This window comes from Triturus cristatus, chromosome 2_2 (genome assembly GCF_964204655.1).
Source record: "Triturus cristatus chromosome 2_2, aTriCri1.1, whole genome shotgun sequence".
NCBI lineage: Eukaryota > Metazoa > Chordata > Amphibia > Caudata > Salamandridae > Triturus > Triturus cristatus.
Genome location: NC_140582.1, coordinates 1,219,975,125 through 1,220,119,303, shown reverse-complemented (window position 1 = coordinate 1,220,119,303; position 144,179 = coordinate 1,219,975,125). Strand labels below are relative to the sequence as shown.

Genomic DNA, 144,179 nt, shown 5'->3' with positions numbered 1-144,179 from the left:
CTGCGTTGGCGTGTGACTAGCACCGGTATACAGTGGAAGGAGGAGGGGCTGGACCGAGGGTGGAAGGACCGGATTGGGAGGAAGGAAGAAGCGAACGAAGGACGAATAAAAGTCTGTGTACTCAGGTGTTACAATAACGAACAGCATCATATAATAGAGGCAGGAGGGGACTAATAGCGGGAGGGAGAGAGCAAGCGGCGAACAGGAATCTGTGTATCAGCGCTACAAATTAACCTTGCGAGGTAGCGAAAAGTGCTTTACGGCATGTGTCTGTCCCTGTGGGAAGTATGGAAGGCAAAAAACAAGCCCGGTGGAGCGTGGCGCGCGCGCTTGGCGGGGGCGGGGGCGGGGGAGCGCATTCCAGGCGGGGGAGCGGACCCTTTGAAGTGCGATGCCAAACGGATTGCATGGCGGCACGATGCGCGTGATTGTGCGCGTGCTCACCATGCAATCCGCTTTTGGGAGCACTTTGAAATGCCCCCTTACAAGTCTCGCTTTACTATCGCTTACGCGATAGCAAGGCGAGACCTAAAAAGTAACAACATCCTGGAAAAATCAAACACTCATAGGGAATGAAAGATTAAATAAAGCATGTGAAATGTAAGCAGGAACAACATGGTGAACTTAACACTTTTACAGTCATTATGCAGAAATCGACCAGTATTTTTGCCTGAAAACTACAGGGCCCAGAAAGGACCCATTTCAATGTCCACTGCTTATATGCTTACAAGACGTAAGCAGTATGGTTTAAAAAGATCACATTCGTGAACACAAAGCCGCCGTACACATTTTGTTTTCCAATCTACCCATCAACCAGATATTGCAGTACCTCCAGGTTTGGCGCACTTCCCCACCAGAGAAAAACAGCGCTTCACTGGCAAACTCGGTAAAGTGACGCTAATGTTTTTGGGGTTTGAATAAAACCAATCTGGCCACTTTACGAACACTCCGTCTTGTCTTTTTTAATTGATTTTTCATATTATGAACCTTTTATTTCCGAGGCTGCACTACGGAATAGAAAAATGTAAAAACGGCATTTCCAGCAAAAGTTTTCTTTTTTGCATCCATTTCACAGGGGAACAAATGAACGACAGGAAGAAAGAGAGGGTGAGAACCATTTCTTGAGTCTTGCTTTTCGGTAAGTGAGGAGGAGTTAATAGGAGTAAGAAAAAGGGTGGGTGGGGGTGAGGGGCAGCTGCCAGCGGCAGAGCAGAAGCGGACACCTTCCTTGTCTGAGAGTCTGGGCAGGAAGCAAGAGAGAGGAGACCTTTTCCTTCCCTGCTCCCCGCCTGTCCCCGAACAGCCACTAATGCCGAGCCTTCTCTAAGGCCGTGGATATTTCTTACGTCCCGGGACACATGTTCAAAATAAAAAGTAGGGGAACGGAAGCTATAGAATTAAAGAAGTAGGGGCACGCCGTGCCCTGCCGTTCCCGCCCACTTCGACCACTGTTTTCAAATGTACAGTTGTTTTTTGTTTACTTTCTAATGAGACATGAGTTGGGTTGCCACCTTTCCAAGAGAACAAGCGTTTACAATGCAATAGGTCTCGCAATGACATTGTTTTGAGCTATTGGCATTGAAAATGTTATTGTTTTTGTTCCCCTTCGTGAAGCATTAATCAAGTAATGGCGTTGTAAATGACAATGTTTTTTACTCCCTGTTGACCCCCGCATACAGACATACATAGGAACCCCACTACAAACGGGCACACATGCATGCACACGCTGAGAAACACGCACCCCGTGAGACAGACACACTAATACATAGAGGCACATGGGTGCACGGGTGTACCGAAGCACGTGATCACATGCGCAGGCATACTGAGTCACAGGCACACTGAAGCTTTGGGTCTGAATGGCCCCGTTCAAACCTGGCTGAAGCCTGACTGATTCCCTCCCCGTCTGACCATCATTCTGAAGGTTGATAGGAGGATTACACAACCCCCACTCAGTCACGCTGTTACAGTTGAGTCAGGCACATGGCTGACTTTCCCTCACTTTTAGGGATTTAGCGAGGGACTCTGCCCCAGTAAGTCTACTGTCCTGTCTTGTGACTGAATTTAGCAGCCTCAGAGCGGTTGACTGTGCCCCAGCCCCGCCAGCCTTTCGGTTGCAAGCTGGACAAAAAAGAACCTTCTGCAATCCCTGCCTCACTCAGTGTTGAATCACTTGCCAGCAGTTTTCCTCGCTGCTAGTGGCCTACTAGTAAAGTGGCAGACACGTGACTGACTCTTTCTCAGTCACACTGGCCCATCAAAGGCGACTCTTAGATGTGACAGCCCATGACATGTGGTCGACAGAACATGGAAATAAATAGATTTACATAAAATAGGAATGGACACGCTGGGATGACAGCCAGATGTGGTTTGTTTCTTAGGGGGGGGCTCGGGCCTCGTTAAGAAATAATGAGTAACAGCGCCGCGTTTATCGCCCAGTGGCTGCCTTTGAAAAGGCGCTTGTGGTAAAATGCGTGGGCGGGTCTATCTCCCCCACCCCAGTGCTCTGTCCATCATTTGTTTGTTGTAACGCTTTTCGCCCTAAGTGGGATGGGTATTCCCAGACGTGGGACCCGTGCTCACTACGCCACTGGAGTCAAGCTATCCTGGCTGATGACGGCTGATAGCCAGAAACCGGTCCTAGGATGCTTGATTCCGGTCCAGGGAAGACATGGCTTGGCAGTTTGGGCTGGACTGTTCCCATGAGGCACAGGGTCAAGACTGATTTGCATGTGGCCATGTCTGAACTGGGGTGGCGTAGTGGGCAAAAGAACGATGGATATAACCCAGATCTCTTGACTGGGGGAGAATGCCTGCATTGTCAGCATTCCGTCCATCATTTGTTTGTTGTAACGCTTTTCGCCCTAAGTGGGATGGGTATTCCCAGACGTGGGACCCGTGCTCACTACGCCACTGGAGTCAAGCTATCCTGGCTGATGACGGCTGATAGCCAGAAACCGGTCCTAGGATGCTTGATTCCGGTCCAGGGAAGACATGGCTTGGCAGTTCGGGCTGGACTGTTCCCATGAGGCACAGGGTCAAGACTGATTTGCATATGGCCATGTCTGAACTGGGGTGGCGTAGTGGGCAAAAGAACGATGGATATAACCCAGATCTCTTGACTGGGGGAGAATGCCTGCATTGTCAGCATTCCGTCCATCATTTGTTTGTTGAACCACTGGCATCAGCAGGCTGGCAGGGGGCCCCATAATTTGCCTACTCTGCATTTCATTAGCGTTAGTTGCCGGTGTTATCTGTGGCGATGTCTTTTGCGGCTGCTATCGCAGGTAATCTGGTGATTTCGGTCGTTAGCACCAGCTTGTGAATGGGGCGATTAATTTATCGCCGCTTAGGCTGCGATAAAGTGCCGCTAACTCAGCGATAAGTCCTTGAGAATATGCCCCCAAGTGTATTGGAGAGCTTGCATTTACGTCATCTGTGAGACACGGGCTTGAAAAACAGCAGGCCTTATGCAGTCTTTAATTCTTACTAGATCAGTAAGATGAATACCAATGAGCTTGTTAAAGATCGCAGGAATCTGTTAGCAAGAGCTGAAAGCCATTTTGTACTTGGCAGCCATTTTAGTTAGCTATCTGGTAGCCATTTGCTTTCTCCCTCTTCCAGAACTTCTCACTTGCTCAGAAAGGACTAGCTAGTAGAATGCACCTGCTCTTATGTTATAACTGTCAGGCTATTCTTGCTGATGTGAGGAGAACAATCTCTCCTCCCACTTTGTTGAGCAAGCAAATTCTGGATAGCCATATTAGTCAGTAAGTATTCTTGTATGTGGCAGGACCTCCCCTTGGTTTTATGCTGACTAATGTAACCTATGCATATATAAGGCCCCCGTTCTCTGTACTCCTTAGAATGCCTCCTACAGTGACTTGAGGGCACTGTGTGACGCAATCTCCCTCATGTGAGGTTTAATAAATACACTGTTTTTATATTACAGCTTCTGTGCCAATCTCTTCTTTGATGGTTTAAAAGGAGCAGGTGTATCAGTGAAACCCCTGAGAAGGTTTGTATTTCTTCAATTGGCGCTCAACGTGGACCTCATCAGAGAAGTGGCTATCCAAGGGAGTGGTCTTGATGGGAGACAGGGATCTACTGAGGAGGACAGAACAGGACTCTATTAAGGCGGTATCCTGCACAGAGATTCTCTGTCTCTGCAGCCCATAATATGCCTGGTCTTCCTGATTTGACTCCTCCAAATGTTTACCGCTCCTGACTGAGAACCTTTTTGGCGTGAGTATTCTAAAAACGACCGTTAGGTCACGCAGAACTTGGCACTGAGAGGTTGGCGATTTTGTGCTTGGTAAGGTCGTTTGTTGCGACGCTTTTTGGAATTATATGGAAATTGGCCAATATTTGGAATTTGGAAATATGTAAATTGCAATTTATGTAGGCAGGTAATGAGAAGCTTTTTGAAAACTTGAACGGCACACTTTGAGTTAAGTGCTTCTTTGTGTATAATATTGTATATGCTGCAATATTCTTGGCATGCCTGTTCTTAGCACACATCGTAGAATGTGTTGCTTTCTTGGAGGTACCATTATGGAACTTGTATGGAATCAGCCGGCTCCCCTAGAGGGGATACCTAAATAGGATTAGGTATAAAAAACGTATTTCTTCCCTGGTGACTAGTACCCCAAGGAACAAAATATGTACATAAAACAGGATCCTGGTCTGTGCACTTAGTAACGTTCATAAGTGGTGATATGCAGAGCGATTTTTGGTGTTCTGCCAGCCAAAACTTGCAAATTTGGTGTATTTTGGCTTCTTGAAAATGGAACAGTCTTTTGGGCTGTGTTTGAACTACTTTTTAGAGCTTTTCTTGTAAATATGACTTACAATTAATATTTACAAATGGTTTGGTTTCAGAACAGTCTGTGGGCTGTCTTTTGTTTCTGTCCTAAATGTTGATTTGTGGGTTAAATGTGTGTTTAAATGTCTATGTGGTTTGTCATTGGTGGTACTTGTGTGAGTAAGTAGCGATTGCGCTCTTTGTGCAAGAATGGCTAGCCTTAAGCGCGCTCTATTGTGTGTTCTGAGTGTATGACCCCCTTCTGAAAATGTCTGGAATGAGCTCAATGTGTTTTTCTTGTCATCATTCTGTTATGCACAATATCCTTAAAATAAAATATATTTTAAAATAATCCAATGAATTATGTAATATATGCTAAATAGCTGCACGCTATCATCAAAATTGACAGAGTAAGACACTATATATGTGTGCAAATTGCCACAATGCTAAAGATAAAATTAGAATTCACAATCAATAGGAATAAAACAGGCCTCAATGAAAGGAAGAAAAAACTAAATTGTGGGCTTTACAAAAATTTGGACTAAGATACAAAATGTCACAGCAGATTTGCGCTGGCTTGATAGGCGTGAGAATTCGACGCCTGCTGATCACAAGCAACAGCTGTGTCAATAGCACATCGCTATTTCTGACTCCAGGCTACAGAGGGGAAAATGCTGAGTCACCTAGATTTTAAGTCAGTGTAAACCTGGTATAAAGGCCTGCATTACAGACTGCTGTTTTAAAAGTTAGAAATACAGTTTCATTATTTTCGATAACAGAGAACAGATAAGAAGGGTTTTCCTTTCTTAATGCCTTCTTACATAAGCACATCCATGGTTTTGATGTTAAATAATAACTGTTGTTTAAAAAGTGGCGCAAACTTTCATGTTTCAAGTAAGCCTTCTGTGCTTAGCGTTACAAATGAATGTGTTCAAATATGATAGGAAAGGAATGAAGCTTGCTTTTCATATGTGCGACCATAAAAAGGGTTGGAGTTATTTAAAAAAAAGGAAAAAAAAGGGGGATTTTTATTATATAACATTTTTTTATTAAAGATAAGTGCATTAAATTCGTTTTTTCATCTTTATAATGCCTAATAATAATACTGTGAACTCCTAGCATTAAAGTTGAATTTAAGCAGCGTTTTACGGCAATAGGGGGAACTAAAATGAAAAATGTGACTTTACCCAGGCGTAAAATACTCATTTTTATAAGGGTGTACCTTATACATTTCTGATCCCCCATCTCTGGGATATGTAGAGGACATTCTGGGGATGACTAATATGCCAATAAATAGAAGGATATTCATTTTTAAGTGCCCCAAACACCAAAGTCGAAATTGGGCAAAATTCACTATTTAAAAGCAGTTCTGCCACTCAGAGCAGCTTTCAAACTGATCTCAGGGTTCAGTAAATGCACACATTTAAGTATAACACAAATAGCTGACCTCTATACTGCTAGACAAGCACTCCGCACACTGCTTACAAATATAAATAAATATAAAAACCCAGCAGAAGTTATTCTCTTACCTCTGATTTACTGGAAAACAGGAATAACAGGACTGCCTTTCTGCTGTGATTCTGCATAGTCACTTTGAATTGAAAAACAGCATGGAAAGCTTTACACACAAAATAGGACAGCTGGTAAAGGGTTAAAGGTCGAGTTCTACATTTAGAAGCCTAGCAGGGCTCAGAGCAAGGTTTGCTTTGACATTTCGACCCATGAAACTTTTTGAAAGACGAGATGGCAGCGCAGGGAGAGAAAGAGAAGTTTGGCTTATTTGTTTTGGCAAAAGCAAGTTTTTATGCACTCATATGAACAGAAGTCAATATAATGGTATATGTGAGCTCTGATTCAAAGGATAGCCCTGCCATGTTTATAAAAATAATGTTTTTAGTTTGAAGATTACTGTGCAAGGGCTGAGATAATGGGATTTAGTTTGCATTCATGTGCCCTCATGTTACACTTGTACATTTGCTAAAGGAATTGGTGGTTGGGTATTCATGTTTTTTTTTAGCTAGCTCAATGTGTTATTTACCTCCTAGAACTTTGTTTATGCCCAGTTGCTACAGATAGAAGTGGATAGTGTCGACAGAAGTAAAACCTGTTTCAGGTTTTCCTACTGTCGAAATGGGGGAAGGAGGCTAGGTCCTCTACAAACTAAGGGTAGGCAAATTTATGTTTTGTTTTTTCTGTCTTTTTCTCACCTTTTTTTGAGCCTGTCGAAATTGTCTAGGAAATAGCCATGAGACACTTAATTGGCTATTCAGTAATACTGTTTTACAAATTGTTAGCATTAATAAAATGAATAAATAAATATGCTATGTTACTGCCCATCCTGTCTGATGAAATTATGAAAGGATGAGTAGTCTAGATTGCTGTTCCCTTATTTGATCTTTAAGGGGAACTAGATGTGGGTAGTTTTTGTTCTAAAATTCTCAGGTGATAACACCATTATTGTTTATGTTATTCTCATGCTACATACAGTTCTGCGAGGGCATTGCTAGTCTTTTATTAGCTAGTCCGTGTAAATAAACTGACATTCCTTACTAGAGCTGATGCTGCATAATTTGGATCGTGAAAAGTAGAATGCAGGAAAGACGCCCATGTGATCCTTAGCAAAAAACTTTTTTGAAGAAAATATTGTTTTATAGGAGTTTGTTTGGCACAACATGTTCTGCTGGAAAAATGTGTGTACCCACTACGTTGAGTTTTTTATTTCTTTATGTAATAGGAATCCCTGTTAAATTAGCAGTTTTAGATTTTCTTGCTGCACCTATAACATGAGAGCATGGTCCTAAAAGTACAATGTAGGTGCTTTTATTAAGAGAAATCATTTTAGAAGTATCTGCAGTCCTGTACAAGTAATGCAAAATCTAAGAGTAAAAGCGTAGAACATTTTCTTTTTTCTTGAGGGTCTTCAGATGAATAATATAGGAATACACAAATGTACGGATTTAGAGTATGTCTGTATTGTTTTTCTCTTTTCCTCAGAAGTTAGTAAATGAACACAGACTTCCTTAGCTGCTTCCAATAGAGAAATAGGTCCAAGGTTTTTTTCTCTCAGATAGAAGAAGTGGTTCTTGGGTGCCTTGCTTGTTGTTTTTGCATTTGTCACCCCGAGTGGGACGGGTATGCTCAAATGTGAGTCCCGTGCTCTCCATGCCACTGGAATCAAGCTATCCTGGCTGAAGAGGGGTAAAACCCTGACACCGGTCCTAGGATGCTTGGTTCCAGTCCAGGGACGACCTGGCTTGGCAGTTCGGGCTGGACTGTTCCCATGAGGCACAGGGTCAAGACTGATTTGCATATGGCTGGGTTCAAACTGGAATGGTGAGCAAATAAACGATGGATTTAGGCCCAGATCTCTGCACTGGGGTGAATGTATGACATTGTTCTGCATTCTGTCCATCAACTGTTGTTTTTGCATTTGTCACCCCGAGTGGGACGGGTATGCTCAGATGTGAGTCCCGTGCTCTCCATGCCACTGGAATCAAGCTATCCTGGCTGAAGAGGGGTGAAACCCCGGAACCGGTCCTAGGATGCTTGGTTCCAGTCCAGGGAGGACCTGGCTTGGCAGTTCGAGCTGGACTGTTCCCATGAGGCACAGGGTCAAGACTGATTTGCATATGGCTGGGTTCAAACTGGAATGGAATGGTGAGCAAAAAAACGATGGATTTAGGCCCAGATCTCTGTACTGGGGTGAATGTATGACATTGTTCTGCATTCTGTCCATCAACTGTTGTTTTTGCATTTGCTAATATATAGGGCGCACCAGGACTAGGAAGCATTCTGAGAATATCCTCTCTGTTGATAGATTATTTGTATGCCTTGTCTAAAGACCTTTTGTTCTGTCCACCAATAGATATTCGCTGCCTTACAACCATTGCCAGAGGGGCCCGGACATCAGATCCAGCCTGGGGAGTCAGCACCAGTCCAGCTTGAAGCCAAGGTGAATGTAACCAGCACAGGCATTGCTGGCAACTAGGATCTCAGTGAAGGTAGAAGGCCGGAAGCACTGGGATGTGAAGTGTGTACCCCTGCCACTGTCTTGGGCGAAAGACGGGGTCACAAATGAGATAGGAGAAATCGTGGATCAAGTTTTTGATGCCCAGCTGAGAGAGTCACGGACCGACCAGAATGGCAAGGGAGTTTTTGCTTGAGGTGACCCCCTTTGAAATAAGGGTTGCTTCAGGTACTTCAGCATCACGCTCCTGAATGCTGGCTTTAAAGTCTGCACCTTTGTTTGTTGATCAAGAGATACCTGGGCACACTGGATACAATCTGTGGCCCCAACGAAAGAGCAGTGCGTCAGCAGAGCAATACAGGAGTTAGGGAAGGACTTGAGTTCAGGGTACAGGTGCTGTGCCTTTGGTGCCTGTTAGATTGAAGTGAAGAAAACTGGTGCACTGCCTGAGACACTGGACAGGATCGCTGAGGGCATTTGGCCCGGAAGGTGATTGCCCTAGCCTGAAAGAAGAAACTTTTCCCTTGAAACTGGGCCGTAATTCCTGAGTTGCGAGTTGTGCAGCTCCACCGTGGGAACAACAAGAGCCTGCCTGTGATGCTCAAAATGGACACAGGGAGAAGACTTCCCTCTGGCTGGTTGTACAGCGGCTTCAATTTCCCTAAGGACTTCTTTCTTTTTAATAATGTACCCTTTTGGACGTCCCATTTTTGAGGAGGAGCAGCCCTTTGCGGCTCCTCGTCCTAATTCTCATGGCCCTGTGTGGTCCTCCTGGTCCCCTGGAGCCAGGATAGTTGTTGTAATAATAAGTCTGACTGCTCTAATATTTGCATTAGGAATAATGTTTATTCTGCGAGAGAAAAGTTCATCTGAGCAGTTGACAAATGTTACTTTACCCTTTCCTTGACTATAATGATTGATACTCTAGCCCTCAAAAAAAGAACATTGGAAAAGTCTATTGAAAAAGGTTTTTTACATAGAATTGGACTTGATGGTTCTAGGATTTGCTTTCTGCTTAGGGTTGAAAAATATTGATAGTTCTGTTTGTGATAACAGTCATTACTCTCTCCTGCTATCTGTATGACCCAATGCTCTGTTCCCTTTGTACTCCTGCTTATACCTTATATATGCCCGCTTAACAACATTTAGAATGAGAAATGCCCACCTAGCAATGGATTATAATATTGATGAATTTCTGAAAATAAATATGCAAAATATTTTCTATGTTCCTACTAGATCATAGGAATGTTTTTAGCTCATGCTAAAAGGACCGCCTGTTAAAGATTGCAGGAATCTGTTAGCATGAGCTGAAAGCTATTTTGTACTTGGCAGCCAGTTTAGTTAGCCATGTGCTAGCCATTTGCTTTCTCCCTCTTCCAGAACTTCGCACATGCTCAGAAAGGCCTAGCTACTGGAATGCACCTGCTCTTATGTTATAACTGTCAGGCTATTCTTGCTGATGTGAGGAGAACAATCTCTCCTCCCACTTTGTGGAGCAAGCAAATTCTGTATAGCCATATCAGTCAGTAAGTATTCTAGTATGTGGCAGGACCTCCCCTTGGTTTTATGCTGACTAATGTAACCTATGCATATATTAAGCCCCTGTTCTCTGTACTCCTTAGAATGCCTCCTACAGTGACTCGAGGGTACTGTGTGACGCAATCTCCCTCATGTGAGGTTTGATAAATACATTGTTTTTATATTACAGCTTCTGTGCCAATCTCTTCTTTGTTGGTTTAAAAGGACCAGGTGTATCAGTGAAACCCCTGAGAAGGTTTGTATTTCTTCAAGCTGTGTAACGCGAACACCTGCTAATTCGCAACATCTTTCTATGCGATTTATAACTGTATATCCCGTGTTCTGCATTTTTGTTTTGATTTTGGGGTGCCAAAATTCTTAGTTTCACATCCAATTCTAGGAATGAAAAATACATATACAACTTGAGGACACAATTGCTGATGAAGTACTTAGGTTTAGGGGTGCCTCAGCCCAATGGGAAAGAAGTACATGTCTATCTGACTTAAAAGGCTCCAGTAACATCCGGGTCATTTTCTGGAATGCAAGCTTCTGAGCCCCAGTTACCTGAATTCTGCTTCAACAAAGTAATGCCGCCACTACGGCCTTTGGAGCACGTGATGTTCATAACAAAGTTTAGGCTATCATTTCTCTAGGAACTTCTTTTTGAGGGCAGAAAACTTGCACATTCAGCTTTAGATATGAACAGCCATATACAGAGTTAAGTACATCACTATAACCTTGCCCAACCACGTGCCAGAGTGTGACCATATGCCTGTGTGACTTACAGGACGTTTAAGACTACTTCACATGAACCAGATCAGTGGTGGGTCCTTTGGTTGGGTTCTGTGAGTTGTGGTGCGGTATCATGATTGATGATGTTGGTAAACTTGGAGAAAATGTTAATGGAAGCTCCCACCATTGTCAGAATACTTTTTTAAAAAGCAGTGCTATAAAGTACCTATTAGTGTCAAAGCTTCTTTATTAAAGAAATACACTTTTTTGAATTTTGAAGACACTTTACCATATTTTCCTTAAATTGCACAGAAGCCCATCCTTGGGTGTGCGTGGCCATTACCAGTGGCCCGTGAAGTAACAGAAGATGTTGTAGCACCCAGGATAATGTGCTGTATGTCTAAATACTCATAAGGTCCCAAAGACGAGACCTAATGACAAACCAATGCTTGTATTATATTTTAGGTTGCGTGGCATGACCTGCCTTGGCGATGTTTCCGACTTGGATTGTGAGTCATTCATTCATTAAGTGGGCAGCGAAACAAGCAGAGAGGAGGCATTTTGGATGAAATTTGGGTTTTTGATCCTAAGAGATAAAGATTGAATGGTGGGATAGGTGTGGTAGGAAGTGGAGTCAATTGCTACCCTGTTTGCCAGATCCGGTGTCAGTGAGACTGTGTCCGGATGTTCTGGTGCTACGTTTAGGGAGAATGACTTGGTGCACTTGTCAGGTTTGGGGTTACTTAAAGAAATAAAAAAGGGTTTGGATTTAATTGGAAGTTTGTGGTCGGGCACTTGTGTTGTTTGCACCGTGTTGGTACCTAGAAGGGTGAGGCATGGGGCTGGGAAGTATAAGGCCATGTACAACACTGAGTGCAGCGGCTCCTCTCAGATAGCGACAGTTACGAGAATTCCCACCCCTAGACTTACCAGCAAAATAGTGGAGGAAGCACAGGCCCATGATTAGATTACGAAAAATGTAGTAAAACCAAGGACCCCGAGGTTTTATACTCTACCAAAAATTCACAAGCAAAGACTACCACCCCCAGGGAGACCCATTGTCTGGAATCGTTGTTACAATTCTTTGACTGGCTCTGAAAACCCATTGTAAAAAAGTCGGCATCTTATCTACGCAACACAAAAGATGTCCTGTGTTTACTGAAGGACATAGTGATCAAGGTGCCTGAGGATATGATCACAACCATGGACATAGAAGCACTATACACCAGTATCCCATAGAGGAGCACACTGGAGGTTGCAGACGGAATTCTGGCAGGTACAGAGTGGAATTTTATCACTCCAATGAACTTTGTGATGGAGTGCGCAGAACTGACACTCACGGAAAACGTTTTTGAGTTTGAGGAGGTGATTATACCATCAGATACAGGGAACGTCTATGGGGAGTCCATTCACCTCTAGTGTGGCTTGCCTCTATATGCATCAGTTCGAGGTGCAGCACATTTTTACCCGTTACAACCCATACAGGGTTTAACATCAAGCTGTGGCATTGACACATCAACGATGTTCTGATAGTATGGCATGGGAATGAACAGCAGGCAATAGATTTCACTAGGTGGATTAACTCCAAAACAGGCACTTGAGGTTCACACATGAGATTTGAAGGAAAGAGGCAGTATTCTTGGATTTAGTGTTCACCACTTGGCCCAGTGGCATAGAGACAAGAGTACACCACAAGATGACAGACAGGAACAGTCTTTTACAATGCGATAGTTTCCACCCAAGAGCCCTTCATGAGAACATCCCACTGGCCCAATTTCTGTGAGTAAGGTGTAACTGCTCCTCTTTGGAAACTTTCAAAACCCAGGCAACTACCCTGGAAAAGTAGTTTTTGGCACATCGCTATCCAAGCATTACAGTAAAATAAGCATGCAAAAGGGTGAAAAACAAAAACATAGAGGCACTCTTAGAGACATACCAAACACCAGAGATGGATAGGATAGACTGTGTGACTACATAAACCCCTATTTCTAATAGAGTACAGGGTATCATTAAAAAACACTGGAAGATACTCAACAGTGGAACCAAACAGTGCTCCCCTCCACTTTTTGCGTTTAAACGCAATACAAATATATGGGATGTGCTGGTACCCACCAAGACACAAGCAACATTAGTTCATCTCAGACAACCCTCTGGAATAAAGCAGCTCCGGATTGGTCACTCGCCCTTCAGGAACTGTGTGGCGCGCCGCTTCACTGCACCAACAAAGGAGGTGGACATCATGAGAGGGAGACCATGGATCCTGAAGAGCCTTACGAACGGCACTATTGAAAATGTATATCTCATCACCGGTCCGTGCGGGCTACTGTCTGTCGGTATGACCACCCAGAAGATAAAGATACAAGGAAATGAACATCACAGCACTATAGGATGTAGAAAGAATAACACTAAATTGAGAAGACACTACTTGGAAGCCAATCACAATGATGGTGGCCTATCCTGGGTGGTACTGGATAAAATGGAAGCAAATAACCAGGACGTAACAAAAATAATTTCACCCAGGAGCAGAGTTTGGTGTACCGCCTGAGATCATGGAAAAATGGCCTAACCGACGAGATACTGTGGTTGTAGTTGTGAGACACTGTTCCAACCAATGCCAAGTATGGAGGCCAGATCTGAGCTATCACTAAGCACATAGACGTAGGACTAGGCAGCCCCTTTTGGGTATTATGACCCTTTGGCATCTCAACACACAACACCAGTCCCCAACATCTACAGAACATAATTTTATCCCGTGGGCAGCACGGGTTAAAGCACAGCGCCGCGGCCAGGGTGCGACTGACGCCGGAATCTGGGGATCACGGTTCGATCCCCAGCACCTGCGGGAGATTAGCCCAGCACCATGTCACTCTGGGCAATAGCTTGCTGAATCGTCCTGACGGCCCCCAGCGCCTAGAGACCCTTACGGGTGATTGTTCGTGCTTTACAAATGTGGATTATTATAATCTCTAGCTACACCACTGATTAGTATAGAGGTGGGAAAAAGTGCAGTTGCGTACAGTGGTGCAAAGTAGAGTGCATTGGCATAGAGGTGTACAGAGTAGAATACAGTGGCTTAGAGTGTAGTGGAGTGGTGCAGAGTAGAGGGCAGAGTGCAGGTGACATAGAGTGCTGTGGCACAGAGTAAAGTAGGGTAGAGTGAAGTGGAGTGGTGTAGAGTGGCGTAGAGTAGAGTAGAGTGGCATGGATTGGTGTAGGGTGGAGTGGCATAGAGTGCAGAGGCATGGAGTAGAGTGGCATAGAGTGTAGTGGTGCAGAGTAGAGTGGAGTGGTGTAGGTTAAAGTAGAGTGGTGTAGAGTTCCGTGGCAAAGAGTAGAGTGGTGCAGAGTAGAGTGGTGTAGAGTGCAGTGGTGTAGAGTGGTACAGAGTAGAGTGCAGTTGTGTAGAGTGTAGTGGCACACAGTAGAGTTCAGTGGCATGAAGTGGTACAGAGAAGAGTGCAGTGGCATAGAGTAAGGTAGAGTGGTATAGAGTGCAGTGGCTTAGAGTAGAGTGGCTTAGAGTAGAGTGGTGTAGAGTGCAGTGGCGTAGAGTGGTGCAGAGTAGAGTGGTGTAGAGTGCAGTGGCTTAGAGTAGAGTGGCTTAGAGTAGAGTGGTGTAGAGTGCAGTGGCTTAGAGTAGAGTGGTGCAGAGTAGAGTGGTGTAGAGTGCTGTGGCTTAGAGTAGAGTGGTGCAGAGTAGAGTGGTGTAGAGTGCAGTGGCATAGAGTAGAGTGGTGCAGAGTATAGTGGTGTAAAGTGTAGTGGCGTAGAGTGGTACAGAGTAGAGTAGAGTTGCATAGAGTGTAGTGGCACACAGTAGAGTTCAGTGGCATGATGTGCTGCAGAGTATAGTGCAGTGGCGCAAAGTGGAGTGGCATAGAGTGCAATGGCATGGTACGTCTAGGAGAGTAGGATCTGCTCCTTATAGTTACCCCCACTTTTTGCTGATGTTTCACTGTTTCTCGACTTTAGTCTGGCTGGGGCCCTGCTATCCAGGACCCCAGCCTAGCTGCTTCCTCTCTAAAATGATTGCATGTACTTTAAATACACCACAGATTGGATTCTGGGGTACCCTTATAAGTCCCTAGTACATGGTATCCTATATAGCCAGGGCATAGGTACCCCAGAGGCCTCACAGGGGCTGCAGCATGTATTATGCCACCCCTGAGAGACCATTCAAAATGACACAACAGGTCTGCTACAGCAGCCTGTGTAAGGTGGTGTATGCACCCCTTATTTAGATATAGGTTCCCTATATCTACCTTATATCACTGCACATATAAACCTATCAGTCACCCCTATGGCAGGCATTATCAATCCTGAAGGCAGGGTGCTGGGTTTTGTGTGAGAGGGTGCCCATGCATGAGCAGGGCCCCTCTGCAGCCTTCGGAATCTATCCTCGGGGTTGTTCTGTGATGCGGCCATATCATATACTCTTAAGTGCATTATAAACTCGCGGTAAATGCTAACTTTGAAATGGCTGCCAGGAAACATGTTGTGTTCGGTTTCAAACACCTTGGAATCATACCTCCCTGCCAGTCCTGGCGGGGGACGTATGATTCCACCCTCCTAGAGGGAGAAATATGACTACACTGGTACACCCGGTACCAGCTTAACCGAACCCTGATATCACAAAATGGATGCTGCCAGCCACAGACGCGTCTGCCCTCCTGCTGCTGGACAAAACTCTGGCAGGGGAGGCTGGACAATAGGTTTCCTGTCACAGACAGGCTTTAGTGTATTGGGGCTGGGTGGGTGCACTCCAAGAGTGCTTTGATATCTGCATTGGGGGCACATTTGTTGTCCCTGTGCATAGTCCAGGTCAAACCGGTTGCAGGGGCTACCAGCCCCTGTTCTGCGCGAAACTGGACAAAGGATATGGGTGTAGACACCCCTCTATCCTGACCCTCCCATAGGTGGGTCCCCAGAGTTTGTCCCACCCCTTCCTTGGGTATAAAGTAGGAACCCCTGACTACAGGACTTTACATTTACCTGGACAAAACTCTGCTACAGAATCCCAGAACTTCAACTATCTACACTTTGTTGGATGAACGAAGAATCTCCCTTGGAGTAAAGGATCTGTCCGGTTTGCAACTAAGCAGCTCCTGAAGGACTCCGAAGACTTTGCAACACAGGAGGTGGGTTTCCAAGCTTCCCCGAGACCGATCCGTGCTCTCACCAAACCCGATATCCAAAGCCCTCGTGGGAACCACGCAAACCGAACCCCTGGACACCATGCACATTTTCAGCAGCATATGCTTCTTGGCAATCCCTGAGGCTGTGCTTTGGGCTACTTGTAGTCCAGACCCCGAGCAGTGATTCCACCAAAGATTACTGGCCTACACTCCTCGAGTGACCCGTGGGCTGGTATTTAGTGATTCCTCTTGAGGTCCCTTCGCGATCCCTTGTCCGTCGACTTGTGGGTCCCTGAGAAGGGTACTGTAATGTTTGATGGGCTTACCTGGTTGCTCCAGACATGCCCTGACTCTCCATTGCTTGGGGAATCACCAGGACCTTGCTGGTCCACCCCGAAGACTTTCTACTCTCACTGTGTGGGTTGCTGTTGCCAAGGCTTATTGGTCTCCGATCCGGACACCGACCCCCCAGCACTCGACATCCTTCGTGGGACAGCTCGCCTGTGGACTCTGATTGTCGTCGACGTCTCCTGGTCCCCGTGGCAGCGGAGTCAAGCTTCACCTCATCGCACCTGAAACACCCAACATTGGTCTTTCGTGCCCCAGGTCACCCTGAAGTGACCCAGACTCTGTCCCTTCTGCTTTCAGGTTCTTCACATTTGCGATCCAGGCTTGGATCACACCGGACACTTTTCCTTTCCACGGCAGCAGCACTTTGCAACAACTCTCTATTGAAATCAGCGACGATTCCGGGCACCATTTGGCACCTATGCACCCGGCTTCCCTGGGTGAGGTAACACGAGGTCTCCGGTGCTCACATGCGTGCTGGCCTTAGATCCTTCTAGGTCTAAAAGTGTTTGCTCCAAGTCCTCTCCGAAGTGTCCTTAATCTTTAAAACTCCAACCGCGACTTTCCCATAGGATTGTACGGAGCTCGTGGCTGTGTTCTCACACTGCACGAGTCCCCCGTGGGTCCCCTGTGTCACTACCTTGGGTGGTTCCTTGGGGTCCCAGCGATTCTACGTGCTCTAGGCACTGTGTCTTGTGGTTCTTATACCACTTTCTTAATATATGGTTTAGTCTCCCCCTGGGGCCCATTGTAGATTGTGCTATTTACTAACATTCTAGTGTGTTGATATTGTGTATCTTACTCTCTAATCTCATAAAGAGGTTAGTAGAGAGTGTTTAGTAATACATACATATATCTTATATATACCTTGTGTGGTTCACCTTTCATTTGGTCATTCAAGAGGTTATAATCTGGTAAACCAAGCTGCTTTACACTCCTTCAAGACTTAGCCTGAAGGCTGCTCTCCATAGCTGCCAGTAGAATAGCTTTCAATAAAGGTTGTTGTTGGACTTGGCCCTTCTGGCAGGTTCACCCCTGGACTTTTTGGATTTTTATTGGTGACTTGGTATGGTGATTGTTTGGTCTCTGCGCACTTTCCCTGTGTCCCAGGGTAAAGTGCGTGCGTGCGCTGAGTGCATGTGGTGAGATAGGCCTGCCCTCCCATAGGAATGCATGGGGAATGTATGTGTCCCTAGTAGTTCCTGATGCGTGGGGTGTGCAGGCCCGAGTTTGGTATGTGCGGACTCGTGGGAGTGAATGCTGCGCGATGATGTGTGCGGCGTGTATGTACCTAGTGTGGAAGTGCCACTTCTAGAAGTGGGCACTTCTGTGTGCAGTGTGTCTGTCGCGTGATTGGCTGGTCGTGTCATGTGACGGGCTAGGGATTCCCCAGTGTCAGGATGAGTCACCCAGTGGTGAATGGGGAGATCAGCAGCTAGATGGGTGGGAGGAGTCCACCTGGGTCCTGAATAGGACAGGGTTTTCCAAACACAATGCTGGCCCCGCCCCCTGTGGTGCGACTGACGACCCTAGCCCTTCCAGTGAATAGAGTGAGGGGCTGAGCACATCAAGGGTGCTCCCCAACCAGCTGCGACTGGTTTTCCCCCTCACCCTGACCCCAGAACAAAGGGTTTGCATGTATAAAAATGGGGCTGTGTCCCCACAGAAACTGTTCTTTGCCAGGATCCTGCCTGAGGGGGGCTGCTGCTGCTGCTGGACCAGAGGACCGCCACCTGGACTACCTCCCTGCCTGGAGGCCCAGTGAGCTGGCTCTGGGTCCAGCCTTGCCCCCCACCCCTGCCCTGCTGCATGCAGGGGAGAACTTTTACTGGACTTTTGTGGCTACTGGCACCCCTAAGCGCCTGGGAGCGCTTTTATCTTGCAAATAGCGCTAGGAGCGCTTTTTATGGTACCCCCAGCGCTTCCAGAGCGCTTTTCCTTTGGCCGTAGCGCTAGGAGCGCTTTATTTGGGGAAGCCGGTGCCCACCCGGCGTTTGACCCGTCTTTGCGGATTTTAAAGCCTCCTGGCAGGTGCCCACCCTGCCAGGGACATTGCCACTCGTTGGCGGGTGCCCACCCCGCTTATTTGATAATTTACGTTGCGGGTGCCCACCCCGTTTATTTCCCTTGCGTCGCGGGTGCCCACCCCGCGACGTGAAACTATTGCCGAAATCACCGCTGCAGCCCGGTTCGTACCGGAAGTCAGGCAGCACTGACTGGGACAACCGGAAGTAGAAGGGCGGGAGCCTACCCCGCCTTCGCCGGTGCCGGAGAGTGAGGGAGGCCGCGGTACTGAAGGAAGGAGCTGACGGGAGCCTACCCCGCGCTCCAGTGCCAAGGCAGAAGCTTGAGGAGCGTTGCTGGTCCAAGCGGAGCTCCCCGGTGACGGTGGAAGTCCCGCGTACGCCACGGAAGAAGAGAGCCTCCCGCCGCGACCCGAAGACCGGCGCCTCCTTCCCGGTAAGTGGGGCTCTGGCCGGGAGGGTGTGCAAGGCAGCCTAGGCGGCTGCTGGGCGCGTGGGCGCTCCAACGAGGCACTCCCGGTTTGAAGAGAGCCCACGAGGCTCCCACCTGGACGGAGCAGTTCTTTTGGTGCTCAGAGCGCTCCAACTTGGGCACAGATGTTCTCGAGTGCGAGTAGCACTCCAACGAACGGGGGCATTTTGCATGAAAGCCAGTGAGGCTCCCACGTCCTCTGGGGGCATTATTCTTCCGTGTGCTTGAGCCCCTGAGTGGCTCCAACGTCCAGGGGCATTTCTGTGGTGTGCTTGAGCCCCTGAGTGGCTCCCACGCAGCGCAAACTATTTGTTTAACGAGCCTAGAGGGCTCCCACGTCCCCGCGTTGGTTGTTTTACAGAGCTTACACGCTCCAACGTCAAGGGGGCATTTCTGTTGTGACTGAGTGGCCCCAGATGGCAGCGGGCCACTCCCACCTTGCCCCGCAGTGATGTTCAGAGCCACGAAGGTTCTAGGGGGCATTTGGTGCATTCGGAGTCCAGGAGAGGTTCCAACCCCTGCCATATTTGTTTAGGAAGGCCCAGTGGGGCCCCAGCATCTCTCCAGTTGCCCAGCACTTAGTGGGCAACTGCTACGTGTAGGTTGTGCTGTGGGCGCCTTGGTTTGCGCAGCCTGCGCCGGCGCGCCCTGACTCTGCTGGACACAGGGCGTCCCCGCCCCTTCAAGGCCAGTTGGCCTAGGGACTGCCACAGTGGTGGCTAATGTGAGTTTTTGCGCCATTGTACCTTTCCTGCACCTCTGAATGTGTTTATGCGTCATGTGCTTTGCTTTACACCTCTAAATGTATTTTATGCCTCCTGTGTTTATGTGCTTAGACCCCTACAGGTAGAGTGATACTTAGGTGGTTGTTTTTCCCCTAGTACAGGTGGTACTAGTGAGGTCCTAGTTCCCTGCGTGGTATTCCTAAAGGTGGTTAGGGTTGCGTAGGTGGTACGTTCTGATACCAGTAGTTACTGGTTGTGTGCTACATTTGCTATTTTGTACTACAGTATTATTCCTATGTTCTAAAAGTGCTAATTCCTGACAGTGGCCCATGTGGCCCTGTCCCCTGTATATATAATCCCTTGTAAATTCTGCCCGTGCCTGTTGGCACATTGTAAAGTGTGTGTTTTTATCTAATGTGTTGTGTATAATACAAAGGTTATTTTTATATAATACCTTGTGTGGAGTTTCCTTTGTGGTGGGCCTTGGGTGTTGTTGCTGGGTGCGCGCGCAAACGCTTTACACATCGCCTCTGGGATAAGCCTGTCTGCTCGTGCCAAGCTACCAAGGGGGTGAGCAGGGGTTATCTTTGGTGTGTAACTTCCTTGCCCTGACTAGAGTGGTGGTTTCTGCCTGACTTTGGCGCAAGCCTTAGCCAACCAGAAATCCCATTTCTAACATTGGTGGCAGCGGTGGGATTTGGACTTGCGTTTGCGCTGTACCGCAGCGGCAACTGGCCGCACTACAAAACTCTGCATTTAGATAAATCGCATGGTATAGGGATTATTGTTTTAAAATTGTTTTTAATTGTCATTTCTTTGGAAATGTGGTTTTGTGCACTGTGAGTTAGGTGTCCCTAGCTCGGGAGGGTAGATCATCCCCCTAAGTGCATTGTGTTTCTGGATTCACCAGAGGGTGGGATCCAGTGGTGGCAGCGTAATAGTGTCCTGTACATTTGTCCCCCGCCCTGCGCCCAGAGTTGGTACCTGTGTCACGTGGTGGTCAGGTTGAGGAATCAGGGGTGGTAGAAACTGCCTTACCAGTCCGAGGGGAGGGTTGTGTGTGTGGATGAATGGTGTGTGGCACTAGGCAAGTGAGTGTGAGTTCTCTGGGTTAGAGAGCTTGCTGAATCTTTTTGTGAATTGTGTGCTCCTGTGTGAAACTCAGACCCCTAGGTTCCCTGTATAATTGTTACCATAACGTCCGCCAGAATGGAGCCTGCTTGTGATCCCTATGAGCTAGCTTGGCGCCAGAGGCAGGAGTTAGAAAGGTACTGTACAGAGGAAGAGTCAGAAGAGGAGGTAGAGGATGACAATACCTGGACGCCAGTAGAGAGTGAGGACCCCATAGGTAGGGCGTCCCGTGCTGGGTCCAGCGTAGGAGGCAGCGCCTCATCCCTTTCCCTGTCCCCAGAGGAGTGGGAAGATAGGAGGAAAGAAAGGGAGCACCAGCTGGCGTTAGAGAAGCTCAGGTTAGAGCATGCTCAGGCGATGGCGCAGCTGGAGGCCAGGAAGCAACAGCGAGAGACTGAGTGGGTCTTGGCGCGGGAGAGGGTAGAGGAGGCTGAGAGGGCCTCCACCAGAGGCAAAGTAGCTCTGGAGGGTAGACTATCCCCTGCGCGCAGTTTTAATTTTCTGGGCTCCCCAGGGAGGGTTGAGTCCAGTGGTAGTAGCGATGTAGATTCCAGTGTAGGGAATCCCAATCCCAGTCCCCCCAGTCTGGTACCTGTTCCCCAGGAGGAGGAGTTAAGGTTGAAGTTCAGGGGCAGTAGGAAACTGTCTCACCAGTCTTGGGAGGAGTTTGTGGATGAATGTGAGGATGCACTGTTTGATTGGATAAGAGTTCCCGCAGAATCTGATTATGATAAACTGTGTGATCTGATTCTCAGAGAACACCTGCTCAATTGTTGTGCACCGGGGTTGCGCCAACACCTGTTGGGGTGTGGGGTGTCTGCCCCATTTGAGCTTGGAGATGAAGCAGAGCGCTGGGAAAGGGCTAGAGGTTCTCTAGAGTCATTAGGGAGTGACTCCAAAAGTAGTGGGTCAGGTATCTTCCAGCCCAGCGTGGTGGAAGAGGCTCAGTGTAGCCCAGCTAGGTCCCAGGATAGCGAGGAGGGTGTAGGGGCTCACCGCCTGGCTCAGTGGAGCAGGAGTGAGAGGGTGACCGAGGGTCCCCTGACGTACGAAACCCTGCCTCAGGACTTGGATGGTTCCATGAGGGAACACCAAGTTGGGGACCTAGGCTGTCCTGTTAGCCCATTTGAGGGAGATCTCCTGGTGAGTAGAGGACCTGGAGCACCTGTAACCAGGGCTCCTGTGGTTCTAGAGTCTGGCAGTACCGCTCCGGTAGGGAGGGTACAGGAGTCCAGTGTGAGGAGTGATTGGGGGATGAGTTTCCCAGTGGAAGAGCCTGTGGGTCAGGGACTACCCAGTTGGCCTAGGATCCCGTGTAGTGACCAGGGTGGCACCACTTCTGTTCTGGGGGATCTCCGCGCACTGTCAGGTGGACAGGGGACGGGAGATCAGCGCCAGACAGACAGTCGCTTGACGTATGTGTCCTTTGATAGCCTCAGGGGGATGGAGTGGAAATCCCCAGAAGTCCTGGAGTGCCAGGCAATTATTCCACCAAAGGTTCTAGGCCGGAGGTTGGAAGGCCAGGTTCGGGATCAGCCTGACCTGAGGGGTGGGACGTCTGTAACCAGCGTCCCGACCAGTTCTTCTTCCAGAGATACCGCCCAAGTTGGTAGGGAGCAGGGCTCTGGAAGGGGGTGCAGAGGGTGGGAGAGCCCACCTCTGCCCCCGGTACAACCTGAGGGGTTAAACCCTGGGTTGGGATGGTGTTCTAGGTGTACCCCTCGCCAGAGGAGGAGGAACCCTAGGAGAAGAGGTAGGGGGAGGAGAGCTTTCCCTGAGACTCCTGGTCCGCCTGAGGGTGTAGACCCTAGGCTGGAGAACCAGTGGCAGTCTAGTCCTGTCTTTCAGAGAGGAAGAGTGGAGAATGGCCGCTATGTGCCAGGGGTTACTACCCCCCACTCTGTGGTTAGGCAAAGACCAGTGGCACCTGGGTGGCCTAGGGCCTGGTCTTGGCCGCGGACAGCTTGGGAGTACCAGTGGGGTAGCCCAGTTGGTCCGGACAGTGGTGTTAAAAAGAATTCCATGGGTTCACCGTGGCGTAGAACCGGAGGGTGTCCATGCAGTTGCGGGCCCGCGTCCGTGTTCTATCGCCCCAAGCAGGGAAGTCCATCACGGTGGTGATTGGTCTGCCCTGCGTTTTGGCTGGAAGGGGGTTGTGTTGGACTTGGCCCTTCTGGCAGGTTCACCCCTGGACTTTTTGGATTTTTATTGGTGACTTGGTATGGTGATTGTTTGGTCTCTGCGCACTTTCCCTGTGTCCCAGGGTAAAGTGCGTGCGTGCGCTGAGTGCATGTGGTGAGATAGGCCTGCCCTCCCATAGGAATGCATGGGGAATGTATGTGTCCCTAGTAGTTCCTGATGCGTGGGGTGTGCAGGCCCGAGTTTGGTATGTGCGGACTCGTGGGAGTGAATGCTGCGCGATGATGTGTGCGGCGTGTATGTACCTAGTGTGGAAGTGCCACTCCTAGAAGTGGGCACTTCTGTGTGCAGTGTGTCTGTCGCGTGATTGGCTGGTCGTGTCATGTGACGGGCTAGGGATTCCCCAGTGTCAGGATGAGTCACCCAGTGGTGAATGGGGAGATCAGCAGCTAGATGGGTGGGAGGAGTCCACCTGGGTCCTGAATAGGACAGGGTTTTCCAAACACAATGCTGGCCCCGCCCCCTGTGGTGCGACTGACGACCCTAGCCCTTCCAGTGAATAGAGTGAGGGGCTGAGCACATCAAGGGTGCTCCCCAACCAGCTGCGACTGGTTTTCCCCCTCACCCTGACCCCAGAACAAAGGGTTTGCATGTATAAAAATGGGGCTGTGTCCCCACAGAAACTGTTCTTTGCCAGGATCCTGCCTGAGGGGGGCTGCTGCTGCTGCTGGACCAGAGGACCGCCACCTGGACTACCTCCCTGCCTGGAGGCCCAGTGAGCTGGCTCTGGGTCCAGCCTTGCCCCCCACCCCTGCCCTGCTGCATGCAGGGGAGAACTTTTACTGGACTTTTGTGGCTACTGGCACCCCTAAGCGCCTGGGAGCGCTTTTATCTTGCAAATAGCGCTAGGAGCGCTTTTTATGGTACCCCCAGCGCTTCCAGAGCGCTTTTCCTTTGGCCGTAGCGCTAGGAGCGCTTTATTTGGGGAAGCCGGTGCCCACCCGGCGTTTGACCCGTCTTTGCGGATTTTAAAGCCTCCTGGCAGGTGCCCACCCTGCCAGGGACATTGCCACTCGTTGGCGGGTGCCCACCCCGCTTATTTGATAATTTACGTTGCGGGTGCCCACCCCGTTTATTTCCCTTGCGTCGCGGGTGCCCACCCCGCGACGTGAAACTATTGCCGAAATCACCGCTGCAGCCCGGTTCGTACCGGAAGTCAGGCAGCACTGACTGGGACAACCGGAAGTAGAAGGGCGGGAGCCTACCCCGCCTTCGCCGGTGCCGGAGAGTGAGGGAGGCCGCGGTACTGAAGGAAGGAGCTGACGGGAGCCTACCCCGCGCTCCAGTGCCAAGGCAGAAGCTTGAGGAGCGTTGCTGGTCCAAGCGGAGCTCCCCGGTGACGGTGGAAGTCCCGCGTATGCCACGGAAGAAGAGAGCCTCCCGCCGCGACCCGAAGACCGGCGCCTCCTTCCCGGTAAGTGGGGCTCTGGCCGGGAGGGTGTGCAAGGCAGCCTAGGCGGCTGCTGGGCGCGTGGGCGCTCCAACGAGGCACTCCCGGTTTGAAGAGAGCCCACGAGGCTCCCACCTGGACGGAGCAGTTCTTTTGGTGCTCAGAGCGCTCCAACTTGGGCACAGATGTTCTCGAGTGCGAGTAGCACTCCAACGAACGGGGGCATTTTGCATGAAAGCCAGTGAGGCTCCCACGTCCTCTGGGGGCATTATTCTTCCGTGTGCTTGAGCCCCTGAGTGGCTCCAACGTCCAGGGGCATTTCTGTGGTGTGCTTGAGCCCCTGAGTGGCTCCCACGCAGCGCAAACTATTTGTTTAACGAGCCTAGAGGGCTCCCACGTCCCCGCGTTGGTTGTTTTACAGAGCTTACACGCTCCAACGTCAAGGGGGCATTTCTGTTGTGACTGAGTGGCCCCAGATGGCAGCGGGCCACTCCCACCTTGCCCCGCAGTGATGTTCAGAGCCACGAAGGTTCTAGGGGGCATTTGGTGCATTCGGAGTCCAGGAGAGGTTCCAACCCCTGCCATATTTGTTTAGGAAGGCCCAGTGGGGCCCCAGCATCTCTCCAGTTGCCCAGCACTTAGTGGGCAACTGCTACGTGTAGGTTGTGCTGTGGGCGCCTTGGTTTGCGCAGCCTGCGCCGGCGCGCCCTGACTCTGCTGGACACAGGGCGTCCCCGCCCCTTCAAGGCCAGTTGGCCTAGGGACTGCCACAGTGGTGGCTAATGTGAGTTTTTGCGCCATTGTACCTTTCCTGCACCTCTGAATGTGTTTATGCGTCATGTGCTTTGCTTTACACCTCTAAATGTATTTTATGCCTCCTGTGTTTATGTGCTTAGACCCCTACAGGTAGAGTGATACTTAGGTGGTTGTTTTTCCCCTAGTACAGGTGGTACTAGTGAGGTCCTAGTTCCCTGCGTGGTATTCCTAAAGGTGGTTAGGGTTGCGTAGGTGGTACGTTCTGATACCAGTAGTTACTGGTTGTGTGCTACATTTGCTATTTTGTACTACAGTATTATTCCTATGTTCTAAAAGTGCTAATTCCTGACAGTGGCCCATGTGGCCCTGTCCCCTGTATATATAATCCCTTGTAAATTCTGCCCGTGCCTGTTGGCACATTGTAAAGTGTGTGTTTTTATCTAATGTGTTGTGTATAATACAAAGGTTATTTTTATATAATACCTTGTGTGGAGTTTCCTTTGTGGTGGGCCTTGGGTGTTGTTGCTGGGTGCGCGCGCAAACGCTTTACACATCGCCTCTGGGATAAGCCTGTCTGCTCGTGCCAAGCTACCAAGGGGGTGAGCAGGGGTTATCTTTGGTGTGTAACTTCCTTGCCCTGACTAGAGTGGTGGTTTCTGCCTGACTTTGGCGCAAGCCTTAGCCAACCAGAAATCCCATTTCTAACAGTTGTCTTAAACCTAATGATCAATAAGTGTTGTTTGGACTGGTGCAAGGTGCCCACTATAACTAGTGGACAGCATATGCCAGCATATGCCAGGCCAACTTCTCACAGTACAGAGTAGAGTACAGTGGCATAGAGTATGGTAGAGTGGTATAGAGTGCTGTGGCTTAGAGTAGAGTGGTTGCAGAGTAAAGTGCAGTTGGTTGCCTAGAGTGCAGTGGTGCAGAGTAGAGTTCAGTGGTGTGGAGGGGTGCAGAGGAGAGGGTAGTGGAGTAGAGTTCAATGGCATGGAGGGGCGTAGGGTGCAGTGGCGTAGAGTGCAGTGGCCTAGAATGCAGTGGCCTAGCGGAATGCACTCAGAGTCCAACATCAGAGCCTCAGTTCAAGGTCCACTGCACGGCTGAGCACTGTATTTTGAAGGAAGTAGAAGCATGCAACAAAACGATGTTTAACTCTGTAAGTAATATTTGGGGGACAAGAAATAATGTTGCTGTGTTCTTTATTTGGAAGGCATGCAGAATCACAGTCACATATTACAGTTCAAGGATATGCGTATTCCGTGCCACAACAACAGATCTATTCGCTGTCATAGATGAAATACTTTGCTTACATTGTTGAGCAGAGTGGTGGGAGGGAATAGAAGCAACATAGAACGGGATATTGGAGACGGACAGACAATACAAGCACTCTACGGAGTCATTGAACCCCCCCCAAAAAAAGTAGCCCCAAAAATGGGAGCAGTGAAAGCTCACAAGTACTTGGTTCATGCTCCAAGGGAGGACCAAACACAAGAAGAGGACACGCCATGACAAACGTGAGCAACGCAAATGAGAGCGATACGGAAGCTAACCAATCGTAACCCATGGGAGGGCTGTAGCTTTGAGGGGGCGGTAAGCCCACTGTATCTAACCAACATGTCTTGTGGAGACATTACATGTGCTGTTCAGGTGAAACCTAAAAAGTAGTTACCATGTCATATGCAAGGCCACTGGCATTATGCTATTCTGCGAGTGGCGGTTTTACGGATTTGCCACGTAAACCATCATCAGATGCATAATGTGCAGCTTGTAACAAAAAACTAGATCAGGCGCAAATGGATCACCAGTAACTAAACACACAACACCATTTGCCTTGGAAGACCCTTCAAAAAGGTTGCGTGATCATCTTTCAGGTGTTTATAGATGTATTTCTGTGTTAAACTGGTAGAAATGGGATGAAACTGTTGCACAGAAAGTGTTAACATGAGTAAAAATAACAAACGAATGAAGTAATAGTATCACACCCTGCCCCGCATTACGCTGCATAGTTTGCTTTTAAATGCTGCATAATATAGCCAGTCTTGCTGCATAATTTAGTCCACCCCTTCTGCATAATTCCAGTGGCCCTGGTCAATTGTGACCCTGAGCCTGGCCTCTTGCCTTTTAGCCAAAGGCATTTTGCATTCTGTTGTTTTTAAGTTGATAGGTACAATTTTAAAATATAAAACTGCAAGCCCCAGAATGCAACATATTGTTTGAAAAATCCGGACCTATATTACATATATGACATGGAACCATTTGGCAGTGGTGGAATTGCCGCTGCCTACGGCCATATAAGAGACAGCATTAGCCTCCCCGCTTCACCTTCTTTCTTCCCTTGCCATCCGGTGAGCTCCAAGGACTACTCGGATTGCGGCTCCTGCTCAGTCAGCACTGCTGGTGCCCGGTTGAGCTGCCTGGGTGGCTACTGAGGAGATGGCGGGGGATCCCTCCTCCGGCTGTCGCCTGTCTTCCGGACCTGAGGCACGGTTGCCTGGCATCCTGCTTGGCAGGAACGAGAACAACGAGAATGCAGCAAAGAGAATTACGCAACTCTGCAGCGCTACACCACTGAGCATGTTTTCTCTTTTTTAGGTCTCGCTGAGTCAGCTCATACGCTGCTCTGCGAGAAATTTAGTGTGTGGGTTTTTAAAGTGCTGCCATAGGCTTTTGGTGGCCTAGCGCTTGCGTTCACGCAAGCGTGCACGCGCGCAGCCGCCATCTGTCTTTGATCGCGATCACATTCACTTTCGCGGGCCGTGCAGCCGTGTCACTTTCACGCCCGGGTGTCCAATGCTTGTTTGCTTATACCTCCTGTGGATGAAAGGCTGAGTTAGCCCCACTAAGCTTTGAATCTGATTCCTGTGGGTTGCACACAGATATTTCTGGTAGGCATTCAACACTATGAGCAGGATCGTCAGCTTCTCATTGTTACCTTCATTGCCTATAGGCAAAAAAAGAGTTTGTGAGGATGAAAAATGAATGTTTTGTCCCCTAAAGCGCTTGTTTTAGAGACGTACTTTAACACATGTTGACTTGTTCATTTGAGTTGGGTGTCTTATTTGAATGTAGCGCATCTGATGAAAGCTTATTTTACGTTATTTGAAGTTCCTGATTGTATACAAAATAATACCTGCCAAGTAAAATCCTAAGCTGCGTATTGAGTAGCAACTATCGATTTAATCAACGCGTTTTCTCTTCCTTGCTGTAAAGAGCGATTTCCCTGAAGAGAAAGGGTTAAAATAACTATTCTTTCCCCACTTAAAATCCTCATTTTACTGTAGGGTACCATAGTTTGTTGCCAATAAACAAAGTAATGTCTCAAACAGCTTTAGTTGTTTACGCCAGCCTCATTTAATTAAATAAACAAATGCGTACATAGACAGACTGCGGTCAGCCCTCTTCATCCACTGGCCTAGTCAGCTGTCATTCACATTTTCCTCCCGTCTGTCACTGCATACAGCACAGGCAATGGGTCAGCCCATTTTGCTCACTCCCAGCGTGAGTGACAGCATTTTGCTAATCATGTGCACATCGCCTAAAAATAAGTGCACTTCACTGCCAGGGCCGATTGAACAATACGTTTGCACTGTTTCTTCCCCATTCTATTCTTTAAACTTTCGCAGTCAGATTTGTTTTTAGACTATATCTTCAGGTTATAGTAGATCAGAACTAATGGTATATTTTCTTTGTGCCAGTGAAAATCATATTTTTCAGTTAAGTACATTAAAACAAAAAAAAAAAAAAAGGCTTCAGTATCTGTTCTGATGCACATGCCTGCCGGGAAAACACGTATAATGCTCTCTTCAAATTATATGTGATTGCTATTTTTTTTATCGCAGGCTGCCACCTTTATCAACTGCATACATTCATTTATTTTTCATTATGTAGTATATGATTGAAGAAAAAAAAGCAAGAGTTGTTTATTTTTAATTCTTCGGTTATAACTGACTGCAATGTTGCTCTTCGCACACAGGACATAACCATCTAAAACTAAGAGGATGCTTAATTTTATGCTACTATTTGAGGGACACTGCAGCATCCCAATGCGGATCATAGCCACGTGTCTGGACTGTTATTAAAAGGCTTCTTCCCGGGCCTGCAGTTACATGCAACTTTTCTCAAGCTTGAATCATTGATTCTTGTTTTATATTAACTTGTGTGGAGTACAGAACAAACTTTTTGTGGAGCTTCCTCTTGTGTGGTTCGAGGCTTCAACTGGTACCAAACTGTGGCTAGTTCTTTTTCTACCATAACACCTTCTGTACAATAGCTGCACAGTCTTCCTTTGAGAGGCTGGTATAAGTACAAGATTGCTTTGATGGCTTACAAAGCACTGCTCAATTTCCGATCTGCCTGTTTTTATAGACCTGGCACTTCCTTTAATTATAATGTTCTGTTCACTGTGCTTATTTTTTTGCAGGGAATAAGGGATTTAGAGCATGCAAGCCCAATTTTCTATAACTTAATGTGCACGTGGGCCAATTTAAAGCTCTTTTCTGTGCACCTGCCTTCCAATTTCTGTCTCACTTTTATTAACGCATTTTTGTGGCGTATGTTGATGCTCCCTTGGATGCGGCAAAACTGTCTTCAATTTCTTTTTTTAGATAATTAATTGCATGTCTTTTTTCCTATGAATTGGTTCCTCATCAGATGGTAATCTTATTTTCCACCTCATCTGATCATTTTTAGGTTTCGCTTGCGCGGTGCTTGCGAAATTTCTTGTCATTAAAAATAAAATCTTAATATAGGTTTACAGCCCACCCATTACTATTTGTTGACTTTCTTGTCACTCTCATTTCTGTGCTTTCTATTGGTCACTGTGTGCGATTTCCTATAGTTTTTGTTCCTGTTTCTCTTAGTCTCTTTCTTTTGGAGTGTTCATCTGCTGCTTTCATTGCTGAAGCCACATTTTTTTTTCTTTGTAAACAAGCTGTCTTTTGTCCCCCCTCCTCCCACTGTCCACTGTCCCACCCTAACCCATCCTCCTCCCTTGTGTTACTTACCATCCTCCCAGCCCCGCCCTTTTTTTTTAACATGTCGTAGAGCTGAGCAAGCGGTTGTGCAACATGGCTTAAAGAGAGGAAAAAAAGGCGAAAGTGCTATGACTCCGACTGCGTAAGCCATTTTTTTTTACCCAACTGCTGTCTGTTGTTCCCCACCCTCATCTCACTGTCCATTGGTCATACTGCCCTCCCTCCCCCCACTTTCCACCTTCGAGTTGCTTGCTGCCCTCCCAGTATGTCCGTGCGGTTTGCTTTTTAAAAAGTATTATAACATGTACAGCAGCGCGGGCAGCTGTGCAAGATGGCTAACAAGCATTGGCATAGCCAATAGGTCTCGCCTTTGGGACCTTATAAGTGTTTAGCCATGCAACAGTTAATGTTGTTGCATCAAGGATATTGTGCTGCATAACTAAATACTTATAAGGTCCCAAAGGCGAGACATATTGGCTATGCCAATGCTTGTTTTCTGAGTTGCTCGCTCTCCTGACCCCGCAGCTGCCTTCCTCTTCCAGGGCTGCTGTCTGGGCGCCCCGCAGACTTCCCCTGACTTTGATGACCCGTGAGAGGTCGGGGACCTTCAGCCTTCCTACCACCAGAACCGACGGCTGCCTTCCCCATGCAGCCCTGCTTCTGGGCTAGGTTTCAATGTTGGCTTTTCAAACGGATTTTTGTTTACCCGCAATTCCCACCATCTTGTTTACGAAGCTATTGGGGTCCTTGTCATGGATCATCCCTCTTGCACTTTCGACAGTCCCCCTGATCGATTCATGCCGCTGGTTAGCACCCTGTGCCGCTGGAGAGACCATTGCCTTATGTCGACCCCCTCTTGAGTCAACTACACCCCTCTCTTCTAGTTTGGCCACTGTGAGGTACCTTTTCGCTCCCTCCTTCACACGGCTTCCATTTCTAATTTCTTACTCGACTCAGTGAGGAAGTCTCGCACCGGTTGTTGTTGATCCCTGGACCCTTTCTGGTTTGTTCGACTCGCTTACTCTGACTTTTTTGGTATCCTCTGAAGTACTCTTCTCCATGACCGGTCTAACAGACTTGATCTGTATTTCAACCCCTTTACTATTTCCCCCACTACCATGTATGCTCCTTAGGACTTGTTTTCTATGTTATCTAATGCTCTAGTAACGGATGTATTTATGTAACACAGTTTTACTATATGCTATTGTAATGCACTAGTAACTAATGTAACTATGTAACTCTGTTCTTTTGTAACTATATCCTCATGTAAAGTGCTCTGATACCTCCGGGTCTAGCCAGCGCTATATAAAACTCTTCAAATAAATAAACAAATAAAATAAATTAGCCTCCTAGTGTGTGTGACATGCTCACCCCATCCTTGCACTTTGAGGGCTGGCACTTCTACACCTACGCTTACACTATGGCTTGCACTGCTGCTAATGACACTAATGGCAATTGAGGAAGTAATGGTAGAATGTGCTGGACGGACACTGACTCACATCGGTGATAACTTACTGTGGCACTATTTGCACTGATTGTGAGTACTGCCCCGGTGACTGACTGGTAATCTTCATTACTCAGAGTCCTAGTCGTCCTCGCCACAGTATAGTTTCTCATCCCTCCCTGCCATGTTGTGTCTGGCTTCATCTTTTCTTTGCTGTGGCTTGGGGGACAGGATGTGCTGTGGGTGGACTTACTCTTTATATGAGGAAGAGCGACCTCTGACCCTGTTTACCAGGCAGGTCGCTCCCCTCACCGCCACGCAGCCCCCTGTGTGACCACTGACCGCTGCTGCATTGTGTCTGCCTGTGTTAGAGTGACTGTGCCCTCCTTCTCTTCTGTACCCACGAGTGAGTGATTCTCCCCCACTGTACCTGTGTATTTTGCTGCCTTGATTGTTCCCCTCTCCTTTGGTGCCCAGATTGTGTCCCTTTTTTCTTCTGTCATTCCCCGCGTCTCCCCCTCGCCGCCCGTTTCCCGCTGCCGCGTCCCGTAGCTCCGCCCCCCTCGCACCCTATTGGCTGCCGCGTCCCGTAGCTCCACCCCCTCGTACCCTATTGGCCGCCACGTCCCGTAGCTCCACCCCCCTCGCACCCTATTGGCCGCCCCGCTCCCACCTCCCAGCTGCTCCTCCCTCCCTCTCCCACTCATATGCAGGCCGCGCAGCGGGCGCGCAGCGGACGCGCGCAGCAGCCACGCCGCTGGCGCGCCGAAGGCGCACCTAAGGCAAGCCCGTCTGTGCCCGTCCGCGCCTGGCCTGCGCCCAGCGCCAGACCCCCTGGCCCCCGCAGATGCCAGCCCACCCCTACAACGCCGCCACTCTCATCGCACTCAACACCGGCCAGGAGCCCCGGCTGCTGCAGAGCCACCCCAAGACGCACCCACGGACCCTTCACCTGCCAATCCTGCAAGTTCTCCTGCATCCGGACCCGTACCGCACCCGCCAAGTCAAGCACCAACAGCAACCACCTGAAGCACCTGAAGTGCATCCTGCTCAACACCCGCTCCGTCCACAGGCACGCAGTGGAACTCTGGAACTTGCTCGACGCCACATGCCCAGACGTCGCCTTCCTCACGGAAACCTGGATGAACGCCTCCTCAGCACCCGACATCGCCATCGCCATCGCCATCCCGGACGGATACAAGATCACCCGGAGGGCCCGCGCCAACCAGAATGGAGGAGGCATCACCATCGTCCACAAGAACACCATCCGCATCACGACCAACTCCGAAGACACCCTCACAGCCGCCGAACACCTGCACTTCCAGATCCACACCGACCCCAAGACCACCCTCAGAGGCACCCTCATCTACAGACCCCCGGGACCTGCTGTGTGCATTCTCTGCCAGTTCCTGGGATTTAGTAGGAACATTGTAAGCAAGGTCGATATACTGAGTTGAGAAGGTGAATGAAAAGGTTAGTCAGGGGATTATAGGCAGTGCTGTGACATAGGCCCACACACCCCTCACAGTGTAACAGGGTGGTCAGTGAACTGTGGGTGGTGCCGTGACATTGGTGCACACAAACCACACAGTGTAACAGGGTAGTCGGTGGATTGTGGGTGGTAATGTGACATAGGCCCACACACCCCTCACAGTGTAACAGGGTGGTCAGAGGATTGTGGGAGTGGATTCTATGTGGTGGTGGATTCTATGTGGTGCCGTGACATAGGCCCACATACACCTCACAGTGTAACAGGGTGGTCTGTGGATTGTGGGTGGTGCCGTGACATAGGCCCGGGACACCCCGTTTAGGGTAGCTGTGCGCTCAACAAATGCCTTTATTATTATTATAGGCCCACAAACCACTCACAGTGTAACAGGTTGGTCGGTGGATTGTGGGTGTCATGCTGTGACATAGACCCACACACCCCTCACAGTGTAACAGGGTGTTTGGGGAATTGTTTGTGGAGCCGTGACATAGGCCCAAACACCCCTCACAGTCTAACAGGGTGGTCGGTGGATTGTGGGTGGTGGATTCTATATGGTGCCGTGATATAGGGCCACACACACCTCACAGTGTAACAGGGTGGTCAGTGGATTGTGGGTGGTGCCGTGACCTAAGGCCCACATACACCTCACAGTGTAACAGGGTGGTCAGTGGATTGTGGATGGTGCTGTGACAAAAAGCGCACAAACGACTCACAGTGTAACAGGGTGCTCGGTGGATTGTGGGTGGTAATGTGACATAGGCCCACACACCCCTCACAGTGTAACAGGGTGGTCAGAGGATTGTGGGAGTGGATTCTATGTGGTGGTGGATTCTATGTGGTGCCGTGACATAGGCCCACATACACCTCACAGTGTAACAGGGTGGTCAGTGCATTGTGGATGGTGCTGTGACAAAAAGCGCACAAACGACTCACAGTGTAACAGGGTGCTCGGTGGATTGTGGGTGGTAATGTGACATAGGCCCGCACACCCCTCACAGTGTAACAGGGTGGTCAGAGGATTGTGGGAGTGGATTCTATGTGGTGGTGGATTCTATGTGGTGCCGTGACATAGGCCCACATACACCTCACAGTGTAACAGGGTGGTCTGTGGATTGTGGGTGGTGCCGTGACATAGGCCCGGGACACCCCGTTTAGGGTAGCTGTGCGCTCAACAAATGCCTTTATTATTATTATAGGCCCACAAACCACTCACAGTGTAACAGGTTGGTCGGTGGATTGTGGGTGTCATGCTGTGACATAGACCCACACACCCCTCACAGTGTAACAGGGTGTTTGGGGAATTGTTTGTGGAGCCGTGACATAGGCCCAAACACCCCTCACAGTCTAACAGGTTGGTCGGTGGATTGTGGGTGGTGGATTCTATATGGTGCCGTGATATAGGGCCACACACACCTCACAGTGTAACAGGGTGGTCAGTGGATTGTGGGTGGTGCCGTGACCTAAGGCCCACATACACCTCACAGTGTAACAGGGTGGTCAGTGGATTGTGGATGGTGCTGTGACAAAAAGCGCACAAACGACTCACAGTGTAACAGGGTGCTCGGTGGATTGTGGGTGGTAATGTGACATAGGCCCACACACCCCTCACAGTGTAACAGGGTGGTCAGAGGATTGTGGGAGTGGATTCTATGTGGTGGTGGATTCTATGTGGTGCCGTGACATAGGCCCACATACACCTCACAGTGTAACAGGGTGGTCAGTGCATTGTGGATGGTGCTGTGACAAAAAGCGCACAAACGACTCACAGTGTAACAGGGTGCTCGGTGGATTGTGGGTGGTAATGTGACATAGGCCCGCACACCCCTCACAGTGTAACAGGGTGGTCAGAGGATTGTGGGAGTGGATTCTATGTGGTGGTGGATTCTATGTGGTGCCGTGACATAGGCCCACATACACCTCACAGTGTTACAGGTTGATCGGTGGATTGCGGGTGTCATGCTGTGACAGACCCACACACCCCTCACAGTGTAACAGGGTGGTGGGTGGATTGGGGGTGGTGCTGTGACACAGGCCCCCACACCCCCTAATGACTCTCCTTGTGGCAGGCAGTACAGTTTTTACAAGCTCCATTGATTTAGATGAGTGTGAATGTGTGTCCATTAACAACGGAGTCCAAACGTTTGCACGTCGTGAATTGAAGTCTACGCCTTTTCATCACTTAACTTTTGACTGATTGACTTTCTATTTTTTCCCCAAATTAAAGGACCATATTTAAAAACTGGAACTTCATTTGATAAACTTTTCACATATTTGCGAAGTGGACCATTGTTTTGTGTGACTAATTCAGTCAACCCTGGCGTTTTCCACTGCAATGCTGCATTCTGGGAGTTGTATTTTTTTTAAACATTCTCAGTAGGGGGTTTACAAGTGTTGGTGGTTAAAAACCCAAAGTAGCCTGAAGGATTCGGACATGACATAAGATCACTATCGTTTTACATTTTACAAATTGATTTGTCAATTTCCAGTACTGTTTACCTAATTTATGATCCTGCTCTATTTCATTCTCACGTGCATGAAAACAAGCACTGGCAATGGCATTTGTTTTGGCTTTTGAACCGTGTCTAGATAGAATGTCTTAACAAGCTTCACTAACGGGTGAGTTCAGTATAGCAAGGGGTATAAATGCACGTTTTTTAAATAGTAGAGCAGTGAATTGGATAAATAGCTGTGCGAGAGATGAGTGTAGGTGTAGCTTTGAGTTTAAATGATTTAAATTGCATTTCTATAGCACTCACTACCCCTTAAGAGGCGTGTGAGAGTGTGGCTGTGGAAGCATGTGTGCGAGAGAGCCAGTATGTGAAAATATGTGAAAACGTGTTTGTAGAACAGAGGGGGAGGAGCAGAGATTTGGCAATCAAATTAGCATCGTGGTTCAGCTCCAGGCCTTCTTCCACCCTCGAGCCCAAAACGAGCCGGGCCTTCATGTGGCTTCTTCATTCACACTCTAACGTCATGCGCCAAGGATTGAAGGCAAAACATTAACCTTTGATATAAAAGCGCAGGCAGAAAAAGATGCTCGTCTCGTCACTGAAGTGCACAAAAGAACACCCTGGCTGCCTTACTTGCAAACTGTGTGATCCTAGGCAAACAATTGATTTCACTCAGCCTCATTTTTAGGTCTCGCCTGAGACAGCGCTTTAGCGCTGCACTGGCGAGACTTATAGTAAGCACTTTTGGAAGTGCAAACGAGTGCTTTCAGGCCGCCAACTACTGTGCATGTGTGCCGGGCGCGCGCACCATTTGGCAGCCTGAAAGCACTCGTCTTTCACTTTCGCCTGTCACACAGCCGATCACTTACATTTCGAGGGCGCTTTGATGTTTTCAGTGAGCTGCGCGGCCACTGAGGACATCAAAGCGCCCGTGAACACCATTTGCCACCCCCACCTCTTCAGCCAACTTACTCGCCATGTCTGCTCTGGATTCTTGTGCCTCTTTTTGTAACTCAGGAGCAGTAACATTGTCGTGGTGTCACTAGGGCTTCAAGTGGATGCTTTTTCAATATTATATACAAGCCACAGTTACTGCTAATTTATCTTATGCAACTAACAACGATTGACAAAGCCAATAGTCCTAACTTGTTGTAGGTGTCATGTTACTTGTTGTGTGTAGCTGTAAACACGTAGCTACAGCCGCCCACCTAGTGCTTAATTTGTAACAAATAAGTGCTGGTGTTTTAATGAGGCAGAAGCTTTACACTTTATACTTTTTTTTAATTTTGCGTAACACAGAGGACATCAACTGAAATTTAATAGTGGCTTGGCTACAGCCACTTTCCCAGTGCTTAATTTGTAACAGAAGAGGTGCCGGGGCTCTGATTAGGTGGCAACTTTACACAGCATGTTGTTTTGTTTAGCCTGCCTAACACAGAGCACACAAACCGGAAAAATGGGGAGGGGATGTTCTTTAAAGGCCACTACTGCTAACTTACGAGTTTTGAAACCAGGTTTTAATGTCTGAATATGCTTAATAGCCTGTGATTGTGGACAAATTAGTTGATATTTCTATAGACACAAACATAAATATGACCTAAAGTGGAGCTGTTATTATTTTATTTGTGTGTAGCTGCAAACACGTAGCTACAGCCACCCTCCTAGTGCTTAATTTGTAACAAAGGAAGTGCCGGTGTTTTGATGAGGCAGCAGCTTTACACTGTATATGTCTTTATTTAGTTTGCGTAACACAGAGCATATAAACTAAAATTCAATAGTGTCTTGGCTACAGCCACTTTCCTAGTGCTTAATTTGTAACCAAAGAGGTGCCGGGGCTTTTATCATGTTGAAGCTTTACAGAGCATGTTTGAATGGTTAGCCTGCCTAACACAGAGCACAGAAACCCTACAAATGGGGAGGACATGTTGTTTAAAGGCCAAAACTGCTACATGCCACACACTGATGCACGCCACACACTGCTGCACGCCACACACTGTTGCATGCCGCTGCACACCACACACTGCTGCACGCCACACACTGCTGCACGCGTAACACTGCTACACGCCACACACTGCTGCACGACACACACTGCTGCACGACACACACTACTGCATGCCACACACTGCTGCACGCCACACACTGCTGCACGCCACACACTGCTGCACGCCACACACTGCTGCACGCCACACACTGCTGCATGCCGCCACACACTGCTGCACGCCACACACTGCTGCACGCCACACACTGCTGCACACCGCACACTGCTGCACACCGCACACTGCTACACGCCACACACTGCTGCACGCCACACACTGCTGCACGCCACACACTACTGCACGCCACACACTGCTGCACGCCACACACTGCTGCACGCCACACACTGCTGCACGCCACACACTGCTGCACGCCACACACTGCTGCACGCCACACACTGCTGCATGCCGCCACACACTGCTGCACGCCACACACTGCTGCACGCCACACACTGCTGCACACCGCACACTGCTGCAACCGTGACACTGCTACATGCCACACACTGATGCACGCCACACACTGCTGCACGCCATACTATTTTTTTTATTGTGCGTAACACAGAGGACATAAACGGTAATTTAATAGTGGCTTGGCTACAGCCACTTTCCCAGTGCTTAATTTGTAACAGAGGAGGTGCCGGGGCTCTGATTAGGTGGCAACTTTACACAGCATGTTGTTTTGTTTAGCCTGCCTTACACAGAGCACACAAACCGGAAAAATGGGGAGGGGATGTTCTTTAAAGTCCACTACTGCTAACCTACGAGTTTTGAAACCAGGTTTTAATGTCTGAATATGCTTAATAGCCTGTGATTGTGGACAAATTAGTTGATATTTCTATAGACACAAACATAAATATGACCTAAAGTGGAGCTACGTTATTATTTTTATTTGTGTGTAGCTGCAAACACGTAGCTACAGCCACCCTCCTAGTGCTTAATTTGTAACAAAGGAAGTGCCGGTGTTTTGATGAGGCAGCAGCTTTACACTGTATATGTCTTTATTTAGTTTGCGTAACACAGAGCATATAAACTAAAATTCAATAGTGTCTTGGCTACAGCCACTTTCCTAGTGCTTAATTTGTAACCAAAGAGGTGCCGGGGCTTTTATCATGTTGAAGCTTTACAGAGCAGGTTTGAATGGTTAGCCTGCCTAACACAGAGCACAGAAACCCTACAAATGGGGAGGACATGTTGTTTAAAGGCCAAAACTGCTACATGCCACACACTGATGCACGCCACACACTGCTGCATGCTGCTGCACACCACACACTGCTGCACGCCACACACTGATGCACGCGTAACACTGCTACACGCCACACACTGCTGCACGCCACACACTGCTGCACGCCACACACTGCTGCACGCCACACACTGCTGCACGCCACACACTGCTGCATGCCACACACTGCTGCATGCCGCCACACACTGCTGCATGCCACACACTGCTGCATGCCGCCACACACTGCTGCATGCCGCCACACAGTGCTGCATGCCGCCACACACTGCTGCATGCCACCACACACTGCTGCACGCCACACACTGCTGCATGCCACACACTGCTGCACGCCACACACTGCTGCATGCCACATACTGCTGCACGCCGCACACTGCTGCAACCGTGACACTGCTACATGCCACACACTGATGCACGCCACACACTGCTGCATGCCACACACTGCTGCACGCCACACACTGCTGCATGCCGCTGCACGCCACACACTGCTGCACGCCACACACTGCTGCACGCCACACACTGCTGCACGCCACACACTGCTGCACGCCACACACTGCTGCACGCCACACACTGATGCACGCCACACACTGCTGCATGCCGCTGCACGCCACACACTGATGCACGCCACACACTGCTGCACGCCGCACACTGCTGCATGCCGCACAATGCTGCACACCGCACACTGCTACACGAAACACTGCTGCAGGCCACACACTGCAGCACGCCACACACTGCTGCACGCCACACACTGCTGCACGCCACACACTGCTGCACGCCACACACTGCCCACATCTGCTGCACGCCGCACACTGCTGCACGTCTCACACTGCTGCACGCCGCACACTGCTGCACGCCGCACACTGCTGCACGCCGCACACTACTGCACGCCGCACACTGCTGCACGCCACACACTGCAGCACGCCACACACTGCAGCACGCCACACACTGCAGCACGCCACACACTGCTGCAAGCCACACACTGCTGCATGACGCTGCACGCCACACACTGCTGCCCGCCGCACACTGCTGCCCGCCGCACACTGCTGCACGCCGCACACTGCCCACATCTGCTGCACGCCGCACAATGCTGCACGCCGCACACTGCTGCACTCCCCACACTGCTTTTATGCGAGTTTATGCTACTGACATTGTAAATGACAATGCCTTTTGTTTGTTTTAATACCAAAACATAAATAAAAGGAATTGTAATTTTACAATGCCAATAGCTCAAACTCTTATAATTGCGAGACCTATTGCATTGCAAATGCTTGTTTCTCTTCTCACATATGAGAGCACCTTCAAATACACCAGTTGAGTGTGTGCGCTGCACAGAAACCTCTCGTGTTTGACTTGCTAGACTATGATGGTACTCCATTTATAATAAGAATGTAGGGCATACTTAGCACGTGACATACATGACAAATAACCTGCCAATTAGTTCACTAACGGCATTGCCGTCAGGGCGGGGCCGCAGGTGGGGGTCGAAGGGAGATTTCGAAGTTCAAGTTTAAAAACGATCACTTTTAATTCATACTTCTCCATGCTGCAATGTTATGCCCTTTTGCGTCATGCTTGCCGCATAATGCACATGCCAAAGATGTTCACGGCTCTCCGAGCGAGGCCATGCCCCCGGCTCGGATCTCCCCGTTCATTTGTTTTCTGACACACCTCTAAGTTCCCCTAAGACTTTGGAAAGTGTACTATGAACACAACGTGCCTGTGAGGAATGATGCTCGGTTTACAGCCGCGCTGCTTGCGACAGAGCAAGGCTGGGCCGGTCTCATGACCGGGGCTTCCCCGCTCGCCTCAGGGCTCGAGAGAGAGAAATTCTTCACTCCCAGTGAATGGAAAATTCCGTGGAGAGTGAGTGAGTGTGAGAGAGCGTCTCAGTGTCTGTCTCTCTCACGCGCGCGCGCGCGCCACGGTCTGCCATAAGAAAGCATTGATTTCAGAAACTCTACCCCCATAGAAGAGGATGTACAGTTAAGCTGTCCTTGTAAACAGCGTTCATTCCAAGATCCCTTAAAAGCCCCTGCTGTCGAGGTCACGCGCATCCAGCAGCGCACTCTGTGTAAACTCCGGTCACTCTCTATTCAATCGCCGTAAATCAGCTCAGGGGGTGAATGTGCCTGCTGCAGAGCATTGTGCATAAAGTGAACCCCCAGATTTGCATTCAGTGGACTCGTGAGTTTGTTAGAGGTCTCTGTAGCTCACATGGTGGGCGAGTGGTTCAGTCGTGATAAAATGGCGCCTAGTCTGCAACACCTGCACCTGTAAACCTGTAAAGAAAACGTCTGAACACCTGTAGGAATGAACTTAACTCTATTATACATTTGATTACATGGTTTGCGTTGGGTAGTCCACTTATTAATGTCACTCAAGACTTCAGTGTGATCGTGCGCTGGACACACACCTGACGTCACCACATAGTACAATAAGGTCTTCAAATCTTGCACGTTGAGTTCGGACGCCTCTGCACAGGTAATATGGAATCTAGTAATCAATATTTACTCCAGTCCATACTAGAGATAGATTTAAAAACCAAAGAAAACAAAAGGATACAGATTGTGAACGCACAAATGGCAATTCTTTTTATATCCGACTCATCCCAAACCTAATTTTACTACTATGATCCTAAAGAACTTTCTAGACTCTTCCCTTTTCTATCCCTCCATTATCTTTTTCAATCCAACTAACAGACTCACATATCCACCACTCAAATAGACTCATATTTCCCTATTCCACTATTCCTTTTTAAGTTCCCCAATGCCCTACTCTGTTGCACCCTATACCTCTCTCAATATATCTAAATCCACTCTCTGACTCATCTCAAACTCTATGATCTCCAAAATAACCCTTTCTAGACTCTCCCCTCCTCTATCCCTCCTTTATCCTATTCATCCAAAGTAAGAGCCTCACATGTCCACCTCTCGTATTCACAAGTTATACTTACTTATACTTATCCACCACTAACTCTTTGGGTTCAGAGTACTGTGCTACTCGCCAAAAAGCGCTTCAATGCCTCGTCAGGGGTAGTAAGTGCTATATAAATACAATTACAATATAGCACTAATTTAATAAACACATCTTCATCAGTTTACTCTCTGAAAAAAGTACCCAAGATGGTTATGTAGATTTTTTGTACCTGGAAATATTAATTTGTTTTACACATAGTTCCATCTTTCACATTTTTAAAGGTGGAGAAAGAAAGTCTTATCAATTTAGGATGATGTAATTACAGTGATTACATAACATGCATGTCTTTTACCGTGGTGTTGCTACTTATGGCTGGCTGTTTTGTTACCTATTGCACAAGCAGGACCATGGTGCACCATTTGCTGTAGTTTTGTATTACTTTTCCACCAGTGCTACATTTCTGTAATGCAGCCACCAGGTCGCAAGCTGCACCTCGCTGATGAGTCTGGGCGTGCATGTGTTCCCATGTTGAAGGGATCAATCAATCAGACATATACAAAGAGCTGCCAATCACCCGTGTGGGTCTCGAGGCGCTGTGGACTGTGGCATGGCAGCCCAAACCAGACTGATCGCATTGGAGCAGGACCCGAAGCTTCTTCCAAAAGGGCAGCATGTGTCCATTATTGTTCGGATAATGTCAATGAAGGACAAACGTGCCTAGAAGTGCTGCAAGGGCAGGTCGCACCCTATGCGGGTGTGGCCATGGGGAGCACATGGCCTTCCCACCAATGAGCAGGGTGAAGCAGGGTGATAACGTTACTGTCTATAGGCAGAATAGCACCCTTCCCACGGCACAGCAAGATGCAGTGGACTTCCATGATGCCACAAGTAGTGGTATACCCTTCGCCATAAGCGCCTAAGGTTGCCGCCGTGCCTTGGAAGAGATGTGGCCAGAAGGAGGTGGTATTACATGAGGCTGGTCACTCACACAGATTTTGGGAGTTACACCCAGGCAGTCTGCAGAATGCAGCAGGCATATGGCAAGGTATTTGCAGAGCCCCCAGTCCTAAAAAACACCTCTCTTCCATCCCGTGACCTCGTGGGTGCCACCCCCACTCTGTCCACAGGCATAAACCACACAAAAACATACCAGAGCTTATTCTTTGGATTAGGGGTCGTAACAACCCTGGCCATATTTTATTAACAAGACAACACATTAAACGTTTTTTGTATATTCAAACATGCAGAAAACCCCATAATGGAATGGATGAAGCACTTAACAGCCCTTGACGGCCAAGCGCTCTTGATCGATTCTGCCAAATTGCTAGGCATAACTCTGGACAAGAAGCTAAATATGCAGAAGCACATCAGTGCAGCAACTAAAGGAGCAATCTTTCAGATGAACACCTTGAGAAGACTGAAGCCCTTCATACCAGCAAATGACTTTAAACAGGCAGTCCAAACTCTAGTAATCCCCAGAGGCGAATATTTGAGTGTCGCTCTCTGCGGCCTTCCCAAAGCAAGTACAGCCCCAGTAAGAGCATCAATCAACACAGCCGCCAGACTAATCACCGGCTCCAAAAGAAACTGTCACATCTCCCCGGACCTACATGCCCTTAACTGGCTACCCTTTGAAGCCAGAATCCATTTGAAAATCGCCTGCATGACACACAAGGCTTCGCATCAAAAAACACCTCGATACCTTGCAGATAAATTAATACCATCTGGTGGGAGCAGAACCAACAGGAGCGCTGATAACCTTTTACTGAAACCACAACGATTCACCAAGAAGAAAACTTATAACCGCTCCTTCTCAGGCATGGCCCCTAGGGTATGGAATGCCTTACCCCCCAAAACAAGACAAAACCCTCATGCGGCATCCTTTAAAAATGAAGTGAAATCTATTCTCCTGACTAAATTCACTTGATCTATAGATGCAGGCATGTAAATATTTGCTTTTTTGTTGGAATAGTTACCATTGTTTGACTATCATAACCAAGAATTTTTTGTATGTATGTTTCGATTTCCCCTATCTCATTATTTGTTGTACAGCGCTCTGATACCCGCAAGGGTCTTGTCCGCACTATATAAAACCTTCAAAATAAAAATAAAAATAACACTGCATACAATATTCATATGCCATATTTGTGTACAAATATAATTTACAATGTTTGTGGATGGTTAACTTTAACAAGGATTCTAATACATCGCCGTTTGTAATCATAAACTAAAGAATAGAATATGTACATTTGTTTCTGCGTAGCCCGAATTGAGCCTACGGACAAAGTCACGACTGGTCCTACTACATGCTAGGTCCACCCCCACGGAGTGACCTTGTGCAGGAGGCCCGTCTGCCCAGAAGGTTACCTACCTCAGGCACCCCCTACGCCCTCAAATACCACCCCAAGGGGCTGCGCTGTTATGCTAACTTGGCACCCACGCGCCTGTGCAGGGATTGGCTGCAAGGGCCTACTGGAAGCGTGCACTTCCCCAGTCCCCGTACCCTCCATCCGACCGGCCATAAGCGCCTCCTGGAGTTCCATGAACGACCGCTGTCCCCCAGCTATCCCCATTAACATTGGGGATGCCTACTATGGACCGTAAATGCCCCACCAATCATGACCTTAATGCAGACCAAGGATACCATACATGCAAAATATGACAATATGCTGACCTGAAAAAAAAAGGTGTTTGGATAACACAAACTGCAATAACTGACAGAATTTATTAGCAACATGAAAGAAAAAGAACATAAAAACCTGCAACTGAAACAAGAATCACCATTTGTCATACAATCTGCTGCCTCAGGGGACGGTGGGTGGACAACAAGTGAAAGGGACACGCTTTAAATGCCCCCTTGCTCTGACTGGAGACCGGCAGGGCGATGCTGGCGATTTGTTGTGAGCGGCAAGGAAAAGACCGTCCCGCCGCTCCAATGCCCCCTTTAAAGGGGGCGCAACCAACAAGCAGGAACCGGCTGTACCTGTTTTACCTGCACAGGAAGTGCTTTCCCCGTAATCAACCAATCTGTAGGCGAGGTCGGGGCTAGTGCCGGCAGCATCACCTGCCCCGTCACCAGACCCGCCCCCTTTCCAACGGGGACCAGCACAACCGCCATAGGCTCAGCGTGCCCGAGTTCGTGTGCCAGATCTTCGGATGGCCAGGTATTCGCAGAGCCCCGGCCCCTCACAAACATGTCCCTTCCATCTCGTGGCCTCGTGGGTACCACACCCACTCTCCCCCGAGGCATAAATCACACAAAAACATACCAGAGCTTATTCTTTGGGTTAGGGGCGTAACAACCCCGGCCCTATTTTATTAACAAGACAACACATTAAACGTTTTTTGTATATTCAAATACGCAGAAAAAAACCCATAACACTCTATACAATATTCATATGCCATATTTGTGTACAAATATTATTTACAATGTTTGTGGATGACTAACCTTAACAAAGATTCTAATACATCGCCATTCCTAATCCTAAACTAAAGAATAGAATATGTACATTTGTTTCTCCGTATCCCGAATTGAGCATACGGGCAAGGTCATGACTGGTCCAACTACATGCTAGGTCTACCCCCCAGAGTGGCCTTGTGCGGGAGGCCCGTCTGCCCGGAAGTTTACCTACCTCAGGCACCCCCTACGCCCTCAAATACCACCCCAAGGGGCTGTGCTGTTATGCTAACTTGGCGTCCACAAACCAGTGCGGGAATTAGCTGCAAGGGCCTACTGGAAGCGTGCACTTCCCCACCCCCCACACCCAACGGCTGACCGCCTGTAAGCGCCCCCTGGAGTTCCATGAAAGACCGCTGTCCCCCAGCTATCCCCATTAACAATGGTGATGCCTACTAAGGACCGTAAATGCCCCACCAATCATGGAATTACCGCCAGAGACCAGCATAGTTGCCCGACTATCTGCCCCCCCATCAGAAATGCCTTAAGGCCATGCCCTCTCCCATGCCTGGATTAAACGTGCCATGAAGTTCTCTAGGAAAAACGAATTTTCCAACTTTGATAGGTGAACGCCATCCTGCAAGAAAAACTTCTCACCCCAAATGCAACCATGTGAGATGGTTTGGAGTTTTGGGGAACTAAACAACTAGTCCATCTTATTATTAATTCTTTTTACAGACTGGTTCAGGGCCCAGGCCGAATCACCTCCCCACCCCCCCGCCATTGGAATCTTGGGATGATGAGGGACCAAGTTAAAACAGACTGTGGGTACCTCTTTGCCAACCAACCTATATCCGTGATCAGTGTTTCTAACACGCCCCTCCTGCCCAAGTGTACCAGATCGTTGCCACCCATATGTACCACGACAATTGCAGGGGGCGTGCGTACCTTAACCAGCAAAGACTCCAGAATGCCCTTTAACTGCCCCAGGCGCAACCCTCCTTGCCCATGAAACGAGATGTTGTACCCCACCTACCCGCTCCACATAATTTCCTGTGAAAAAAGGATGCTTTAATCTGTTCCCGTAAGAATGGCCTACTACCCATACTACCGTATCAACTGGCCCCCAGTCAGGCACCTGGGCTAGACGAGGATACAACGACCGACGCACAACAGCAAGCTGCCTTCCTGCGTCAGAGGACATGAAAACTGCGAGAAACGAAGAGACTCCGTTATTAGAAACATGTTATAGCCTTACAGCATGTGCAGCCTAACATATCGCTTATTACAGTCAGAAGACCATCGTCTAATACTCTGCACTGCTTGCCCTGTAAGGCCTCTCGCCATGGTCTCTGTGGCTGCCCCAATTCTGAATGAATGGGAACCGAATTTGGAAGGGTCCAACCCTGCCGCCCTGAGTGCTAGATCAAGGATCTTGTTAAACTGGAATTTGGTGAGCGGGGTGCCGTCCTCCTGGATTAAAAGCAGACCACCCACGCCCCGTGGTCAGCTGGCCAAGAATGACTCGAGGTTGCCTACGGGACAGCTAGAGCTTCCTTGCGCTTTATGCAATATAAAGTGCCCCCCCCTGCTGCTCTGGTCCATTTTTGACAGAGGGATCGATTGAGACACCGAACTCCCCTGTAGCTGGACATGTGCTAGCTGAAGCCGTCCTTGCCAATCCTTCTTGTTACATGCCACCAGTTCCCCGACCCTGAAAGCACCATAAAATGGCAGGGTAAAGGCTGCCCTGAACAGATGAACCTCCCCTGTGGACCTACAAATGCTCCCCAGCGACCCCAATACCGCTGCCAGTGTGTTGATGCAAATTGGGAACCGGCCATCAGGCTGTGACCCTTGCAATCGTTGCCACTCCTTCAGAGCCCTCTGCACTTTGAAAGTTCTGGTTGGATCCCGGTGGCTCCGCATTTCTGCAAAGAAAGACATCGCCACCATATGGCGCCGTACGCACGCTGCAGAACGCCCGCCAGCCTTTAATGCTTTCAGAAATGATACGATAGCGGAGGCTTCATGCCAAACCCCCTCCCAGCCTTCGCCCAAGGAAAGTACAATAGGCGCTAAAAGCCCCCTCATAGGCCCGCCTCGTCCTGAGTGCTAGACTGGCTGCCACGTGGTCCGATAGGCCGGGACACCAAGTTGCCATAGATGGTCTGGAAAAGGCGTTGGGCTTTCTGCTGCTTCCGGATGGTATGGCCTGAACACCTGCATCTTGAAATGCAACAGAGCATCAGAAGCATTATTCAACACCCCTGGGACATGCTTGGCCCTAAACAACACATTCAATTTCATGCATTGGAGCACTATCTCCTTTAAGAGCCTCAGAATCATTTTACATTTAGCTGCCTGCTGGTTAATGCACTCCACTACTGACATGTTTTCAGACCAGAAAACAACCGATTGATTGCAAAACTGCTCTGGCCAAATGCTCAATGCCACCAGGATGGGGAACAGCTACAAGAAACCAATGTTAGCCGTCAAACCAGACTCCACCCACCACGACGGCCAATGCTGCGCAGACCATGCCGGGCCATGGAGGGCACCAAACCCCTCACTTCCCGCTGCGTCATCAGGCCCAGCTACTCACTGGACCTGGGGGGCTGGGCCACACCACGGTGCCGTTGAAGTCACGCAGGAATGTCACCCAAATACGCATATCCTGACGGACCTCACTGGACAACCGCGTGTCATGGTGCTTCTCCCTCAGGCCTGACATTGCTTGCGCGATGGAACACAAAAATAGGCAGGCCATGGAGAGGACTCTTAGCGCATAATTGAGTTGCCCAACTGTTCTTTGCAACTGATACAAGGTGACCTTTTCTTTACTCAGACACTCCTGCAGCATGAGGGTGATAGCCGAAACCTTCCCCTGTGGGAGCCTTGACACCCCATTTATGGAATTTAACTCGATGCTCAGAAATTCAATTTCTGTCAAAGGCCCCACGGTTTTGCCTGGTGCCAAAGGGACTCCAAATTCGTCCATTAGTGTTAAAAAAAAAGACTCCAAAGCTCTGCCACACTCTTTGGAACCCGGTGTGCCCAGGAAGAGGAAATCACCCAAGCAATGCAGAACCCCCCAATGACCTGTCACCTGCCGGAAGACCTATTCAAGAAAGGAGCTGAATTTCTCAAAGTATGAGCAGGAGACAGAGCACCACATGGACATGTACTTGTCTATGTTGTATTTCCCTTCAGGCTGAAAACCCAACAAATGAAAATCCTGCGGGTGCACAGGGAGTAGAGGGAACGCTGACTCAATGTCAGATTTTGCTAAGAGGGTACCTGGCTACAGCTCTTGGAGCATCTGTATTGCCTGGTCAAGAGAGGCGTACCTGACGGGGCATAATGCACTATCAATCGCATCATTCAGTGATTGCCACCTGGGAGCGGACAAATTGTGAATCAGGTGGAATTCACCCGGGTCCTTCTTGGGTACCACCCCCAGCGGTGAGCAAACAAAACCTTCAACAGGCACAGTCTCAAATGGGCCAGCCACTCTCCCTAAGGAATGATAGGATCCAGTCCAGGGCTGTTCCTTGTATGCCTGCGTTGTGTAGTCAGGCAACTAGTGTGCGGTGGGAGACGGTGTCGAAGGCCACTGATAGGTCGAGTAGGATGAGGGCTGCGGAGTGGCCTTGGTCCAGGAGTGGAAGGTGCCTGTTTTGAAGGTGGAGTTGATGGTGCGTTGTAGTTCGGGTGCGATGGTGGCCGCGGCTCTGTGGTATATGTGAGGGGGGCAGGGGTCGGTGGGGGCCCTCGAGTGGATGCTTTTCATGGTCGAGGAGCTGTCTTCGGCCGTGATTGGAGTCCAGTTGGAGATGGTGGGCTGGCTGGTGTTTATGGGGGGCTGGGGGCCATCTGTGGCGCCTGGTGAATGGTCGATGAAGTTGTCGTAGAGGTGGGGGGCGCTAGGTGGCGCTAAACCAAGATGGCCGCACTGTAGTGAGGCTCCTGCCCGACCGGGCGCATTCACCATCCTGCATTCTATCCTGACCGTCCAAACTGGTCTTAAAACCTCACCGTTCTGCCTGCAAGGCCCTGCTGACTGCAGCGGTGTAAAGATCGCCACGCTCGCGCTTTGGGGAGCCGCGATACTTGCTGCTGTTCCGTTGGGCGGGGAGCGAAGCCTGTCGGAGACTGGAGGCCTGTCGGCGTCAGCCCGCTACGCAACACCGAGGCCCTGTGGCCTGCTGTGGGCTGTGACGCGGCGACTCGCGGGGACCGCCAAGACCCGGGAAAGAGCGCGTATACCTCCTCGTTGAGACCTCGCATACTGGACACCGGAGCAAGCAGGCCGTGGAAGGTGAATACCCTGGAGACCCTGGCCCGCCATTGACTGCCACCCTGGGCTGCGGATGCTCGGGACTGCCGCTCCGTCCTGAGGGCGCTGTTGGAGCCGGGGGCAGGGTGGCCTGCTTCGCTGTGCTCTGCCGGCCATCGTGAATCTCTGTGCCTTGGACTGCCCCGCGCTCTGGGGGAGAAGACTGCTGCCCTGCTGTGGCCTGATACCGGCTGGGAGGAGCTGTGACACCGCGAGACACCGGGGCTGCGATGCGCTCTGTGCCGCGACTGAACACCGCGCTCCAACGGCCCGTTGGCGGACCCGCTGAACGCTTGGAGCGCTCTATCGTCCTCCTCCTGGGGGCGCTTCCCTCGAGACCGGCGGACATTTTACGGTCTCCACCACGGCAATCAGTCTAGCTCCAGCGCCATCTCACTAACCTGGTTTCGCTACTGAAGTACAGTAAATGCAGTGTTGGGCCACTGCGGGTCTTCCAGGTACGTGCCGACTGCCTTACCCCTTCACTGCAGCCTAGGCACGCATAATCGACACCCCAATACTGCCTCTGCCGTGAAGCGATTGCGCCGGGGCTCCTGGCTGGCGCGGTCGCCTGGGATTGTGGATGTGGCCCTGCCGCGGCCTGTTGTGGTCAGTCTGCCGGCTGGTCTGTGCCCCGCCTAGGTTGTGGGCTTTCCGTGCTCCTCGCGGCGCCCCCTCTCCTTCACTTGTGTGGCTGATACGGCCCTGGGCTGGAACTTACCTTGACCTGAGAGCTTAGTCCTCCTGCTGCCCGCCAGGTGATTGGTAGCCGGGCTCTGTCTCCAGCTGGACTATAGTCGGGGAGTGTCGGTGAAAGGACCCCCCCACGCATCCCGGCCGGCCTTGCCCCCCTCCAGACTGTCTCTCGGGAGGTGCGCTGGATTGCCCCCTGACTGCGCCATGGGCCGCAACGACACTCGCCAGTCCAAGCTACCAAACGAGACCAAGAAAAACCCCCCGCCGACGCCCGGCGCGGAGGGCGGACCTTTGGTCTCTGAAGCCCCAGACGAGGATTGGAAATCCCTATTACTGGGCATGAAACAAAGCCTATCGACCATCGACTCTAAGATTGATACCATGAATGCCCGGCTGGATGGGGTCGTGGCTAAACTGGACCAACACGACATCCGAATTCAGGAGACTGAGGAGAGGATCTCTTCCCTGGAGGACGGAGCCACCTCCGCGGGCAAACAGATGACGCAAATGGACAGACTCCTCAAAATCATCGCGGACAAGAATGAGGACCTTGAGGCCAGGTCCCGCCGCAATAACGTCCGCATTCTAGGCCTTGCGGAGTCCACCAATACTGGGAAAATGGAGGCCTTTGTCGAGAACCTTGTGATTGAGCTCTTTGGGAGGGACTCCTTCTCCCCACACCTCATCGTAGAACGGGCGCACAGATCCTTAGCTGCCCGCCCCCCCCCCTGGGGCCCTTCCACGGCCTATCATTGCGCGATTCCTCAACTATAGGGATAGAGACGCCGTCCTGCACCGCGCGCGGGAGATTGGTACGGTACGATACGGCAATGCGACCCTATCCTTCTTCCCTGATTTCACTGCAGCTGTGCAGGAGTCCCGACGCAAATTCGCAGTGGTTAAAAAGAAATTACAAGCTCAGGAGATCCCCTACGCCATGCTTCACACCCTGCAAAACTGAAAATATCTCACCAAGGCAAACAACTCTTTTTTCAACAACCGCAACACGTGGAAGACTTTCTTAAGCAACTCAAGACGGACATGGCTCGAGAAAAGGCGTCGCAGCGGCGCTCTAGATCGCCCTCGTCGATGGAGCAGCAAGACTGACCACACTTGTGGAGGTGATATGGACACTTGGGCAGGACGCTGCTGAACTTACCTGATCGCACTACTGCATACTTCGGTGAGGTACCCTCTACTATTACCAATGCTCGAAATGGTCACTGTTAAATGCTGTGCCCGGTCACCCACCTCCGTCCCACACTGAGAGGCCGGACATGTCGTCTGGGTTCTTGTGGGTGTAAGTAGGGAGATGGGAGGCAGGTTGGGCGCCCCTAGCCATTGTCCCCCCGATGGGTGAGCCCCTCTGCACCCCCCCCCTTAGTGGGGTCGGGGCTGCTCTTCTACAGTTTTTATCTGTTGGGTTGGTATTGATGGGGATGGGGAGGGATGGGCGGGGTCAATTTTCCCGGCCAGTTGGGGTTGCCGGTGTGGGTGGGCATAAGTTCCGTTTTCATTTTCGCACCGCTGACTCACGTGTGACGACTGTGCGGAAAGGGGAAATTGGGGACGTTTCTTGGGGGGCCCTTTTTGGTTGCTACATTGAATGCTGTGAGATGTTGCATGCTACGAACACATGTCAAGCTTTATTGGGTCTGGATCAATGGGGGACGTAGGAGACACAGGGCCAACGCAACCGCTTCAGCTGATCTCCTGGAACGTGCGCGGGTTGAATGATCAGAGAAAGCGTAGACAGGTCTTGGGTTACCTAGACAGGCAGGGTGCGTCTATTGCCATGCTCCAGGAGACGCACTTACGGCCCGGGGGGAGCCCCCCTTTCGCATCGCGCTGGGCTGCATGCAGGGTGTTCTCGTCTTACTCGACCTATGCTAGGGGTGTGACCATATTGGTGCGACGTAGCCTGGGGTTCATACCTGCGGGAACTATGGTGGGGCCTTGTGGCAGATACTGCATGCTATGGGGGAAACTGCACTCTCACACAATATTGTTTGCTTGCTACTACGGCCCCAATGTGGACGACCCGGAGACGCTTCTGGCCATGTGGGGGAAGATACAAACACTAGGCATCTCACATGTCATCCTGGGAGGTGATTTCAATACTGCGCTCCGGCCCGCGATGGACAGATCACACCCTCACCCGTCACATTACACTCATACCCAACGCACTTTAGTAAACATAATGGACGAGCATCATCTGATTGATGCGTGGCGACACCTTCACCCCTCACTTAGACAAGGTACACACCACTCTGCTGTGCACTCAACATGACTCGCATCGACTATATATTTCTGTCAGCTGGCATCGCCCCATGGCTGGTCAAGGCGCGCCACCTGGCTCGTACATTTTCTGATCACTCCCCTGTATTATTGTCGCTGCTTATTCCCCTTGATGTATCCCCTTACCTGAACTGGCGCCTCAACCCTGCGCACCTCACAGACTCTGCCTTTATGGCGGAATTAGGAGACGACATAACGGACTTCTTTAACCGCAATACTGACTCAGTCTCCAAATTCACTACGGTATGGGAGGCTTTCAAAGTTACTGTGAGGGGGTGGTGCATAGCGAAGGGCGGGGGGGTCCTCAAGTACCTGCGCGGTGAAGTGCGCAAACGGGAGGCTGAGTTGCTGCTTCTAGAGCACGAGATGGCGCGGAACACGCAGGATCGGGGGGTCGCAGCTCGTCTCAGAGAGAAACTGAATGAATACACGGACGCTGCTGCTAAAGAATGCAAGTTCCTAGGGAAGCCTTATGTTGCGCGGTTATATGGCGAGGGCGACAGACCCGGTAGAGCATTGGCCTGTGCGGTCCGGCCCCCTAGGTTCCGTAACTACGTGTCCTCCTTACTGGATGGACGCGGGGTTCCGCAGAGGGACCTTGCGGCCCAGCTCCAAGTCCTTACTGATCATTACAAGGGCTTGTATGTACACCTCCCACAGGACGACACCGATTGCATTGCATGAATACCTCGATGACACCGCAATAGCCTGGCTGGGACCATCCCAGCAGAAATTCCTGCATCATGAACTAGAACTGGATGAGATAAAAGACGCGATAATGTCCATGAAGTCTGGTAAGGCGCCGGGCTCGGACGGATTGCCGATAGACTTTTACAAGGCCTTCATCCATATCCTTGCCCCTATACTGAAGCAGGTGTATTACTCCGCCCTTGAGGAAGGTATCTTGCCGGGGACGATGCGCGAGGCACTCATCACATCTTTGCTGAAGCCGGGTAAATCCCCGGAGCACTGTGACTTGTACAGGCCCCTCTCTTTGTTGAACACGGATAGTAAGATACTGGCGAAGGTGTTAGCCACGCGACTTAATCTTCTGATGGAGCGTCTGGTCCTTCCCGACCAGGCTGGGTTCGTCCCGAATCGGGCAACTTCCCACAATCTGCGCACTCTGCAGGCGGTGATACAGGACATCGACCCCGGGTGCGAGGCCGCGGCGGTTTTCCTGGACGCCACTAAGGCGTTTGACTCCCTTGAGTGGGACTACCTTCTGGCCCTGTTGGAACGGATGGGAGTACCCTTTAACTTCCTGGACTGGATCCGGTTGTTGTACCACCAACCCCAGGCTGCGGTCCTGCTCAATGGGTCCCGCTCTGCTCCCTTCATTATCCACAGAGGCACCCGTCAGGGGTGTCCTCTCTCTCCGGTTCTGTTTGCTATCGCTATAGAGCCGCTGGCGGCCAAGCTCCTGCAGCATCACAAGCACCGATCTCTTATTTATCCGGAGCGCCAATTACTCATTGCATTATACGCGGATGATATGACGTTGTACGTCCATAAACCGCAAGAGAATCTTAACCCCCTATTGCGCGAGGTTACTAAATTCGGCGCTATAGCGGGCATACAAATAAACTGGGCGAAATCTGCTCTGTTCCCCTTGACCGACAACACTGCGCAGTTCCCTTTGGATTACCCTTTGGTGTGGGAGGCGGACGAGATAACATACCTGGGGGTTAGGGTGACCAGGAACCGGGATGCCCTTATTAGAGCTAACTACGGGACTGTCATAGACAAACTCTCTGATAAGATCACACAATGGATCCATCTCCCGCTGTCCATGGCGGGACGCATCTCTCTGATTAAGATGGTGGTACTTCCCAAATTGCTATATCTCTTTATCAATATACCATATAGCCCGGGGGCATACTTCTTCCGGACCCTCAATTCCCAGTTGTCCCGTCTAATCTGGGGCGGGAAGCAGGCCAGGATTGGACTGCGTACACTTATGTTGCCCTCTCATCAGGGTGGGTTTGATGTTCCAAATTTTCGGAGATACTATGATTGCGCCCAGGGCCACTTTGCAGTTTACTGGTTCCATCCCCCCCCTTTATGGCTCACCTGGCAGTGGAGGATGGGTTTATGAGACCTGAACAACCATTCGGGTATCTATTCACAGAGGCTCGAATGGGGACTCGTGACCCCACAACGGTGGATTGCACTGTTCAGGCCTGGAAACGCATGGCAGATTATATGGAGGTTACATTCCTGTATTCTCCTCGTATGGTCCTGGCGCACGACCCCAGACTAAGTGTGGCCCGCGAGGAGCTTGGGCGCAGGATGCTCGCGCGGCTAGCAATTCACACTTGGGGCGATCTATACCACCAGTTGAGCTTTCGCTCTGCGGCTCACTTCTTTGGGGACACTGCCCCTTCTGTAATGGACACCTTTCTTTACACTCGACTTCGGCAAAATGTCAGGGCTGTCACGCCTAACTTCCCTGATGAGCCGGAAACCATTGCACCCTTACATGCTCTGCTCCAGGCGACCGCCCCGGCACATGTGGTCTCGATGTTATATAAACATGCGCAGGTGGCTCCTTCTCCCCCCCCTCTTAAAGCACGGGCTGAGTGGGACAGTGATCTGGGCGCCCCAATGTTGGATGACCAGTGGGAGGAAAGTTGTTCTCATACTACTGCAGTGACGGGTAATGCCCGCCTCCGCTTGGTTCACTTTAAATTCTTACATCGCCTTTACTTCACCCCTGCCAAATTGTTCCGCTTCGGACTCCGGGACAATGATCGCTGTCTGCGCTGCCGAGGGCCGGGCGCAGATTTCATGCACCTGGCATGGTCATGCCGGGTGGTGGCTGCGTACTGGACTGCTGTGTTCGCGGCCCTTTCCGTGATGGTCGGGGTGGATATAGCGCCCTGCCCTATGATTGCCCTTCTGAGCCGCTCCTGCCCCGCGTTAAAGGCGCATCGGAAATTTTTCGCGCTGGGACTTCTGCTGGCTAAGCGCCATGTGGCGTGCAGATGGGGACGAGGGCGAGCGCCCAAGTTCAAGATCTGGCTGGCCGAGATGTCAACCTGGCAGGAACACCTTCACAGCTATGCTGACCTCTTGCCTCACAAATCCCGTCCTAAAGACTTATGGGGACCCCTCATTGCATATCTCTTGCGACCTCAGAGCTCGGTCGAAGTGGGGGGGCACTGCATGGGGACCCGGTGGGAGACGGCCCGCCTGCTGCGCGCTGCCCTGCGCATGCCCCCGCTGCTGCCCAAGGCTGATGCGTCTCTGCACCTTACTTGCTCCTTCCCTTCCAGCGCATGCCACACATAACGGTTCCAGACGCGCCCTGATTGGTTGCACGCTTTCTGGGTTACTTGCACACCGCACGCCGGACACTCGGTAGGGGTGGGTGGTGCTTTCTGCGATTCCACTGGATCCTGGGTAGGGAGGCCCTAGCTCTCTGATGGCTCATACAACAGGACATCCTAGCAAGTAGCACCAAGTTTTGCTCCCTGATTAGTTCACACTAAACCCTCCCAGTACAGCGGATCGGCTGGCCGGGGCAGGGCTGCGCCGCACTGTGCTATGGATTCACACTGCGAGATGCGCCGTGCTGCAGCTCTGCGCTGAACTGTCCTTTATGCCACATACTGTGTATGGTGGACACATCCTGGGAGGGTACCGATGTTTGTTGTGTTTCAAGTTGGTTAATGGAAACCTCAACTACTTCCTGTTGACTTTACCTTGATATGCAACTACGCCTCATTGTACATGTAGACAACTTGTGATCCTATCCCGCTGCCGGCCCTTAAGGGTTGTAGGTGTTTGAGCTGTGTTACATAGTCGGTACTAGTCAGATAATGTTTATTGCTTATGATATTGAACTGTCGCTACCGGCCTGTTTTTCTCAGGATGTAGGTAATAAGCTGTGTAATATTTGATTGTGATCAATAAAGGTTTTCCCAAAAAAAAAAATTGTCGTAGAGGTATTTGATCTTGAGGTGGAAATATGTTCCAAGCTTGTCACAGAGGTCTTGGGATGGGGTGATGTCTGTTGCTTCGCTGCGTGGGTTGGTGAATTCTTGAATAACATTGAAATGCAGTCCGTCATGGCCTCCTTGTAGGTGGTGTGGTTTTCGGTTGTCTTGGTGTTTCTCCAGTTCTTCTCCAGGCATTAGCAGGTGCGTCTGGCTTCTTGGAGAGCAGTGGTGAACCAGGCGACTTTCCTGGGGCGTTGTCTGTCGGTGTTGTGTAGCACAAGCTAGTCTGCGCAGTTGGAGATCCAGGTGTGGAGTTCTCTGGCTGCGTCATCGGGCGAGAGAGAGTCGAGTAGGTTCCAGATTTCCATGGCGTGTTTGTGTATGGAGCGTACGTTGAGAAGGATGTATTTTAGGGTGTCGCCGATGCTGGCGTCAGCGGTGTTGGAGGCTGGGGTGGTGGTGAGGGCTGGTTGGCAGTGGAGGCAGGATAAATGTCTCTGGGTCTGTCGGCCCCCCTGCATTCGGTCCACCTGATGGCACTTCACTGACAACTGCAGCCAGCTGACTAGGGCCTCCCCTTGCGTTCAAGCAGCCCGACGGTACCTCAGTTGCCCCCCCCAACCGCCCCCTTGGAAGGACCACTCCCACCCAGGACTGAGGGCCTCAACGTCTCCTCTAATGGAGCATGGGGGGCACCTGACCTCCACTCCTGCCCTGCTCTGGCTATGGTGGGAATGCAGCTCTGGGGGCTACCCCAGCCCGCCTAGGTCTCTCTTCAGTTAAATCCTGCCCCTCCACCCGACTTCTCAACTCAGCCCTGGACTGACCCATATCATTCATTCTACGCATCATTGCCTCCATCAATTCTTTCATGCGCTTCTCCCCTTTCTGCATCTTTGGTGCCGTGGGTATTCACAACACAGACCAAAAACACACCACACTGCTGGGGCTCGGCCGCAGCACAGGTGGCGGGTTGGACCGGGAATCTGAGGCCCTTTAATGCTGCAATGGCTGCTGGTGCCTGGCTGCTGCACAGGAGATGGTGGGCCGGGGATCAGAGGCCCTTTAGTGCTGCAATGGCTGCTGGGGCCAGTGGGGGGAGGGGGGTTAGCACAGTAGGGAGATGGACCGGGGATCTGAGGCCCTTTAATGCTGCAATGGCTGCTGGTGCCTGGCTGCTGCACAGGAGATGGTGGGCCGGGGATCAGAGGCCCTTTAGTGCTACAATGGCTGCTGGGGCCAGTGGAGGGAGGGGGGTCAGCACAGGAGGGAGATGGACCGTGGATCTGAGGCCCTTTAGTGCTGCAATGGTTGCTGCAGCCCGGCCTCAGTACAGGAGGTGGGTGGGGCCCTTTAGTGCTTTTCATGTCCCTCAAGGCCGCTTTGCATTCTCCTGATGTTGTAAGTTCTTCGAATGTTGTAAATATGTATTCTATGCCTGTACTAACCTAATCGTATTTTTTTTTTTGTGTGTGTGTGGGATTGCCACCTCTTACTTTGGTTTAATTTTTCAACTATCCGGTTTGTATTTTTAACATGTAAGTTTGTAAATCGCCTCTTGTAACGTACCCGGTTCTATTGTAAAGCGCTCTGACAACTTTGGGTAACGTCTGCACTATATAAAAATGCATTAAATAAAATAAATCTGAGGCCCTTTAGAGCTCCTATGGCTCCTGCAGCCTGGGGGAGGGGGCGCGTTGGGAGGGGGGGGGGGGGTCAGCTGCCTTTTGAAGTTCATTCTTTTTTCGGTCCCCCTGCTTTTAATGCACTGAACACTAATGAACTTTAAACACGGTTTGCATCCCTGTCTCTTTTTAAACTTCAGGGTCGTTGTTATGTTGATTGCTCAGTGCATTTCAATCATGCTTGCCTCCTTCCACCGCGCGCCCCTCCCTCCTGCGCGCGGCAGCCACCAGCTGGAATGTTGACAGCTGGACGTTCTAAGGTGACAGTTGAGACAGTTGGAAGTATCGTCACATGTTAGGTTTTGCACTTAGCCTCCGGTTGAGTGTGTCGTCCTGTAGAGTAATAAACCTACTTACTGGTAAACCTTCTGACGTCTCATCTTTACAATTTGGCGACGAGTTATGGTTGGACGACGCACGGATGAACCCACATGAGTATGAGCATGAAATAATTGAGGGAAGAATACAAATATAAAAGGAAGATACTTTACTAGAAGGGAAAAGAACTGAAGAGTGTGCGGCGGATAATGTGTGTACATTAGCGGCACGAACAAGGGAAAAGAATAGTTGACGGAGGACTAAGATATATTTGAAAACTGTGAAAGGAAATTACGAAACGTGAGTAAGGACTTTGAGATTGACATACATGGTTACGCTGTGAATGCTGGAAAGTGAGAAGTAAACACCGTAACCAGAATTGCTAAGCGGGAAAAACAAAAGGAAAGAAACTTATTAAACGTGCGACGGAAAATGGAACTATCGAATTTGAAAAGGCATGGAATTTGCTTAAAGCGGGAAATGAAACAGATGACCTAGTGAGGAAAAAAAAAGGAAAACGATTGTGTGAGGAGCAACGAGGAGAAGTAAGAAGTGCTTTTAGACTCACCCAAAGTTGTGCAGCCTTCAGGCTTCCTCAGGGGACCCAACTTCGAAATAGGAAGACGGCCGGTGAAATTCACCTCAGAACAGGGGCGTTCAAGTTAGAACGTCGTGACGTGAAGATAACAATTGGAACACCGGAAGTTGAGTATGTGGTCTAGTTTTTGCAAGTAGTCACGTAAAGGAAGTTTGCGTGCCACCATTTTTGAGGAAGTAGATTGTAAAACAAAGCGTAATTCACATACTGTTACGGAGGTGCTGGGAAAAACAACAGAAATTGGACGAAGTACGAGTAACAAGTACATATTAAGGAAAACGAATATTCAACGGATGAGTGGAAGAACAACAGGTGAGAGTAAAAGTGACATAAGGAGAAAATTCTCATAAAACATTGCATTTGTTGTGGGATAGAACGTATTTTAAAGGAGAATTTAAAATTTTGGAAATAAACGTATACACATAAAAGAAGAAATAAAGGAATATAAAACGTTGAAGTATGGCTTCAGGCAACATAAGGGTACAGGTGTACCAAGTGTGAAATGGGAAAATTGGAAAGAATATTTTTGCAATTACATTTCCACATTTGACAAAGAGGATGAACCACTCAAACAGGAGGAAAAGAAAAAAAAATTGTTACATTGTTTGGGTGCAGGAGGTTTGACAGTGTATAACAATATTACAAAGAAAGTAAGAGCTGGAGGTGAGAGAAAAGTTTACGATGAGGCAATGGAGGACTTAGATGGATACTATAAACCAACAGTATGTGTAGCGGTACACAGATTTAAATTCTATAGAAGGAAACAAGGAAAAGAAGAAAGTATTGATGATTATGTGTCGGCGCTAAAGAATTTGGCACTTTCATGCAAGTTTGAAAATATGCATGATGATTTAATTAGAGATCAAATTGTGATGTGTGCCGCAAATTCGAACATACAGGATGCATTATGGGCTAAAGGAGAAAAACCCCTTCAACAAGTTATAGAAATTGTAAAAAAAGACGGAGTTGACAGGTAGATGTGCAAAGGAGGTAATCAACAAAGGGAAAAATAAATCTGAGGAAACAAATGTAGTGGCAAAGATAAGTGGGAGCAAGACATATTCGAAGAACAAAGTGAAGGATACACCTAAATTCAAAGGAAATGCAGGTCCATATGAACAGTTGAGGTGTTACCGATGTGGTAGCGGAAAACATTTGGCAAATGATTGGAAATGTCCAGCAAGGAACAATAAATGTACCCAGTGTGGAATCATTGGCCATTTCCAGAGAGCATGCAAAAGAAAAGTAAAAGAGAAAGTGAAATTCGTAGAAGACGAAGAAGAGGGAGAGTTCGAGCAAGAATCCTCGGACGAATCAGAGTACAACTTATGTATGCTAAATATAAATGAGGAGACTGCTAAGGAGGATGAGGAGAAGTGCAGAAAGAAGAAACCCACGTGCTTGGTGGAAATTGGAGGCGTGAGTATTAATATTGTAGCTGACTCCGGTTCACCATGCACAATAGTTAACCGTGATGTTTGGAAAGAGAAATTCAGAGGCAAGGTGGGAAGACAATTAGAGAAACCGGATATCACACTCAAGACATTCACGGGCGAACCAATTGAACTTATGGGGTTCAAGGAACTAAAATTCACATTCAAGGAAAGGGAAACTAGCAGCAAATTGTATGTAGCTGTCACTGGCCCATCGGTACTTGGTTGGAAGGACCAAGGCAAACTCGGGATAACTCTCAGCCCTAACAGTGTTGAACCTGTCCTGGTGACACAACAGGAGGACTGTGATTTGGTTAACAAGTTTCCAAAAGTTTTTAATGGAAAAATAGGTAAACTTAAAGGGTTCCAACATGTAATCAAGCTCAAGGAGGGTGCAGTACCTTGTTTACATAAGGTGAGACAAATTCCGTTATCTCTAAGGGAGGAAGTGAAATCCGAAATAAATAAGCTACTTGATGCAGAAATAATTGAAACAACAGAATCGTCAGAGTGGGTCGCACCTCTGGTGGTCGCAAGAAGGGCCAACGGAAAGTTGTGATTATGCATAGATTTGCGCAACCTCAATAAAAACATTCTAATCGACCAATTCCCTTTGCCAAGAATAAATGAGATGTTGTCTCTTACTAAAGATATGACTGTATTTTCAACAATAGACTTAGCTGCTGCTTACCACCGGGTACCACTACATCCCGAGAGCAGACACCTTACCACCTTTGTTACACCTTTTGGGTGCTTCAGGTTTAAAAGGGTACCTTTCGGACTAGCATCTGCAGCAGCACTGTTCCAAAGACTTATGCATGAGATATTCAAGGGGATAAAGAACTTACTCATCTTCCAAGATGACATTCTCATAATGGGAAAAGACCAAACGGAGCATGACAAACGGCAGGTACAGGTACTGAAAACTTTGGAGAAAGGTGGGTTGATGGCAGAATACAAAAAATGCAGGTTCAGCAATGATTCCGTCACTTACCTAGGACATGAAATCACTAAGGATGGGGTAAAACCCAAGAAGGAGTTGATTAAGGCCATCAAGGACGCTCCAGTGCCACAGAATAAGGAAGAACTCGGAGCGTTTTTAGGTCTGGTGGAATACTATTCAAAGTTTGTAAAAAACTTTTCAATGAAAACTTACTGTATTAGAACCCTTCTAAAGAATAAGAACAAATTCGAGTGGTCACAAGACTGTGAAGACAGTTTCAAAAACCTAAAAAAAAGAGATCTGTGACGCACCACCCCTTAAAGGATTTGACAACGATCTAACATGTGTAGTCACCACCGATGCAAGTGGAAAGGGTATTGGGGCGGTCCTTACCCAAGTGGAGTGCGATGGAAAGGAAGTCACTATCGCTTTTGCCTCCCGATCTTTGACGCAAACGGAAGAAAAGTACTCCGTCATAGAGCGTGAGGCACTAGCATGTGCGTGGGGACTGGAACATTACAGACAGTACATATGGGGAAAAGAATCATTTTACGTAGTGACCACAAGCCATTGACAAAAGTACTCACTGTGAAGGGATTATTCAATGCGTCACCTAGGTTGGCAAGATTGTCTATAAAACTATTGGATTACAACTACGAAGTACAATACTTGCCGGGAACTAAGAACGTCGTTGCAGATTTTCTTAGTAGGTTACCCTTGCAGAATGTGGAAAAAACAGTGAAGGAGGAAGAACTATGTGTCGCAAGCGTAAATGAAGAGTTTCCGAGTATAACTATGGAAGTATGGAAGGAAGAATATGGAAAAGATGAAACCTTAGGCGAGGTTAGAAGACTCATCGTAGTAGGATGGCCCAAGAAGGGGGTCATGAGAAAGGAATTGCGAGCCTTCTGGGAATTAAGGAATGAGCTATCCGTGGAAAATGATTTGATTTTAAGACAGTGTAAAGTGATACCCCCTACTACTTTAAGAGAGAGACTTATTGACATATGCCACGAGGGTCATCTAGGCATAAATAAAACAAAACAAAGAATAAAGAGCTGGTATTGGTGGCCTGGGTGCGACATTCAAATTGAGAGAGCGGTGAGAAACTGTATACCATGTGAGAATTCAGATAAAACCCAAACTACCCTAAGACCTCCACTCCAACCGTTAGAGTGTCCTAACATGGCGTGGGAGAGAGTTGGAATTGATATTATGGGTCCGGTAAGATGGCAAGAGGAACAGATGTATGTAATGGTCTTAGTTGATCATTTCTCTAAATGGCCGGAAATTAAGGTTTGTAGGAAGGTGGATGCTTCTGACATTGTCACATTTATGGACAGAATATTTAATAGAGAGGGCATACCAAAAACTATTGTCAGTGATAACGGAAGTCAGTTCACATCTGACATTTTCAAAAAGTTTATGGACAGGAAAGGCATTAAACACAAGACTACGAGCATCTACCACCCAGCTGGCAATGGAGCCGTAGAGAGGTTTAATAGGGTGAAAAAAGGCATCATCCAGTTGGCAAACAACAATAGAAAGTGCTGGAGAAAAGAATTGGACAAAATGGTATGGGGTTACAGGATAACTCCAGGAGAAAAAACCATGGTAAGCCCGTTTGAGATTATGAGAGGAAGAACTCCCATATCTAAGGATAATATCGAGTGGCTCAAAAGCGCAAGGAAATCAGAATGGTCAGTAGAAAAAGGGAGAAAGAGGATACAAGAGGCGAAAGACCAGAGTAAAGGAAAATTTGACAGCAAATATAACTGCAAGGACATCAACCTGGAAGAAGGTGATAAGGTGAGAGTAAGAAGAAGTGGTAATGTTGTTAAAGGACAAAGCAGGTACACGAATCCGTTAATAGTGGAAAAAGTGTTTTGCAATTCAGCACTTCTCAGTGATGGGAAAGTATGGCATGCCTCCGCATTGTCTGTTTGTAAAAGAAAGGAGAGTGAACAAAGAGACACATCGGGACATGAACAAAAGAGAACGGATGAGGACAGTATGGGGCATGACAAGCTGGGTGGGATACAACTAGATTCATTGGATTCGGACGAAGATGGAGATCACATGTTACAACAACATGAGAGACAAAACTGTGGAGACAGTCAGAGAAGTGAGGTTATCGAAACCATAGGAGTTAACAGAGAACTGAGTACAAGCGAATCTGAGGCATCCATTGGACATGGTAGTGATACCGAGATGGAGGGGGAACTGGAGGTTGTTGAGCCTGGTGGAGAAAAGTGTGTTCCAATGACCAGTACCACTAGAGGTTCCTTGGGGTCAAATGACAGGCAGGACCCTAATCAAAAACCGGGGTGGGAGAAGAACAATTTGGAAGAGGAGGTCACGACAAGTAGATGTGGGCGCAGCGTGGTTAAACCCAGCAAATATAAGGATTTTATTTGTGAATAGTCATAATTGTTCCACATCTGTTATTGATGTTTTCCTTCTTACTTAGCTCTTCTCTTCCCAAGAGAAGGAGATGTGTTATGTTGATTGCTCAGTGCCTTTGCATCATGCTTGCCTCCTTACACCGCGCCCCCTCCCTCCTGCGCGCGGCAGCCACCAGCTGGAATGTTGACAGCTGGACGTTCTAAGGTGACAGTTGAGACAGTTGGAAGTATCGTCACATGTTAGGTATTGCACTTAGCCTCCGGTTGAGTGTGTCGTCCTGTAGAGTAATAAACCTACTTACTGGTAAACCTTCTGACGTCTCATCTTTACAGTCATTTGCCCCCCCCCCCCCCCCCCCCCGGAAATCTGGGGATCGGATAAGTCCCCCGCCTTCCCCCACGGCTCCTGCGCTCACGGTGACCGGTGACCCCTCGCCTGCCTATTCCCACAGGTGTGACGCCGCCCAATCGGTGGTTTCCCCGTGTGAAGCGCTCGTGCTTGTGAATGGGATCGGTTAAAGGCAGCTGGAGAGGGGCGTGTTCGAGGAGTGCAAAACCGGTCCCGATTGGTTATTCAGGACCCTGCCCACTCCACACCACGCGATGCTGTTAGTACACACGCCCAGCTGTTGCATCAGGCCATTGATAGTTCAGAGACAGTTGTGAACAGACGCACGAGCTCTAGGCAGCGCGTGCAGCGCAGCACCATGGGCCCCGCGCGCACAGAGCCCCCCCTCTGCATTCTCCTGCTGCTTGACTCCGCGGTCGCAGGTAACACTGCTTTGGGGGGGGGGGGGGGGGGGTGATGAAGCACCGTATGCAGCGGGCTTAGTACAGAAGGTGTGATCCCTGATCTGCCCACAGCGCCTCGTCAGTGAAAGTGTTATGACGGAGACAGTTATCCACGTACAGCGCCGACCGCATCATGTGCTCAAGAACGAAGTGTGATCCGTGATCTCTGCCGCCAGCGCCGAGCGCAAGGCGGGCCCAGGAGTGAAGGTGTGGTGTAGTCATCATTGGTAAGCTTATAGCGCCGAGTGGAGTGAAGGTGTGATGTCATCAGTGGCCCGCTTATACCGAGTGCAGTGAAGTGTGACGATGCCATCAGTGGTCCGCTTACATGGGAGTCTAATGATGCAGTCAGTTATCCACATACAGCGCGAATACCGCGCGCGGCGCTGTACAGTGTAAGTATGATGATTGATGTGACAGTTATCCAGTGCTTCATTTGTGAAAGTAAGTGAGGGTCCTCGAAGCGCTGCTTCGAAGCTCGCGGCCGGGGCCATTCATCGACGGGGCGCTATATTGCGTCCATTACCCTGCGCCCCTGCCCCTTCTCTCGCCCATGGCTAGACACAGTCTAGTGTTTCTGCCAGCACTCCCCCGAGGGCTGGCCCACACACCCTCACCCACCTGCCTTGCTTCCTCCCGTTGTACTTGTAGCGCTTCTGCCGTCTTTCTGATCAGTTTTCACTCTCTTGCACTCGGGAAATATGAGATGGGTACAAAGAAGTGTCCCAGACCGACCCCCAGAAAAGAATGCTGGTGCACCCCTATGTGTCACGTGACCGGGGTCTGGCGCAGGTAGTAGGAGCCCTTTAAACTCCAGCAGTGTCATTAGCTGCTGACCCTGACTACTGCCTACACGGACCACGTGACCTGCGGGGGCGGCATTAAAGCCCAGGGGCATCTGGATCTGGATGCCTGCTGAGTGAGTCACCGGTGAGGGGGCGGGGCCCTTAAAGAGTCTCCTGAGGCTTGAGCTGGGAGGTAGTGTTTGTACTTACGCTGTCATTTTTAATTGCTATGTGCGCTTTGCTCGTTTGCACTGTTTGGTACTAATGTTTTTAGTTTATTTTAAAATCACCGCGCTGTGAAAAACGCTTCATTCGCCTACCTCTGTTACTCCTTCAGGGTGCTTGGGCCAGGCTGCGACACCGGATCGGCACCCCAGCTTCATTAGCGGAAGCCGGGGGGGACACCATCTTGGGGGAACTCTGTGCCTCGCACCAGCCTTTTTTCCATGCCAGCATTTAAACAGACGCTAACTCGGGCGCGCAGCGGACGAACGCAGCGGGCGCGCCGATGGCGCGCCAAAGGCGCGCCAAAGGTGCGCCTAAGGCAAGCCCGTCTGCGCCCGTCCGCGCCTGGACGCCGCCAGCCGCCAGTCATGCTGTCGGCTTTACCCCCGGGTTGCTCAGTTATACCAGGGAGTCGCTGATATCCATTGGACATGGCATTCACCCATGCTACCCACATCCTAGCTTACTGATGGAGGGACCCTTTTGTTGTAATAGGTGTAAGTTCAACTCCCACTCCTTACCGCTCCCCTCATCCTCGAACCCTATCAAGACTCCCTTCAAAATTCTCTACCTGAATGGGTGCTCCTTAGTCAAGCACTATAACGAGATATATGATCTCATTGAGAACGAATCCCCGGATGTCTTTTTTATCACCGAAACTTGGCTTAATGCGGACTCAGTTATCGAACCTGGCCTCGCACTCCCCTTGGGATTCAATATTCTAACCATTAATAGAGAAACCAGAGGTGGGGGTCTGGCGGTAATTTTTAAATCTCCCCTTCATTGCACCTTCGTTAGGGAGAACATAGCAGGCTGCGAGGGCGCTCGTTTTACCATCTCACTCAATCCTAACTTCTCTTTCTCGGGCCTCTTGGTCTATCGCCCCCCTGGCCCCTCAGCAGATTTCAAAGTAGCAATTATGGAAGCTGTCCATGCATTGGCTACAAGAACAGCCAACTTCAGCCTTATTGGCGACCTAAATATTCACTTTGACCATTCATCTGACTCGGATATCAGCTCCTTGATTGGTGATCTTGAAGTTTGTCAGTTAAGACAACTGGTACTGGGACCCACACACATGGCTGGACACCTACTTGATCCTGTTTTTTCCAATATTCCCTCCCTCCAGGTTAAACCCCCCAGCCCGGTTTGCTGGTCAGACCATTACCTCATAACCATTTTCCTCCCACAGGTGGGGGCCACGCCCAGAGCCTCGTCCAGGGCCACTCTCAAACGCAGTTGGCACAAACTTAAGCTGTATGATTTGCTGGCCCTTTTGACTTCCTGTCCTCTTACCCTTGATACCGACCCAGAACAAGCCTATAACGCTATCTGTGAGTGGATATATGCGGCATTAGACTCTCTTATTCCTGCTAAATGGTCTAAGGGCCGTGATTCCGTCTCTAATCCCCGGTACACGGATTCCCTTGCCGCTATGCGGACTGTCTGTAAACAGCGCAAACGAGCCTGGAGGAAGAATTACTGTCCCTCAGCGAAGAAACCGTATCAGGATGCCATCAAAAGTTACCACAAAGCTATACAATTAGCTCGAGCCGCCTTCATTACTAATCAGATAGCATCTAGCAACAACCCTACGAAATGCATTTTTAAGATTCTTAGCGACCTGAAAAAGAGGAAAGATCCGCCCACCTCTATCATCACCTCCAGAAAACAATGCGAGGATCTTGCCACCTACTTCGTTAAAAAAGTTGAAACCATATACAAAACTTTTCCCAACTGTCCCAGGGTTTCAGAGTGCCCTTCAATACCTATCACTCATGCTACTCTGGAGGTCATTTCTTCCATCTCACAGGAGGGGTTCCTTGCTCTGAGCACCAAAGTCAAATCGGGATCCCCTCTTGACCCCATGAGACCGGCTCAATTCAGAAACTGCCTATCCGTTCTTCTTACACCCTTACTGTTGACTATTAACTCCTCATTTAGCAAGGCATCGGTTCCCATACCTTGGAAGCAGGCCAAGGTGCTTCCATTGTTAAAGAAACCACTTTTGGACCCCACTAAGCCCGAAAACTTCTGCCCGATTTCTCTCTTGCCTTGGGTTGCTAAAGTGGCGGAGGCACACGTCAATAAAGTTCTCTCTGACTTTTTAAATAACAATATGATCTTAGACCGGTCTCAGAATGGATTTCGCGCTGGCCACAGCACCGAAACAGCACTCTTAGCGGTGAGTGAACATCTGCGTTCCATCCTAGATGAAGGTCAAACAGCTGCACTCGTATTGCTCGACCTGAGTGCCGCGTTTGACACGGTCTCTCATCAGATCCTACTGCGTCGGCTAGAAGAAGTTGGAGTAAAAAATCTTGCCCTTGAATGGTTCCGCTCCTTCCTGTCAGACAGATCATTTCAGGTTTATGCCACCCCTTTCGCTTCCTCCATTCAGCCCATCGAGAAGGGGGTTCCGCAGGGCTCGGCTTTAAGTCCGGCTCTGTTCAACCTTTATGTTCAGCCCCTGGCAGCAGTCGCTCGCGACCAGGGTCTCTCCATGGTCTCATACGCAGATGACACCCAGTTGATGGTGGCTCTCTCGGATGACTATGCTAACGACGCCACCCAGTTCCGGACAGGCCTCGAGGCGGTTGTGGGCTGGTTAACGGAGAACTGTCTCCAGCTCAACGCCAGTAAATCCGAGGTGCTACTGGTGGGTAAGGACAAGGGGCTTTGGAACACTCAGTGGTGGCCCCCCTCCCTGGGTCCTGCCCCCTCCCCGAAGCTGGTGGTAAAGAACCTCGGGCTTCTGTTCGATTCTACCCTGGGTTTTCAAGAGCACACCAAAAAAATCGCTGGCACTTGCTTCGGTCTGTTACGTGGCTTAAGGCCCATTCTCCGGTTCTTCGACTCGACCACACGCCAACTCATAGTCCAGGCTACTATCCTTTCCAGACTTGATTATGCGAACTCCTTGCTGCTGGGCGCCAATAAGGCGGAATTAAACCGTCTACAGCGCGTCCAGAATACAGCGGCACGTGCCATACTTGGACTATCCAGATCATGCTCTGGAGCTGTTCGCCGCCTCCATTGGCTCCCTATTTCAAAAAGGGTCGAATTCAAGACCCTTTGCCTCACCTTTAAAATTTTAAAGCTCTCTACACCTGAGATCCTGTCGGGCCTGATCACCCCTTACATCCCTAGCCGCATGTTGCGTTCTTCCGAATTGATCCTGGCTTCTGTCCCCAGAGTCAAGCGATCTAGAGCTGGTGGTAAGTCTTTCCGCCTCAATGCCGCCAAGCTGTGGAATTCCCTCCCTTTGAAGATCCGCAGCTTAGAGTGTCTGATATCCTTCCGTAAGGCTATCAAAACCTTTCTCTTTCCCATGACTTAACCGTCTCTCGCCTGGAAACTGCTGTCAGCGCCAGGACGCCCCTTCGTTGGGGCAGCTGCGCGCTTTATAAATGGTTTTAACATAACATAACTGAGATCGATGGGGGAGGGAGGAGAGTGAGAGGCGGCACTCTAATCACCTCCATCTCCCAACTTGAATCTACCATTTCAGTTTTAAGCTCCAAGATTTCGACTTTTCCATACTCCTCAATTCCTTTGGAAAACACTCACCCTCCCACGAGAGGCACCTTGCCCCCACACCCCATAATAGCCAAGCATAACCTGTCGTCTGCAAACTCACACAGGCACTCGAACGCCACCCTTCTTCCACTTTCACTTCCCAGTAACCCTACTATCTACACCATTCCGACCATCTCCTCTGTCAAAACCACTCATCCACCTAAACCCTCCTGAGCACCCTCGTTTAAGTACAATATCCCCATCACCCCTCATAGCCCAAGTGCCCCCGTCACCAAAACAGTCGCGACAGAGCTGCGCTGCAGATCTGCAATAAAACACAAGCTTGAAATCTCCGATACATCATCCTGCACAATATTGACATGCTCTTCTTCACAGAGACCTGGTTCAACGAGACCTGGTTCAACGATACCTCTCACTCTATGTTTGATCTCCTAGTAACCACAGGCTATTCTATATTTAGAAATGACAGAATTGACAAAGTTGGGGGAGGTGTTGCAGTCATCTTTAGAAACTCCCTTCAACTTAAGGCTTTTCCTAACAGCTCCTTCCACACTTTTGAATGCCTATCTCTTGAGCTTCAATTGCACCACCGCTCACCTCTCAGATTCCATGCTATTTGCCACCCACCTGGTAGCAGCCCTTCGTTTATGGAGGAACTCACGGACTGCCTCAGCGACCAATACTCGCAAAATGACAATCAGATCTTCGTGGGGGACTTCAATGTCCACTGGGGCTCGCCTCAAGACACCTCTGTGAATTTGCTGGCCACCTTCCTCTCTACAAACGATCTTATACAACACTGCACAGAAACAACACATTCTCAATCAATCAATCGAGGCATTTATAGAGCGCGCTACTCACCCGGAGGGTCTCAAGGCGCTGGGGGTGGGGGGGGAGGAGGGGGTGCTGCTACAACTCGAAGAGCCAGGTCTTGAGTAGCTTCCTGATCGTGAGATGATCCTGGGTCAGTCGAAGGTGGGTGGGGGGGGGGGGGGAGTTCCATGTTTTGGCGGCCAGGTAGGAGAAGGATCTTCCTCCAGCGGTGGTTCTGCGGATCCATGGGAGGGTGGCGAGGGCGAGGCTGGCAGATCGGAGCTGGCGGGTGGGTGTGTAGAACGTGAGACGGTCGTTGAGGTAGGTGGGGCCTGTGTCATGGAGGGCCTTGTGTGCGTGGGTGAGGAGTCTGAACGTGATTCTCTTGCTGACCGGGAGCCAGTGCAGGTCTCTCAGGTGGGCAGAGATGTGGCTGTGACGGGGGATGTCCAGGATGAGGCGTGCTGAGGCGTTCTGTATGCGTTTCAGTTTCTTCTGTAGTTTGGCTGTGGATCCCGTGTAGAGGGCGTTTCCATAGTCCAGACGGCTGGTGACGAGGGCCTGGGTGACCGTCTTCCTGGTTTCGGTGGGGATTTATCGGAAGATCTTACGGAGCATGTGCAGGGTGTTGAAATAGGAGGACGTGACTGCGTTGACTTGCTTGGTCATCGTGAGGGAGGAGTCCAGGATGAAGCCCAGGTTGCGTGCGTGGTCAGTAGGCTTGGGAGCGGTGCCCAGTGCCGGGGGCCACCAGGAGTCGTCCCATGCGGATGGGGTAGATCCGAGGATGAGGACTTCCGTCTTGTCCGAGTTCAGTTTCAGACGGCTACGTTTCATCCATTCCACGACTTCTTTCATTCCTTCTTGGAGGTTGGCTCTGGTGGTGGCGGGGTCGTTGGTGAGGGAGAGATCAGCTGGGTGTCGTCAGCGTAGGAAAGGATGTTAAGGTTGTGTTGGCGTGCGATGGCTGCGAGGGGGCTCATGTAGAAGTTGAAGAGGGTGGGGCTGAGTGATGATCCTTGCGGGACGCCACAGATGATCTTGGTGGACGATGATTGGAAGGGGGAGAGGCGGACTCTCTGTGTTCTGTCTGAGAGGAAGGAGGTGATCCAGTCTAGAGCTCCCTCTCTGATTCTGGCATTGTGGAGGCGAGTGGTTAGGGTGCGGTGGCAGACTGTGTCGAATGCAGCCGAGAGGTCGGGGAGGATGAGGGCGGCAGTTTCCCCTTTGTCGAGCAAGGCCCTGATGTCATCGGTGGCTGCGATGAGGGCGGTTTCGGTGCTGTGGTTCGCTTGGAAGCCAGATTGTGATGGGTCGAGGGAGCCGTTGGTTTCGAGGAATGCAGTCAGTTGCTTGTTGACGGTCTTCTCGATGACTTTCGCGGGGAAGGGGAGGAGTGAGATGGGGCGAAAGTTTTTGAGGTCGGTGGGGTCTGCGGTGGGTTTCTTGAGGAGGGTGCTGATTTCTGCGTGTTTCCAGCTCTCCGGGAAGGTGGCGGATGCGAAGGAGTTGTTGATGATGTTCCGCAGTTGGGGGGCGATGATGGTGTCGGCTTTGTTGAAGATGTGGTGTGGACAGCGGTCGGATGGGGATCCGGAGTGGATGGCGTTCATCATGTGGGTGGTGTCTTCTGTGCTCACGGGGTTCCAGGCGCGGAGGGTGGTGGTGGCGGGTGTGTGTTCGGTGGTGGGGTGCGTGGTCTGGGGGCCGAAGCTGTTGTGTATGTCGGCGAGCTTGTTGTGGAAGAACAGGGCCAGTGAGTCGCAGAGGTCTTGTGAGGGCGTGATGTCGTTGTTGCTGGCGCTGGGGTTGGAGAGCTCCCTGACGATGCTGAAGAGTTCCTTGCTGTTGTGGGTGTTGTTGTCCAGTCTTTCTCTGAACGCTGTCTTTTTGGTGGTGCGGATCAGTTGGTGGTGTTTTCGGATGGCGTTTTTGAGGGCTGTCATGTTCTCTGTTGACTGGTCGTGGCGCCATGCTTTTTCGAGGGTCCGGCAGGATTTCTTGGAGTTTTTGAGGTCTTCGGTGAACCACGGGGCTTTCTTGCTGCCGGTTCTGGTGAGGGGGTTCTTCAGTGGGGCCAGGGTGTCGGCACAGTCGGTGAGCCATCGTGTGAGGTTGCGGGCTGCTTCGTTGGGGTCCGTGGTGTGGGTGGGAGGGTTCTGGAGTTGAAATGGAAGCAGCTGTGGTCTGTCCAGTGTAGTCCGGTGGAGTGGCTGAAGGATACGTGGTTGCTTGAGGAGAAGACAGCGTCAAGCGTGTGTCCGGCGTAGTGGGTGGGGGTGTTAACCAGTTGCTTGAGTCCGAGGTTGGCGAGGTTGTCCAGTAGGGCAGTGGTGTTGCTGTCATTGTTGTTTTCCAGGTTGAAGTTGACGTCTCCTAGGAGGATGTAGTCTGGAGAGGCGAGGGCAGCCGGGCTGATGAAGTCTGCTATGGCTTCGCTGAAGTGAGTGTGCGGTCCTGGGGGTCTGTAGATGAGGGTGCCTCTGAGGGTGGTCGTGGGGTCGGTGTGTATCTGGAAGTGGAGGTGCTCGGCGGTGGTGAGGGTGTCGTCGGAGTTGGTCGTGACGCGGATGGTGTTTTTATGGACGATGGCGATGCCTCCTCCTGTTTGGTTGCTGCGGTCCTGTCGGGTGATCTTGTAGCCGGGATGGCTATGGCGATGTCGGGAGCTGAGGAGGCGTTCATCCAGGTCTCTGTGAGGTAGGCCACGTCCGGTGCTATCATTTCCAGGAGGTTCCAGAGTTCGACGGCGTGCCTGTGGATGGAGCGGGTGTTGAGCAGGATGCACTTGGTGTTTGGTGTTGGGGCCTGGTCTGGTAGGTGCGGTGCTGGTCCGGAGGCAGGTGAACTTGCAGGCCAGGCAGGTGAAGGGTCCGTGGGTGCGTTTCGGGCTGGCAGGGTGGCAGGCGTTGTTGCGGCCGGTGTTGAGTGCGAGGAAGGTGGCGGTGTCGTAGGTCAGACGGGTGGGATGGCAACGTTGACGGCCAGGGGTCCTGGCGCTGGGCGCGGTCCAGGCGCGGACAGGTGCAGACGGGCTTGCATGTGGCACGCCTTCAGCGCGCCAGCGGCGCGCCCGCTGCGTGCGGCCGCGCAGCGGTCGCCATAAGAGGGAGGGAGAGGAGGAGGGGTCAGCTGGGAGGCGGGAGGGAAGAGCCAATAGGAGCAGGGGGAGGGCGGGGCCGCACGGGAGGCGGCGGCGGGAAGACGGAGGGAACGGGAAGGGAAACAATCCAAGTACAAACACTGCCAATACACGGGATACAAAAAATAAGAGGAGGGGCGGGCAGGCACTCACCACGCAGGGTACAGAAAATAAGAGGAGGGGCGGGCAGGCACTCACCACGCGGGGTACAGAAAGTAAGAGGAGGGGGCGGGCAGGCACTCACCATGGGGGGTACAGTGAATGGAGAGAGGGGGGGCGGGCAGGCGCACAGGACTAAGCAGGCCAGGCGGCGATTGATCAGAGCGCCGATCTGGGGAAGGAGCAGGCGTCAAGACGGGCAGGCAGGCGGAGCTGCAGCAGTGGAGAAGTGACCTACCCGAGGGTCAAGGGTCACTGACTCCGCCGCGCAGCGGTCGCCATAAGAGGGAGGGTGGGGAGGCGGGGTCAGCAGGGAGGCGGGAGGGAAGAGCCAATAGGAGCAGGGGGAGGGCAGGGCCACACGGGAGGCGGCGGCGGGAAGACGGAGGGAACGGGAAGGGAATCAATCCAAGTACAAACACTGCCAATACACGGGGTACAAAAAATAAGAGGAGGGGGCGGGCAGGCACTCACCACTCTCAATCCTGGACCTTGTTAGTTCTAAAGTAGGCCTGCTGACTATCACTACCCCTATTCATGTAGACTGGTCTGACCACCTCCTCATCCCATTCTCTCTTCACCTATCACACTCTATAACTCTTGGCCAGCCTAAGAGGGCTACTTCCTGGTTCCGTGACACTAAAAATATTGACCTCCGTACCCTCTGTGATTCTGCTTTGCTATCACTCCCAAGGCTAGACCCAGACCTAGATGTAAACGAACTCGCCTCCCAATGCCTCAGTCCTTGCAGTCAAAATCAATAACGTCGCTCCTCCTCAAAGCAAAAACAAAAGGCCCACTCCCTCAGCACCTTGGTTCAACAAATCCCTCTATGAAGAAAGGAAGTACCTAAGAGTCCTTGAGAAACAATGGAGACAAGTGCCCTCACCGATAATTAGGCCACGCTTCTTTCAGCAAGATCCAAGTACCACAAGCACATCTTCCTTGGAAAAGCGTCGCACTTCAAATCCCTCCTCGACTCAGCCAAAAATAGACCCAAAAAACTATTCGACCTCATCAAGAACCCAAACTGCTCTCCCCCAACCTCCAAGTTGGAGGATTCTACTAAGAAAGCAGCGGAATTCGCTATATTCTTTGACGAAAAAATGAGATCACTTGTAGATCAGGTCATTCATCCTACCCCAACAGAGGAGCGCAAATCCTTAACCATTTGGCAGAACTTTGACCCCATCTCTGAAGATGCCCTCCTTAAATGCATCCTCGATACAAAGCCCTCTAACCATTATCTTGACCCCATCCCTAGTGCCATTGCCATTGACTTCTATACCCATTCTCTTTCCTATTGGACCACTCTGGTCAACCTCTCCCTCTGTCAAGGCTCCCTTCCAGTTTCCTTCAAAACTGGGCAGGTCACCCCTCTGCTTAAAAAACCCACCGCTGTTGCAAATGACCTCAACAACTACCGCCCCATTACTAACCTACCTTTTCTTGCGAAAATCACAGAAAAATGTGTAGCGAAACAACTCTCTCGTCATATCAAGGACAATGATCTTCTTGACAATTTCCAGTCCGGCTTCATTCAAAACTGCAGCACTGAATCAGCCCTGCTGCAAGTGATTGATGACGCGCTACGGATACTCGATTTGGGAGAGTCTTGTCTTATAATCCTCCTTGACCTTTCTGCAGCCTTTGACACTGTCAATCACAACACTCTCCTTAACACTCTTCAACAGAGAATGGGCATGGAGGGCACTGTGCTCAAATGGTTTACCTCCTTCCTCTCGGATAGATCCCAAGTGATCAAAATATCGAACTGTCTTTCATCTCCTTTGGCGGTTGGTCAAGGTGTTCCTCAAGGCTCTATACTTGCACCCACATTGTTCAATCTCTATTTAGAACCTTTGGGAAATCTCCTTAGTAAATCCGGGATCCACTATCATCTCTATGCGGACGACACTCAAATCTACCTTAAGGTGGCCTCCACTCACGATCTCTCCTTCCTAAGCTCTACTCTCGATTCCATTCAAAACTGGATGTTAACTCATCAACTGATTCTGAATCCCTCCAAAACTGAATTCCTCCTCCTCTCCTCCTCACTTTCACCTCCCCCAGTTCAATCATGGATGGATCAGATGAATCTACTTAACAATAAACCCATCATTGTCGACAGCGCAAAATCCCTTGGTGTCATACTCGACAAAAAACTCAATCTACTCTCCCATATCGATTCCATTGCAAAGTCTGCTCGATACCAACTGCGCCTTCTGTGGGGGATTCGTTGCTTCTTACCGGAGCACGACCTCAAAACCCTGGTCCAATCGCTGGTTCTCTCCAGATTGGACTATTGCAATTCTCTTCTTACTGGCCTCCCCAAATCCCACCTGTCCCCCCTGAAGTCCGTTCTCCATTCAGCAGCTTGTTTCATATATGGGGCCAAAAGAAGCTACCAGATCACACCCATTTTATCCACCCTCCGTTAGATCTTGCCTCGATGGGAAGCTATCTACAAGACTGCCTGTATCACCCACAAAGCCTTGCATTCCTCCTCCCCTCGCTACCTGGCGAATAAACTGAAACTCTCTGGAGGCTGCAGACCATCACGCAATGCAGAAAATGTATTGCTTGAACCTCCCACTTTCAAGAAGGAAAGATCGATGGCCCAATCCTTTTCAGGCAACGCGGTGAGAATCTGGAACTCACTTCCGCCTCAGCTCCGGACCACCACCTCTTCCCAGGCCTTCAAAACTGACCTCAAAGCTCTCCTCCTTCAAAGACTCTTCCAAATTTAATTCACGCCCTCTATTTTCTGAAGGAAGTCCTTCCATTATAAGAAATTCTTTTCTCCATGCCTATAGAAGTGCCTTCCCAGTGTGTTCTTATGTTTTGAGTGTCTGCCATTTAGTGCAGTATTGTACCTTCGACTTGTACTTTGTACTCTTTTGTAACATGCACACATATCACCTTTCCTTTTGTAACGTATCATTTGCTACCTCTTGTATTTTGTTTGCTTTTGATACATGCACAATTGCCACCACTGCCTCATGTAACGTAACGTTTGTTTTAGTGTTTTGAGTGTCTGCCATTTATTGCAGTTTTTTACCTCTACGTGTACTTTGTATGCTTTTGTAACCTGCACACATGTCACGTTTTCCTTTTGTAACGTATCGTTTGCTCCCTCTTGTATTTTGTTTGCTCTTGATACTTGCACAATTGTCACTATTGCCTCATGTAACGTTTGCTTTTGTAACATGCTCACTTGTAATTTTTCTCCTCATGTATCATCACTGTTCCTATTGTGAAGCGCTCTGACACCTTCGGGTAAAGTCCGCGCTATATAAAAACTCATTAAATGAAATTAAAATAAAATAAACGAGGCAGAGACACGCACTGCGATGGAGCCTGATGAGTGGAACTAGGTTTCCAAGGCGCTTCTTGCGACAAAGCAGCTCTGCGGGGGCTCATGGCTTTCCCGCTCGCGTCGAGACACGGGCCAGACTCTCACTCGCTCCTTCCAGTGATGGAAAACCTCTCCCTCGGAGAAGAGTGAAAAGTGCGTGTGTGTGCTTGCGTCCCACGGTTTGCCAGAAAGAAAGGCGTTGATTTTAGAAACGCTAAAGTTGTCCTTGTAAACAGCATTCATTCTAAGATCCCTTAAAAGCCCCTGCTGTCGAGATCACACGTATCCAGGAGGTCTCCGGGTCACCAGTAAATCAGTGCACGTGCAGCATCGCACTCTGTGTAAACTCTGGGCACTATCTTCAATCAGCGTAAATCAGCTCAGGGGGTGAATGTGCCTGCTGCAGAGCATTGCCCATAAAGTGAACCCCCAGATTTCCATTCAGTGCACTCATGAGTTTTTTATTAGAGGTCTTTGTAGCTCGCACGGCGGGCGTGTGTTTCAGTAGTGATACATTGGAGCCTTGTCTTATGCACCGGTTACAATAACCTGTAAAGAAAATGTCTGAACACCTTTAGGAATGAACTCGACTTTATTATACATTTGATAACATGGTTTGCGTTGGGTAGTTCACTTATTATTGTCATTAAAGACTTCAGTGTGATCATGTGCTGAACACACACCTGACATCACTACATAGTACAACAAGCATTGGCATAGCCAATAGGTCTCGCTTTTGGGACCTTATAAGTATTTAGTTGTGCAGCACAATATTCTTGGAGCAACAACATCAACTTATGCATGGCTAAACACTTATAAGGTCCCAAAGGCGAGGTCTATTGGCTATGCCAATGCTTGTTTTTTTGTTACACTTGTTCGTCTCTAGTCTGATGGTTTCCTTTCTGCGGGTGTGAGCCACCGGGAGTTATGTAGGAGGGGTACCAGCCGTGATAGCTTGAGCATCACAGCACTGTCTGAAGCCTCCGCAGCCCTAGTCATACGTTTGCAACTTATGCAGATGTCCCCCTCCTTACACTCTATCCAGAATCCCCATGCACACGCCCAGTAAATGTGTGATTGTCACAGTCTGCCTGTTAGATGCACATAGTCCACGACACTGCTAGCGTGAAACGTCATCATGGAAAATCTATGGTGTAGCCTTCAGTTAAATCCCCTTTTTTCCTTAAATAGAACACAATTTACATGGTAAGACTTATTTTTCTCAGACCCACTTACAATAGGTGTGAGCTTTGTTCCTGCCCCACTTGTGATTGAAGTGAACTCAGTACTGCGCGAGAGGGTGGGAAAGACATAGCACATATTGGTGAATACCAGCAAAAGTGCAGCTGGGAACCGGCACTTCTCGTGCACTCAGTGTCATTACTGGCAGCATTTCAAACACGTAGTTAATACTGTGCAGCCGTAGAGTATATCTCTGTACCGAAACCTCTGCAGATTCTGACTTTGTGGCTAGGGATCCGGAGAGCACATTTTGCAATTTTTCCACGAGTGACCCAGATTTATGTGTGGAAAAGGTTTAAAGGAACGGACCCTGTGAATTTTGCCAAGTTTCTGATGAAAAATTCAACAACACATGTAGGACACATGCAGAGCAAAAGAAAGTTCACGTCGTCAGACAAACAGAAGCACAAGAATGCACACACACACAGAAACTGGCACACACAGAAACAAGCAAGCAAGCAGGGGGATAGTGGAACGTATAAATAAGCACACACAATGACAGATACACAGGAACGGACACAAGAACACATGTAGACACAAACGGGGAACAAACTCAGGAAAATAAACTTACATTCATAAACGGGGACACATCCACTCACAATCAGGAACAAAGTCATAGATGTAAACGCACAAACAAGCAAGGACACTTACACAGGGGCAAACAACACTGCAGAAACGCTCGCAAGCACAACAAATGAAACAATAATAGGGACGTCAGTGCATCCACAAACACACGTCAGGCAAATAGGGATGGACAAAAAAAGAAACAGCCACACACAGGATGGAAACGGACAAATAAGGGTACCAGCAAACAGGAAATCAGACAATGGCACATACCTACAGACACAGACAGGTGCATCGAAGGAGACGCGCAATGAATGCACACAGAGACTAGAACACACACAATAAGAGTGACACAGAGGGATGCACACACAGGGATAGGCTCGTGCACAGAAAGAAAATACACAAGGATCAATACATTTAGAAACGCACGGACATGCAAACAGGAAAAAAACTGCACACAGGGACAAGAACACACACAGTAACAGTCGCACAGGAGGATGCACTCAGTAACACCCAGGGACAGATGCACACAGAGTAAAGAAAATACAAAAGGACCAGTGCATAGAGGAATGCGCACAGGGACACGCAAACACGAACAAATTCACACAGAGACAATAACACGCACAATAACAGTCGCACGCAGAGTGAAGAACACAGAAGGACAGAGGGTCACGCTTGAAAACTGAAAAGCCTTCAATTGCAGGAAACACACACCCTTTCAGAGAAGAATGTTTGAAGCTTGAAGAAGTAAACAAGTGGGAGGGGTGAGGGGAGTGCACGCACGCGTGCGCTAAAAGTAAAACAAGACACCCGGCCGCGAGACGAGCTGTGTGGTGGGAGAGGGGCGGGCGCAGTGTCCCCGGCAGAAGCGTTAGTGGCAGCATTTTACTAGTGGTGTTTAAGCCGGAAGCACTAGGGCCATGCGGACTCCTCGCCTGTGGACGGCGGCTTGTAAGTTACCGCTAGTGGGCACTGTTGCCACGGACAAATACAGTAGAGCCAAGTCGCAGCCGCGAGGACAAGTGGCGTGTGACGTCAGTGGCTGCCGCTTGGCTGTGACTCACCGGCAGGTCTCATAGAGCGCTGCTCCACGGTGGTAATGTCGCCTCTGCATGAGATGGTCAGAGACCCCGGTAGGCAAGGAATCGCAGGCGCACGCTGTGTCTCTTCACAATTATAGTCTGACACTAAAAGGATTGGTGGGGTGCGGGGGGCAGGGGGTGATAAAGCACCACGCAGAAGCTTCACAGAGCACACCATTCTGTGCAGGCAGCCAGAACACGTCCACTGTAGGTGTGTACAATATGAGCAGAGCACTCGTCTAGCTCCAAGTTAACCAGGCATGTCCAGTAAAAAAATTAAATAAAAAAATAACATGCAAGTGGTGCGCACAACGTGCGCGCGCCCCCTAAAAGAAAAGAAAAAATAAATTAAAAAAATAACACGCGAGTGGTGCGCACGCGCGAGACAACAAAAGTGAAAGCAGCTGCTGCACCACGTCTGGCAAGTGGTGTACGATGTGCGCACACCATGACGAGAGAGGGAAGCCAGATGGATCCTCTGCTCGTCATTGTGCGCATAACCGCACGCTCTATGCCACCAAAAAAGCTGTGGTAGGCTTTTTTAAAGCCCACTAAGTAAATGTCTCGCAGGTCAGCGCATACGCTGGCTCAGGCGAGACCTAAAAAGGTCTTCAAATCTTGCACGGAATGAGTTCGGGCGCCTCTGCACAGGCTGGTACTATGGAATGGAGTAAGCAATATTTACTCCAGTCCATACAAGAGATAGATTCACAAACTGAAAAAAAACACAAGGACACAGATTGTGAAGGCACAAATGACTCATTTTGTTTACATATGACTCATCCCAATCCTTAATTTTTTTATTATGATCTCCCAAATAACACTTTCTAGACTCTTCCTTCCTCTATCCCTCCGTTATCCTATTCAATCAAACGAACAGACTGACCTGTTTACTGCTGGAAATTAACATAGCTGCCAAGGTTTCAGACTGCTATGTGTGACATTTTCATAATAACAGTGTGATTATGAGTGATATTTCAAGGACTATTGGTGACATTTTTTCACAAGTTCAACCAAGCAATGAAATACACGGAAAGAGAAAAATATCAGAAATTACACCCATTTGAGCAATAAGAAGCTCTGAAAACTACTTGAAATGGCTACAAAACCCCTGAAAAAGGAAGACTGGGTTTATGATGGACTCAATTAGGTGCCATCAGCCGCCAGAGACATGGGTTAGTGTTTGTTCTAATGAAAGCCTGGCAGTTCCAGGCCTCGGAGCTCTAAATAGTGCTGCGCTGCTGCTTGCGCCCTCCCGTGTCCTAGCAGGATTCAAATAGGCCCGTGAGCTAGAAATACAAAGGCCCAAAGAGGATCTGAGAGGACCCAGACTAATAGCACGTGGGCACTTTGAGAGCACGTGTCTGTTAGTCCTGTTGTAGTCTATAAATGGGGCCACTGGAATGTGCGTGTCAGATAGACGATCTCTGGTGGTCTAAGATCCTCAAGGAATGCGGAAAACCTACTCCTAAAACCTCAAAGGTTCAACAAGAAGAAAACATATACACGATCCTTCTCAGGGATGGCGCCCAGAATATGGAATACACTTCCCCCAGAAACCCGACTGAATGCCTCTACCGCATCTTTCAAAAAGGAAGTTAAAGCGATTCTCATGGCAAAATTCACCTGAACACAGACTAAATAAACTCCGAGATCAACAGCTCCCTTACTTGTAATCCTTACTATGCTAAGGGTCCAACTAAACATCCTACTCACTTTATCTGCCCTTGACTTGACTCAATGGGGATGTTCCTGTTATGTACCCTTCTGCTTTTTGCTCAAGATGTTATGTATACTTGAGTTACCTGCATTTATTTGTTTGTATAACTAACAGTTGCGTAATGTAAAGCGCTCTGATATCCGCAAGGATCTTGTTCGCGCTCTATAAAACCCTCAAAATAAATAAATAAATCAGCGGGCGTGTGATAGTGGCTGACATGAGGTTAGTGCACCTCACCAAGGCCAGTAAATGTGCAAAACCAGGCAGGTGGGTACATTACCACCGCAAAGCGAGATCAGTCGTGACTACTAAACATAATTTATCTGTCTTCATTTTTGTGTCACCCCTTTCACCACTGTAGCACGTTTCTTTATGCAGTTCTCGAATAAACGAACATAAAAGAAATCCGTCACTTCTGAGAACTCCCCAGCTGACCCCCAAAGGCCCAAATCTCTCAAAGGCCACTCCTAGGGTCAGTACTATAGTTGCTCCAGTCGGGCCACTGCCAGCAAGACGTCAGCACTCTCATATGGGGGGAGCTAGCAAGAGGTATCATAAAGATGAAGAACGAGTCTCAGGCGGCCATTGAGATGTGGAATAGCTTCGGGCAGTAATAGCAGGGACATTAAGGGGGGGGGGGGGCCTCGGAACATAGCGAGAACAGGAGTCCTGCCAACCGGAATGCCAGTGGGAAAGCAGGCCGCCATCAAGCCTCAACAGCGAGCCGATCCGTGCACCAGGGAGGCATATCGGGAAGGGCTGCAAGTAGATAGAAAGGCCGTGTGACTCTGTAGCAGAGAACCAGCTCCGAATAAGGGAGGCGTGGGGGACAGGCGGGTGCGCGCTCACCGTAACCGGAGATCCAGCACGGCCGGCAAGCAGGGGCCCATTGGCCAGACCGTCCCCCAGGAGCTGCGAAGCCTGGCAAGCGATAGCGGCTGCAAGCATGAGGAAAGGAGGTGTCCAAGAGCACCTATGAAGCCTCGCCTGCTCCTCCGTGCCCGCTCAAGCTCAACAGCAGCAGCTGCACAGTGAAGTGGTTCATGGGGTTCGGTCCGGTCGCAGAGATCGTTCCCATTGTTTTAAACAAATTTTACTGCGTACAATCTACACTGGCATTGCCACTGGCTGCAGCCTCCCACAACCTAACTTCACGAACTGCAGCTTCCCGCTTGCGCAGCCGTGAGCCGCACTCTCTCATGATGTAATCAATCAGGAATGCCGCATGAATCCTATTGCTAAATTGTAGCAGTTCTCAGCCAGTCCCCAATCTGCCGGCCCTGCACGCTGCCGACTTCAGCTTTAGTTTCATTCAGAATTAATGGCTCATGATTAGTAGCGCTAGGACTTCACAGCCCAGGAGGCGCTAAGCCTATTATGCGTGACTTGGCATTTCAGTGCGGTGATGCGGACCACCACACTGAAATGCGTTAGCATCACGCCTGATGCGTGATACTTGGCAGGGCTTAATTAACAATTTAGATTTCCCCATACTAATCCGTATCTAATCCACTTTGGGTTCCGGAGTAGCACGCTGCTCTCCAAAAGGCGCTTCAATGCCTCGTCAGGGGTGCTAAGCACTATATAAATACCATTACAGTTTAACAAATACATCTTCATCAATTTACCCACTGAAAAAAGCAACCAAGCTGGTCTTGCACATTTCTTTGTACTGGGAAATATTATTTTGTTTTACACATAGTTCCATCTTTCCCATTTTTAAAAGTGGAGAAAGAATGTCTTATTAGCAGTATGTAATTACAGAGATACACATGCACGTCTTTTGCCTTGATATTGCTTCCTATGGCTGGCTGTTTTGTTAGCTATTGCACAAGTGGGAAAATGGTGCACCATTTGCTGTAGTTTTGTATTACTTTTCCACCAGTGCTACATTTCTGCAAATACAATGGAGCGCTGAAACTTTTCAGACACTCACCCCCGGTCAGAGATCTGGGTTGAGTCCATCATCGTTCTTCAGCTCACTCCGCCATATTGGATTGACCGTGCCTTCTAAGCAGTGGGGTCATGAAAAGCTGAGCGTAGTGAAAACTTAGAATAGTGAAACAAAACACTAGTGCGACTTTGAATGACCCACACCGCTGTTGTAGAGTCTTATGAAATAGGTCTCTATTTGTCTTTCCTTATGTTAAGGCTTTGTTTTTACCTCTTCATGTTTCTGTAGGTTTCACATACGGCACACTTGACAGAAGGACGAGCGCTTTATGTGAGCACTGGTTACAGTACACAAGCATTGTTTAGAGGCAGGGGAGATTAAGTGATGTGCCCAGAATCACATGGTGTAGATCCGGCACGGAGAGGGTTGATGAGGGGTGGTAGACAAGGGCATAAAGCAGATCATAATCCGCAAAAGAAGACATTCCACGAAGAGAAAAATACATTTAAATGCCCTTGAGAGACACTTGTCTTCTTATGACTCCAATATGACACGTCATATGTAGTCCAAATATATTGTCAAGACTTTACGAGATCATTAGGCAATACCAACATATCCTCATTCAAATGCCATGGTTGACAGGGACAGCGATGGCTGCGCCATAGCGCTTCTTTCCATGACTTTCATCTGTTATTCAACATGACTAAAAGCCACTGACAGCGCCACTAGCTCTTGGATTTCAGAAACCTATTGGCTTTGCCAATGCTTGTTAATCCAGTCATCAAGCCTTGCGTGAAGATCACTCAACAGATCAGCATACTTCTCACTTAAAATCATCAACTCCAAACATCAATCTAAAGACATTTTTTCTATAATAAACAACTTATCCAATCCTGATCGAGTGACATCAAAAATCACACCTTCACAACCCTTATGCGACTCCCTTAATAACTTCTTCATTGACAAAATCAAAATTATTAAAGCAAGTATCCCCACCTGCACTAAGCCCAACTGTCTAACCAAACCAATAAACACCCAAAGGCTAGAACAAATCCCTATGATAAGCCGAGAAGCCTTCTCAAACTTACTGACCAAAGTTAGATCTGGCTCTCCCAGGGAGTGCTGTCCTCCGCGGATATTGAAAGAAGCCTTCACAGCCTGCCCAGAACCAGTCATGTCCCTATTAAACCAATCTCTATCCCAGGGACAAGTACCTGATGCCTTCAAAGAGGCGATTGTCATCCCCCTCCTGAAGAAGCCGGGAGCAGATTCCGGAACCCTTAGTAACTACCGACCTATCTCGCTACTCCCTTACACGGCCAAACTACTTGAAGCCCACGTAGCCAAAAACATATCCACTTTCCTGGAACAGTCAGACTACCTAGACCCTCATCAAGCAGGGTTCCACCGTGCCCACTCCACCGAGTCAGTGATACTGTCAGTCTTAGATTCTCTGCGAGAGAAAGCGGACGGAGGCTCCCCCCAAGCCCTGGTGCTGCTGGATCTTTCCGCCGCCTTTGACACGGTCGACCTTAACATCCTGATCGACCGTGTCGAGGACGCGGGTATCCAAGGATCGGCTCTTGAATGGATCAAATCCTTTCTTACAAACCGCTATCAAGCGGTCCGCCTAGGAAACTTCACAACACCCAAGATCAAGAACACTTGCGGTGTCCCCCAGGGTTCCTCCCTTTCCCCTCATCTATTCAACTTATACCTCCTCCCCTTGACCCACGCACTCAAAGAAAGAAAAGTCCAGACCTTCAATTATGCAGGTGACTTTCAACTAATTCTGCCGATCAACGACTCCCCCACCACCATCCTCGAATTCCAGAGTACAATGCTGTTCATCCGCGACTGGATGAACAGCAATCACCTCAAATTAAATCCAGACAAAACAGAAGGAGGCCCTTCGAACCCCTGGAACTCCCATTTCTGGCCTAAAGAACTGGGACAGCCCCCAGCCCCCTCCACTTCCGCCAAAACCCTGGGTGTCATAATCAACAAAGACCTCACTATGAAAAACCAAATTGGGGCCGTAATCTCAACATGCTGCTTTCAACTAAGGAAAATAAGAAAAATCAGTAGGTACCTTACTCAAGAAGCTAAAACACAGGCAGTCCTTGCCCTGGTGATGTCCCACATCGACTATGCTAACTCTCTCTAACTTGGCATTCCGGCCCACCTCACCCACCGCCTCCAAATGGTTCAAAACCAAGCGGCCAGACTGATCCTACAAGAAAACAGACGCCAACATATCACCCCACTTCTGAAGAAACTTCACTGGCTTCCTATACCTCAGAGATGCGCCTTCAAGGTAGGATGCATCATATTCAAATCCCTGAACTGCCAAATTTATCAACAGTCTGATTAACAGATATATCCCGATCTGCAACCTACGATCTGCCCACATGCATCTCCTGAGCACCCCACCCTTCAGGCTAAAACGCGCCGGGGGGTCAAGACTCGCCACCCTAGGACCCAAACTCTGGAACTCTCTGCCACTTGAAATCAGATCCTGCACAAACCTCATGAGCTTCCGCAAACTGCTAAAAACTTGGCTATTTAAACAGGCATACTAGCAACATCTAGTTAACACCTTCAGAGCAGCGCCAAGAAACCAACCTGGTGTACGTGCGCTAAACAAATAAAGTTTAACATAACATAACATCAGCAAGCTCTATTTTTCTTCCCGAGTCACACATTTCTCCCTCAGTTCTCACCGATCAGTCTTGCCAATGACCTGGGTGGACCTTTTCAAGATTATTTTATTGTTGAGTCTTCATCTGGGTACTCCAGGTCAGTCCACTTCCTGTTGTTTCCATCCACTTCCTGTTGCATGCATACATTTCCTCTTCCTGCACAGTTTTAGCCATGAATGTTTGTTGTGCTCACTCACTCTACATTCAGGCACATATTTACTACCATTTTGTGTCATGGTTGCCCCACTTTTTTGGAACAGCCAAGACGCAACATGCTAAGCCCGTATTTACTAAGGTCTTGTGGTGTGGTTGCGTCATGCAAGTGAACGCAAAGCAATGCAAGTACTTAGTGATATTTTCCAAAGAGAGGAGTGCGTAGGGTCTACAGAGAAGAGTATGTTGGGCCTTCATACACTATTAAGGAGCGGAGTACATTCATTGTCGGGGACAGTGGTGTGAATGTGTGATGTTAAAGGTGTGAGACCTTCTGCTGTCTTACCAGCCTCAAGTCTGTCCTGGGCAGGGCTCAGTGTGGTATAGAGGTGGCCACGCATGGACAGATACTCTTCCTGGTGGTCATGCCTTCAAGACGGCGCCGCTTCTCATGGTCCTGCTGTGATCGTGGAAGTTTCCACACCAGTGGGTCACTTGACACACTTAGACTTGGTTTACTGAGAGTCTGGACAGAAACCATGAGGTGATTGGCCCTCACGTGCTCTTGTTATTGGTGAACTCTTGTGTATTACGCAATCGTCCCTCTTGCGGGGAGATGCAGTAGGCATCCCAAATGCTCCTCCTGCTAACATCCCTAAATTCACCTCTTTCCAGGTGCCGCGTATCCACAGCCGACGGAGCTGCAGCTCTACGGTCGCCATGGATCCGACGTCCTGATCCCAGGGGCAGGTATGGAGCTCCAAGGAGAAGGCGTGCTGGAGTGGTACGTCAATAAGCCTGGACATCAAGAACGTCAGTGGATCCTGACCTATCACTATGGCACCAACGAACCAGAAGTGTCCGCAAAGTACGAACATCGCGTCATCTTTTCCATGAAAAATGCGTCTTTGAAGCTACTCAGCCCGACCCGCCAGGACGACGGTCTGTACATTCTGGAGATGAATTCATTGGATAAAGAGGATGAAAAGCATGTCCCGATGAGAGTTCTTGGTAAGCATGAAGGTGTCCTAGCATCAAATGTATACTGAGAGTGTTGATTGTGAGAAGGTGGCCTGATATATGCTGTCCACTAGTTCTAGTGGGCACCTTGTATCAGTCCAAACAACCCCTTATGGCACGGGTACTCATAGTACGGCCCGCGGGCCGCCAGCGGCCCGGCAAGCCTTCCTTGGCGGCCCGCGGACCTTGCAGACATCATACACCTGTGTTTTTTTATATCGCCAGTTGCGAGCTATGGGGGCCGGGCGATTCTTTTAAAGACCATTCACTTGTTAATGAGGCTTTGTTGTATTTCACCTCTTCATAGCGCCCCTGCATCTCCCCTCTGATTGAGGGGAGATGCAGGGGCGCTAAGAAGAGGTGAAATACAACAAAGCCTCATTAACAAGTGAATGGTCTTTAAAAGACCTGTGAAGTACTTGGGTGCGGCGGCTGTGTGCGTTCCAGGGAAACTGTCTCAGCGCGGGGTGAGGTGACAGAGGGTGACGAGGACAGCAGGGTGAGGTGATGGAGGGTAGCAGGGAGTGAGAGCAGGGGGTGAGGTGACAGCGGGAGGAAGAGGGAGGGAGAGGGAGAGGGGGAAGACAGGGGGAAGACAGGGAGAGGGGGAAGACAGGGAGAGGGGGAAGACAGGGAGAGGGGGAAGACAGGGAGAGGGGGGAAGACAGGGAGAGGGGGGAAGACAGGGAGAGGGGGGAAGACAGGGAGAGGGGGAAAGACAGGGAGAGGGGGAAGACAGGGAGAGGGGGGAGACAGGGAGAGGGGGAAGACAGGGAGAGGGGGAAGACAGGGAGAGAGGGAGACAGACAGGGAGAGAGAGGGAGGGAGACAGAGGGAGGGAGACAGAGGGAGAACGGAGGAGAGAGGGAGGGAGACAGAGAGAGGGAGACAAACCGAGTGAGTGAGACAGGGAGAGAGGGAGCGGGAGAGAGACAGAGAGGGACGGAGACAGAGAGAAAGGGAGATAAACAGTGATTGAGAGAGAGAGAGAGAGGGAGGGAGACGAAGAGAAAGAGAGGGAAGGAGGGAGACAGAGAGGGAGGGAGACAAAGAGTGAGTGAGAGGGAGAGAGAGAGTGATAGAGAGAGGGAGGGAGACGGAGAGAGGGAGAGAGACAGAGAGAGGGAGGGGGACAGAGAGAAAGGGAGACAAACAGTGAGTGAGACAGAGGGAGCGAGAGGGAGAGATAGAGAGGGAGGGAGATGGAGAGAAAGGGAGGGAGGGAGACCGAGAGAGGGAGGGAGACAGACAGACGGAGGGAGGGAGAGAGAGAGAGGCAGGGAGACAAAGGGAGGGAGGGAGGCAGAGGGAGGGAGGGAGACCGAGGGAGACGGAGAGAAAGGGAGGGAGAGAGAGGGAGACAGAGAGAGGGAGGGAGACAGAGGGAGACAGACGGAGACAGACGGAGGGAGAGAGAGAGAGGCAGGGAGACAAAGGTAGGGAGGGAGACAGAGGGAGACAGAGACAGAGGGAGGGAGACGGAGAGAGAGGGAGGGAGACGGAGAGAGAGGGAGGGAGACGGAGAGAGAGGGAGGGAGACGGAGAGAGAGGGAGGGAGACGGAGAGAGAGGGAGGGAGACGGGGAGAGAGAGGGAGGGAGACAGACGGAGGGAGACAGAGAGAAAGGGAGACAGAGAGAAAGGGAGACAAACAGAGTGATGGAGACAGAGGGAGAGAGAGAGAGGGAGGGAGACGGAGAGAGAGAGGGAGAGAGAGAGAGAGAGAGAGAGAGGGAGGGAGACAGAGAGAGGGCGGGAGGGAGACAGAGCGAGAGATAGATAGATAGATAGATAGATAGATAGATAGATAGATAGATAGATAGATAGAGATGTGTGTATGCCGGGTCTGGTGGATCAGTGGACGAAGGCGTCCGCTGCAGGGGCCTGTGTTCAACCTCATGGTCATAGTTTTTTTTGTGTGCTCTAGCCCCGCCCCCTCCCCCACTGGCCCCGCCCCCACCGGTGCAGCCCTCAGCCAGAAACCACACTGTAAATTTGGCCCCTGAGAGAAAGTTTGTGAGTACCCATGCCTTATGGTGATAGGTTAAAGACAACCTTTATTGAAAGCTATCCTAGTGGTAGCTATGGAGAGCAGCCTTCAGGCTAAGTCTTGAAGGAATGTAAAGCAGCTTGTTTTACCAGTCTATAATCTCTTGAATTATCAAATGAAAGGACAACCACACCAGGTATATATTTAAAATATATGTATTTAAGATAAAACACATCCCTCTAGTCTCTTTATGAGACTGGAGTTCGAAGTACTTAAGTTACAAGTGAGCAATCATCAGTAATAGCACAAATACACGTTTGGGCCCTAGGGGCGTACCAAACCATATACCAAAAAAGTGGTATAAGAACCACGACTGAACTAGACACAAGGCCTAGAGCCTGTAGAATCGCTGGGACCTCAAGGAACCACCCAAGGTAGTGACACAGGGGACCCACGGGGACTGTATGCAGTGTGTAAATACAACCGCGGGTTCCCGTTATCTTCTATGGGCAATGTCGCGGTTGGAAATTTAAAGAATAGGGACACTTCTAATCAAGTCAGGACCAAACCCTTTTGGACTTAAGAAGTTCTAGGGCTAGCACCCACGGGAGCACCGGAGAACTCGAGTTACCTCACCCAGGGAAGCCGGGTGCATAGGTGTCTTTTGGTGTCACGTCGCGTTGTCGATTGCAATGGAAGCCTACAAATAACTGCTGCTGCCGTGAAGAGGAGAAGTGTCCGAAGAGATCCAAGCCTGGATCTAGGATGTAAGGAACCTGAAAGCAGAGGGGACAGAGTCTGGGTCACTAGCCAGTGACCGAGGGCATGATGGACCAATGCCCACAGATGTTGGGTGCTTCAGGTGAGTTGGTGGGTGTCTTGACTCTTCAGCCACGAGGTCCAGGAGGCATCGATGAAGTCTACGAGCCAGATTTGAGCTGTGCCTCGAAGTCTGTTGAGTGCTGCAGTGTCGGTGACCGGAATGGACCCAACAAGCCTTGGCAACGGCAAGTCACTGGAATTTAGAGAAAGACTCTGGTCCAGACTAGCAAGGTCTGAGGGACTCACCCAGCGAGGGTAAGTCAGGACACGTCTGGAGCAACCAGGAAAGCCCAAGCAGAAAAGGAGTTGCCTTCGTGGGGACCTGCTAGCCAATGGGCTAGTGATCGCGAAGGAGCCTCGAGCGGTCGCTCTTGAAACTGGCCCACGGGTCACTCGTGGAGTGGAGGCCAACAATCTTCAGTGCAGGAGGTGCTCAAGGCTGGGGCTACTCGGAGCCCAAAGTACAAATTCGAGGAAGCCCAGGAAGATGCTTTTGCTGCAAAAGATCATGGTGTCCAGGGGTCACGGTTCCACGTCTCCCACGATAGCCACGGGCCTCAGCTTTGCTGTGGACTCAGGGTAGCCTCGGAAGTCTGGAAATCCACCTCTGGTGATGCAAAGACTTCGGTGTCCGGCAGGAGCTTCAGCGATGCAGACTGGTCAGTTGCTTCTTTGGTGCCTGCCAAGCAGGGGAGTCACTCCTTGACCCCAAGGGAGATTTCTTCCGTCTTCTAGTCAGGATAGAACGTCGAAGGTCCAGGATATACGTTGCAGAGTTTCGTCCAGGGTAATCTGAAGTCCTAGGGACTGGATTCCTATACTTATAGTAGGTTTAGGGGATGGACTAACTCTAAGGCCCCACCTATGGGTGGGCTTGGAAAGAGGGGTGGTTACACCCATTTCCTTTGTCCAGTTTCGCGCCAGAGCAGGGGCAGGTAGCCCCTGCAACCGGTTTGAACTGGACTATGCACAGGAACACCAAGTGTGCCCCCAGTGCAGGACTTCAAAGCACAAGAGAGTGTTCCCGCCCAGCCCCAATACACATCTGCCTGTCTGGGGAGGTGGTTACACCTCCCTTCGACAGGAAACCTATTGTCCAGGCCTCCCCTGCCGGAGTTTCGGTCAGCAGCAGGAGGCCAGACCCGTGTCTGTGGCAGAGGCATCCATTTTGTGATGCCAGGGCTCAGGAGAGTCCTACCGGGTTTGACCAGTGTGAACATCTCTCCCTCTAGAAGGGTGGAATGCTACCCGCACCGCCAAAATTGGTGGGGGGGGGGGTAGTATTCCAAAGCATTTGACATCAAACACGACCTGTTTTGTTGCAGCCATTCCAAAGTTAGCATTTACCGCGAGGTTATAATGCACTTAAGAGTATATGGTATGGCTGTATCACAGAACAGCCATAAGGAAGTATTTCCGAAAGCTGCAGAGGGGCTCAGCTCATGCTTGGGCACCCTCTCACACAAAACCAAGCACTCTCAATCAATCAATCAATCATTCGCATTTATAAAGCGCGCTACTCACCCATAAAGGTTCTCAAGGCGCTGGGGAGGGGGGGGGGGGGGGGGGGGGGGTCAGTGCTCGAAGAGCCAGGTCTTGAGCTGCCTTCTGAAGGAGAGGTGTTCAGGTATGGCGCGAAGGTGGCTGGGCAGAGAGTTCCAGGTCTTCGCTGCCAGGAAAGAGAAGGATCTTCCTCCGGCGGTGGCTTTGCGGATGCGGGGTACGGCTGCCAGGACCTGTCCGGCGGATCGTAGAGTGCGCGGAGGAGTGTAGAAGGAGACGCGGTTGTTGATGAGTTTGGGTCCGAGGTTGTGAAGGGCTTTGCGTGCGTGGGTGAGGAGTCGGAAGGTGATCCTCTTGTTGACGGGGAGCCAATGGAGTTTTTTCAGGTGTCCTGAGATGTGGTGGTGGCGAGGGATGTCCAGGATGAGTCTTGCGGCAGCGTTCTGGATCCGTTGGAGTTTCCTCAGCAGCTTGGTGGTGATGCCCGCGTACAAGGTGTTCCCGTAGTCCAAGCGACTGGTGACGAGGGCGTGGGTGACGGTCTTTCTGGTGTCGGTGGGGATCCAGCGGAAGATCTTGCGGAGCATGCGGAGGGTGTTGAAGCATGCTGAGGTCACCGAGTTCACCTGTCTGGTCATGGTGAGGGATGAGTCCAGGATGAAGCCGAGGTTGCGTGCGTGGTCGGTGGGTTGGGGAGTGCTGCCTAGGGCGGGGGGCCACCAGGAGTTGTCCCATGCGGTGGGGGTGGGGCCGAGGATGAGGACCTCCGTCTTGTCGGCGTTCAGTTTCAGGCGGCTGTCTGTCATCCAGTTCGCCACTTCCTTCATTCCTTCATGAAGTCTGGTCCTAGCTGAGGTGGGGTTGTTTGTGAGTGATAAGATGAGCTGGGTGTCGTCGGCGTATGATATAAGGTCCAGTCCGTGTTTGCGTGCGATGTTCGCCAGGGGGGTCATGTAGATGTTGAAGAGAGTGGGGCTGAGGGAGGATCCTTGAGGTACGCCGCAGATGATCTCCGTGGCTGTGGATCTGAAGGGGGGCAGGCGGACTCTGAGTCCTTCCGGAGAGGAAGGAGATGATCCATTCCGGGGCCTTGCCTCTGATGCCGGCGTTGCTGAGGCGTCGTATCAGGGTGCGGTGGCAGACCGTGTCGAAGGCTGCGGAGAGGTCCAGGAGTATGAGGGCCACGGTCTCACCCTTGTCGGTCAGGGCTCTGATGTCGTCCGTGGCTGTGATGAGGGCGGTTTCGGTGCTGTGGTTGGTCCTGAAACCGAACTGTGTGGGGTCGAGGGAGTCGTTGGTTTCCAGGGCGTTGGAGAGTTGAGTGTTGACAATTTTCTCAATCACTTTGGCGGGGAACGGCAGGAGAGAGATGGGCCGGAAGTTTTTGAGTTTGGTGGGGTCTGCTGTGGGTTTCTTTAAGAGGGCGTTGAGCTCTGCGTGTTTCCAGCTCTCCGGGAAGGTGGCGGTGGTGAGGGAGGCGTTGATGACATCTCGGAGGTGCGGTGCGATGATGTCGTCGGCTTCGTTGTAGATGTGGTGCGGGCAGGGGTCCGATGGGGATCCGGAGTGGATCGAGTTCATGACGCGGGTGGTCTCCTCGGTGGTGGTTGGGCTCCAGGTGAGGATGGTGGTGATGTCGGTAGCGGGTTCCGGGGGGGGGTTCGTGTCGGTGGTCGGGAAGCTGTTGTATATGTCGGTGATCTTGTGGTGGAAGAAGGTCGAGAGGGAGTCGCAGAGGTCCTGTGATGGGGGGATGGAGTTGTTTTCTGCGTCCGGGTTGGAGAGCTCTTTGACGATGCCAAATAGTTCCTTGCTGTTGTGGGCGTTTTTGTCAAGTCTGTTCCGGTAGGCTGTTTTTCGTGCGGCGCGGAGGTGTTGGTGGTGTTGGCGGGTGGCGTCCTTGAGAGCTGACATGTTCTCTTCGGTCTGGTTGAGGCGCCACGTCTTCTCGCGGGCGCGGCATTCTTTCTTGGAGTCCTTGAGGTCGGGGGTGAACCAGGAGTTTTTCTTGTGGTTGTTGGTGCTGGCTTGAGTTTTCAGGGGGGCCAGGAGGTCGGCGTAGTCGGAGATCCAGTTGGTGAGGTTGTTGGCGGCTTCGTTTGGGTCGGTGGTGCTGGTGGGTCGGTTCTGGGAGAGGGTTGATGCGAGCTGATCCATGGTGATACGAGTCCAGTGTCTTCTTGGTGGTTGCTGGGTGTGGTGGTGCACAGTGGTCTTCTTGAAGATGAAGTGGACGCAGCTGTGGTCCGACCAGGTGAGTTCGGTGGTGTGGCTGAAGGTGATGTGTTTGCTGGAGGAGAAGATGGGGTCGAGCGTGTGTCCGGCGTAGTGGGTGGGTGTGTTGACTAGCTGATTCAGTCCCAGGTTGGTGAGGTTGTCCAGTAAGGCGGTGGTGTTGTTGTCGGTGAGGTTCTCCAGATGAAAGTTGAGGTCTCCTTCACTGAACTTGGTGCGGGGTCCTGGTGGTCTGTACATGAGGGTGCCTCTGAGGGTGGTCTTGGGGTCGCTGTGGATCGTGAAGTGGAGATGTTCGGCGTCGGGGAGTGAGTTGTCGGTGTTGGTTGAGATGCGGATGGAGTTTTTGTGTGCGATGGCGATGCCTCCTCCGATGCGGTTGTTGCGATCTTTCCGGATGATTTTGTAGCCGTCGGGGATGGCTATGGCGATGTCGGGTGCCGAGGAGGGATTCATCCAGGTCTCGGTGAGGAAGGCGATGTCCGGGTTCGTAGAATTGATGAGGTTCCACAGTTCGATGGCGTGCCTGTGGATGGATCGGGTGTTGACCAGGATGCAGTGAAGATTGCTTCCGGGGGAGTTGTTCTTGACGGGAGCGGTGTTGGTCCGTGGGCAGGTGAAGTGACAGTTGTTGCAGGTGAAGGGTCCGTGGGTCCGTTTAGGGTGGGCGCGGTAGCAGCCCGGAGTGCGGCTGGGGTTGAGGTTGACGAGGGTGGTGGAGTCGTAGGTCAGGCGGGGGGCGCGGGGGGCGCGGGGGCCAGGGGTTCGGGCGCTGAGCGCGGGCCAGGCGCGGACGGGCGCAGACGGGCTTGCCTTAGGCGCGCCTTCGGCGGTCCAGCGGCGTGCCCGCTGCGCGCGTCCGCTGCGTGGCCTCGCGGTGGCCGCCATTTAAGGGGTAGCCGGGGAGGCGGGGTCAGCTGGGAGGCGGGAGGAGGGCGGGTAGGGGAAAAAAAGCGGCAAAAAAGCGGCGGCGGGAAAAGGCTCCGAAGGCGAGGAGGCCTAGAAAAATGAAAAAGGCGCAGAAAAACAGGAAAAACGAGGGGGAGACGGCGGGAGGGCAAGGGGGACGGCACTCAGGAGATGCAGGCACTCGGGGATACAGAAGGAAACCAGGGGAGCGCGATCACACAACACAGGCACTCTGGGATACAGAAGGAAACCAGGGGAGCGCGATCACACAGCACAGGCACTCGGGGGATACAGAAGGAAAAAAAGGGGAGCGCGAACGCAGACAAGCGGCAACACAGGCACTCGGGGCACAGGCAGCGATGCAGGCAAAAGGAGAAGGCAGAACAGGGGATCTGGTGGCGCTGTGAGGACAGGGGAGCGACCTACCCTGAGGTCAAGGGTCGCTACCACTGCCTCGCAGCGGCCGCCATTTAAGGGGTAGCCGGGGTCAGCTGGGAGGCGGGAGGAGGGCGGGTAGGGGAAAAAAGCGGCAAAAAAGCGGCGGGGGGAAAAGGCTCCGAAGGCGAGGAGGCCTAGAAAAATGAAAAAGGCGCAGAAAAACAGGAAAAACGAGGGGGAGACGGCGGGAGGGCAAGGGGGACGGCACTCAGGAGATGCAGGCACTCGGGGATACAGAAGGAAACCAGGGGAGCGCGATCACACAACACAGGCACTCGGGGATACAGAAGGAAACCAGGGGAGCGCGATCACACAGCACAGGCACTCGGGGATACAGAAGGAAAAAAAAGGGGAGCACGAACGCAGACAAGCGGCAACACAGGCACTCGGGGCACAGGCAGCGATGCAGGCAAAAGGAGAAGGCAGAACAGGGGATCTGGTGGCGCTGGTGGCTGCCTTCAGGATTGTTAAGGCCTGCCATAGGAGTGACTTATAGGTTTATATGTGTCTGTATATATAGGTGGATATAGGTAGCCTATACCACTGTAAGGGGCGCAAGCACACCCTTACCCAGGCGGAAGTAGCAGGCCTGTGGTGCCATTTTGGAGTGCCTCCCAGGGGTTCATAATACATGCTTCAGCCCCTGGTAGGCCTCTATGCCCTAGGTACATAGTATACCATATACTAGGGGCTTATAAGGCACTCCAGAATCCAATTAGATATGTACCTAATGTACATGCAAACCATTGTACAGAGAAAGCAGATAGACTGGGGCCCTGAATAGCAGGATGCCATTCCAACTAAGTCATAAACCAGCAAAACGCCAGGAAAAAAGTGGGGGCAACCATATAGTCAGATTCCACCTTCCTACATTGATGATGTAATGTGATTGCATGGCTCTCCTTCAAAGGCATTCCATTCTAGATCCTCTCTAGAGAGGAATTAGGTGGAGAGGAATCTGGTGGAGCAGTTTAGAAATGGATGGTTGATGCTGTGTACAGCCATGGGTTTGAGCAAAGAATACATATTTATTTTACGTGGATGCTTCAGCTTATCTGTTATGTAACATTACGCACCAAAAGCTTTAGCCTTTCTCCAGAAAATATTGAACTAGTCCTGAGTGCGAGTTGAGTTAGGTCCACTTAGTGCGGTATTGAGTGTGGCATTGGGGGGGCAGGGTCAAAGGATCACACAGTTTCATGCCTCTATGTCCTTTATGGGCCAATATTTAAGTACAGTACTCTGAAGGCACAGAGGAAATACCACATGGTGAACGACAGTCAGTGAGCTACACTATATAGTATATTTCTGAAAGAAGCACTAGGTTACCAATCCTACTTTCCTTGTTACCAAGTCCTCTCGATCTGTTCTGTGAGTACACGCACTGTTTAAGGCGCCAGTGAATGTTTCAGGACTGCTGTACACAGACAAATCCTTAGGACCATTGCAACAGACATTCTAGAGCTGTGACAGTTTAAGGGATTCTGGCTGGGTTGTCGAGTGTAATATCAGAGCAGCATGTCTGTTTTGTGTGACTGTGTGTTACGACGGGAAGCAGAGCACTGACTGTAGAGCAGCTTGCCTTGGTGGAGGGTCTATCAGATGTTTACTTCCAAAGGGCAGGTTTAGATATCCGGTGGCCTCTCTTTGGTGCTCCCATAACTACTTACCCAGGGCGGGTGGTCTGACAAGAATCCCCTACTGGATGATCTAAGTCCCCATTACCTGAAGGCAAGGTATGTAGGTCCCCGTCTTGGTCACAATTTGGACATCTCTTCTTGCAGAGAGTAAACCGGAATCAGCTGGGCTGGGACCAACACATCGACAACCTCGCAATGACAGCAGAGTGCTCCTCTAATTTGAGCAAGGAAATGCTTGTGTATTTATAATAGCAGCATTCATGCTTCCGTATCGAAGCTTCAGTCGGCCTGACATGTTTATTGTCTTTCAGATAGCCATGTCGCCTCATGGACAAATAATAAACAACATTTGTACAATGTGTGTTCAGGCCTTGTACTGAATGTTCCAGGTGTCGTGATTGTGTACTTACAAAGTGGAATAGTAAGCCATGTGGTTGCAGAGAAGCTAATCCTGCACTGTCACAGCAAATGTTTGCCAAAAGTCGTCATGTGGAAAAGAAAGCAATTTAAGAAACATGTACATGTAAAATGGTAGTGTTTCTTCCCGGGCCTCACCTAGCCACATGACAGATTCTGAAGATGTACCCTGGGATAAGAGTATCTCTTGTGGCCTCCAATCTTCCTTTGGTCTCCAGAGCACATGGAGAGGACTGTTGGCTGCAGGGGACAGGGCTGCAGGGAGAGAATGAGGGGCTGAATATTTCCCTTGCACCTGGGATGCAGGTGGGGCTTGGTCATACGTGTCCTTTTACAGAGGACTCAATTAGAAGAAAGGTCATGGGAGAGTGACTAGGTTCATTGCACTGCCCTGGCTGTTGGGTCCATTTGGCACAAATTAAATATGTAAGAAATGTTTATCCAAGTCATGAAGTCATAACTGCGTTGGTTCTGCACACAATTCACAGCAAATGTTGCATGTGTGATCCTACGTGCATTTGAGTCCAGTTAGTCCTGAATATGTACTTCATGGAGATGACTCAATGACGTGGTGGTTTGAGATATAGGTTGTTAGAGCAATAGGTCTTGTTCCGTCGCCCCCCTCACCCTCCCTCCTAGTTGCTCACATTGTTTCCAAGGGACTCATGGCATGTGGGACACTTTCAGCCAGTCCTGGCCTCAACACCTTCCATGCTGGGATTTTATGGGAATTCTTATAACGGTATAAAATAAAACACGGGTCCCAAAAAGAAAGTGCTGCTGCCCACAGCATGAAGTGTGGATGGTTTCGGTTTCTTCAGGTTAATGATGGGTTTTTCTTCTCTCTGGAACCCTAGAGCCCATATCGGACATAAAGGTGATGAAATGCAAATCAAGTGGTGACTACGGGGTCCGGCTAATATGTGAAGCGTCAGGTGACGTCTGGAATCTCACGTGGTGGCACAACGGGCGACAGTTGGTGCAGAACATCACCCACGATGGGAACATCTCGGTACTGGACATCAAGGAGGTGGGAACGGGCTCTTACAACTGCGTCGCCTGGAACCCAGTCAGCGAATTGGAAACATCATACCAGGTTGCTCAGAAAAGCATCAGTGAGTTTCTGCTCCAAATTCTTTTTAAATGTTCTAACCCTTTCCGACTCATTGGACGTCCATATATTGCAATTGGTGACGTACATTTTTAATCTTAAATGTTTTTAGAATAGCAGCAGTCGAGAGTTGGGTAATTTCATAAAGAGGAAATGTGCATGACTGTTTATGAGCTCATTTTAAAGTATTTATTAGGTATAAAAAGTAAACCATAAAGTGCATTTTAGATTTGCCCAGACCTGCCACGGTCTGGTTTTACCTGTTATTCTGTTAATTGTGTCATTAGAACATGTAATGCAATAATTGTTGATTAGATGTACCCTGCACAATTGCCTTCTACCTCCTATGGTCTTTGACAACTCAGCCATAAGTGCTGTAGGTGAATGAAAATGAGAGACAACTCCATGACATTCATGGAGTAGTTTGTAGTGTTTAAAAACTCCAAGAGTCGTGTAGATCTGTACTACAGTTTAGAGCTTTTGGATACTACAAATTTGGCGACGAGGATGGGATAAATTGGCCACAACCACACATAAGAGGCAGGGTACCTTAGGTAACTTGTTGCTAACTTTGTTGTGTTTGATGTGGGACTCCCATTCCCATGGTCTTATGGACATGGTGGAGGTCAAGACAACCTCATCAATGGATAGAACCCATTTACTGGACGATCAGCCACTGAGGATTCCCTGGCCTGGCCTGGTCCATTCTTTACCCATCCTCCTGACACTTAGACCGACATCATGTTTAGCTTTTACTTTGCTTCTCTTGTCCTTTAAGTCTGCCAAACACTTCTTTAAACAGAGTTACTTGTTTTGTGTGGCCCACTTGCTTGAAGGGACTTGAGGTGATGGAGAGTTGCCGAAAAGTCTTGAGCTGCTCAGAGGTCAAGAATGTCACATCTCCTGTTGTGGGTAAATTGATGCTCCATACCTAGGTAAGGGAGGGGTAAGCGTCTGTTCTAGTTCACACAGTTAAGTACTTGGTTAGTCCAAGGCTTGTTCTAAACTAATGCAATGGTTCTTTCTTTCCATTTGCTGCCTGTGATGGGGAACATGTAAGTAAACATATATTCACTGCGACGTGGATGGGCTATGACAGTCGTTCTTAACCTGTGGTCCAAGATTATCTGGGGGTCCGCGATGGTGTTACCAAATTAAATAATAATAAAACTAAGACACTCAAATTAATAAAGTGTATGAAATTAAACAATCTCTCAATATCTAAGCGTTTGTTAGGTGTATACTTGTTTTTTTTTGGGGGGGTATTGGTTTGAAGTTCAAATCCTAGAAATTGTTTAGGCCGGGGGTCCCCAGCTTCCAATGTGGACACAGTGGCGTTTCCTGAATTCGAGTAATAATTCAGTGGGGGTCCACAGAAGTCAAAAAGACCGCTGAGCTATGATGTTGAATCCATATAATAAAGGTTTGACCCTGGCACTGAGTGCCCCCCTTGCTTACGCAGCTGAGCCCGCTTCTTGTTTGTGTTTCAGTGATCCTGTTCCTCGTGGGGTTGCTGACTGCTGCTGTGGTTTTCAGTCTCCCCTATTTATTAACTCAGCTCTTCCTCTGCCTGACGTGTTGCCGATGTCCTGAACAGAGCGGTAAGTTTGAGTAGTATCTGTGGTGATTGGGTGGTTGAGATGAGGAAATGGGTAGGATTCTAGGTAGAATGGTTGGTGCTTGGGTTGGAAGGAGGACTGTTGGGTAAGGGTTTGCAGTGGAGGTTCATTTAGGGCAGATATTGTCTTTGGCGTCAAGGGATTCTCTCCCTCTGTTCTCTTATAATTCTACGCTTCAAAGTCGTGAGGATCAGCGATAGAGGGTCTTGGCACTCGGAGAGGTAACGCCATTCATATTCAGTAGGTCGGTCTCCTGCAAACGTGAGCCAGTCTTTCATCCACACCATCCGGGTGAACCCTGAGAAGAGCAGTTCCACTCTTGTGGGATGTGAGCAGAGTTCAGCATATTGGTGATCCGCGGTTGTGCAAATGTCAAACCACTTTAAGAACCTGGCCTGGGTGCGTGATTACTCATTCCCTGGCACCCACATACCTAGTCAGTGATTCGGTGATCACCCACTCGATGCCCTGCAAAGGTGTACATGTTGCTACTACCACTTTCAACGCATGTTCAGACTGTCAAGGGAACAATGCCGCAGTTGGGTTGGAGTAACTGTGATTGGTGTCCCTTCTCTGCACCCATCAGTGAGGTGTAGGACGGAGATCTCCTTGTTCCAGGTGGAGCCACAGAATGATCTAAAAGACTTCTCTGCCCATAGAAACCACAAGAAAAAGCTCCGAGGGGGCTGCACGTCTGTACTAACGGAGTCCTTTCGGCAGGACCCTGGGATGAACGCAACCCCTCCCCGCTATTCCTTCCAGGCAGCTAGCAGCTTGAACAACTAGGGGTGGCACAGTATTGCGCCACCCTGCACAGGAGCTCACGTTTTCTCGGGCTAAGGGGTCCACATGTTGTTGTGAACTCGAAAACATTTCAACAACGAAGGATCTCACTGGTGGTTGTTGGTTAAGCAGGCTAGCTATCGTAAGTCATATCATCTCTTATTACCCTTGAATCACACATAAGTTAAACCATTTCCTGGCAGCAACATTTTCCTCCAGTGGAAACCGAATGAGGTGTCATTCATTCTTGTTGAGTCGTCTCTTTATTAGTTGAATGCACACACAGTGTTGAAACTTGACTCTGTGATATCAGTGCTATGTAATAGTGACTGTGGCTTTTGCTTTTTTTTAGGTCTCGCCTGACCCAGCGCATGCGCTGGTCTGGCGAGACTTATTGAGAGGGCTCCAAAAAGTGCTACCAGGCCAGCCTAGAGCTACAATGCGCGGGCGCGCGCGCTGCGCTTTACCGCAATTACTTTCACTTTCGCGGCCGCTTTGATGTTTGATCGTGATCGCGATTGCGATCACTTTCGCATAGCCAATAGGTCTCGCTTTTGGGACCTTATAAGTATTTAGTTATGCAACTGTTGCATGGCTAAACACTTATAAGGTCCCAAAGGCGAGACCTATTGGCTATGCCAATGCTTGTTTTACTGGTTTCGCCTTCCTCTTCCCCCTTTTTCCCGAGTGCTTTCTCCTGCTTTTGCCTTGTTTTTCACTGCTTTCTCTGCGAAGCAGCTACCAACTCCAGCGCCTTGAGACTGTCACGGGTGATTTGCAGCGCTTTACAAATCCTGATTGATTGGTGTTACATAATTTCTGTTACCATAGTAACCAGGACTATTTTGTCTTCTTTCTTTTATGTGGGCAGTCCGTGTATTTCAGCGTGCGGCTTTCGTTTGCTGGTTCCTTTTCTTGATCTGTGCCTTGGTATCCGCCGTTGTCAGACAGGCCGCTTCAGTTTCATATGGTGAGTATTAATTCAATGAAAAAAAAGGTATTCCTGGAATTTGAGGAGAAAGAAAGTGTGTGTTTGTCTTAGTCTCCCTCATAGGTTTTATTTTTGCTTTCATTCCACTAAACGTCATCTGAGCTTGGTTGCATGTCCTCTGCGTAACGGATTTACTGCCTGATCTTTGCAGCCGCTCCCGAGTTCAATCTTGTCCTCCTGGTGGTTCTGACGGTTTGCTTCACCACGGAGCTCTTCTCACTCTCAGACTGGAAGTGCCTGAAGAAGGATAGGAAAAGGCAAGATAACCAAGGTACCGGTGCGCGTGACCGTCGTAAAGAATGCATGGCATTGGCATATTCCCATGCTGTGAGGAGGTGGTGATTGTTATGATTATTATGTTTGTTCTCTTCTAGGTCTCCCTCCTTTAGGTTACACTTGGTAATAATTAAGAAGTGAATGTGTGTGATAAAAATAGAATGTGCATTTGGTTATGTTATTTTTCATTGCAACGTGATAATCCAGTCTGCTCAATATGTTCACTGCAGCTGACTCTGCTGGTCCAAATAATTGTGTTGTAATCACTCTTTGCCCGAGCCATGCATGACGCTCACGTGCTCGGTGAGCTCATGAGGGCTCGCGGGTCGGTGAGTGGACGGTTGGTCGTGGCTGCGCCTGGCATGACTTTGGAGTGGGCTGCGCGCTTGTTTAATAAATTGCTTGGATTTAAATGAGAGTTTCTGAGTTCTGAACAGAGTTTCATGGAAAGCTGATAAGTATGAATTGTTTACTGTTCAAAGAACACAGTTTTGCAGAATGAAAATTATTAAAAGGGCCTTAGGACATATTCTGCTATTTTTTTTTATTCGGAAAGCTTCAACATCTAAGTAATGTTATAAAAGCTAGGCACAGGGCATAAAGGCTTAGAACTTCACGCCATGCAACAACGGACGAGACAGGCCACACTGAATTGCATCGCTTACTTTAGCTGAAGGCTACTACAACAAGCATTGGCATAGCCAATAGGTCTCGCTTTTGGGACCTTTTATAAGTATTTATTTATGCAGCACAATTTCTTTGGTGCAACAACAACTGTTGCATGGCTAAATACAAGGTCCCAAAGGCGAGACCTGTTGGCTATGCCAATGCTTGTCTGATGGTGGAAGGAGTTCTGTAACTTGAACACCTCGTCCCCACAAAAGGAGGTCGGTATGGAGAGGAATGTCACTGCATTTACCCGAGAGGGGACCAGCCTTCAGATTGTGGCTTCTTTGTCGGCAGATACACTTGATTGATACTTCTGGTGTCAAGCACTTATTCTGTGGTGACTGGACTTGAGTGCGTCTTGGTGACTAGATGAGGTCATACTATCCCGGGGTGGTGACAGAGGTGGCTGCCACTTGGGAGGTTCACACGGTGTAGTCGCTGTGCCCCTACGAGCCTCAGAATTAGGTATGCTTGCTGTTCCATGCTGTACGCTGTACATTTGATCTAATCAGAATTGGTGACAAGTGAATATGGACTGGTTTTGCTGTGTGTAGGCCCAGCGAAGAGGAGCTGCGTATCGACCGGAACTGCCGACTTTGGAAGTGCGGAACCAAGTTCGAGTCGGGCGTTGGCGCAGTAACCTTTGATTCCAGCAAAACGAGTAATGTCCGTGACAGAAAAATATGAACCTGTGTAATGTTATCCGGTGCTCCTGTAACTCGCTCCAGTATTCCAAGCGCTCGTGCTATGTAAAGCAGCAAAAACCAGCAGGAAGTGGGATAAGGGAGGGGGTAGGGCACGTCGCGCCCTCTAAGGGGAGAGAGGCACGCAGGCTGGCAAATGGTGTGCACTTTCGCGGCCGCTTTGATGTTCTCAGTGGCCCCGCGGCTCACTGAGAACATCAAAGCGGCTGCAAAATGATCACGCAGGCTGCCAAATGATGCGCGCGCCCGGCGCACATGCACTGTATTTGGAGGCCTGAAAGCACTAGTTTGCACTTCCAAATCCCCAGTCTACAAAAGCTCTCGCGAGAGCAGAGCTAAAGCGCTGGCTCAGGCGAGACCTAAAAAGCCTTTGCTTACCCGCTTATCAGCCTGGCTGCCGGTTCACAACAAGAGTAGCATGCTCTGCTATTATACTGAAGATAAGCTTTATTGTTCAAACAGGTATGTGGGTGTGAACCATCTCTGAAAATCAAATGAGGCTTCCCTTTTTGTGCTAAGAATAGCTTAGTGAATAGAAATAGAAGAATGAGGGTTGTATTCATAAAACATTGCACAACAAATGTGTTGGATTCTTTTCTGTTTACTCTTTTGGTAGAAAGTGCAGCTACCCTTCTGTTTATCTTTCTTGTTGTTACAATTCACATTGTATGCACCAGGATCGGATTTGTATTTTGAAAATACATCTTCAAAAAGTATCCAGTGTTAACTAGTGTTCTTGAGTGTGTTCTTCTTTTGAAAGATGGGTGGTTGTTCCAGGATTATTGCTGTGATTTCTCGTAGGATTGATTGTTACCTGAAACATACCTCATGCAAATGTTGCTCTGTGGGTTGTGCGGTGGCTGCGGTCCGACTGGCTTTCTGCCTCGAGCTGGACAAAGTCCTTCATGCCAAAGGTCTAGAAAGCTGAAATCTGGGCTGTGTTCGAGAGGATGATCTAAAAAATGTATCAGAACCTAGCCAAAAGGCAACAGGCGACACAATAGGGGGATTGGTGCTTTCCATGTGGTCTAGTAGTTCATTTCCAGACTATAGAACCAGAAAATCTGGTTACTCTTACATCATGGCTCTCTCCAGGTCTCAGAGCATGACTAGTATCCCACCTAGACACATGGCTGGACACTGTTTCCAGAGATGTTACTTTGCACTTCTGCTAGTATGCACAAGGCCATGTGGCGTATGCGTTCACTCCCTTTATGTCCACACGGGTGCATATCTTTGGAAATTGCATTTATTCTACCCATTGACCCAGGTGACCTCTGATCAGAGTAGGTGATCCCAATGCAAATGTATGAGTGGCTATTGTAACTTTCTTGAAGTGTGAAGCCATTTCCTCCCACATGGACAAGTAAGCGAAGTGCCTTGGGTCTTAGGATAAAAAAACAACTATAGCACTCGGACAGGCCAACGCCATGACATTAAGCTACTGGTTCTCTCTGTGGCAAAAAATTGACTGGTCCACTGCCAGGCACCATGATTCGGCCAAGGAAATGAATTTGCTTTCTTTCTTGATGCTTGCATGGGACATTTTGCATTCTTCGCATACACAGAAATGGGCCTGGGGAATTCCTTTCCTCTCTGGTCTAGGTGTCTCTTGGTTATTTGGGATCTGAATCCAGTCCTCAAATATATGACCTCTTGCTGCCAAAAATACCTGTCTGTGAAGAACTGAGTTTTGGTCCCCATATCATCCGCCAGGTGCATCAGAAAACATCCGGCTTTAAGCAAACCATGGGCTGTGTTTACTGAGGACATGTTGGAACCGAGGACTCGTTCACGTTCATCCCCAAAGTCTAACTGAATTCCATCTGAACATGGGAGTGTGCTCTATCCTGGTCTATCCAGATTCAGCAGGAGCAATGGGGTTTTGTCTCAGAAGTGCCCAACTATCGAGGGATTTTCCCTGGGGATACAGGAACTGGATATGAGTGATCTAGAACGGAAAGGTGGAAGCAGCACATGGGGCCAGAGACGCCGGCTCCATCCTCAGCCACACTTTTCAGCATGTGATGACATTCTGGTTTTGCCAATACAGACCATCATTAGATGAACAGATTTATGTGAACATAACTTAAGGTATTCAATGAGTATCCTGCTCTGGGTACCTGCCACAGCATCCTCCGGACACGCCACCTCTCTATTATAACATGTTCCAATGCTGCCAAACCTTTAGGTAACGAGCAAAAGAATTAGCGGTGCAGCTTGTACGGGAATAGTGTACTCAGTCATAGCATTTATAAAGCGCACTACATACCCATGAGGGTCTCAAGGCGCGGGGGGGTGGGGGGAGACGCTGCTACTGTTCGAAGAGCCAGGTCTTGAGGAGTCTCCTGAAGGTTAGGAGGTCTTCAGTCTGCCGCAGGCGGATGGGGAGGGTGTTCCATGTCTTGGCGGCGTGGTGGGAGAATGATCTGCTGCCGGCGGTCACTCTTCGGATGCGGGGGACGGTGGCGAGGACGCGGCGAGCGGAGCTGGCGGGTGGGGGTGTAGAGGCTGAGTCGACTGTTGAGGTACGTTGGTCCGGTGTTGTGTAGTGCCTTGTGTGCGTGGGTGAGGAGTTTGAAGGTTATTCTCTTGTTGACAGGGAGCCAGTGCAGGTCTCTCAAGTGGGGTGTGATGTGGCTGCGGCGAGGGATGTCGAGGATAAGGCGTGCGGAGGCGTTCTTGATGCGTTGGAGCCGTTTCAGGAGTTTGGCCGGGGCTCCTGCGTAGAGGGCATTGCCGTAGTCTAGTCTACTGCTGACGAGGGCCTGGGTGACCGTCCTTCTAGTTTCGGTGGGGATCCACTTGAAGATCCTGCGAAGCATGCGGAGGGTGTTGAAGCAGGAGGAGGAGACGGCGTTGACCTGCTTTGTCATGGAGTGGGTGGAGTCGAGGATGACCCCTAGGTTGCGTGCATGGTCGGTGGGTGTAGGGGGTGTTCCTAGTGCAGTCGGCCACCAGGAGTCGTCCCAGGCCGAGGGGGTGGATCCGAGGATGAGGACCTCCGTCTTGTCCGAGTTCAGCTTTAGTCGGCTGTTTCTCATCCAGTCTGCGATGGCCTTTATTCCTTCGTGGAGGTTGGTTTTGGCGGTGTGGGGGTCTTTGGTGAGGGAGAGGATCAGCTGGGGGTCGTCGGCGTAGCGTAACATATAAACATTACTCAGTCTACTCGGATTGTGTTTATGGGAGAGCCCAAATTCTTGTTCATCTCAGTTGGATGATCTGTTCTTTCACAAATTACAGTTAGCCTTAGATCCTGGGGGTACTTGTTAGTCATTTTCAGTTTATTTGTTAAGTCAGAGTTCTTTTCCTTGTTAACTCCTTGAGGTGTCAGTTGGTTCATAGGTCTTAGTTATTAAGTTTGTTATCAGAATCTTAGGAGGTTGCAAGCATGCACTAACATTTTATGTTCTTTTACAGATCCCACTCTGAACAAAAGGAAATCTGCAGATGAGGTCAATGGGGTCGAGGACAAGGAGCCCGAGGAAGCATTGCCAGGTACGTTTTCTCTCTAGTTCTGGTTCTGGTCTTATAAGATATAACCTGGTCTGTTGTATAATGATCAAGCCTGTGTTGGCTAGCAAGATAGTCCGTGATTGGCTGCCGTGTCAATATTGATGGCAGGCAACATGGCTGCTGGGATTTGGTGTCCTAGTCACAGTTAGTAAATCTCAGGCCTCTCAGAGTCTCTGCAGCACCATTGCTTGGGTAATGTAGTGCAGTGCGGCCGAGACGCTTTACTCCAAAGCAGTCCGCCTCCACCGCCACACCAACACAGCTTCTTAGAATATCCTAGACTTGTGACTGCTCCCCAAGTTTTGTGAGCCATGGCTAGGTTCTGGGACTACTTTGGATGACTGTGTTATGTCACAGGGCCATGGGCAAGAATCACAGGACACCGGTCAGGACAACAGATTGCCCTCAAATGTTGCCAGCCTTACTGTCCAGGATTGCAATTATGGAATAGGAAGCAAGCATGAAGGTAGCTGCCTCAGGCTGCCATAATCGCTTCTCAGAATCCTACCAGTCTCCCCACTTATAAAAATATCCTCGGGCAGGCATTTGGAATTCAGTATTTTGCATACCCAATATTGGCTAAATGTTGCATTTGTCCTCTGATAGGATGTCCGCACCATATAACAGCCAGTAGCATGATAGAGGAATCTTCATCAACTGTAAAGTGCAGATTGGTATGTAGAAGGTTCAGGAAGGCTGATGTGTGCACTTAATCTCCTCTCTCCTATCTATTTATTCCACCAACCATTTTCTTCAACTTGCACTAATGACCCCACCCAACCCATATTAAATTAGTTGAGCATGGACTGGTTTCCTTCAGTGTTGTTTTATTTAGTCTAGCATAGTATGGTTTTCTTGAGCGTTGTTTATTTTAATCTAGTATTAGATGGTTTCTTTGCATGTTGTTTTATTTTAATTCAGCATGGAATGGTTTTTTAAGTGTTGATTAATTTAATCTGGCATGCGTAGCCACCCGAGCATGATTTAAGGTAATTTGGCATGGGAAACCTTCCTTCAGCAAGGTTTAGTTTGATCTGGTATGGGATGGTTTCCTTGTGCTTGTTTTAATTTAACCTAACATGGAATGTTTTTTTTAGGTCTCGCGACCTGCGTTGCACTGCGCAGCAGTGCTCGCGCAGGCGAGAGTCCTTTTGTCCGGGGTTCAGAAATGGACCCTTGAATCGCACACGCTCGTGCGATTCCTTTCGTGCTACACGATTGGCCTTAGCGTACGTCTTATTCTAAAAGACTGCACGCAATTGTCCAGAGGCGGGCACATTGCTCCGCCCATGGCCTATTGGTGTCTATTACGCGATTGGTGCGCGTAATAGACACCAATAGGCCATGGCTTGCAGTGGCGCGCGCACGTGCACCACTCGCGGGCTTCTTTTTTTTTTTCAAGCAGAAGTGAAAGTGCACGCTTTCCCTGCCGCTCGTTTTATATCCTACTAACTTTGTGTCTTCTCTGTTCTGCTTTTGAAGTGCGTGTGAATGAGCTTAGCTTAAAGCCCATGGGTACCAGTACTCTCTTTGGACAAAGAGCAGTTCCGGTACTCAAGCGCCGAAAATGTAGAAGTGCCGGTACTCAGTACCGGCCCATTTAAAGCATTTCTTCGGGTACTGGAAGAATAAGGGAACTAAGGCCACTGCCCTACAGGCCTAGCTTACAATGGAACTAAAGACACAATAACAGACGTGCCTCCAGAGGCATTTCCAGGCACGAGCCGAGCAATGGAACTAGAGGCAATGAGCGGCAAACCAGGGAGCGCTATAGCTCTGCCTCTAGGCACAAGGTGAACAAGGGCAGCAGACAAAGCTGCGATTCCCTCTCGGGGCCTGCTGCAGAGAGAAGCGGAGGCCACGCGGAAAAAAGCCCCCTCCCCCCCCCCCTTCACACCCCCACAATAGAAAGCAGTGTCGGACAGCGTGGAGCGCGAGATATCACAGACGTCACCATTATAGCGCCTGCATACACCGTTAGTGTCCAGGGAGTGCTGTGATGCACAAGTGACCTCTAGCTAGCAGGACCAGCGCCCCGGGTGGGTGGCTCTTTGTTATTTCTAAAGTTGTCCCGCCTGGGTCACAGTTTGCACAGATAGCAAAGTTTAACTGCAACCCTCCCTCTACCATAAGTCAAAAAATAAACAAGTTAATGTCTACTATGCAAAATACTACACTTGTGAAAGGCCATAAAAAGATTGTAAACTCGTACAATACAGTTAGTCGGCGTGACTAGGCGTTTATGAGCGCAGGTGAAAGCGAGACAAGGTTACAAAGGGTGACCAGCTGACTGAACTTTGGCAGAATGAAGCCGCCCCTGGTGCATACCGCGTGAAAGTCGACGATTTGAAAGCGCTCGGAAGGCCTTAATGATGAGATCTATGATCTGCAGAGAAAGATTTGACTTGTACTGGGCCTCTCATACTTCCGAGGTCGATAACGCAAGTACCAGTTTCATCTGGTTAATAACGTGCCCACAATCATGTTCGGCTACAACAAAGTCGTGAGTACTGTTAAATCTGCAACCAGAATATTTTACATTCCATTGTTAAGTATTTTAATAGGTGTTGAGGGCGAATTCGAGTTGCAACAGGAACTAGATACAAAGGGCCCCTTACACCGGAAGACGACGTGATTGGAGAGCGAAGACGGAACAAAGGACAAGTTAGAAACACGCTACATTTCTGGGTTTTTTTTGTTGCATATTTATATAGCGCGAACACGACCCAAAGGTATTGGAGCGCTTTACATGAGCACCGTATTTACATTACACATTCAGGCACGGGGAGATTAAGTGATTTGCCCAGAATCACAGGATGTGGACGCGACCTCGAGGCTCGAACTCTAGTTTCCAGCACCAAAGTCGGCAGTTTAGCCGACGGACCACATCCTCTCCCATTCTTATTCCAATGTCTCCTACGTGTCACACAACAATTGGCATACACAGGGCACACGCAACTGTGGTGCTGTGGTGGCGGCCGGAGACCCCTTCACGGTGGGCATAGGGCGGAGCAACGCTCCCCCGCCGATGGACAAGGCTGGCACCAAGTCGTGACCCTGATGCACTGTGTGGGTGGGGGCGGGTGTAAGAGTAGGCAGACAAGACATGCCACATGGTCCTTGGGAAGCTGTCGTGAATGTCCTTTGAAATCAGAGCTGGGGGGGGGGGGGGGGGGCATTGGGGCGGCACAGCTCCAGCTTCCGATCAGATTTCTATGTAGCCGTGGCAGAGGCAATCCGAGCTCCCGGACAGGCTGAGTGGCCTGACAGGCCTCCCAGCCCCCACTCGCCGCCTCGCCTGTGCATATACCTCCACGCACCTCATCCTCTATTAGAGAATCATTCTACATTTTAAAGTTTCCCATTGAAGTTTGTCTGCTTGTACCTTTTTATGTATGTCCAGTGCTTTTTGACAGGCCGTTGGGACCTGCTTTCCCTTATTCATATTTAGTGGATGTGGGTGTGTGCATGAATCTAGCATAAACTCAAGCTGCAAAACTATTGTTAGAGGCAGAATTATGCACTGCACAACCGGATGCCACTGAAGGCTTCACTCGGCCGTCCTACCCATGGATGCAGCAGACTCAGCCAGGGGCTGCATACATTTTGTGCGTTTAAGTTTAAGGCGGTAACCTCACTCAATGTCGCCTCTGATAGTTTCATGTTTTGGAATTTTCACCCAAAGGCCATTGATATCAGGTAAGATTACCCTAATTATTAAATGGAAGCAAAGGTTACATCACCTCGGATGCCTTTGGTTGTCAGGTGAAAGTCCAAGGCTGAAGAGAAACTGTGCTTGATGACACAGAGTCGGACGGAGAATAGATACAGATGAGAAAAAAGCAGTAAGATTTCAGGACAGACAATGAATTGAACGAGAAAATCAGGGGATATACTGGGTAATAGATGGGTAATCATAAGGTGGTGCTTCTATAAACACTCATAAAGCGGCCGGTGTGGAGCCAGCCATAATTGTTTGTATAGTGCTTCCATATCAGAGGCATTTTCAGAGAAGGTTCTGGTGTACATGGGTGTGCGTGTGCATGTGTGTGTGTTTTCATTTAACCCGGGGACATTCACTGTGGAGTTCCCTCTTCTTGTAGGGTTCATGAGACTGCCAGCTTCGTTTGGTTTTGGCACGTTGTGGGTACTTTAAGTTTAATACATAAGTGTACCAGGGATTGGTTTTACATTTGAAAGCTCATCTTTGGTACTGGAAGGCCTGAATTGTCTCAGGAATTTTAGTTAGCGGGAGGCATGTCTGGAAACAATTTTAAAATAAGACTCCAGTTTGAGGGTTCTTGTCTTATACAAAACAAGATGGTTTAAAAACATGTAAGCTAAAGATCTGTGCTTCGCATAGTGTGACCCCGAGTGGCATTTTGCTGCTTCTGTTGTTACATCCAGATATATACTACAACAAATAACATTACACCTACAAGCCAGAACTATTGGCTTTGCCAGTGGTCTATGGGCCATGCTCATGCAACACATTTATTTATTTAATTTATTTATTTTGTGACTGTATGTAGCGCGGACTCAGCCCGTGGGCATCAGAGCGCTTTCCAATAGGGAAAACTGGATGGTAAATAAATAAATCACCTCTGCGGACGGTGCACGTGAGTGTGTTTTCACACGCATCCATGTGTGCTTGTGTTACCATGCCGGTTCCCTTACCTCCCACTTCAGATTGTTGCTCTTGCACAGGTCCATGTGGTCTGGTGAGCTGAATGTAAGTGTGTGTGCACCTGAGTGTGTTTTCACACGCACCCATGTGTGTTTGTGTCACCAAGCAGGCTCTTATTAGCTCTCCTTATTAGCTGCAACGCCAGTAGCTCAAACATTTACTACTGTGAGACCTATTGCATTGCAAATGCTTGTTATGAGTTGGTTTACTTTAATGTGGCATGGAATGGCTTGCTTCAGCGTGGTTTAATTCAATCTAGCATGACATGCTTTGAGGGTGGCTTTATTTAATGTGGCAAGGAATGGTCTCGTTCAGCTCACAGCTTGCAGAGTACAAGTTTATCATTGTTCTTTTCCACTTTTAGTTTGACTATGGTATGAATTCTTCAGATCCCTCCATAACCGGGAAGCCAGGTCTGGTGGCTCAGCGGACTATTGCACTCACTGTACGGGCCTTTGTTTGACCTTGTGGTCACAGGTTCAAATCCCAGCAGGTCCACTCAGCCTTTCATGTATCTGAGGTCGATCAAATGAGTACCATTGAGTTAGGTAACAATAAAGATCTGTTATTCAGTGCCAAGATGACTACGGGTGAACGTGCGCTTTACAAATACACGTTATGTTATGTTGGAACCTCAGGGTATGGTCTCAGGGCCACGGTTAAGGAGCTCAGTTCTGTGCACACACTGAGTTAGAGAAGACCTGTGGACTGCAGCACTAACACAAACCCACCATGCTATTCTTTGCGCAGGCAAGGGCTTCACTTTTCATATCAGCGAAAATCAAAACAGTTTGTTCATCTTGCACACACCATACTCAAACTTTGTACTAAGAAAGCTGGAATTGTAGTTGTAAAAGTTTATTTTAAAACCTTTAACCATGGATTTAGGCCCAGATCTCTGTACTGGGGTGAATGTATGACATTGTTCTGCATTCTGTCCATCAACTTTAGTTTTTGCATTTGTCACCCCGAGTGGGACGGGTATGCTCAGACGTGAGTCCCGTGCTCTCCATGCCACTGGAATCAAGCTATCCTGGCTGAAGAGGGGTGAAACCCCGAAACCGGTCCTAGGATGCTTGTTCCAGTCCAGGGAGGACCTGGCTTGGCAATTCAGGCTGGACTGTTCCCATGAGGCACAGGGTCAAGACTGATTTGCATATGGCTGGGTTCAAACTGGAATGGCATGGTGAGCAAAAAAACGATGGATTTAGGCCCAGATCTCTGTACTGGGGTGAATGTATGACATTGTTCTGCATTCTGTCCATCAACTTTAGTTTTTGCATTTGTCACCCCGAGTGGGACGGGTATGCTCAGACGTGAGTCCCGTGCTCTCCATGCCACTGGAATCAAGCTATCCTGGCTGAAGAGGGGTGAAACCCCGAAACCGGTCCTAGGATGCTTGTTCCAGTCCAGGGAGGACCTGGCTTGGCAATTCAGGCTGGACTGTTCCCATGAGGCACAGGGTCAAGACTGATTTGCATATGGCTGGGTTCAAACTGGAATGGCATGGTGAGCAAAAAACGATGGATTTAGGCCCAGATCTCTGTACTGAGGTGAATGTATGACATTGTTCTGCATTCTGTCCATCAACTTTAGTTTTTGCAGATAAAATGTACGGCACGAAAACAGAATAAAATTATAATAAAAATATTTCAAACATTATTTTGCATGTTAAATGGCCTCCTAAGGCTACTGCTATGGTAAACCCCAAGCTAATTTAATAGTCTGAAACTTTATAACTCCTGCCAGTTGGGTATTTGGAATGGAGCGCGCATCATACCTTTTGAAACAGGGAGTCTGGCTGTTTGTTATCAGAGTTTAGCCATGGAAGGACAGGTTTGTGCTTCCGCCAGAAGACGAGCCCCTGCAGGGCAGCTCCCGGCTGCTATAGCTCGCTCGCCGATTGAGAGCGAAGTCTAGATTGGGAATCGGCAGATCAGAGTTCAATAATCTTTCGGACACAGACCTCTCCGATTTAAAGGTCAACAAGCCGGGTTTTTATAGGGTTTTGGTGATTAATGTTTTACAAAACAAATCTCTCTAGTCTGGACCATCAGAGCCGAATTTGCATAAATGAACTCCACATGTTTACATTAATATTCAGCGCCATGTTGGCCTCGAGTTAGAAAATGTCAGCGTACGCTGGCGGCAGACGCGCAACACCCATTGGGCTCACCGGGCTTCAGCCCCCTCCCTCCGTCGTGTGTGTCAGCCCGGCTGAGACAGCCTCGCGGGCTGGCGTCCGTCTAATTGCAGCCGCACCGAGTACTTCAAGGTCTTTAAAAGACCATTTACTGGTTAATGTGGGTTTTTGTTGTGTTTTCACCCCATCTTAGAGCCACTCTGCCTATGGCTGGAAGAATCACCCCCACCCCCCCCCCCCCCTCCCCCCCCACCTCCCTCTCTCCCCCGAAATCTTTTTCAGCCCCTCCGAAATTTGGCTCTAGGTTTTGGTAGAAAGTGCAGCTGCCCTTCTGTTTATCTTTCTTGTTGTTACAATTCACATTGTGTGCACCAGGATAGGATTTGTATTTTGAAAATACATCTTCAAAAAGTATCCAGTGTTAACTAGTGTTCTTGAGTGTGTTCTTCTTTTGAAAGATGGGTGGTTGTTCCAGGATTATTGCTGTGATTTCTCGTAGGATTGATTGTTACCTGAAACATACCTCATGCAAATGTTGCTCTGTGGGTTGTGCGGTGGCTGCGGTCCGACTGGCTTTGTCTCGAGCTGGACAAAGTCCTTCATGCCAAAGGTCTAGAAAGCTGAAATCTGGGCTGTGTTCGAGAGGATGATCCAAAAAATGTATCTGAACCTGACCAAAAGGCAACAGACGACGCAATAGGGGCATCGGTGCTTTCCATGTGGTCTAGTAGTTCATTTGCAAACTATAGAACCGGAAAATCTGGTTACTCTTACATCATGGCTCTCTCCAGGTCTCAGAGCATGACTAGTATCCCACCTAGTCACATGGCTGGACACTGCTTCCAGAGATGTTACTTTGCACCTCTGCTAGTATGCACAAGGCCATGTGGCGTATGCATTCACTCCCTTTATGTCCACACGTGTGCATATCTCTGGAAATTGCATTTATTCTACCCATTGACCCAGGTGACCTCTGATCAGAGAAGGTGATCCCAATGCAAATATATGAGTGGCTATTGTAGCTTTCTTGAAGGGTGAAGCCATTTCCTCCCACATGGGCAAGTAAGCAAAGTGCCTTGGGTCTTAGGATAAAAAAACACAACTATAGCACTCGCGCAGGCCAACGCCATGACATTAAGCTACTGGTTCTCTCTGTGGCAAAAGATTGACTGGTCCACTGCCAGGCACCATGATTCGGCCAAGGAAATGAATTTGCTTTCTTTCTTGATGCTTGCATGGGACATTTTGCATTCTTCGCATACACAGAAATGGGCCTGGGGAATTCCTTTCCTCTCTGGTCTAGGTGTCTCTTGGTTATTTGGGATCTGAATCTAGTCCTCAAATATATGACCTCTTGCTGCCAAAAATACCTGTCTGTGAAGAACTGAGTTTTGATCCCCATGTCATCCGCCAGGTGCATCAGAAAAAATCCGGCTTTAAGCAAACCATGGGCTGTGTTCAGTGAGGACATGTTGGAAGCGAGGACTCGTGCACGTTCCTCCACAAAGTCTAACTGAATTCCATCTGAACATGGGAGTGTGCACTATCCTGGTTTATCCAGATTCAGCAGGAGCAATGGGGTTTTGTCTCAGAAGTGCCCAACTATCGAGGGATTTTCCCTGGGGATACAGGAACTGGATATGAGTGATCTAGAACGGAAAGGTGGAAGCAGCACATGGGGCCAGAGACGCGTGCTCCATCCTCAGCCACACTTTTCAGCATGTGATGACATTCTGGTTTTGCCAATACAGACCATCATTAGATGAACAGATTTATGTGAACATAACTTAAGGTATTCAATGAATATCCTGCTCTGGGTACATGCCACAGCATCCTCCGGACACGCCATCTCTCTATTATAACCTGTTCCAATGCTGCCGAACCTTTAGGTAACGAGCAAAAGAATTAGCGGTGCAGCTTGTACGGGAATAGTGTACTCAGTCATAGCATTTATAAAGCGCACTACATACCCATGAGGGTCTCAAGGCGCGGGGGGGTGGGGGAAGACGCTGCTACTGTTCGAAGAGCCAGGTCTTGAGGAGTCTCCTGAAGGTTAGGAGGTCTTCAGTCTGCCGCAGGCGGATGGGGAGGGTGTTCCATGTCTTGGCGGCGAGGTGGGAGAATGATCTGCTGCCGGCGGTCACTCTTCGGATGCGGGGGACGGTGGCGAGGACGCGGCGAGCGGAGCTGGCGGGTGTCGGTGTAGAGGCTGAGTCGGCTGTTGAGGTACGTTGGTCCGGTGTTGTGTAGTGCCTTGTGTGCGTGGGTGAGGAGTTTGAAGGTTATTCTCTTGTTGACAGGGAGCCAGTGCAGGTCTCTCAAGTGGGGTGTGATGTGGCTGCGGCGAGGGATGTCTAGGATAAGGCGTGCGGAGGCGTTCTGGATGCGTTGGAGCCGTTTCAGGAGTTTGGCCGGGGCTCCTGCGTAGAGGGCATTGCCGTAGTCTAGTCTACTGCTGACTAGGGCCTGGGTGACCGTCCTTCTTGTTTCGGTGGGGATCCACTTGAAGATCTTGCGAAGCATGCGGAGGGTGTTGAAGCAGCAGGAGGAGGAGACGGCGTTGACCTGCTTTGTCATAGAGTGGGTGGAGTCGAGGATGACCCCTAGGTTGCGTGGATGGTCGGTGGGTGTAGATGGTGCTCCTAGTGCAGTCGGCCACCAGGAGTCGTCCCAGGCCGAGGGGGTGGATCCGAGGATGAGGACCTCCGTCTTGTCCGAGTTCAGCTTTAGTCGGCTGTTTCTCATCCAGTCTGCGACGGCCTTTTTTTCTTCGTGGAGGTTGGTTTTGGCGGTGTGGGGGTCTTTGGTGAGGGAGAGGATCAGCTGGGTGTCGTCGGCGTAGCGTAACATATAAACATTAGTCAAAGTCTACTCAGATGGTGTTTATGGGAGAATCCAAATTCTATTTCATCTCAGTTGGATGATCTGTTCTTTCACAAATTACAGTGAGCCTTAGATCTTGGGGGTACTTGTTAGTCATTTTCAGTAGAGAGAGTCGTCAAAGTTATTTGTTAAGTCAGAGTTCTTTTCCTTGTTAACTCCTTTAGGTGTCAGTTGGTTCATAGGTCTTAGTTATTAAGTTTGTTATCAGAATCTTAGGAGGTTGCAAGCATGCACTAACATTTTATGTTCTTTTGCAGATCCCACTCTGAACAAAAGGAAATCTGCAGATGAGGTCAATGGGGTCGAGGACAAGGAGCCCGAGGAAGCATTGCCAGGTACGTTTTCTCTCTAGTTCTGGTTCTGGTCTTATAAGATATAACCTGGTCTGTTGTATAATGATCAAGCCTGTGTTGGCTAGCAAGATAGTCCGTGATTGGCTGCTGTGTAAATATTGATGGCAGGCAACATGGTTGCTGGGATTTGGTGTCCTCGTCACAGTTAGTAAATCTCAGGCCTCTCAGAGTCTCTGCAGCACCATTGCTTGGGTAATGTAGTGCAGTGCGGTCGAGACGCTTTACGCCAAAGCAGTCCGCCTCCACTGCCACACCAACACAGCTTCTTAGAATATCCTAGACTTGTGACTGGTTTCTACCCCACTGGTCCCCAAGTTTTGTGAGCCATGGCGAGGTTCTGGGACTACTTTGGATGACTGTGTTATGTCACAGGGACATGGGCAAGAATCATAGGACACAGGCCAGGACAACCGATTGCCCTCAAATGTTGCCAGCCTCACTGTCCAGGATTGCAATTATGGAATAGGAAGCAAGCATGAAGGTAGCTGCTCAGAATCCTACCATCTTACTTATAAAACTATCCTCGGGCAGGCATTTGGAATTCGATATTTTGCATACCCAATATTGGCTAAATGTTGCATTTGTCCTCTGATAGGATGACCGCACCATATAACAGCCAGTAGCATGATAGCGGTATCTTCATCAACTGTAAAGTGCAGATTGGTATAGGAGGGCTGATGTGTGCACTTAATCTCCTCTCTCCTATCTATTCATTCCACCAACCATTTTCTTCAACTTGCACTAATGACCCCACCCAACCCATATTAAATTAGTTGAGCATGGACTGGTTTCCTTCAGTGTTGTTTTATTTAGTCTAGCATAGTATGGTTTTCTTGAGCGTTGTTTATTTTAATCTAGTATTAGATGGTTTCTTTGCATGTTGTTTTATTTTAATTCAGCATGGAATGTTTTTTTTAAGTGTTGATTAATTTAATCTGGCATGTGTAGCCACCCCGAGCATGATTTAAGGTAATTTGGCATGGGAAGCCTTCCTTCAGGGAGGTTTAGTTTGATCTGGTATGGGATGGTTTCCTTGTGCTTGGTTTAATTTAACGTAACATGGAATTTTTTTTATGAGTTGGTTTACTTTAATGTGGCATGGAATGGCTTGCTTCAGCGTGGTTTAATTCAATCTAGCATGACATGCTTTGAGGGTGGCTTTATTTAATGTAGCAAGGAATGGTCTCGTTCAGCTCACAGCTTGCACAGTACAAATTTATCATTGTTCTGTTCCACTTTTAGTTTGACTGTGGTATGAATTCTTCAGATCCCTCCATAACCGGGAAGCCAGGTCTGGTGGCTCAGCGGACTAATGCACTCACTGTAGGGGCCTGTGTTTGACCTCGTGGTCACAGGTTCAAATCCCAGCGGGTCCACTCAGCCTTTCATCTATCTGAGGTCGATCAAATGAGTACCATTGAGTTAGGTAACAATAAAGATCTGTTATTCAGTGCCAAGATGACTACGGGTGAACGTGCGCTTTACAAATACACGTTATGTTACGTTGGAACTGCAGGGTATGGTCTCAGGGCCACGGTTAAGGAGCTATGGGGATATTATCAAGCCAGGCGATAAAATTATCACCGCTTTAGCGGCAGAAAACTGCCGCTAAAACGGCGATAATGGGCGTGATAATATGCTCTATGGAATTCCAATTGAAGCCCATGTTAGATGTCCTTCACATCTAACCTGGGCTTCAATTGGAATTCCATAGAGCATATTATCAAGCCCATTATCGCCGTTTTAGCGGCAGTTTTCTGCCGCTAAAGCGGGGATAATTTTATCGCCTGTCTTGATAATATGCCCCTTAGTTCTGTGCACACACTGAGTTAGAGAAGACCAGTGGACTGCAGCACTAACACAAACCCACCGTGCTATTCTTTGCGCAGGCAAGGGCTTCACTTTTCATATCCGCGAAAATCAAAACAGTTTGTTCATCTTGCACACACCATGTTCAAACTTTGTATAAGAGAGCTGGAATTGTAGTTGTAAAAGTTTATTTTAAAACCCTTAACCTTGTGCAGATAAAATGTACGGCAAGAAAACAGAATAAAATTATAATGGATTTAGGCCCAGATCTCTGTACTGGGGTGAATGTATGACATTGTTCTGCATTCTGTCCATCAACTTTAGTTTTTGCATTTGTCACCCCGAGTGGGACGGGTATGCTCAGACGTGAGTCCCGTGCTCTCCATGCCACTGGAATCAAGCTATCCTGGCTGAAGAGGGGTGAAACCCTGAAACCGGTCCTAGGATGCTTGTTCCAGTCCAGGGAGGACCTGGCTTGGCAATTCAGGCTGGACTGTTCCCATGAGGCACAGGGTCAAGACTGATTTGCATATGGCTGGGTTCAAACTGAAATGGCATGGTGAGCAAAAAAACGATGGATTTAGGCCCAGATCTCTGTACTGAGGTGAATGTATGACATTGTTCTGCATTCTGTCCATCAACTTTAGTTTTTGCAGATAAAATGTACGGCAAGAAAACAGAATAAAATTATAATAAAAATATTTCAAACATTATGTTGCATGTTAAATGGCCTCCTAAGGCTACTGCTATGTTAAACCCCAAGCTAATTTAATAGTCTGAAACTTTATAACTCCTGCCAGTTGGGTATTTGGAATGGAGCGCGCATCATACCTTTTGAAACAGGGAGTCTGGCTGTTTGTTATCAGAGTTTAGCCATGGAAGGACAGGTTTGTGCTTCCGCCAGAAGACGAGCCCCTGCAGGGCAGCTCCCGGCTTCTATAGCTCGCTCGCCGATTGAGAGCGGAGTCTGGATTGGGAATCGGCAGATCAGAGTTCAATAATCTTTCGGACAGAGACCTCTCCGATTTAAAGGTCAACAAGCCGGGTTTTTATAGGGTTTTAATGATTAATGTCGTACAAAAAAATCTCTCTAGTCTGGACCATCAGAGCCGAATTTGCATAAATGAACTCCACATGTTTACATTAATATTCAGCGCCATGTTGGCCTCGAGTTAGAAAATGTCAGCGTACGCTGGCGGCAGACGCGCAACACCCATTGGGCTCACCGGGCTTCAGCCCCCTCCCTCCCCCCCCCCGTCGTGTGTGTCAGCCCGGGATGAGACTGCTTCGCGGGCTGGCAGCGCTCTAATTGCAGCCGCACCGAGTACTTCAAGGTCTTTAAAAGACCATTTACTTGTTAATGAGGCTTTTGTTGTGTTTTCACCCCTTCTTAGAGCCACTCCGCCTATGGCTGGAAGAATTAGCCCCTCCCCCCCGAAATCTTTTTCAGCAATTCCCCCCCTCCCCCCATCCTCCCCCCCCCCCCCCCCCCCGAAATGTGGCTCTAGTTGCCCGCCTGGCTGGCGGCATCCATGTTTTATCAGTAGTTGACACAGAAAAGGAATCTCACACTTTCCAACAGATACCCTTTGAATTGAGAACAAATCAAACTTCAGAGAATAAATTACTCAGGGTGGGAACTATCATAGTGTTCACAGCATCTGGAAGGCGAACCAACACCTGTAATCCTTTGGCATTTAAGGATTGCTTGATCTCAAAGACCTTGTTTTGAGCTATTGATGTTAAGACTCAGATCTGAGAAGAAAAGGAGGTGTCTGCCTGCAAGTGTAAGCCTTTTTAGGTCTCGCCTGACCCAGCGCATGCGCTGGTCTGGCGAGACTTTTTGTGAGGGCTCAAAAAAGTGCTACCACTGTAGCCTAGAGCTAGTGCATGTGAGCGGGCGCACGCGCCTCACTTTCGCGGCCGCACGGCCGCTTTGATGTTTGCACGCGCACGCCTCACTTTCACAGCCGCTTTGATGTTTGATCGCAATCACTTTCGGGGCCGCACGGCCGCTTTGATGTTTTCCGTGAGCCAGTTTTTTTTTTTCCTATTTATTACTTCTATGTAGTAATGGTGGCACCCGTGCGCCGCCATTACTACAGAGCAGTAATAAACAGAAACAAGCATTGGCGTAGCCAATAGGTCTCGCTTTTGGGACCTTATAAGTATTTAGTTATGCTACTTTTGCATGGGTAAACACTTATAAGGTCCCAAAAGCGAGACCTATTGGCTATGCCAATGCTTGTTTTGTGATTTGAAGCTCATAAATTCCACTTGCAGCTTTCTGATGAATCCAGAGCTGTCTTAAGAGCCTGACCAACGTCGGCGGTCTGTCAGACGCCGCCAATGAGAAGATGTCTTGGTCTCCAGACCTAGTTACCATCAGGCTTTGCTCCCAATTCAAGCGGCTCCTCTAACACTTTACTCCTCAACGCTGGTATTGATGCGGGAAGTCTCGATGCCCCCAATGAATCCCCTGTAAATGACATATCCTTTAAATACGTTGAACTCCTGATCTGTTTTCTGCAGTCCTGGATCCTAACACCAGGGTCTTTAACAGCATATTCAACGTGAGTTACTCCGGATCTGAGTTTATTTTTTAATTTCTTTCTCTACTTGTTTCGTGGTGAACCGAATGCCAGGTATTTTCTGGGACAAACTGACATGAGAAGATTTATTAAAAGTGACCCAAAACTCTCTCACCTTTATTGCTTCTTCAGATTAGGCAAACTGAGTCTCTATGGCCCTTCCTCCTCAACACTCAAGGAGATTTGAAGAACTCTTGCCTAGGACTCATGTTTTTTCTCTGCCATCATCACCTTTGCAGTGTGAGGAAGGTTATCTTTGCCAGCATTCATCGTGCACTCTTGAGAACATATGAAATGCAGTGAAGTTTGCTCGTACGTTAGTTGGCAGGTACAAATCCATAGTGATGTGTTCCTTTCTGTAGAGGCTACGCGGCTGAGAAGCATCGTCAGTGTAAGGAGGGAGCTACCCTAGCCAATGGTAGAACAGAGTCTCAAGGGCCTCGCTTCCCGACCACAACACCGAACACATAGTATCCCCATACAGTAGACTGAGGTAATGGTTTCGCCTTTCCTTCTTCACAAACGTAGTCTCATCTCCTCTCGTAGTCACGCCCATGTGCTAGTAATGCCAACAACTTGGGCAGGAAAGGCCTGGTCCCCACCACCTCACTTCCTGTACTGAGTGAGCCGGGCTTCTGCTTCGTGAGCAAGGATGCTGGAGGAAGAGAGCTCGGCACCACTCCTTGAGGGAGGCGTCTTTTGTTATGGGAGCCGCACCATGTCCAGTTGCCTGCCTATAGTCTCTTTGGGGATCTCACGGCATTGCTCTGATCATCCGGTAGAAAGATGAGTAGAGAGATACGGAGCCAAAAATTAGTGCAGCCAACTTGAATCCCCCCCACCCCCAATAAGAAAGCATGTTAAGGTAACAACATACATGTAGTGACGCACTGGACCTCCAGACTGAGCCATCCAATCAACTGCCTTTACTGGTTCTAGAGCTTCGCCTTCTATCCACGGTGTCAGTAAGCTGTGGGTAAATGTCTGTGTAATTCCAATGACTCCTGGGTCTAACCAGCCTGCTGCAACTTTTTCTTGGCCATCTGGTAGTCTAACTCTCATGGTGACCGTGATATGGGTACCAGATGGGCGTATGTGATTGACCACTGAATCTGGGACTGACTTCCAAGATGTGTGTAGCAGATCAGTCCTCTTTGTGGCAAAGAGTCCAACCAGTCTCGCATCAGTGCCTCTTCCTCGGGTGCTGTCACCGCATCCAGTATTTTTTCTGTGGTCTCTGTGGAGCCTTCGTTCTTGCCGTACCGTCTTTGATGAAGAAGGCCATTTTTGTACAGTACACGTGTTTTGCTTGTGTCGTTTCTCTTTTCCTTATGAATGGTTCTCTCAAACACCTCTACCTGATGCCCTCTGGGCCATCGGTGGTTTTGTGATCCTCACGGCCTCTTTATATGGTACTCACAACCACCATTTATTCCTCGTAATTCGTCCTGTCTGCTGGGCTCTCGAACAGCTGATAATCCAACTGAGTAACTAGGTCTGTACAATCTGAAAAGGTTGCTGGTGGTGCCGCACCTTGTGTCGTTAGGTTCACTGCTCCATCTTTGGTACAAGGATGACGCGTTGTTTCGTCTGGCCATCCAGCTTCTGTTACCTGTGACGTCAGGTAGTTACGGATGGGAAAATGTCATGTTTTTATTGTGTGAGAGTGCACAACCCGCTCTCCAGTGCCATTGCATGTGTTTCTTGATCAAAGGGTTTCGGAATCTCGTTGCAGAAGGTGGTAAAGTTGTACAAAGTAGGATCATCAACCGATTCTTTCCTTCTAAGTAGAATAGAAGAAATGCCACCTTGGATTGGTCGTCTGGGGTGGGTAGCTGCAGAGGAAGTACAGTTGACACTGGTTGAGGAACACTGCCCGCGAGGGGATTGTGGCGGGGCGCTAGTGGTATGGGTGGCTGAAGGAAGCAGCTAGGGCCTTAAGCAGCACACGTGGAAGTGCCACTGATGGAAAAGCGTGGGGTGACCTCTGTCGCCCTCCTGGTGGTGGTAAAACCCACAGATCTTAATCATGGGTGTCTGGTGGCCTGGGAATAGTCACCGCCACTTCCTGACAAACTCCCAAGGCTTCTGACCACAGTGTCTGATTGTTGGATCACACTGCGCGGTCATCCTGCTGAAATGGCGGCAAGGTTGCCATAATTCTACTTTAGATCCATCACTCAAGCAGGAGGTGAAGCCTGGGCGAGCAGTCTGTCGTACACTTGCCTGGAGTAACTAGATCCATCATCCATGAGATACCCCCCCACGAAACCCCCTCAACCTGCCAGCTGTACAACTGGTCACTGGATGTGCCCAGGGAAAACCGAAAGTGACCTACAAATGCCAGTTCTAGGTGCTGTGCATTCAGGCACTCTCTTCAGCACATGATCACGTCATTGGACATGCGCAAATGGAAAATCTCCAGATGATTGTGAACTTTGTAAAATAAAGTCTTCAGTAAGTATCATACACGGGGGTGGGGCTTTCAACAGCCTGCTCAATGTGTCCCCCCTAACCCCACAGCAATATCAGTCCCAATGTCGGGTATCCTCTATGTGACGCACACATGAATTCATATGTCCCTTTTTACTGGAATGAATATTATAGCACACGTACAAATTGCATAAAGTCTTCGCTCACCCACATGTGCACTTTTTCTCTGAAATGAGATCAGTTTCTGTTTCTTATCAGCTGGATGATGTGTTCCTTGACAAATCCCTGGAAGCCCTGGGCACTGTCAGCAGGAGAGGGAGCCTACAGGGCTACGAGTTTGCCATCAGAGCTCTTTCATAGTCTTAGGCACATAACAAGATCACAGGAGCTTCACAGGTCTCAGGTAGCTGCTAGGATTGCTATTAGTGTCTTGGGGGCACACGCTGACTTTTTTGTCTGTTTCTTTGCAGGTGACCCTTCGGAAACAAAAGACCCTCTCCTTAAAAGCCCTATTCAAAGTACTGCAGGAAAAGTATGCGGTAAGTGTCGTTTTACTACTGTATGACGTACCATACGTGGGTGTAAATCTCCACGGCTTCTGACTCTACACATCCATATCATGGACTTTGTCCACAACATCTATCTGATGGACTCAGTTGATACTTCACAGCAGAAATGTGTGAATTGGGCTTATTGCCCCCTGATCTCTGGGGTTAAATAGAAGTGAAATGTCCAGGGGCCATAGATCTTGAAGTGTCACACGCCATGTGAGGATATATAGAGAACATTCAGCTATATTCAAATTTAAATTTAAAAAAATTCATGTGTCGCTGTAAAAATAAACTAAAAGGAGAAATGGAAGCAGAAAAGTTATAATGGTTTATAAAACTTTTAATAGAACAGAATTCTTTCTAAACTCTAAAATTCCCTGAGTAAGTTCTCTCCTTTACTGCTCTGTCTCTCTCGCACAGACTTTCTTCAGATTGCTTTCACTCACTGAATCGCAGGCTCCCTTGTTACTCACTCATTCACTCAAACACTAACTTCTTCACTATGATGATGACTTAACCCTTTTTTCAGTCATTCATTTATCAGCCCAGACAACTTACTTGATGTGATGCGGAGCCTGTACAGAAACTGCCTTCTAGTGCCTTGTCCCAAACTGAAGCCCTGTCCGTCTTGTCTTTTATTCTTTGCTGTGATACTGACTGTCATTCTTTTCAGGTGTTCTGGACAAACTTCTCCTCCTGCTGCGCCTGGCGGCCTTGTTGGTCTCCTGGGTTACACTGCTGGTCTATTTCATTTATGGTGAGTGCAAGAAAGAGCTGAATATTGGCCATACTTTTTAATCCAGTCAAAAATAACTTTATTTCTGCTGCTGGGGCCATAAAAATATCAATAAAACACATAAAATACACAATAAAGAGCTAAAATCCAGCATGCTCACATTAAGACTACCTAGTGAGAGAATTGATATCAGTAACAAATATAAAATAAAACAACAACATGATTGTGAGAGAAGAAACAGAGAATCACAAGCAACCGCAGAAAAATAACAAGCATTTACAATGCAACGGTCTCGGCATTGTTAAAGTTAGAGCTATTGGCATTGCTCATGACAATGCCGTTTCTTTAAATGTTTTAAAAACAAAAACATAAACAAAAATAATGTCATGAGCAATGCCAATAGCTCTAACTTTACCAATGCCGAGACCATTGCATTGTAAATGCTTGTTAAAACGGGCATTCAATGTTTTATGACGTCTGTCACCCGGACACGCCCTCCACTGAAAAGTCAACGTTACTTACAAACGAAACGAAAGTAAGTTATTGTTTGGGGACATAAGCCGATAATGTTTTTTAGGTACACACATGTAACTGTTAAGTCACAGTGTTCTTGCAGCAACAAAAACAGTGGCAAGCACCGGTTTCTGCGACAGATGCACCCAGTGAAAAGGACACAAAAGACCCCAGAATCCCGCCATCGAGAAGATGCGCGTGCTCATCCCGGGACAGAGCCCTGCACCAATCAGGCCCTAGCATGGCTCTGTGCAAAGCCCCCCCCCCCCCCCAACCCCGCCGTCCCTCAATAGGCGTCCAGGAGACACTGCGGAGTGCTGAATGAACTTTTTTTTGGGCGCCAAGTGTAGATTGCATGCAGCCAGTCACTGCAGGCTCTGGAGTTTGAAACCGTAGTTTGCTCGTTTACCATCATATGGGGACTAGTACTTTAACGATACGTTTCGCAGGGTTCGTGTTCTATAAAACACAAACACTAAACTTTAAAAGAGAGCTAAACCATGTAACGAACAGCCTGAAAGTGGAAAGCCGTAAAAGTGAAATACAGCGGACTGACTATTGACTGACTGCACTCACTTGCCTTTTAACATTTTACACGAATAATGTACGACACACATACAAATCCTGGGAGCCGAGAAATGTACATTATGGGGTGTTCAAGGGCAGGAGGATAACAACAGCAGGCTATGTTCACGAATTGCATTTAGACTTTTTGATATGTAAATTTACCTATTGGATATTCAATGACCTCATTCACAGAAAATCCAGAAGTGTTCACCCACTGGGCTCCACCGCACCTGGGTGCAGGTTTTCGGATTTTCAAATTAACGAACGTTTTCCAGATTATGCCTTGAAACATGTGGCAGTCAGAAATTTCCAGGTGCACACCGGCAAAACTTTCCTAAATATGATTTTCTCACGCATAAGAACACTCCCGTCAATCAATTTAAGGTGAGGGAGCAACGCCGGGACACCACCGCCTTTCTCCGAGGCAGAGAAGAACTGCCTCGGAGAAACGCAGCCTCGGTTTCGGATTCGGGGGCGTGTTTCTTTTTCTCTCCTCTTGCCATTGGCTGGAGGAGAGAAAAACACGCCCTGCGAAAAGCAACGAAAAAACACGCCCCCCGATCCGAAAAGGACGGGGCTTCAACGGAGTGACTGGACCTCTTCTCCAGTGGCTGGCCAGCATTTAAGAGGCCAGCCAATGGAGAACAGGAGAGAAGAGGGGCGGGTGCAAGCCCCTCTTCTCAAAGACATTAAATCTCCGGACTTCCGGTCTGCCGACCGGATGGTCCCGAGACCTAAAAAGCTGTACTACATAGAAGTGCAAATCGTGAGCCAGAGGCTGCAACTTTTAGGTGTTGGTGTCACGGGTATAGCTGCACTTAAGTTGTGGTAACGACTTGCGTTGTAAATGGAATGCGTGGTTCAGACGCATTTGTTGTTCCGTCTGTGTTATTCAGGAATGCGTGGGAAAGGAAACAGCAAATACCACGACCACTGAACAACGCATTGCCTTTGAAACGCAGGTGGAACAATGAAGGAAATCCCTACTGTTGCGGGGACTTGAGTTGGAATGGTAAATTATACTATTCCAAAGTCCAGCGCCTCCCTAAGGCAAGTCATTGCAATGACTTGCGTTATAAATGGAATGCGTGGTTCAGATGCATTCGTTGATCTGCCCGTGTTGTTAAGGAACGCGTGGGGAAGGAAAGCGTGGTTGTGTCATACAACCGCTGCGCTCAGCTGTGAATAAGTGACTCATGTAACTAAAATGTATGTAATTGTACTACCATTTTTAAAGTCCGATTCTAGTATGAAGTGATACACTCTGCAAATAACTTTACGTTCATGACCGGAAAAGGGACAAACGTCCAGCCCCCGTCAGCTGTTACTGTTGTAAATGCCTTTTACCTATTGATCAGCGACAGTCACTAGCTGTTTGGGTTGAAACTCATTCATGAGATGTGAAGTTCTGAGTGTGCCACAGAATACTGCCAAGTACACATAAGAGTCCACCAAGGGATTGGCGCGCTTTTTAGTGAAACTTTGATTATCTTTTCTGAGGAATGCGTTTTTTGCCACTCTTAAACCGCTTTCCACAAAAGTCAATTACAAAAAATAAAAAACAAAAGACAAGCTCAAATCTATCGCTTCTGAAATTGACCGTCTGATAGTCATGTGCATGTTATTGAAACCTAAAGAATATCTGTTGTGTTTTGATATATGGAGTCGTAATAAGGAGAAGTGACAAGATACTGCTTAGGTGTCGTAATAAGGAGAAGTGGCAAGATATTGGAGAGGTGTGTCCTATTTTGAATAAATGAACCAGGCTGGACTCAGTGGAATTGCAGAATATTTGCTACCTAAACATAATCTACATAGAGAAGTAGGAACCCAGCCTCACTGATCGTCATGCAGCGCTGCACAAAAATCTGCTCGAATGGGGACACAATAAAGAGGGCCACGTAAGAGTCACGAGGCAATGATGTCATCCGCTGTGTTCGCACAAATAAATAGATTTTCTGCAACAGTTAGTGTTGTGCTAGGGTTCCTAAACTTCTGTGTTTTTTGCTTGAAATTGGCTCTCAGATTACACCCTCCAGTGAAAATGTCTGTGATGACAACCATATAAGGCTATCCCACATATATCTCTTGCCCCCTGTTAGCCCCTAGCTTCATGTGGTGTAGGATTCCACTCGAAGCCAGGTCACAGTAATTTAGTCAATCTGGCTTTCTGTGACTACCTGGGGGTGTCTGCACTATTCCCACCCTGTTATGTCCCCTGTGAGTATTGGTGGGAATGGCACTACACTGTTTTTTTTTTTTTGGGGATGCTGCACTCATGTCAACTTTCATTACAAAATCATCGTTTGCGCTTAAGAGGTTATCAGCGCTACTGTTTGTGTTGCACTAGTGCTCACACAAAACTGGAGTAAATTGGTCCTGGTGTGCTGAAAATAACTTTTACTTGGTTGGTGGAGGAGAGACCTACTGCCTTACCCATAAGATGTGGAGCCTGAGTTCTGACCTTCAACCCTTTTAGGGAGTATCAGGTCTCAAAGAGGACCTGGCACAAGGAGTTACCGCAACTTCATCTGCCCTTCACTTGGGGCATCTGGGCTGGATGCCCAGAAGAAACAGGGGAAGGGAAAGTACAGTGGCATGGGATCTCGGAGGGTGCTGTGGCACTGAGAATGGTTGATGATGACACAGAGTGCCGCGCTGGGATAGGTCAGTGGTTGTGAAGTACCACACTGAGATTGGTTGAAGAGCCAGTAAGTATTAAGCTAGCACACAGCGGCTCTGAAGTCACGGTAACCGCTACCTCTCACTGTGAATGGTCAGGTAGGAGGTGAGGTAGTGTGTTATTGGAGGAGGTGGCGTCTAGTGGCGTAGGCTTTGCAAGCTGTTTCAAGTGTTGGCTTTTTCTCAAACTCTGGTCACAGAATGCCAGTGTTAATGTCATAATTAAATACTGCCTAATAAGTCACTTCTCCTGTTTAATCTTTGCAGATTTCCGTGCCTATGAAAAACCAGCCCACTTTGACTTGACCATCTCACTTGCTGTTGTGGTGCCAACCGTGCTCTTCATTCCTATCTGCTGGTGCTGTGGGCCACATGGACCGATCGGCCGATGTAAGTGGGCTCGTCGGGGAATTCATGATGGGGGAGTTGGGCAGAGTTTCTGTAGCCTCCAGTGCTCGAGCTTTGGAATTGGCAACCCTCTAACTCTGTTCAAACACCAATGGGCAAGCTGAATGCCTTTCCTCTGCCCGGGCCGGTACTAGGGGGGTACGACTGTACCGGGTTCTGACTTCAGGTGGGGGCGTCGTGTTTGCAAGTATATTACTGTCTGAAAAGCACCTGCTGCCGCATTCTTAGCCTCCAGCAATTCTCAGGCAACAATAAAAATGTCAAGATGACTCCAGTGATTAATGTTCTTCCTAGAGAGAGATTAGAGGTTTGTCTACTGTAGGTTTTGGCTCTTGGTATGGTAGGGCAGTGGTTTAATATGCCTGCTGCAAAGAACGTGCACGACGAGATCACAAAGTGCATATAATGTAAATAGGTCAGTGGGTTACTGCTTTTGTCAGAGACATCCTTTTGTTACTTGCAGTTTATAAGTTACAATCCTAATATAGAACAGTGAGCTATTAACCGTCTTCAAAGAGCTGCATGCAAACTGCAAGGTATAGATTAGAGAGTTATGATTTTGTTTACTACTCTTTTGTTATCCTAATGTCGGAAAAAGGGTTCATTTGGATAGAAATCAATTCTTATTATTAAAGAGAACCACCAACCATGGTGTTGCATTTTAAATCCTGAGTTTGTGCTTCTCCATACCTCGCACATTTAAACTATACTGCCTACCTGTATGGGTGACATGTGACACCTAGTAGTCCTCTGTCTTATGTAACATTTCCTATGCACTTATTTACACACCTAAGATTGATTTTCACTGAGTAGTGTGTGGTGTAAAGTGCTCTGATACCCTGCACTGGTATGACTGGTGCTATAAAACGAATTAAATGCATCTGAGAGAGAGTGGTGATGGAGACTTGCGGGGCACTGTTAAAGGGTGGCAGTAAGGGAATCTGTGGCAGAGGTGGTCATTGTTGCACTGGGCGCCACCAGTGCTAAAGCCTGCACTGGCCTTTATTACATTATTTTGCTTTGGTCATGGTCTATCGGAGGGTGGAGATGACGTGATACTATATGGAGCATCACATAACTTTGTCACTAGTCATTCAGTTAAAGGGAAATAGTATAAGAGGCGACTTCGCTCCACACCTGAACCAAGACTGGTCTGAGCCTTGGCTGTTCTGGTGACACGGGCTCACAGGTGACACCGTTAAATGATAAGCTTGCCGTCAAGAGAAGGATGTTTCAAACTATGTAGAAAATAACTATACCAAACATCTGACATAGAGTCCAGCCATCTTCACTTCAATGAAGCTACTTAGATTAAGGTGAGTGTGTCCTTTCACCACAAAGTGGCCAACCTATAAAAGAAAATGTATCGCAGATTGTGGTCTGATCCTTGAGGTGTGAGGAGGAGAGTGACTCTACGGAGATCACTCTCTTGTAACATCCACAAGTAGGATTTAAACTGTGGTCTTCCTAAAAGCCAACAATTAAAAAAAATATTGGGAATTTGAGTATGTCTAGAAAAGGCCACTCCGAAGAACTTGCATAAGCTTTCACTATCATGCTTTGTTCTTCTGGTAGAATGACTGTCTCACTGTTCCAGTCCCCGCGCTGGGTCCATTGCCGCCATCTTGTTTTAATCTTACTTCCCAATGTTTGTCGCTGATGCCGGAATAGCTGTCTCCATTCTCGTTTTCATTCACACTCCTGTTACAGCATGATTGGATCACACAGAAGCGTGTCGACCAGTTGCAGCAGCAGAGGGGTGTTGTGGTGGTTCCACAGATGTGGTGACCAGGCTGGACCCTGTTGTATTACTAGTCTGGTGAGATTTGGACTCTGAGGTGATCCATAGGTTAGAACATATTCAAGTTATTATTCGCTTCGGACTTGAGAATTTTTACGAATTGGGGAGTGGGACAGCATTGACTAAAGTTGTACCATCAGCTGGAAATGTAAAGTGCCCTGTAGCGGGTCGTAGATATTTTACCTGGGATCCCCCTACAATAGTGCATGAAGATTAATTGCTCGTAAATGTGTTTGCTGGTGCACTTTGGCTGGTGTCCAGTTTCCTGATGTTTGTGCAAGAAGCCCTAGTGAATCTTTTCTGTTTCATTTCTTCAAGGGCTGGAGAGAGCCGGTGAGAACGGTGTGATGGAAGAGCCCACCCAGGGAATGGAGCTGGGGGCTTTGCTTGAGAACGTTCCAGGTGGCACTTAAATGACCCTGCGGTGTGAAAGAGGTTTATATCGCTGAAGCTCTGATTCTGCAGCTTGCTGTAGACTGTACAAAGATATCATGTGTATAGTGGCCCTTCTTGAACCGGGAGCCCACCTCATGGCCCTTGTTGTTGAACCGGGAGCCCATCTCACACAGTGCCTGAGCCCCTCTCACTATGCGCAAATGTCTCTTCTTTGGGATCCGAGCTCCTCTCCGTGGAAGGAGACAATCCTCCTCACGGTTTCTTCCATGCACTGTTTACTGTGTCCTCTTAGACAAGAAGGGCCACCTTCCTCTCCTTGGATGCATGCTTTTGTTTACTGACCGCTCTGAGGAGTTCAAAGAGCTGGCGCTTTGTATTGAAACAGCTTGTGTTTATGCAAAACCTCCCCATAAGCTTACTTCTAGATTAGATAGTTAAATATATATAGTATACATACATACATTTATTTTTATGGAGCATTAACCTTGTGTAAATATACGGACTGTGAACGATTGTATTAAAAAGGGAGCTGGTGCCTTGATCTTGTCTCAGACAACCTGAGAGTATTTATGAGGACAGAAAATTGAAATGTCTTTTAGACTTTCATCCTCAGCGCTGTATTAGGACACTGGCATCTAGGGGCAGCAGAGAAGCACAGACGTCGTGGCCAACTGGTGCTGCCAGGGGTAGAATAAGCTGCCCCTCCCCTCCTCCCCCGCGCTGCTACTGTTACCCCTGGAAATACCCCTGCGACCAGCAAGTAAACCAGGCTCTGTGCACTGTCTGCATTGTGCACTTCTTACCTTTGCCCAAACCCTCCACGGCAAAGAGAAGGCAGTAGGAGTCAAGGATGGAATAAGGAGTCCTGCCTCTGATGTCATTGGGAGGCGGAGGTCAAAGGTTACTTGATGTCACTTGGGTTCTCAGCAGGAGGAGGCCACTGCAAGTAGCCCCAGGTCGGGCCCAGGGCCTCCATACATGACCTGCATACATTAAAGCCTTTACAGAGTAAAATAGGGGTTCCCAACCTGGGGCGCCTGCAAACCCCAGGGGGTGTAAGATGGCATTTCAGCGGGTGCGACTGAGAGGGAAAGTATGTGACATAATTTATTATTTGCATTTTGTGCACCGAGTGAAAATCTTACTTTTATAGGGGGTGCGAACATTAATCAAACATTTCTTAGGGGTACGGGGCATAGAAAAAGTTGGGTACCCCTGGAGTAAATGGAGTGTAATCAAATACCACTGCAGCTCGAATCCGCCCGACACACCAGTCCTGCCTATCGCCGGCCTACTCCAGACGCACTGAACAAGAGGTGTATCCGTGTTTGCACTAATGTCACTATTATTTTCAGGTGTCTGTATTTATGTTATGTTAATGTGGTTACAAATTTTGTTGTTGTTAATGTGACACTATTCAATGTATTTCTACGAATTTTTATAGAATAAAACAAAAATGAAACCATTTTTACGTCATATCTCTTATCAATTTTTAGATGTTAATGTGATAATGTACCATGACATAGCTGCCTTGATACTAGCAAAGCCCTCTCAGCCAGCCCACCTAATGAATTAGCACAATGGTTTGTCTGAGATGTCCCTGTGGTGTCCTTGTAGTATCCCTGTGGTATCCCTGTGTCGTCCCCAAGTCCTTGTGGTATTCCTGTGGTACACCTGTGGTACCCCTGTGTCCTGTCTGAATGTGCTCTCTTACCTGTATTCCACTAGATTGTTTTAGACTGCCAGGACCTGGAGGCTGAGCTGTTTGTGGTGGTTTAAGTACCGGACCCTGATCTGTACCTAAATCTGTGAGCAGGCAAATGTTACTCACATATAACCAAGTGTTTGCAGCTTGTGCTGTACATCACGTACTGTGCATTAACCTGCCATTGACGTCGACACTCCTGCAGCAGGCACTTTTGCATGGGGAACAAACTCTGAACAAAAGACTGACCTCTCTTAGTCTCATAACACCTCCCCTACGAAGAGAAACATTTACAACGCAACTGAAAGAACTGAAAAAACTCTTTAATTTTAAAACTAGAGGGGGGCGTGGCTACGAGCATCAAAATGGCGGCCGCACTCTAAGAGTGCTCTGGACCCATCTGTCATCTGCTCGCATCCTCGATGGCCACAGGAGCAGTGGACACTCAATTACTCCAGTGTGTTCCAGTGACCACCTTGCTGAAGTCCTACTGCCGACAGCCGCTGAGTCTCCCGGAGCGGTAACATCTGTCCGAACACAAGATGGCGGCCCCCTGAGAGAGCCCTACCTTTAGTCCGCGGTCCAGAACTGCCGGGGTCCTGGTGATGGCTCGTGCCTGAGGTGGAGTGTCTGTGTGGCCCCCTGCTGATCTGTCCCCCTTTCGTTGGGGGAGACGGGGCGGTGTGGAGACCTCCTGTTCAGTGCCTGCCTTGCCGCACCGGGTGGGGGTAAGGCAGGGGGGCTGTGCTGTCGGCTGGAAGCCTTCCAGAGTGGGACGTCCCGTGCCGCTGCTCCAGCCACGACTGCCTGAAGCTCACGGCAACCCCGACTCTAGGCGAGATTTTGAGAAAGTTATTCGGCAGGTGAGGAGGCCAGGTTTGGTGAGCGGGCAGCTGTGCTGACTCCCATGGGTGATGCGGAGGCCCGTTGGGTGGTTCGCCGCTCCCAGTTGATAGTGCCAGGCGCCTGGGCTTCAGCCGTCTCTGTAGCGATGCCTACCCAGGGTAATGGGGACTTCTGAGTGAGGCCTTCCTCTCCCCGGCTCCTTAGCAACTGGACTGCCGAGGGCACTTCGTGGAGGCATTGCCTCGCAGGTGAGAAGGCCGCGTATAGAGAGCAGGCAGCTGCGCTGGCCCCACAGGAGACGTGGAGGCCCTTTGAGAGGTTTGATGCTCTCTGCTGATTGCAACCACCAGCGGCACCTGCACCTAGCCTGTCTCTGCGGTGATGCCTACCCAGGGGAGCGGGCCGTTTGAGTGAGGCCTTCCTGACTCTGTCCCTCCCCCGCCCCCTGGCTTCTTTGTACCTGAACTACTTTAGACACTGACTGGGCAAATACTAGCGGTCCGGGGACATTGGAGAACCGCACGGTTGCTGACCCCTGGCTAGAGTGCACCTCGTCCAGAACCGTTGTACCCTCCTGTGGGTCCCATTTGAGGTCTTGCGTGGGTCTGCGGAGACAGTTGGCTCTTCCTGACCCTCTGCACAAGGTTTGGCGAGGAGGAAAGGGGCCTGGAGGTGGATCACAGACAGGAAAGTGTGCAGTTGTGTCAACCGGGGGTCGCAGAGAGACTGGGAGGAACGCACAAGGTATGCGGGACTGATATATCAAGGGTGCCTCCCCCAGATGCACCTCGGCTGCGGTGAAACCCCCCCAGACTTTGACAGCCCTACTAGCCCCATCCTGCCCTTGGGGCCCGGTAGTGTGCCCCCCCCTCCCCATCGTGCCACCCTAGAGACTCTGATGCACCTCTGGTGATCATGACCCAGACGGCGAGGTAGGTCTTATATTTTCCTGTTAAGACTGTTCCTGCTCCATTGTCCTCGCCATGGCCTCGCCTTGTGGAGAGGGTTCTTCGTGGGGAATCATCCTGGTGTGACACTGGTAGAGTGAAGGGTGTGGAGGCGCTCCCGACATCACCGAGCTCTGTTACTCTCCAGTCCTGACAGAGCTGCCTCTTCTCTGACCTGGCCTCTTTCATTGGGGGCATCTCCCTGCCCGTGTACTCATCATGGGCAAAGACAGACAGGCGAAACTTCCTCCGTCTGAAACCCGTATAGATCAGTACACCATGGGCTGCTCCAATGCTGGTGATGCCACCCCGGCCAAGAACTCTTTAGTGAAAGGGTACTGTGCCACCATCCTCCAGGCCATACGTTCCTCCCAAGACTCTGTGGAGACCAAGATAGGGAAATGCGCATCGATATGGCTTTCATAAGACAAGACCTCTTCAACGCCACAGCCAGAATTTTTTAAGCCGAATCCTGCATATGTTCGATAGAGGATGATGTTGTTGTGACACTGAAAGTCCAGGTTTCTTGGTTACTGACCCACACCAATGAGCTCCATCGGCATGCAGAAGACACGAAAATCGCTCCTGCCTGAACAATCTTCGCTTCATTGGCATTCCTGAGGGCGCAGAACCTACACAGGCCACAACCTTTCCTGGAGACCTGGATTAGATCCTGGGTGCCCTCGAATCGCCTCTCAGCATTATTCATTGTAGAGCGGCCCCATCGGGCCCTCACGCCCAAACCACCACCTGGGGACCCACACAGGCCGATCATTGCACGCATGCTCAACTTTAAAGACAGGGATGCTATCTTACAAGAGGCTCGCTCTCTACCTACCCTCTCCTGTCATGGGATTAAGGTGATGAACTTTCCCGACTACACCAGCAAGGTGCAATCACGTTGTTCTTACATTGCAGTCAAACAAAAGCATTGAGCCCTCAACCTTCCATACAGTCTCCTGTTCCTGGCTCACCTCAGGGTGGTCTTTAACAACATAACACATTTCTTTGATACCCCCGAAGAGGCATGGACTTGGGTTACAGAAGAGCGACCTCTCAAGCGGCTGTTCCTTCCTTCCCCCCCTATGATCGCACACATGCTTTACAGCAGATGGATTCCTCAATCTCAGAGGAGACTTACTCTCTCCCACAGGGGACACAACGCCAGGAGGGTGGCTTCCTCATCGCTCACTCTAGCTGTGTGGAGTGCACCCGTGTCTCCTGTGTCTGCCTTTCCGCCTCGACCAATGCAGGACCCGGAATCCAGTTCCGGTGAGCACTGCAGACAGTCTGAGGCCCGCCCATCACTGGCATGGAAGACACAGACGTCTCACGCAGCCCTGTGATCTGAGAGTGGGGTAACCTTGTGCACAAAATCCAAGAAAATGATGTAGAAGATATTTATTCAGCGATACAGCAATTAGCAGCCACACATGTTGAAGCTGCTGAACTAACTGAACTGGCACTCAGCATTCCATAAGAACACTCCCATGGAATGCAGGAACCAGAAGAAAATAAACACAACAGGTGCATCAGAACAGTGCGATGCAACACATCTCCCCCTTAAACAGAACCCCAAACAAGAAGAAACAGTGAAGAAAGAATGAAGAGAAAACAAGGAAACAAGAAAAGGAAGGAGGAAGAGAATAGGGAAGGAACAGAAAACAAGAGAAGATAAGAACAGGCCAGAAACAAGAATAAAGAGAAACTAATAAACTAAATCAGCATAACATTTAGGAGCAATATGATTCCTGCCGGCTTCCTTAACACAGGAAGCAACTGAGTTCTCAGACAATTGTGAAAAACCTTATGCACTTTCATAGCCTTACCGAACCTAGGCGCACCTTTGCCCTCATAAACAGGTTTGCGTACCCTCACCCAATCTCCTACAGCAAATCCATGAGATTTGGCGCAACAAAACTTGTCATACAACTCCTTGGCCTTGTTTTGTTTCCTCTTGACTAGCTCGGCAACATCAGCCACAACACATTCCTCACCAAGACACCACCATTTCTTTTTGAACCACCAAGGACACAACCGAGAAGCAGGATTCCTCCCTTTCAAAAGTTTGAAAGGACTGACTTTGGTGCTGGTGTGCGGGGTAATCCTGTACATACATAACTTCTCTCTTAAAACAATCCTCCAATTACTCCCCGCAGCATGTGCTTCCATAACACATTTTTTGAAAACACGATTAAACCTTTCAACTTGGCCGTTTTCATGGGGCTCATACAATGATATGGTAACATGTTTTATGTTGCAGTGTTTAAGAAATGCTTCTATGTCATTAGACGTTAATTGTACTACATTATCAGTAAGCAGAGTGGAGGGACAACCCTCCTTAGCAAACACCTTTTTGAGGAAATCGAGCACAGCACCAGTAGTGGCATGTGGGACAAACTTGACCTCAGGCCATTTGGAATAGTAATCCACCAAACCCAAAGCAAAACAGAGGTGTACAGGCAAAAAACTGAACGGTCCAGATACATCAAAAGCTAACCTCTGCCATGGCAAAACAGGCCACTCCACACTCTTCAGAAGAGGAACATTTAACTTCAGCATATTCTCACTTGAAGCACAAAATGTACACTCTCTCACAACATGATCTATCATCCTATCCATCCCAGGCCACCAAAAGTGAACTCTTACCAAACGCTTCATGGCTGACAAACCCAGATGTTCCTTGTGAGCCAACTTGAGAATGACATCACGAACACCCCTTGGTGGAACACACTTGCCCCCTTTGAATAACCACCTACCTTCCACCTCAAGCTCCTCGGCCACTTTGTACAAGCCCTCCAACTCTGGCTTTACTTGCCCCTTCTTGGGCCAACCTTCCATCACAAATATATTCACATCCTTCCAAACCTCATCATACTCTTCGCACTGCTTCCACAACTCCTCAGAGATACACGTAAACTCTCCATCAAACACATCTTTGATCCCGGCCACCCTACCATCTCACCTACTTCAATAACATCACTAAGTTGGCGCGGCAACCGAGAACGACAGTCCGTTGTCATCTTCTTACCAGGCACAAATTCAGCATTAAAGGTGTACTCTTGGAGCTTGGAAGCCAACCTGGCAATGCGTGCCGTGGAATTCCATCCACCTCCAGGAGCGAAGATGTTGACTAACGGCTTATGATCGGTCTTAAGCATGAATCTGCGGCCCCACACATAGGGGTATATTAACAAGGAAAATTAACGCTAAGGGTGCTTAGCGTTAATTTTTTTTAACGCCCGCTATCGCTGGATAATATCATCTGGTTATCGCGTTATTAACCGCTAACCGCCTAGGCGATAAAAAATCCAGCGATAGCGGCATTTTGGGAGGTTATCGCTGGTAATGCAGCGATAAAACTACAAGGATAGGGATATCCTTGTTGATAGCCCATGGTGGACTTAGCCATGTAATCCACCTCCCATTGGATTGCATGGCTAAGTCTGAAAATTAGCAGACGTAAAAAAGCAGCGTTGACCGTGGTGAGCGCTGCTTTTTTTGTCTCTAACAGGGTTAGCGTGAAGCTTGATAATAGGAGAAATGTTGCTTAGCGACATTTCTCCTATTATTTTTCTCTGGAACGCCCACTTTGCATCTCATTAGAGATGCAAAGGGAAGCGTAGTGAAAAAGGGTGCTAACATGCAAAATCGCATGTTAGCACCCTGATAGGGCGATATTTTTATCTCCGCTTCTTTGGCTTTTAAAGCCAAAAAAGCGGAGATAAAGCCCTTGTTAATATGCCCCATAGTTCCTTAAGTGCTCCACCACCCACACACAAGCAAGGAGTTCCTTTCTATGGCTGCATACCAGCGCTCGATTTCATTAAAGGTATGGGAAGCAAAAGAAACATTCCACTCCTTCTTGCCACATCTCTGGGATAGCGCAGCCCCACAACATTATATAAGCTGGCATCCACAGTGATATCACATAATTGTCCCATACAGAACGGTTTCAACGTGGGCGCTTTCACAATGTCACACTTTATATTATCAAAAGCTACTTGTTTGGCTTCGGACCAAAGTTGGTAAATAAACTTGCTATAATACTCGCACATACCAGCAAACGACAACAACTGATCCTTGTTGGTGGGGGCAGGAGCACCAACAATGGCTTCCACATTGGATTTTTTAGGCACTATTCCATTCCCAGATAAAGTGTGCCCCAAATACTCCACAGACCTTTTAAACAGTTTGCATTTATGCCTTTTGAGTGTAAGGCCATGACACTTCAACCTACTGCACACCTCTATGAGATACCCCATGTGTTCATCCTTATTTTTAGAGAAAATCAAAATATTGTCTTGGAAGCACTTGACATAGCTATTGATGTGTCTAAAAATATGAAACATAGCCCTTTGGAAAACTGAGGCGGCAGACGCTAAACCGAAAGGCATCCTGGTAAACTGATATAGGCCTTGTGGAGTGATGAAAGTGGTGAGTTGCTTGGATTCCTCAAATAGTTCGATCTGATGATACGCAGACTTAGGTCTGCGTATCATCAGATCAAACTATTTGGACCTTAGGGTCAAAAGTGTAAAATATGCTGGCACCCTCTAACATGTAAATCAGTTCATTGATATTGGGAAGAGGATGACAGTCAATAACAATGTTAGCATTTAATACTCTCAAATCAACACATAGCCTCAATTGTTGATCCGCCTTGCGTGCTAAAACGATGGGAGAAACCCATTCAGCAGATTCTATGGCTTCAATTATACCAGATCATCCAACATGACCTTTATTTCCCCTTCACATTAATGGGAACACAATGCAATCGTTGCTTCACGGGGACAGTGTTTTTTAAGTCTGATTTTATGGGAAAAATCATGTAACTTTCCTAAATTCTCTGAAAACACTTCTCCACATGCACTCTCATCAACGGACAAAACTTGCAACACTTCAGTTTCCTCGCACAACTGGACAGGATCATCTGCTTGCGGGTTAAGAAAGATTCCCAATTGCTACTGGTCCCTCCAGCCTAACACGTTCACTCCTTTGGCCGCCACATATAATTTGATCTGAACACCCCTGTTCTTAAACACTAAAGAAACGCTCATATAACCATCCTGGTCAATAACCGACCCATCAAAACTTTCAGCTACCACATCTGGTGGCTCCAACTGCCCTAAGCTAAAAATATCTTGACATTCTTCACTGAAATACTCTTGAGTAATAATAGGTCAAACTATCATTCTTTGGCCTGTCTCACCAATGCGTAGCTGTGCTGTCCAAGACACACAATAGTAATTCATTAACTTTTAAGGTTTTATGCCATCAAAAGATGTTTTGTGGCATCATAATTGGTACTCCTGCTAAAAGATAAAAGTCAGTTAAAGGCCCGGGTTCAGGGCAGAGGTGGCACAGCAGAGCTGTGTGTGAAGGGCTCATGTCCAGCCAGTGGGAACTACGGATCAGGAGAGAGCAGCGCTGGCAGAGACCTGGGGATGCACTGATGCTCTGGAATTAGCAGAATACCTGTGTGGGTTTATTGTGCTGTGCCTGTCGGGGGAGAGCTGGAAACAGGCATGAGGTGCCTCAGCAGAGCTGTGTGTGAAGGGCTCATGTCCAGCCAGTGAGAGCTACGGATCAGGAGAGAGCAGCGCTGGCAGAGACCTGGGGATGCACTGATGCTCTGGAATTAGCAGAATACCTGTGTGGGTTTATTGTGCTGTGCCTGTCGGGGGAGAGCTGGAAGCAGGCATGAGGTGCCTCAGCAGAGCTGTGAGTGAAGGGCCACTGTCCAGCCAGTGAGAGCTATGGATCAGGAGAGGGCAGCGCTGGCAGAGACCTGGGGATGCACTGATGCTCTGGAATTAGCAGCATACCTGTGTGGGTTTATTGTGCTGTGCCTGTCGGGGGAGAGCTGGAAACAGGCATGAGGTGCCTCAGCAGAGCTGTGTGTGAAGGGCTCATGTCCAGCCAGTGAGAGCTATGGATCAGGAGAGAGCAGCGCTGGCAGAGACCTGGGGATGCACTGATGCTCTGGAATTAGCAGAATACCTGTGTGGGTTTATTGTGCTGTGCCTGTCGGGGGGAGAGCTGGAAGCAGGCATGAGGTGCCTCAGCAGAGCTGCGAGTGAAGGGCCACGGCCCAGCCAGTGAGAGCTACGGATCAGGAGAGAGCAGCGCTGGCAGAGACGTGGGGATGCGCTGATGCTCTGGAATTAGCAGAATACCTGTGTGGGTTTATTGTGCTGTGCCTGTCGGGGGAGAGCTGGAAGCAGGCATGAGGTGCCTCAGCAGAGCTGCGAGTGAAGGGCCACAGTCCAGCCAGTAAGAGCTATGGATCAGGAGAGAGCAGCAGTGGCAGAGACCTGGGGATGCGCTGATGCTCTGGAATTAGCAGAATACCTGTGTGGGTTTATTGTGCTGTGCCTGTCGGGGGAGAGCTGGAAGCAGGCATGAGGTGCCTCAGCAGAGCTGTGAGTGAAGGGCCACGGCCCAGCCAGTGAGAGCTACGGATCAGGAGAGAGCAGCGCTGGCAGAGACCTGGGGATGCGCTGATGCTCTGGAATTATCAGAATACCTGTGTTGGTTTATTGTGCTGTGGCCGTCGGGGGAGAGCTGGACGTGGGCATGAGTGTTGTGTAGGTTCCTAAACTGAGCTGCAGCATTAGGGGAAACTGATGAGACCAGGACTGCGCAGCCTGGGCACAGGCACCCTCTGAAATATCACTTGGTGCAGGCCAGACTGGGCCCCTCCCACCTCTGGGCTCAGATACATTGCACCGGCTGCACCAATGGTCACTCTGCCCCTGCTATCATCCATTAGGACCAACTTGTCCTGCTTCTGTTCCTCACTGTTTTGCATTTCTGCTTCCAGTTCATAATGTGTATTTTGTGAAACGCACGCTCAGTCCTGTGTTTCCAACTCAAGCACACTCATATTGTCGACCTCGGGGATGAAAGCCTGCATGGCCTTGCCAGGTTTCGAATTTATGACAATGAGGCCAAACACAGATCGATGCAATGAATTAATTACTCAACTGACTCACCAGACCCTGCATCCATCATCCTATCATTTGAAAATTGCTGACTTTCCTGTTATTTTCTCAACAGTGCCTCACATTATTTTAGGCTAATGGAAATACCAACTCCCTAAGCCACCTATCTGAAGTGTTTCATCTTTTCTATTACTTCCCTGGGCTTTTGAAACTCACCCTTTCAAAACTTGAAAGAATTCCAGCCTACACTATGTTTCACAGATTTTCAAAGTTTTGATTCTAATAGTAGCTCATTCTCCTGCGTGGCATGTGCCCTGCTTGGGCACCTTCCACACCGGGCTAAAGACAGGCCAGCAGCCATGGAAAGACTGCTTGTAGACCCTCTGCGTGACTGGCATGAAAACAAGAAAAAAAACACCATCTCTACATGCAGCACACTGACAAGGCAGTTGTTAGATGCTCCCATTGCCCATTTACCACCAATTAATATCGCCACACAAGCAACACTTGACGCAGCCCGCCATTCAAAACGTATAGTGCAATGACATTTTCCGGTACAGCTTCAAACTTGTGCACTGAATGTGAGATCACACCTTGCATGAAATGGTACCCCGGATCGTACAGCTCCTAAGAAGCATGCTGTAGTTTCTCAGAAGAACCCTGGGCATGTTTAGGAGGATGGGAGGGGGGAGTGGAAATAAGGGATTCACGCTCAAATCCTGCATCACTTTTTTTCCCTGCAGATTTATTTAGCTCTATCTCGAAGCATTTAAAGCCAGGTGCAAATGAGCAGTTGTGCTGAACGGTTTCAGTTTCTATTCTCTGCCGTTCGCTTCAACTGCATGCACTGCAAGGCTGCCCGGGGGGGGGGGGTTGCGCAGCAGCCACCCTAAAAGGGCGGCCACCTTAGTGCCACAGGAAGGCACTGGGGTCGCCGGTCTAGTCCCTAGGCCACGGCCAGGGAAGACGTTCGGCCAACCCATTACCGGGGAGGGGGGAGGGGACAGGGGTATGTAGGCTGTCCCCGCCCATCCTTCCCCCTCTTTGTCCCTCGCCGTCTCGCCTTCGGTCGTGCGACGCCTAGCTGCCCTTTCGCCTTTCACTTCGGGGGATGGAGTGGTGAGTAACCGCAGAGCCCCCCCCCCCCTTGCCTGTGCACTTCTACGCTAGTGCAGCATGGCTGGGTGGCCCAGCTTCGGCTGGCTGGCTGCTGCCTGGGGGACGGAGCGGGAGTGGGGGGGGGGGCGCTGTGTGTGCGAGCTGTGAGCGGACTCTCCCTGTTTCCCCCGCCGGGCTTCGGTGGGGGCAGCCGCCTGGCGGCGCGCGCTTGTGGGAGGAGGATGTGGTCCGTGGCGGGGTAGCGGGGTCGCGTCCACATGGGATTCTTTAGGGGGCCCTTGCAGTGGTGATGGCGTCTGGTTGGCAGGCCCTTCCAGACATCCATGTGAGCTCCGGAAGTGGCCGCAGTCAACCTGTAGATAACCACAGGTTCGCAGCTGCGCTGACTATATAAGGCTGATCTCTCGTGTGGACGCACAGTATGTGACAAATCATTTTGGCTGATCCTTCAGCTCCCCGTGCATGAATGTGTAATGCAATTACGGTGCTATGCAGAGCGCTCCAATACCTTCGGGTATCATGTAACTCCTCAGGCTGTGAACAAGTGCTAAGTATTCGTGCGCGCCTGACCACGGCCAACGCGTGCTGGCCTGCCTACTCCACAGGCTGTTGTGTGGGGGAGCGTGGGGGCGGCGGGGAAGATAGGTTGTGGGGGCGGTATTCCGGCGTGAGCGACTGGGGCCTCACGTGTAGGCGGTTTATCAGTGAGCCTCACACGTCCAACAGGGGACTCCTGGATCGAGCTTGGTGAAATATCCAGGCGGGGTAGTGCTGGCCTTTCAGCTAGGGCGCGCTTCTTCGGCGCTGGGGGTCCGGGTTCGAGTCCCGAGCCGGGAAGCGCGCATTCTGTAAACCAGGGCAAATCTCTTTTTACCCTAAGCAGGATGACTCGTAGTGCCCCAAGCGCACTCACCGCTCGCCGGCTGGCACCGGGCACGCTTAGCTGCGGTCGGGGCGGGGCGTGCCCAGGGTATGCGCCGCCGGACATGCTGCCCATCCGGGAGCGTACGGTCGTGCATGCGGTGCCTTCCCGGACCCCCGCTTCGTCCTTGGGGCGGGGGCCCGCAACCCCCCCCTCCTCCCCCGGCAGCCAGGCTATCAGGCAACCTTATGCAGGGCTGTAGCTCAGTGGCAGAGCTCGTGCTGTGCGTGCACGTGAACCTTGGGTTCATCTTCCACCTCTGCTACTTCCGGGCATTGTAACTTTATCTCTCCTCACCTGTATGCGTAATGTATTAAGGCTTCTTAAGCGCTACATTCATCGGGTCGTTTCGCGCCATATAATTATTCGTATCGGACATCGTGCTTCTCTATCGTTTTCCCCTGGCAGGGATGTGCTTTGCTTATTGGGGCCCTGCCTGCGCTCCAACTCCTTCGGGTCCCCTGCGCGACAGCTTGCTGGCCCGTGTAGTGCTTAAACCGGGGTTCGAGCCTCTCGGCGAGGGCACATCCT

General features: G+C 49.3%; 1 protein-coding gene across 4 annotated transcripts; it reads left to right on the top strand.

Annotated features, from left to right (window-relative positions):
• The first annotated feature begins 64,443 nt into the window (after positions 1–64,443).
• LOC146863432 (uncharacterized) lies at positions 64,444–132,629 on the top strand. 4 transcript variants are annotated; one of them, XM_085642858.1, is made up of 12 exons: positions 64,444–64,567; positions 86,643–86,978; positions 97,798–98,055; positions 99,542–99,652; positions 101,325–101,423; positions 101,596–101,715; positions 106,514–106,591; positions 116,580–116,657; positions 123,979–124,047; positions 124,733–124,816; positions 128,825–128,947; positions 131,085–132,629. In XM_085642858.1, exons 1-12 carry the CDS (start codon positions 64,504–64,506, stop codon positions 131,177–131,179), a joined length of 1,515 nt encoding a protein of 504 aa, XP_085498984.1. In that variant the 5' UTR covers positions 64,444–64,503; the 3' UTR covers positions 131,180–132,629. The 4 variants fall into 4 exon arrangements, with proteins under 4 accessions (XP_085498984.1, XP_085498987.1, XP_085498985.1 ...); XM_085642859.1 differs by having other exon boundaries at positions 64,465–64,815; XM_085642860.1 differs by lacking the exon at positions 64,444–64,567 and adding an exon at positions 64,586–64,795.
• The last annotated feature ends 11,550 nt before the right edge of the window (positions 132,630–144,179 follow it).

Excerpts from the sequence above, each read along its gene's own strand:
- LOC146863432 (XM_085642858.1), top strand. The coding sequence starts at position 64,504 with ATGGGCCCCGCGCGCACAGAGCCCCCCCTCTGCATTCTCCTGCTGCTT. Across the intron at positions 64,568-86,642 it reads GCTTGACTCCGCGGTCGCAG|GTGCCGCGTATCCACAGCCG; the intron begins GTAACACTGCTT and ends ACCTCTTTCCAG. Across the intron at positions 99,653-101,324 it reads CCGATGTCCTGAACAGAGCG|TCCGTGTATTTCAGCGTGCG; the intron begins GTAAGTTTGAGT and ends TTATGTGGGCAG.